Here is a 144,179-nt window from a genome sequence, read left to right on the forward strand (position 1 = left end):
ATCTGGTATGTCTCCCATTTGTTGGAAGGTTCACTTGCCTTTGCATGTAAGGAGGTCAATTAGGTGGCCGTGTTTGAACAAGTTTGACTCTTCGAGCTTTAGGGCGATACATTTGTCTATTTGATGACCATGGTCAGCATGGAAGTCACACCACTTGGTTCTGTTCCTTTGGTCAGCTAGTGTTCTTATCTTTTTAGACCACTTCACTCTGTCTCCAAGCGCTTTTAGTGCTGCTACAACTTTTGTAGGTGCGATTGAGAGGATGTACTCTGGTACTCCCATCGTCTACTCTCAGGTCTGTTGGGGGATGGGTATAGCTCAGACCGTTTGTCACTCAATCTTCTATCTACCTTGGAGTTTCTTCGAGCTTCTCTTCATGGGGAGGATCGATAATAGTTGAATTCGTCTTCCTCACATTTTATTTGTGCACAAGCTTTGGCTAGAACGTTTTTCATTGTCTTACAAGGACACTTGGTCAACTCCTTGTAGAGGTCTGAGTTTCCGTGGAGACCTTTGCAGAAGGTTGTGATGGTTATCTCTTGATTATAGTAGGTTATGGGCACATCCTCCTTATTGAAGTGCCCAATATAATCTCGCAAAGATTCTCCCCGTCGCTGGAATATTACATATAGGTTTTCTAAGATCTTTTCCAGCTTCCTGCTACTATTGAATTGCTCAACAAAAGTATTAGTTAGTTGTGCAAAAGTTGAAATGGAATTATTTGGCAAGTTGTGTATCACTGGAGGGCTGGTCCTACCTATCAGGCTCGAACCAAACCCTTTACACATGCAAGCTTCTCTCATGTCGTGTGTAATGGCCACGGTGAACATGCTCTGTCTGTATTGGGTGATGTGGTCATCCGGGTCGAACGCTCCATCAAACATCTTCATATTTGGGAAGCTGGAATTCCTTGGCATTTCTACCATAGTTATGTCATCCATGAATGGAGAGTCGACATATTAGCTTACTGTACTTCTCTTTATAGGAGGCGGCATCCCGGGCATCCGTTGGATGAATGCCTCCATCTCAGCTAGTTTATGAGCCAACTCAGGATCTTGGGTTGAAAATGTCTAGTCATTGCTTGGCAGATTGGCTCACTCGTAAGTGGTTGGGTTGATTGACTGACCCCGCCTATATGGACTGGCTGGCCGACTCCAGGTACGATAGACGGTCCACCACCAAGGGCTGACTACAACCACCGGGACTATCTGGCTGGCTCCATGGACGACGGATGATCCACCTCCAAGGGTTGACTGGCTAATTGCAACCACAGGGACTGTCTAGCTGGCTCCAGGGATGATGGACGGTCCACCTCCAACCTCAGGAGTCATTTGCCTGGCTTCAAGTAAATAAGACTGTCCACCTAGGGATGACTGAGTGACTCCAGCCCCAGAAGTTCTCTGATTGGCTGTGTGAGCTGTCTGGCTAGCTCCAATGCCTATGACTGTCTGTCCAGGTGTAGATGAGTGTTCAAGAGTCATCAATACATGATCACCTGCATTGAAAGTCACATTCTCGGAGTTAGGATGAGCCTTTAGATTTTGATCATTTCTTATCGAGGACGTTGGGTCCGTCATAGGCAGATCAGATTCGCCATTGTGGGTGACTGGAGTACTGTCCCCCAGAGACTGCATTAGGTTTATTGGAACCCTAAAGTGGGATAGTTGCACTCCCTGATTCTGGGATGACATTGTTTTGATCAGTATAAGTAGATCAACATTTTGTGCCTTAAGTCTCTCCCTGCTCTCACGCTCCTTGTTCAGCTGCTCAGTCAGGGCGACGATCTGGGCAACTAGGTTAAACCTCTCTTGTGCGTTGTGTTGGTATTAAATGATCAAATAAAAGGTACGTAGCAGAATATATGGACCCATTTTAATAAATATTAATACCAGCCAGGATCATACACATATATAAATATTAAATCACATATAAATAGATCAAGGATTACCTCTAGTAGCCTATCAAGTGTCCTTGAGTCTTTTTGTATAAATCAACGATCTTCCTATCCAGTGCTCTAAGATCTCACACCCTGATCTTCTAGACTAATCCTCAAACACACAAGCACATGTGTGGGAGCGTAGGATTCAAAAGATTGATCTATTTGACTCCCTAGATGTACTCAACACATGAGATCTAGAGAGTTTTGACAGAGAGAAGGTTTAGAATAGTTTTTCAGGTTTAGAGAAAACTATCGCTTTAGAGAGAGAGTCTGTATTTTTATTTAAAAAAAAATAATAATCAATCCTTCTTCTAAAAGTCACGTACTATCAAACTTATAAAGATATTTAATCTAATTAAATAATCTTTATTTAATTAAAATATAATTCAAATTAAAACTGATTACATATTTTCATTTAATTATTTATTTAAATCATATTTAAAAAGAATAATTGAATAACTGCTTAAACAAACTTATTTGAAATTCAAAATTTAAATCCCAGAGATAAAAATACCCGAGTTAGGTGCCACACAATGTACTGTTGTGTGTCGCCTAACCCTATTAGGGTTTCTCTAATTTTCTCATTTGTTTATTTAATAAACTTTTAAGACAATATATTTATCCCAACATAAATATCAGTTAATTCAAAATTAACTTTATCTTAAAATATCAGTTTTAAATTAAATAAATAATTATCATATTATCAATAAGATATTTATTATTCTCTCTCTTTATATTAATCCAAACAAGATTAATATTCATTTTAACCTATAGTTTTTCAAAATAAAAACTATATAGTTATAATTAATTAATTTACAATTAATCAATTACCCATAATTATCACATAATTATTTCCTTACCCTAGAAAATTAATTCATTTGCAATTTAGTCCTTTCTCTTTACAAATCTTTCTTTTGACATCCTTACCCTTGACAGTGTAGGATAGAGGTGATCTGGGGACCATGGGGCTATAATACGAAGCTCCAATAAACCATATTATTAATTAAACTATTTAATCTAATAATCTTATTTATTAATTTCATGATTACTCCATATAAATATGGAACTGCACTCTAAGTATTTATAGAATTATATTTACATAGTTTTCTCTAGTAGTCCATTGATATAATCAATATATGTAGTTCTGTCCTTCATTATTGGTTCGTTAATTAGAGTTGGTAAAAATTACCATTATACCCTTCTAATTACCTCTTGATCCTTAAGTACCATTAATTCACTAGAGAATAATTAATCTATAATCTGAATATAGATTTGAGCTCAATAACTATTCAGTTCCAGAATCAACCCTTAAGGGAACCAATATTCAATTTGTTAGGAAAGCATGGATTCCATTATTGTAATTCACGTTCCCAACCATCCATGATATTGAATCTCTAAAACAAAAGTCATTAGCCTCATTATTCTAAGAGACATTAATGAGTGAATAAAAAGATCCAATAAACATAAATAGGAGTTCACGAATACTCAGGATTTAGACTGATCTACAAATGATCATCTATTATGATAAGAATTAAATCTTTACGTCAAACGACAGGTTTATAAAGATAATTAGTTCTCATCGGTCCTGTCATATATAATCTATATTATATACAACACCTTTACGAAGATGTCTATCCGCATCAGTAATCTGAATCTAGATTACTTGCATCTCGTATGCTTAGTAAATCGTACTAGTAACCATTCATTAAAGATTCCTTACTTTAATATGTTACTGACTATTTTATTCATTATATATGATCTTAATTCTCTCGTACTAATACAAGATCATATTCTCATGAATGAATATGGAATTTTCTTGATATTAATATATAATTAATTCAAATAATAATTATAACATTCAAATATAATAAAATTGTACTTTTATTTAAAACCAATAAAATGTCTTTACATGTTTTTAGGGCATTAATCCTAACACATTCGCCATGGCTCTCAGAAAGAACTCCGTAACTCTTTGTTGATTGTTTGGTTGCTAGGGCCACATGGTGGGTGCCAAATTGTAGAAGTGATTTCCTACAATTGATTACTTTGCACACTAGCAACCTGTCAAGAACAAAGAACAAGCCAAGAGTTTAATTTGGAGCACTGGTGGGTTGTCAACGAAATGGACTCTAATGCTCAAGTCAGTTGGATCGTAATAGAATAATAGATAAAATGATAAGATAACAAAATAATCAATAGTAAAAGATGAGTAATAATGAAGGTGGTGGCAATGACGGAGCTTGAGAGTCCGGTCTGGTTGGAAAATTGGTTTGACTAGTTTGGTTTGAGAGAATATTGTGTAGCATATCAGAATTTTACTACTAGCAGCAGCAGCAGTAGTACTAGTAGTGGGATCCCATATTTTGTATTCCATACGACATTTAGTTTTTAAACAATTAATTAAAGTTTATGTTTATATTTTTATGTAAATAACGATGGGATCCCATATTTTGTATTCCGTACCGTATGGAATTTTATAATAAAGTTATACTATTTTATGTATGTATGTATTTCAAAATAGTAGCTATGTACTAGTAGTTTTTAATGGTCTGAGGACTTAGAATTAGTCGGATCATTACATATTGCTAGTGAAAGAATAATTCAAAAGTTTTTTCTCTGATCACCCCTTCGAACCCCTCGAGTTTTCCTCATAGTTGTCCTTCATCACGTTACTTTCTCGTCTCCTTTATTTGTCTAACTCGCTCCAATCAGTTCCCTTACGAGTTTCATGGGAAGGGTTACATATCTTGACCGTTTCGACATCCCAGGCTGACTGAGTGTATCCGGATCCAGGTCGAGGTTATGGATTGATTGTTGGATGGTCCATATAGAAAAATATTGGCCACTTGCTTATGTCAAATTGGGCCTTCTTGGCTAGTCTAACTGGCTTAATGGGCTTTTGGTAACTAGACCAATTTCATCAACTACAGTAGGCAAAGAAAGGATTGAGGTAACTCACTTAGTTTGGTAATGACACCTTGTTTTTCGTAGAAGCAAATTCTTTGTATACAAAGTCTATGCTTGGAGCTTAGATTTTGGTAAGAAAAGAAACATGTATGCAAAAGGTAAGGAAATAAAAAAAAAGTGAAATAGGGAAAAAATAAAATCATTTACGTATCTTTGGTATAAAAATAAAAATGTGTGAAAAAAGTAATTCTCTTTTAAAAATATTTTTTAATTGATAAAATTAGAAGGAAAAGCTAAATTCTTTATCGAAAATAAAATAATTTATATTAATATATTTTATTAATTTTTTTGTTGATGTACTAGTTTATTTTTTATATATATTTTAAAAAAGGAGTTTTACTATTACAAACACATATTTTCTCTCTAATTCTCACTATATTAGTTTTCTCTATCTACCCAAATACAATGTCTAATTTTGCTTACAATGTTCCCTTACTTTTACTTTCTCTCTCTCTAAACCAACAAGCATCTATATTTTAATATATGTACATATGTATATATATTGAATAAATATGATTTGCAAGAAATATAATCTACACAAAATTTGGATTAACAGAGACTTAAAAAAGATTGAGAATGAACATGCAAACCCAAGTAGAACAATGGTGTTCTTCAACTTTGATGAAGCTTCAAAACCCTAGGCAAGATCACCACTTTGAGCAAATCCCTTGAACAAACCCCTGAGTAAACAAACACAAACCAATGCTTATACACGTTGCAGAACATTGTCCTAATACTCTATTTCTCAGCCACCATTGATGCTTGAGGCATTCTCTTGAGGAAATGAGGATTAATATTGAACAAGCCTTCAACTCTCTAAGTCAAGCACTTTCTTGGAGAGTTCTTGGAGAAAACTAGAGATTCTTGGAGCTAGAGAGAGAGAGAGGGTAGAGAGTGATCAAATATTTCAAATCACTATTTTTGACCCTTATATACAGTAGGCACCGTCATTATGTCCAACCAAGAGAATTAGACTTGAAAAACACATCACTTAGAGCTTTTACGATATTTCATATAATACAGCAGGCGATGCGTTGCTCGTTTGTTAGGGTTTCTTAAAACCCTAGCTAACAGGCGATGTCTCGCCTCTTGGGTGGCGATGTATCACCACCCTCTCTGACTTTGGACACTTCCAAAGGTCCCGAAATTGCTCTAAATGCCACCAAACTTTTTGGAAACCCTTAGATACTCTTATGTATCACTTTGGGCCCAAATTTGCATTTTATAAGTGCCTACAATTGAAGCTCAAATTCACATCCTCATTATGTGAATTCTACAAAGTGTTTATACCTTACTTGCATTTTAACACTTATCATTTGTATTTAGCCAATTATAACAGTTGTGGCATGCTAAGAAATCGACACTTAATGTTTTCACACCCCCTAAAGTATCATCACTTAAAAGTTGTGCCTCTGGAATTATTATTGCATTGTAGAGTTGTGCCATTTGAAATGCCTATTTCTAGTAGTATTAATAGTTCGAGGGATTTTTAATAAGCGAAAAAATTTGGAGGGCAAAATTGGTAGTGGTAAAAGTTTAAATAGCAAAACTTCTATTTACTCACATATATTTATATTTATATATATATATATACATATTACATTGTAAAATAAATTCTACTCCAAAATCTCTCTCTCTAGATATATATATATATATATATATATAGCGATGCGAATTTTAAAGTTGTTGGAAGAGACCATGGGCAACCAAAATTATTTTTAGTTGTCTTCAACTTTTTTCACCAAAGAAATAAAGAAAATTTAAACTCACTTTTGCTTTATAATTTTCCTTCACTTTTCATGGCATGTTTACTTAAGGGAATGAGAATCATTTATGTGGTAATGATTTTCATTCATTTGTTTACTAAACTTAGTAATGAGAAAAGTTGGTAGGACCCACATAAATTAAGGAGAAAAGAAAGAGAATCATTTCCTCTTCATTTTCTCAAGGAATGTCATTACCCTTATGACACTTTTACTAAAGTGTAATGAGAATCGAAATGAATCAATAGAGAAATTTATAATAATAAAATATAAAAGAATTGGAATTGTTATTTGTATTATGTTTTTTATATTATCAGAAAAAGTAATTGGAATGCTTAAATTGAATAAATTATCCTTTTTGAAATATAAAGTAGTTATTTTGTGAGATATATTTTCAAAAGACAAATTTATCTTTTAATTTATAAAAAATAAAATAACAAAACTAGAAGCCATTACCTTTAATGTCATTCCTTAGATAATTGGGGAGAAACATCCTCATTTTTTTCCCTTATATCTCACCGAATTCTCACATTCCTTATTTTAGTAAACAAGTGAATGAGAATCATTTCCATACAAATGATTCTCATTCATGTTAAGTAAACATGTCATTAAAGTTTAAAAATTAAAAGACATGTTCACATTTAAATACAAAAATATTCATTTTAAAGAGATAAACTACGTATCATGATTATGTAAATAAGATAAAATGATTATGATTCCATTTCTAGTTACTTTTAGTAAATGAGATAATACAAGTACTAATTCCAATTATCTATATTTTGTTCTCATTCATTCGTTTACAAATTAATAAACGTGCTCTCATTCTATAAATTTCCTCCTACTTTTTTATTGAACTCCAAACACAAGAAAAACAACTCCTTTAAAAAAAAAAATTTCCAACTAAAATTCAAACTTCAAACACAGTCTTATAGATGTCAACTTTGAAAAAAAAAACCCATATAAAGAAATTTGTATGGTTCTTGATTAATCACGTAGCTATATAGACACGTATAAAATAAATGGTCTCAAATCAAATTGTAGCTGAGAATATTGGTATAGGGAACTTAGCAAGAAGTTCGTGTTTAGCAACATTTATGACTCATGGGGACTCTAATCGTGTACTTTCATTAAACTCACAAAAAAAATGGAATATAAGGGTATGAAACGCTCCCAAGTCATGTATGTTACAAAATTTATAAAGTGAGTAATTACATTATATATTATATCTGTGAATGTAAACAAAGTTGTTCTAGAAGTTACGTGAATCATGCATGTGACAAAAAATTTAAAGTGAGTATTGAACCTCTTCCTCTAGCAACAACATGATTATGTAGCCTTTTTCAACTGATCGATATGTTGAAAAAGTTGCTCAATATTCAACTTTTTCAGGCTACTGACCAATCGAATAATGTCACATCAGCCTAAGCAAACCCTTCAAGTGGGTTATTTAGCATTTTTGTAAATAAAAATTCCCCTATTCATATTTAATGGTGCTTAATATTACCAAAAAAAAGTCTTAGCACTATTGATCTTTTTAATTTGATGCTAAACATTCATTTCATACCCAAAATACCTCTTTCATTATATCAAGAATCCTAAAACATTATCTTCCTCTCTCTTCTATCTCTCTTTCCCTCTCTCTCTTTCATTCTCACGAAATCCTCTCTAAAACCCACTAATTTGTATGATTTTATTGTCGAAATCGTTGTTAGTCATCTCCATTGTCTCTGTGAAGTCGCTAATATCAAAGGCAACATCTATTTTAAAGGTTTTTGGAGGAGAAAAACCATAGGTAAGAATATTGTTCATTTTATGTGTTGGGTATTGCTCGTCTACATTTTTTTGGCTATTTCGAACAGATCTGAGCCTATATTGGTGTGTTTTTTGGGGGTGTTTTAGAGACATTTCGCAATCTGCATTTTTCTAGGTTTTCTGCAACTTTTCTTCTCGATAAAGGTTCGATAGGGCTCGATGGTATGTAGAAGAAGGTTCTTTTATGAGCTCGATGCTGCTCGATATAGTTCGATTATAGCTTGATAGTTTTAGGCTTTGTTGCTCGATTGTGCTCGATGACAACTCGATAAGGGTTTGATTGGACCCTAGAATATTTGGTGTAGTTGTTTTCTCGATATGTGCTCGATAGGGGTTTGATGAATATTTTTGTAACGACCCAAAATTACTAATAAGGCTTAAGGGCCTTGATTAGTGTGCCGGGAGGGCATTATTGGAAGTTATGTGAATTAATGGTGTGATATGCATGATTATGTGAATTGCATGTTTATGAGTATTGGATAAGCATGTGGGCCCTGTTTGGTTGTGGGGGCATAATTGTAATTTTGGCCCGTTAGGGCATAAATGTGATTTTGTGATAAACTGTTAAGACCACATTATTATTTGGATATATGTGTTGGTAGCTTTCGGCACGAGGCGATCCCAGGGAGCAAGTAGCGGGAAAGTCACAACGGGACCTGGTACTTGACTTGGGGCAAGTCAAGGGGTATTTCGGGTATTAGATGATTATCTGGGTTATGGAAATAAATAATTGGAGATATATTTGAGATTAGGAAGCTTAGGCGGGAACATTGGGAAATTTTACCATTTTGCCCTCGGGGACGTTTCCGGTACCCCAAGCCTCGGGATTGACTTAATTAACTAAGGTTAGACTAAGTAAAATAGGAAATAGTAGAAACTCAAGGAATCGACCCTCTCCATTTCCTCTCCTCCTCTTTCTTCTTCTCTCCAAAGGAAACATTGAAAACTAAGGGGATTTGGTTGAGAATTCAGAGTTTGAGCTAAGGAATTAGAGGTTTAACTCAGTGGAAACTAGGGGAATCAAGCTAGAAACAAAGGTAAGAACTGAATCATACTCTTGATCATTAGAATTCTGTGTTTTGGCTGGATTTTGATATTGAAGGGTTAAATTGAAGTTGAAACTTTGAAGTTAGCTCAGGAATCCTTTAGAGAATTGGTTCAACAGAGAAGGTAAGCTCCAATTCTTGATTTAGTGTTTGAATTCTGAGCATTTATGACTGGTTTTCTTGTGTTCTTGAGCTGTTGAGTTTCAGAAATTAAAATGGGATTTTAATGAGTTTCTAAGCTAGGTTTTTGCTAGATTATGTTACTAGAATCATGTTAGAAGTTTGTGATCAAATGATTTTGGAATTAAGATGGTTTGGGGTGGTTTTGAGCAAGGTTGGGATGCTAAAAATGGTGGATTTTCTGGGCACGAGGGGCTGGGCCGCGGCTCTGTTCTAGAGTGCCGCGACCCTGCGAAGCAAAGAAGAGCCAAGGAGGCTCTGCCGAAGGGATGCGTTGCGGCACCACAGGGCAGGGCCGCGGCGCGTGTCTGTGATCAGAGAGGCCTAGCCTCTATTTTTGGGGGTGGGCTGCGGTGCAGGTTTTTAGTGCCGTGACCCTAAAAGGCATTTTTTTTTGGCTCAATGGAGGTTTTAAGCACAGGAACCTAACTTAGGATGCTCGGGATTGATTCCACCACCATGTTTGGTGGAATTTGATGTCCTAGAAGCTAGAACTTTACCCAGAAACCTTTATTCGAATATTAATGGAATTCCTTATCTTGGTTGTGACTAGGTAAAAGATAGGGCTTGGGAAACAGATCGCGCTCAAGGGGCATTTCTTGTAATCATAGCGTTTGGAAATTAAAGGAAAGAAAACTGCACCCAGTTGTGGATTTGTATTGGGACTAAGGGTTCCCTGTTTTGTATGCTCTTTAAGAGGATGGTATTATGCCATGTGAATTGTAAATGGATGGTATCATGCCATATAAATAGTAAACGAGCGGCCTAAGAGTGCTGGGGTTTACACTTGCGCATAGGGCGTGGTTCGGCCACTGGTAGCCGAGGACAGCTTATTATGCACTGAGCTCGGTTTAAGTGGGTCAGAGTCAGTGGGATAAACAAAGGGTGTGACCTAAGTTGTCGGCCCTAATTATCATGTGATTTGTTTGTTACTATTCTAATGAATATGATATGCCGGTTGTTTGAATGACGGACTGTTAGTTTGTTGATTGTTATCATTGAATAGGTGAAGGTTGAGTACCTGGTTGTGTCTTGTGAGATAGTTGGTTATTAATATTGATTGTGTTTTAAATGTTATGTTTTCTTGTTGGGCCTTGGCTCACGGGTGCTACGTGGTGCAGGTAAAGGTAAGGGTAGGACGAGTTGACCATGGGTTGGAGAGCTATGGGGGCAAGGTGTACATTGTCAGCTGCTCGGCCGCCATGGTCGAGGGATGGTACAAGGACGGGAACCTAAAATGCGTATTTTTCCATTAGAGTGGCTTGGTTATTTATAAGTTTTGGGAGATTCTGTAATTACGTTATTTAAACCTTGATTTGGGATCCCATGTGCCAAACATATATTTTAATGAAAATTATTCGTTTATAACCAAAATCTTTTAAACCTAACCTATTTGTATCGTTAGATTCACATTTTTAATCAAATGACTTGATTAGCAAGTCTTGCACTATTTCAAACACACAGTCTAACAGTCTTGGTTATCCAGGGCGTTACAACTTGGTATCAGAGCGTCCTAGGTTTAAGGGTTCCTGGAGATAGGCTGGACATGTACACTTGCCGCTAAAGACAAGCTCGACTTAGGGTTCTGTAATTGAATATATGAGATTATATGCTTAAGTTTTTGATTGAAATATGAATGTATTATGTTGTATGACTATAGGGAACATGAGGATTGATAGGGCCTGGCCCTTGACTATTGTGTGATGAGATTGAGGCGTGCTGATTAGCATGGCCATTGCATGTGAATGAATATTTGGATAATGGTTTGCATACTGGATGTATGTGGTTAACTGTCTGAATTGAATTTATATGTTATACCTGTTTATTGGTATGTGTTGACGGTGAGAACTCGTCAACTAAGTTGAGTTGGAAAAAATTATCAAGTAAGGATCGTCAATAAAAAAGCTGTAGAAATCTAAATAATAACTCAAGAACAATGACAGAATAATTATGGAGAAATCAATCTTTCATTCACTCTCAAGCCTTTGCTACAGTAAATTTCCCAACCCCCTTTCAGGTGGGGTTAGAGTTCATTTTATAGTAGGCTCTAATGGCCCTGGGTACATGGTGGTCCTGGGGACCAAGTGGTACATAAGTACTCTATCAGGAGAGTGGTTTCAGAGGTTGTGGCTGTGCATCCAGTACAGGGGCAGGCGTCAGGAGGATGTCTCCACTACTCGTCCGTACTCATGTCAGTGGAGTTGGGACAGACATAGTGGCGCATGTGATAGTGGTGTCGACTCTGACTCCTGGCCGTAGACGTACGGGCCACAACTTTTATTCTAGCACTCCCGCTACCCCACTGGTACAGGTGTCCGTACTCGACATACAGGGTCTTAGCAGCTGTACCCAGTGCTAGATCGTACAAGTACGTTCCATTCAATTCATACCCGGGCCCCTAAGCATTAGGGTCCCAAGGTATAGGGAACGGGACACTTGGCATGCGTAAAGGTGGTTGTAATGCCCCGGATTCCCTAATGTGGTTTAACGGCTGGATTTGTAGGCCGGGAGGGCCATAATTGTTTAATTTTTCCATTTAACGTGTTTATGTATGTTTATGAGAATTATATTATAATATAATGTTAATTGTATGCATGTCGGTGATATATGTTGAGACCACATTATGATGTGGGTTTGTTCGAGCTGTTCGACATGAGACGATCGTAGAATGTTGATTAGCGGTTTAGTCACAACAGGTTTAAGTGCCGGGACTTGGGTTGAGTCTCGGGGTGATTTTGATGATTAGAGCGTTACTGGGAGATAAAGGGTAACAGGATGTGAATTATTGGTGTTTATGATTTTTGGGAATAGCGGGAATTAGAGAGCGTTAATTATGATTAACGAGTTAGGAGGAAAGTACCAAAAATGCCCTTGGGAGTCTTTAGAAACCATTAATTGACCTAGGGGTAAGATGGTCATTTCACCCCTAGGATAGATATAACCTTATTTAGTTGAAAAAGGTGATGGAAAAATAGAGTATCTTTGAGAGTTCTCCCGTACCTTCTTCTCCTCACTGTTCTTTGTGGTTTCTGAACCAATTTTGAGGATTCAAGCTTAGGAAGCAAGCCTTGGGAGTTTGGGAGTGTGTTCCATCATTGAAGAGCTTCATAAGCCAAGCTTTGGGTAAGTTTCTAACCATAGTTTCTCTGGTTTGCTTTGTTTTAGTTTTGTTTTGCAGCTGAAATGTTTAGGATGAATTCATGGGTTTTGTTGGGAGTTTTGGCTAGGGTTCCCATGCTTGTGATGTTTGGGGTGTGTTGGGATGGTTTTTGGGTTCATTTGGCATCAAGAATAGGCTTTGGAAGCTTGGAGATCGAGTTAGAAACGAAGGAGATGAAGAAGGTCGGTTTAGGGAAGTTTTGGGCTGGAGGTAGCGCTACAGCGCCCACCCTAGGGCGCTATAGCGCTCCTCAGGAGGCTTTTTGGCTATTGGGAGGTTCTGAGTAGAGCACTGTGGCGCTAGGGGTTGAGCGCTGTAGCGCTACCCTGTTCCTTCCAAACCCCGTTTTGAGTGTTTTTAAGGGTTTTTGACTTGGGGTTTCAATCCTTAAGGCCCAGGATCGATTCTACTCACCGTGTGGGCATGTTTCGAGGTCCCGAGGGTGGTGCTTAGGTTAAGACCCTATTATTGTGGATTCTCATTAATTGAGGTCATAATTTGTTGTGATTAGGTAACCGCTAAGGAACTAAAAGACCGATCGTTCTCAGGGGTCGTCTTTATCATACTTCTCGCTCAAACTTGAGGTAAGAAAACAGTGTATGGATACAGTTGCACCCTGTACAGGTATATGACATGCATGGTTTGATATTGAGGCTTGTTGGTTGATATATGTGAACGTGGATTGCATATTAAATGCTGATTACCTATTTAAGACACTGACTAGTCAGGGACCGACTTTAAAGTCGATGATCACGCATTGAATGGCTCTATGGCATTAATGCGGGACCGACCCTAAGGTCGAAGAACTTATAAGCGCTTGCCTGGTCTACGACCAGATGACTATAGCCAAGGTATATGACCCCGGTGACCGTTTGTCACGTGGCTAAGGGACGTTGTCCATAGTTTCGACTCTAGAGTCGTGAGGAAGGTTATGTTGGTGACCAATCACCATGCACCTGTCCTGAACAAACTTATGAACGAACACTTGTCGATTAAGCCCTGGTGACCCTATCGTCACATGGCTAGAGGGAGCGATGCTCATTACTGTGACTTTTGGCTATTGTCACCTATTCGTTGGACTGATAGTCCTGGATGGTTATTATGACCGTTGTTGATATTATATCGTACTTTATTGCGTTTTCTTGCTGGGCCTTGGCTCATGGGTGCTATGTGGTGCAGGTAAAGGAAAGGAAAAGCTTGGCCAGCCTTGAGTGGAGAGCTTGGGCGGTGTGATGTACATACAGGGCCGCTTGACCGCCACGGTCAAGGAGTTCTCAGAGGGACTAGGGGTTTACCCTATTTTTGCCGCTTAGGCCGGCGGAGTTTGTAAATTTGGAACTGTAGCGACTCTTTTGTATTACGAACTACTTGTAAATATTTTGAAAGGCTCATGAGCAGTTTATTTACTTAATGAAAAGTACCCTTTCCTTTTTACTGGTTTTCCACCTTAACCTGATAATAACACTTAGATCACGTTTTTAACCAAAGGACTCGGGTAGCGGGTCAAATTTCCGGTTCACCGTTCTCCGTAACTGTTCTGGGGTAGCCAGGGCGTTACAGTGGTGGCGTGAGGCGAGATGCCTTTCTCGCGTGGCCACCTGGTGGCGTAGCTCCCATGCCACTCAAACTTTGAAGGCCACGACATGGCTTCTATCCCTTCGCGAGGCCTCCTTGGAAGGCCTATTGATGGCGTGGCGCACGCGGGGCACGGGGCCTCGCCTGGTGCTGGGCACGCGCGAGACGAGGGGGCCTCACTTGGTGCTAGGCGCGCGCGAGATGAGGGGGCCTCACCTGATGCTGGGCGCGCACGAGACGAGGGGGCCTCGCCTGGTGCTGGGCGCGCGCGAGGCGCGGGGCCTCGCCTGGTTCTGGGCGCGCGCGAGGCACGGGGCCTCGCTTGATGCTAGGTGTGCGCGAGACGAGGGGGCCTCGCCTGATGCTGGGCGCGCGCGAGACGAGGGGGCCTCGCTTGATGCTGGGCGTGCGCGAGACGAGGGGGTGGCCTCGCCTGGTGCCGGGCACGCGCGAGACAAAGGGCCTTGCCAGGTGCTGGCGCGCGCGAGGCCATCTGGGCTGCCGCGCGAGAGGCAACCGTGCTCGGGGTCACTCCAACCCAGCCATATTTTTGGGCGTTTATGGGGCCTAAACATATACTTTGAGTCTTTTAAGGGCGCGGAATATTGAGCGTCCACACTTGCCCCCCAGTCTTGGAGAGGACCTTTAGGTGCTCTTGTAGACTATTCACCTTGATTCTTATAAATAGGCCTTCATGCAAGGCCTAATATTTGCACTTCATCTCCTTAGCTTAGTGGCATTTAGATCCTTGCTCCTTTCAAGAGGTAAGGGGTTCAATCCCCCACAACCTCACTTTTGCCATAACTTCCTTTATTTTAGTTTTTCATCTCATCATCATCATTTTTTTTTTCATTTTTTTTTACATATGAGCTAATTTTTTGGTGTGTCTATTTGGAGACTAACACACCCTTTTTGCCTATTTTTGCAGACGTGTATTTTCGACCATTTGGTGTTTTTGGCCCCCGTCCTCCTTTTTTGGTCTCGACAGCCTCCAATTTCTACATCTTGAGGTATATTCTCTTTTTCCCTGGTTTTTGTTGGGTTCAAATTAGCGTTACTCGGGATGGGGTACCCTGGCCTGAGCTTATAGTGAGTTTGACCATATGCATGCCCCTCCCTTTTTTTTTTTTATATCCTGTAATGGGCCATTTAGGACGTCTGCATCCAGAGATATTAAGCCTATTCCTTTGTGTTTTGTAGCCTTTCCCTCGTTTATACGTGAACCCCTTTTTGCTGTTGGGACGAGGTCTCATGGCCAGTGACGGCCCGTCCGACATACCCCCGGGGGCTGAGTTTATTGACCTGTCCTTAGACTCAGAGTCCCCTGAGGGCAACCCTCACCAGGACTATGACTCCTTAAGGCAGGCCCGCATCCGCTACCTTGAGTACATGGCTGAACTTAGGCGCAAAATTTGGGTGGTGGAGAGTGAAATTGACTCGGTGTCGAGAGGAGACGGAGGACCTTCCCCCCCAGACCTTAGTGACCATGTAGCAAGCCTTAGGGTGACCCTTTTTGAATTGCAGTGGGAGTTAGAGTTTATGGAGGGACACCTTCTGCCTGAGCCTTCCAGCCCATCTTCGCCTGATGACTGTCAGGGGGCTGCTTCTGCTTCTCCTCAGCCCCTAGTCTCAGTTTTTCCTAGCTTAGCACTTCCGCAGTCGCTCCCTCGATGGAAGACTCTTGCTAGGAAGAAAAAATGGAGGGTCAAGTGTTCTATCTCTTCCTCACATTTTTCTTTTGATTTTGCAGATATGCCGAGGGCAAGGCGACAGGTATCTACCCAAGAGCAGGACGACGCCCCTTTACTAGCGTCCGAACTGGTGTCGCGCGTGTCCTACAAAAAACTGATGGACATTGTGAATCATTATCGCGTCCCTCCAGATTATGCTCTATACGCCCCTTTGGAGACATGCCGGGCTGACTGCCCTAGGCTCGGCTTCGTGGCCCTCAGTGAGCACATTCTGAAAGCGGGTGGTACCGTTCCATTACACCCATTTTTTGTTGCACTCCTCAACTACTTCGACCTTGCTTCGCTTCAGCTGGCACCCAATGGCTGGCTGACTTTGAGCTGCCTTTTCATTGCATATATGAAACTGTTGAAGCGCGCACCTACGGCAACCGAGGTACATTTCCTCTACAACCTCATGCCCCTTCACAATTCAAAAGGCTTTTACTACTTAAAAAAAGCCAACAACGGGGCCTCTTTGATAGAGGGTTCGGTGTCTAACCCGGGGGCTTGGAAGCGGGACTTTTTCTTCGTGGAAGGTCCACTCTCTGTCCGTGAGGATTTTCGGACCACTCTCAGTAAGTACTCTGAGCATCACTTCCTCTCTTTTTTTGTTTTTGCGACTTATGGTTTCATGCCTTACGCTCACATCGATTATGACGCGTATTGTGCAGAGCAATTCACCAAACCCATCGTCGTCGGGTTGGAAGCGAAAGACATGAGACAGTTCCTCAACGCTGATCCTGCCACGAAAGAGGCGGTGCGCCTTTTCACTGTAAAATATCTGAATCGCCACAAGCTATCTCCCGTTTCTGACCCCAAGTTGTTGTGGACCATCTCTGGGTCCACGAAGATGAAGGAGACCTTGGATAAGCCTTTCCTGGACGACGATGAGGATGAGGAGGGGCCGGAGGAAGCCCTCCTTGACCGCGGGGGATCCCACCAGCTGTCTCCATCTCCTGGGGGCTGCCCTCCATGTGCTTCCTATGATCCGGACATAGCCCCTCACTCACAAGACCAGCAGGACATTCCGGGGTGTTGTATTTTCCCTGACCCTGAGGGCCACGACGCCTTCACTCAGGCTCCTCTCGACCCTGACCCTGAGGGGACTTATTACGCCGACCTTGTGGAGCCTCCCTCTAATCTACCAGAGCCTCTGCTTTCCACTTTCACCGCGCCCCCTCCCGCTTCGGCAAGCGGGTCGTCTGTCCCCATCCAGCCAGGTGCCCCTAGTACGGATGGGGCACCTTGGGTGACTCGGATGGCAACGTCTTACGGATAGCGATACACTCAACTCGCCTCGAGCCTCCCTGTATCCGACTGGAATGGCCTTGGGAACGTTGCTCAGACGGACCTTGGGGAGAACCTGAGGCGTACCATGACTTGGGTGAGTTCCTCCACCTCGCGTCGGCCCTATTATGTATAGGTGTCTACGTACATGTCTTTTGCTTTTGTCACTTATTGTTGCTGTTGTTAACTTTTTTGTGTAGGCCTATACGGTGGCTATGCGGTTTGCCGACACGTCTAGTAACCTCTCCGCGTCTACTGCTGAGAGGGATTGCCTTACAGCCCGGGTCTAGGAGCTCGAGAAAGAGCTTAATGAAACTAAGGCTAAGTTGTCAAAGGTCCGGACCAAATTTTCCAACTTGTCACTAAAGAGGAAGGAAGTAAAGGCCAAGACCAAGGGGCTAGAGGACAAGGTTACCCGCTTGGAGCGTGAACTCCAGGAGGCCAAGGCCATCGCGGCTGCTTCGCAGTAGAGAGTTGCCCAGTTGGAGGCCGAAGTCGAGGCCCTCAGGGTCGAACTTCAGTCGTCGCAGGAGAGAAATGCTTCCTTGGAGGAGGAGAAGGCTACCACCGAGCGCAGGTCCATAGACCGTGCCCTTTACAACGTGTGGAGGTAGGATCCTAATTTCAATTTCTCTTCTTTTGGCGAGCACGCCGTCGCTCGAGCGGCCATGTGGAGTGCCCACGCTAGGAGGCCTTGAAGTAGTTACTTCATAACATTTGCCGGCTAGCCCTCCATGGGTGTATGCTCCCTTCCTTTTTTTTGTACTTTGGGCCTTTGTAATATGACTGTCATTACTATTTTTCTAGCGTAACTCTTGTACTGTCTTTGAAACTTTCTTTTTCAATGTATAAATACACGTGTTGCTGTTTATTTCTTGTTCTACTGCATCTGAGGCCCTTTTAAGCCTGTATGATGGGGTTTGGTTGGTTCCCCTCTTTTATTTACCAGGCTGGAGGTCCTTTGGAGCCCATGTGCAAGGGTTCACTGGGACCTCTTTTGGTGCCTCTTGATTACTTTTATAAGGATATTTTGACCCCTTGGGTCCTAGCTATCCTTTTATATACTCTTGCGCGCGCTTATTATTTCTTTGCGAGAAGTGTCCTTCTCGTCGTTATTCATAGTACTATTTTTGCAAGGGTCTCCTTTAGGACCCTTTTTGGCTAGACGGCTTGGTGGCCGCACTAGACTTATTATTGTCGTTACCATCCTTTTTTTTTAGGGTCATTTCCTCCTGATGGAGGGCCTTTTTTAGGATCCCCCTAGTGCATTGGGTCCTTTTCAGGGTCCTCCTGACAGGGGGTCGTTTCTAGGGTCCTCTTGGTAAAGGGTCCCTTTCAGGGGCCTCCTTTTTAGGACGGCGAGGGGTCCTTTTTAGGATCCTCTATTAGAGGGCCCTTTTTAGGTTCCCCTTGCTAGCCGCATGTTGTTGTCTCCTGTCTTACTTCCTCCTGATGGAGGGCCCTTTTTAGGATCCTCCTAGTGCATAGGGTCCTCCTGACAGGGGGTCATTTTTAGGGTTCTCTTGGTCGAGGGTCCCTTTTAGGGGCCTCCTTTTTAGAAGGGCGAGGGGTCCTTTTTAGGATCCTCCGTTAGAGGGCCCTTTGTAGGTTCCCCTCGCTTAGCCGCATGTTATTGCCTCCTGTCCTGCCCCCCAAGTGTTTGGTGAAATTTATTTCGGCAGGCACTTTGGCTGATGCCTGCGTAGCGAAGAAAAATAACACATGAAGTTGCAAACAGTTTCATTCATAACACGCGGTTTACAGCCGACTTCGTAAATAAAAAGGGGGTTACATCTAACAAGGAGGTTACCTAGGTAGCTCTTTGATTCTTACTTGCTTAAGCTAAAATAATGAAGAACAAAATAAACATAGGTTCTTTTGGCACTGAGAGCCGAAGCCTTGCTGGTAGCACTTCTCGAGAGGCTCCGTAACCCGTGGGTCCAATCTTGTGCGGATCTAACTTGTGTGGGCCGCTCCTTCATACACAGCCGTTGTCATTGGCATAGATGGTTTGGTGGCTGCGCGGAGGGACATGTTATAGCATTCCCTCGCTTCCTTCAGCTCCCCTTTCACGCATGCTACTCCCCCAGGGGTAGGGAATTTCAGAGCTAGGTGATACACATAAGTTATCGCCTTCAATTCTCTCAGAGAGGGTCTCCCTAATACCGCATTGAAGGCTGAGGTGCAATCTACCACGACAAAGTTAGCCATTACGGTGGTTTTCCTGGGTTGCTCCCCCATGGTGAGGGCTAATTCGATTGTCCCTAGGGGTTGCATCGAATCTCCTGTAAACCCATACAAAGTCGTAGTGCAAGGCTTTAGGTGACGGAGGCTCAATCCCATCTTTTCCAGCGCCTGTCGATACAAGATGTCCACAGAGCTCCCGTTATCCACCATGACCCGATGTACCCTCATGTTAGCAAGCTGGGCGGTTAGGACCAGGGGGTAATTATGAGGGAAATGCACCCCCTGCGCATCTTCTTCAGTGAAAGTTATTAAGTCATTCTCGCCCTTGAAGCTCTTCGGGGGGCGTTGCTCCAAACTTAAAACGCAATGTGGTGGACTTCGTCGGGCCTCCTTGGCATACCTGTCTCGCCCTTTCCTAGAATCGCCTCCGAATCCTGGTCCTCCAAAGATGGTCCTGACCTCTTCTTGCACTTCCGGGGCCACCTCACGTGCCCGCGATGGGGACACTCCTCCTTTTGGCCTCTGGTTATCCTTACGCACATACCTGCCCAAATGTCCCCTGCGGATGAGTTCCTCAATTTCTTCCTTCAAATGGATACACTCTGCCGTGGTGTGACCGGTATCCTTGTGGTACTGGAAGTATTTACTAGGATCCCTTTTGGACCGGTCCTTTCTCATTGGTGGGGGCCTTTTGAAAGGAACTCGATCTTCGTTGGTGAGGTAAATGTGCTCCCTGGTATCTGTGAGGTTTGTGTAGTAAGTAATGACGGTGAAATCTCGTCAACGAAATTAGATCGGAAAACTCAAAGGTAAGTTAGGTGACGTTTATATAAGAACTAAGAATAAACTTTAAGGAAAAGTAAACACAGATAAATGATGGAGCAAGTCCTAGTATATTTCTCAATAGCCTCTCCTTACAATGAATTTTCCAACCCCTCATTCTGAGGGGTCAAGCCCCTTTTATAGCTGGGCTCTAATGGCCCCTTATACATGGTGGTCCCGTGAGACAAAATAGTACAAAAGTACCCTGTCAGGGTAATAGCACAGGTGGCAGTGGTGTGGGAAGAGTGGTGGAGCAGAGGATCATAGTGTCAGCCTGGTACATAGTCAGAGGCGTGCATATAGTGCCTCCACTCTCTGGACTGATCCGTACCTCCACTACCTGTGTGGTATAGGTGTCAGGGTCATGCTCCTGTCCTCCCCATGGTTGTGCGTCATGCACCCGTACACGTACGGGTACCATGTACCCAATGGTTATTCCACGTCCTACTAAGTGTAGGGAAGCTAAGGAAGAGAGATAAGGCTTCTTCAACGGGGCCTGCTGCGTGTGTGAGGAGGCATGACGCCTACAAATGAGATGAGGGGCTTATCTTGTTAAACCATCACTTTGCATCCCCCATACTACGAGGCTCCTGATACATGGCCGAAGGGTGTTTAGTGGAGGCTATGTCTCTTGAGGCCTTTGACGTGGCCGGTGAGCGAAGCGAGGCACACGTGGCCCTTGGGCGAGGCCTTTGGCGGCGAGGTGAGGTGACCTTACTGCGAGCCCTTGGGGCGCGCGGGGCGCGCGGGGCGCGCGGGCGTGAGGTGCGAGGCGCGCGGGCGCGAGGCGGGCGGGCGCGGGGCGCGAGGCGCGCGGGCGCGAGGCGGCGTGCGCGTGGGGTGCGCGCGCGGGCAGCGTGCGCGAGACGCTTGGGTCATTTTGGTCAATTTGAGCAGGGTCATTTTGAGCAATAATTTGAGGGTTCAAATGGACTTCAAACATGGTTGCCTTGGACCTTCCGGAGACCTTAGGCATTAGGTGTGGGTTATTTACCGGTGTTGAATTTTGAGCATCCACAGTAAGTATAAGCCGCTTACCTATGATCATTCCCCTGTTTGGTTTTCCTCTGCTGGTTGTCTCTTTGTAACGCCCTACTTCCTTAGAGCCGTTACCACGTGAGTTTTAAAAAAACAACTTTGTGCAATTAACTCGCTAACCGAGGTTTTTAAAACAAAAGTGTGACTAAGCAAAAGTTAAGGCTGTAATCTTTTGAAAATGCTTTACTTTATTGAAAACTTCAAGTATCTATTATTTGGGATCCCAAAATAAGGTTTGCAAAATGCTTTACAACTTAAAATAAGTTTACAGTTGATTGACTATCAAATTACAGGTTAATACAGCCATTTAGAAAACGCCCCCAACCAAAGCAGTGGGGCAGGCCAAACATGTACGCTCCGCTTCATGCTCTCCATACTCATGGCTGGTTGACTATATCTTTGCCCTTACCTGCAACACAGGGCACCCGTGAGCCGAAGCCCAGCAAGAAAACTCAAACAACACATATCATATGCATATTATATAATCAATCTATCAGATAATCCAAGTAGTCCATTAGACTAAACAAACACTCCACGTGCTAAGTGTTACTCCCGGCCCCGCTGCCGTTCACGGCTCCCTTGCCGTTCTCGGCTCATTTGCCGTTCTCGGCACCTTTGCCGTTCTCGGCTCATTTTCCATTCTTGGCTCCCTTGCCGTTCTCGGCTCATTTTCCGTTCTTGACATCATTGCCGTTCTCGGCTCATTTACCGTTCTTGGCACCTTTGCCGCTCTCGCTACTATAATCACATATATTATAATTCAAATAACATTCAAACATATAACAAATCAATCAAAACTATACCATAATCATGTAATACAATTTAGGGCCGTGCCCTGCATTAACACTATGGGTCCATGCCCTGTCATACGGGTGCTACAGTTTCCTTACCTGTTTCCCGAGCTTCACAGTGCACCAAAGTCACGAGCACGGTCCTCTAACTTGAGCCTCGCCGAAACCCTAGTCACAACACATACAAAACAGTCTTTAATACTAACCAATTCCAAAACCACTTTCCGGTACCAATCCCGTACTCTCGGGACCTCCAAATTCCTAAAACAATTCATTGGAAATATCCCCCGAACCCCCGGAGCAAAAGCTCAAAATTGCAAAATTTCATGTCCTGAAAATGGCCTAGCGCCGTGGCGCCCAGCAAGTCAGAGAGCCACCCTTGCCTGGAAACAGCCTCGCGCCGCGGCGCCCAAGAACAGGGCCGCGACGCTCCTTCGAGAACCCAGAAATCTGGGTTTTCTCTTGCATTTTTCCCGAGCTAAACCCCCTCAAAATCATTCCAAACAATTACCTAAACCCCAAGATCAATTTAAAGCCTCAAATGAACCATCTAACAACCCATAAACACTAGTATCAAGATCAAAACACCATCACACCCAAAATCCACTCTTTGATTTCTAATTTCAGCAAACCCAAACAAAACTTAAAAACTTAACTCATGCATTTAAATTTCTCAAATCAAAACAGAAACAAGACTTAAATTTTCATAGAAACCTTACCTCAAGTGGAGAATTCACCCCTAATCTCCCTTGATTCTCCTCCTAAACTCCCACTTCAGCCCCTTCTACTCTTCTTCTTGCCCTAGCTTTTCTTCTTCTAGTTTTTCTTCTCTTCAATTTTTATCAAAAGAATATGACCCAATGCCTAAACCGTATACCCCAGTATCACAGCTGAAATTTGTCTAAACCCCCTGCCAAATGACTATTTTACCCCTTCTAATAATCCTTTCCTAACTAAACTTCCAAGGGTACTCTAGTCCTTTCACTTCTATTTCAATTCTACCATTTTCCATCTAAAACTTGTTACTCAAAGCAGTTACAAACGGTTACACAGGTTACTCAATCGCCAATAACTATAACCATTAGTTCTCAACTCAACTAATAAGATTCCCAAAGTACCCCTAGGCTTCTCCCGAGCCGGGTACAAAATCCCGTTGTGACTTTTAGACTAATTAGCTCACTAGGACCATCTCGGCACGTGCATCACAATAATAACACCACACTCACATGGTAAAAATCACATAATACAATTATCACATATATGCCCTCAGCGAGCTAAAATTACCAATTTACCCCTATCATACAAACGGGATCCACATGCATATTTATTTCACCTAAACATGCATACTAACCACATATTCATTAAATTAACATAAATTAATGCAATATAACAATTATTGCCCTCCCGGCACACTAATCAAGGCTCCAATCCGTATTAACAAATTTAGGTCGTTACAACTATCCCCTTCTCATAAAAATTTCATCCTCGAAATTTACCCAAACACATCAGTCAGTAAACCCGCGTCTCTGACAATAATTTCCAAGGTCCACCACCTTTACTTTATTTCTCGACGACACTCTTACAAGAGTAACAATCTTATCCCACGAGATCTTGTCTAATAGCCATACTTTCGTTAACTCTTTACTTGCACCGTAACCCTGCTGAAGCTTCAGGGTCTGCTTAGATTACCATAATCACCTCAATGTCTTATTCCTGATTCCATAGATTCCCAATAGTCATCAACCTACTAGGGTGAGATCAATTTATAGGCCCCTGGCCTAACCCTCGGTACAATTCCAGACTTGTATTGAATCAGGAGTCAAAACTCCTCTTTCTTTCTTTGAACAAAATACTAATCCTCGTCTGCTATTACTTAGAGATATACAAATCTCTCAACCTGGAACTTTATTTTCCCAAAATTTAACAGTTTACAAGTTCCTTTATTCTTCCAGATAGGCAGACACTCCTGCCTTAAGAATTCCAACAACCTCTTTGGCTTTCTCTCTGAACCAATGTCAAACTGTAGTATCCACTATCTTTCACCTCTTACCATGTCCCATGTCGTGTTACCTTAACAAGACGCCAGTATTGTCACCATGACTACTCATCAAGGATTGCACGTCTCTAAATATCTCAAGTACTCGCATACTCAATGCTTAACTCCTTAAGATATCTGATAAGCTTTCAGACTGCTATTCCACTTGCAATCAACTGATAATTCCAGATTCCCACTCTGTTCTCTTTATTCTCTAGTTCCTTTCTAAAATTTAGAATACTATAGGGTCTCAGTTCAGTACCATTGACGTTCTACCCTGATACCAGTTCACCTGAACCAACTACATTAACTCAATCAGCTGAGTTAAAACTTTTCATGTCCAAACACCTTACTTAAAGTCTAATGTGGTCTATTCCTACGATAGACCACCACATCACTTAACCCCTCAGTGTCCAAAGAAAACACTAAATTCTGTCACCCGCTCAACCCTCCCGGTACAACGTACCCTAGGAGGTGGAATGATATCCATTCAGAATTCTCATTCATATGCCAAATTCTAATTGGATCCTTCATTCGATCCTGGTATCTTAACTTGTACCACCTTGATAGGGTTCTTCCCTGTTTCAACCCAAGCCAACATTTTGGATTCCAAAGATCAGTGATACTCACCAGTTTATCATTACATACTAACGCTATGCCAATCTCAGTCATTTCCTTGTCCACTCCATTACAATTTATGGCATCATTCCTTGACTGCCACACGCCTCCCAGTTAGGAGTTCCGCCTCCAATTAAATTTCCCCCTCGTACAATCGAGGATTTCAAACACCAATCACCCATCTATTACTTTTCACTAAATCTGGTACTCAACGTTATCTTTCTTCCTAATACCCAACACTCAAGTACCTTATGCCATGCATAACTGTCAACTTAACGTTCCAAGTATAACAACCATGTTCCATTCTTTCACCTCCCGCAAGGTTCGATCCATCCTCGCATCAATCTAAGCCTGGGCGTGCCCAACCTGTGATGCACCCCCACATTTCCATATCCTCATCATGGATTAGGTCCTTTAGGCTATCCCTCTATACATAACTATAACACACCCATATATTTGCATCACCAGGTACCAATCAACTCTTACCTTATCTTCTGAAATCCGATTTAACACCATTCATTCTGTCTTACTTCAAGTTTTTACTATTCCTTTCATCTCTGATGTAGTTGTCTGTGGAGATACTTATGTGATAGATGACATGCTTGCCAGTCCTGTTATGATTTCTATTCTTCAGACATTCTTCAGTAGCTTCTTTGTGGCTTCAGATTAAATCTTCTTATACCTATCCTTTCTTCTTATAGCTCTACTCTGAGTACTCCTAACGAAACCCAAACTGACACTTCGTAGGACCTTACCTGTGACCCTGCCTCCTGGGTATTAACGTCTTCAGCATAATAATCATTTACTCTCCATTTCCGTCTAGGAGAAGTCCACACATACTGCTCGTGAGCTTGAAGGGGACTTGCCTATACCATTCTTGTATTCTCCACTTTAAGAACTTACCTGTGCTGCTGTAGCTTGAACCAATCTAGAATCTTTGTTACCAACTCCTCACACATTACTCAGTACAAAATAAAAATTCCTGAAATGTCTCTTTCCTTGATTTCCAGCTGTTAATAACCAGGTTATAGATCAACTCCTGGAGACATTGTCCCATCTTGTACCCAACATCAAACTTTGTATTCTTAACCAACGATGTTAACAATCCCCGCAGTATAATGCTCTGCTACCCCAATGGTCAAATTTCTTCGATTGCTTCAGTAATTCTTTCTGTCAACCAATACCATCTTTCTCAACATTCCTGATACCAATCCTATCTGTAGTCCGACCTTGAAGTGCCCCCCATCTTTCCTTATATACTCATATAATTTTCCCATTGGTCAACTCAGTTTCCATTCAGTCTCATTAACATACTCCAAATGATATCCCCTACAATCCATGGTTATCTCTTAACTGATTAACTCTCTCACTATGACTCATGCTGAGGCTCCTTTAAGAAAAACTCTGTTGTTATCACTATGAACTTCTTGATTACTTGTATCCTAATTCATCTGCCAGAAGTTTCTAATTCCTCCTCAATAAATACTACTATCTTCAGCCTCTCGCATAGCACCCTTGAGGCAAACTCTCTATGTCTAACTCCCTCTCGGAACATTCTCAACACCGAGTTCTTCCAGTTCGTTACATGACCAACGCATAAGCCATTCAGTTAAATACTCATCCTCGAGGAATCAGCCTCGAACTTTGAATGTAGCGAGGCATTCTAGTTTTCCATTCCCTCACCATGGGAAATCCATCCTAACATATCGAATCATTTCATATAGAAGCCATGCCCTCACCCAACATCCTCTCAGGTGGCATCCTCTCCCTCATGTGCATACCAAATAACCTCCCTGGTTCCTGTCACTATCTTGACAACTACCTTTTCAATCAGGCTTTTTTCCAATCACAACTTAGGTACCCTAGCACTGTCTGGGGTCCTTCTACCTCAAAAATTGAGAATCTTTCCTTGCTAAATTCTATCAATAGAAGCACTATCTTTCACATCCCTTGCTCTGCAGCATTCATGCTCTTTACATCATTCATCATTCTTCGAACCACATGGCCCTCTCCTCTGTCCCCATACAGATGATGAGTACATACATTGGAGCGGCCCAAATACTTTGGACTATTCCAGAGTTTAAATCCTTAACTGGGTCATCGTCATTTCCAACTGCATCCGTCCGTATCAATTTCCCGAAATGAATTACCCAATTCCCAAGGCCCATAAATTTACACTGTTGCTACTTTATCATTCCAAACCAAGCTTATAAGGCCCCCATTCTCCACAGCTCAGATCATGTCTTTATAACCTCTTCTATCAATTCATCATTTGAGATCTTTCCAGCCCATCATGCCAATGCCTCGACCCGAGTGCCATTTCCAGGCATTCCTCAAGCACAATACTTAACACAACCCTTTAGTCATAGTCTCTCATCCTCTTATAACTAAGGGTGGAATTAACTTTGCCCATCCACTGATAAATTCTTTGTCAACCCAAACTTTCCTCAAAACCAGAGGATAACATCCTTTAAGCCTTTCATTTAATACCCTTATCTGTCCATACCCCCACAATAAACCAACATTGGTAACCTTACTGTTAACGCATACAAAGTAGCTATTTTCCCAGAGAAGTCCGCTGCTCTTCTGTTCCATCTCAACTATTAACTCCACAGCTTACTCACACACTAGTGACCATCTGCTGCTACTTTTCAGGGATAGATGGAGATCTCTAACTCCAACTATTATCTAGAATCCCCCCTTCAACACAATGTCAAGTTCACTTAACCAAACTAGGAACAACCAATTTGAGTTCACCTGCCACTACTGACCAAACTCCTCAGCCCTGTGGTTCACACTCTGAACCAATCCACAACTAGATCCAAATAACCACAGTTATCATGTACACATAAAGCATATTAAGCCAAATCCACAATGCCATACATTTAGCTACCCAATTTTTATCGCAACTAAGTAAATTCACATTTCATCATGCTTCTTACAAGCCACTAAACAGATATTACATATGGATTCAATTTAGACAATTAACCACATACATTCAATATGCAAACCATTATCCCAATATTCATCCACATGCATAATAATGTTATTCAGCACGCTTTAATCTCAACATGCAATAGTCAAGGGCCCAACCCCAGCACTTTCTCATGCATATGTCAACTCATTCCTCATGCTCCATATAAATAAGCAGGCAAACAGGGCATTCAAACATATGTTCAAGCATGTCAATCATTCATACCAACCAACCCTGAGTCGAGCTTGTCACTGACAGCGAGCGTACATGTTTGGTCGATCTCCAGAACCAATAAACCTTGGCTCGCTCTGATACCAATTTGTAACGCCCTACTTCCTTAGAGCCGTTACCACGTGAGTTTTTAAAAAAACTTTGTGCAATTAACTCGCTAACCGAGGTTTTTAAAACAAAAGTGTGACTAAGCAAAATTTAAGGCTGTAATCTTTTGAAAATGCTTTACTTTATTGAAAACTTCAAGTATCTATTATTTGGGATCCCAAAATAAGGTTTGCAAAATGATTTACAACTTAAAATAAGTTTACAGTTGATTGACTATCAAATTACAGGTTAATACAACCATTTAGAAAACGCCCCCAACCAAAGCAGTCGGGCAGGCCAAACATGTACGCGCCGCTTCATGCTCTCCATACTCATGGCTGGTTGACTATATCTTTGCCCTTACCTGCAACACAGAGCACCCGTGAGCCGAAGCCCAGCAAGAAAACTCAAGCAACACATATCATATGCATATTATATAATCAATCTATCAGATAATCCAAGTAGTCCATTAGACTAAACAAACACTCCACGTGCTAAGTGTTACTCCCGGCCCCGGTGCCGTTCGCGGCTCCCTTGTCGTTCTCGGCTCATTTTCCATTCTTGGCTCCCTTGCCGTTCTCGGCTCATTTTCCGTTCTTGACATCTTTGCCGTTCTCGGCTCATTTACCGTTCTCAGCACCTTTGTCGTTCTCGCTACTATAATCACATATATTATAATTCAAATAACATTCAAACATATAACAATTCAATCAAAACTATACCATAATCATGTAATACAATTTAGGGTCGTGCCCTGCATTAACACTATGGGTCCATGCCCTGTCATACGGGTGCTACAGTTTCCTTACCTGTTTCCCGAGCTTCATAGTGCACCAAAGTCACGAGCACGGTCCTCTAACTTGAGCCTCGCCGAAACCCTAGTCACAACACATACAAAACAGTCTTTAATACTAACCAATTCCAAAACCACTTTCCGGTACCAATCCCGTACTCTCGGGACCTCCAAATTCCTAAAACAATTCATTGGAAACATCCCCCGAACCCCTGGAGCAAAAGCTCAAAATTGCAAAATTTCATGTCCTGAAAATGGCCTAGCACCACGGCGCTGCCCAAGAGGGCCGCGGCGCCCAGCAATTCAGAGAGCCACCCTTGCTTGGAAACAGCCTCGCGCCGCGGTGCCCAAGAACAGGGCCGCGGTGCTCCTTCGCGAACCCAGAAATCTGGGTTTTCTCTTGCATTTTTCCCGAGCTAAACCCCCCTCAAAATCATTCCAAACAATTACCTAAACCCCAAGATCAATTTAAAGCCTCAAATGAACCATCTAACAACCCATAAACACTAGTATCAAGATCAAAACACCATCACACCCAAAATCCACTCTTTGATTTCTAATTTCAGCAAACCCAAACAAAACTTAAAAACTTAACTCATGCATTTAAATTTCTCAAATCAAAACAGAAACAAGACTTAAATTTTCATAGAAACCTTACCTCAAGTGGAGAATTCACCCCTAATCTCCCTTGATTCTCCTCCTAAACTCCCACTTCAGCCCCTTCTACTTTTCTTCTTCTTCTTGCCCTAGCTTTTCTTCTTCTAGTTTTTCTTCTCTTCAATTTTTATCAAAACCATAATATGACCCAATGCCTAAACCGTATACCCCAATATCACAACTGAAATTTTTCTAAACCCCTTGCCAAATGACTATTTTACCCCTTCTAATAATCCTTTCCTAACTAAACTTCCAAGGGTACTCTAGTCCTTTCACTTCTATTTCAATTCTACCATTTTCCATCTAAAACTTGTTACTCAAAGCAGTTACAAATGGTTACACAGGTTACTCAATTGCCAATAACTATAACCATTAGTTCTCAACTCAACTAATAAGATTCCCAAAGTACCCCTACGCTTCTCCCGAGCCGGGTACAAAATCCCGTTGTGACTTTTAGACTAATTAGCTCACTAGGACCGTCTCGGCACGTGCATCACAATAATAACACCACACTCACATGGTAAAAATCACATAATACAATTATCACATATATGCCCTCAGCGAGCTAAAATTACCAATTTACCCCTATCATACAAATGGGGTCCACATGCATATTTATTTCACCTAAACATGCATACTAACCACATATTCATTAAATTCACATAAATTAATGCAATATAACAATTATTGCCCTCCCGGCACACTAATCAAGGCTCCAAGCCTTATTAGCAAATTTAGGTCGTTACACTCTTGACCCATCGTACGCCCTTCTCTTCTTTGTTACATTCGATCCGTCGTTAGCTGGGGGCTTCGCGTGGGGCTCCTCCTTTCCTGCCTTTAGGTTTGCGTGGCCATCCTCCACAAGAATATATTTCTGCGCTCTCTCGTAGAAGTCATCTAAGTCGGTTACTTCCCTCTTCAACATGTTGTCCCACAGCTTGCTTCCTGGGAGCACTCCAGCTGTAATGCCCATTTTTAACTCTCGGCGGGTTAGGCTCCCCACTTTCGCGGCCTCCATATTGAACCGGTGAATGTAGCTCTTCAGGCTCTCATTCTCCCCTTGCTTCACGTTGGCTAGGCTGGTACCTGGCATCGTGTAGTCCCGCACGGCATGGTGCTGTTGGAGGAATTCGTCAGAAAATTGCTACCAGGACCTGATGGACCCCGGCCTTAACCTTTTGAACCATTTGTAGGCGGGTCCTTTCAAGGTGAAGACGAAGCAGTGGCATCTGGCTCCACTTCCAATCCCTCTAAGTTTCGTCGGGTTGTTAAACGCATCCAGGTGGTACTTTGGATCCGTGTTTCCTTCGTAGGGGGTCATATTGGGTTCCTTAAAGTTGGCGGGGAGCCGGATGGCCTGAATCTCTCTCACAAAGGGCAACTCATCATCGAATTCTTCCTCAAAAACCTGGCCGCCTGATGCGGTGATGATCTTGCTTCGCAGGCTCCTTATCTCCGTGTCCAGGTCCTGCCTCCTCTTGCTTAGAGTGTCCCTTAAAGCGGACGGGCTAAGATCCGCCTTTCCCTTGCCCTCTCGAGGTGCCATAGGGGGCGTGGTCCCTTTGCCCGTCCTCTTTTTATTGAGCTCCTCCCGTAAATCTGAGGGTGCTCTTTTAGAGGTGACCTCGTCCTCATTGCGAGGGGCAGCGTTGGTCCTTGGCGCTGGTTTCTGGGCTTGCTTGGGTGGTTCATGGTGCTCGCGTTGCTTCGCTCTGGGGGTGTTACTGGTAGAGTGTCGGGTTCTCCCATCATCTACTGGTACGGTGGTCTCCACCCCATCCTTGCCTTTCTCCTTCCTCTTAGGCAAGGTCACGCTCGATTTACCCAGCAACAGGCCATTCAAGACCTCTTGCATATTCTCCAAGGTGGTCTCCAACCTTTGGTTCTTATGGTGGAGCTCACGTATTTCCTCTCCATAAAACCGAGACTTCGAACTCGAGCTCACGGAATGGACCCGGGGATGCTTATCATGCCTACGGGTAGAGGGACCCGGGTCCTGCCGGCCGGAGTTTGGTACCTGCGGTGGTTTTGGGAGAGGGAACTCATTAGCATTTCCTGGTGGTGCTCTTGGAGGACTTTCTCCAGGTGGAACGGCCGGTGATGAGGCCACTCTATCACCTCCGTGAACCTCAGGGTCCTTCGGGGGCTCCACGTCTCTGGGTGGAGGAGTGTCCTTCATGGAGGCCTTCAGCTGGACTCCGTTCAGGTGAACTTCTACCTCTTGTGGCTCCCTGAGTCGCTTTGAACGTCTTGGCATTTCTTCTTGCCGGGAACAATGGTGGAACAGTAGCTTGAAACTAACGTTCCCACAGACGGCGCCAAACTGTTGACGGTGAGAACTCGTCAACTATGTTGAGTTGGAAAAAATTATCAAGTAAGGATCGTCAATAAAAAAGCTGTAGAAATCTAAATAATAACTCAAGAACAATGAAATAATAATTATGGAGAAATCAATCTTTCATTCACTCTCAAGCCTTTGCTACAGTAAATTTCCCAACCCCCTTTCAGGTGGGGTTAGAGTTTATTTTATAGTAGGCTCTAATGGCCCTGGGTACATGGTGGTCCTGGGGACCAAGTGGTACATAAGTACTCTGTCAGGAGAATGGTTTCAGAGGTTGTGGCCGTGCATCCAGTACAGGGGCAGGCGTCAGGAGATTGTCTCCACTACTCATCCGTACTCATGTCAGTGGAGTTGGGACAGACATAGTGGCGTAGGTGATAGTGGTGTCCACTCTGACTCCTGGCCGTAAACGTACGGGCCGCAACTCTTATTCCAGCACTCCCACTACCCCACTGGTACGGGTGTCCGTACTCGACATACAGGGTCTTAGCAGCCGTACCCAGTGTTAGATCGTACAAGTACGTTCCATTCAATTCATACCCGGGCCCCTAAGCATTGGGGTCCCAAGGTATAGGGAACGGGACACTTGGCACGTGTAAAGGTGGTGGCGTGAGGTGAGACGCCTTTCTCGCGTGGCCACCTGGTGGCGCAGCTCCCATTCCACTCACACTTTGAAGGCCACGGCATGGCTTCTATCCCTTCGCGAGGCCTCCTTGGAAGGCCTATTGATGGCGTGGCGTGGCGCGCGGGGCACGGGGCCTCGCCTTGTGCTGGGCGCGTGCAAGGCGCGGGGCCTCACCTGATGCTGGACGCGCGCGAGACGAGGGGGCCTCGCCTGATGCTGGGCGCGCGCGAGACGAGGGGGCCTCGCCTGGTGCTGGGCGCGCGCGAGGCACGGGGCCTCGCCTGATGCTAGGCGCGCGTGAGACGAGGGGGCCTTGCCTGATGCTGGGCGCACGCGAGATGAGGGGGTGGCCTCGTCTGGTGCCGGGCATGCGCGAGACAAAGGGCCTCGCCAGGTGCTGGCGCGCGCGAGGCCATCTAGGCTGCCGCGCGAGAGGCAACCGTGGCTCGGGGTCACTCCAACCCAGCCATATTTTTGGGCATTTATGGGGCCTAAACATATACTTTGAGTCTTTTAAGGGCGCGGAATATTGAGCGTCCACAGTATGTAGGAAGCATGGTAAAGTGTGAATGTACTTGGTAGCAATAAAATTTGGTAGTTAAATGTATAGCATTATGGATCTGTGTTTAATGTGCTTTATGTATGCATGAATATTGTGGTTATTTGGACATGGTTGTGGTTGGTTCAGAGTGTGAACCTCGGGGCTAAGGAGTTTAGTCAGCAGTGGCGGATGAATTCAAATTATTTGCGTTCAGAATGGTTAAGTGGGCTTGGAATTGTATTACAGGGGGTTGTAGATGATAGTCAGGGTTGGAACCTCCATCTGCCCTTGAGGGTCGCAGTAGACGTTCACCAGTATGTGAGTAAGCTGTGGGGTTTGATAGCTGAGACTGGATGGCAGCAACAGACTTTTCTGGAGAAGGAGTTGCTTTGTATACTTTGATAGTGAGATTACCAATGTTGGTTTAATATAATGATACAGACAGATAAGAGTACTATATGGAAGACTTAAGAGGCGTTATCCTCTGGTTTTGAGGAAAATTTGGGTTGCCTAAGAATTGGTCAGTGGATGGGCAAAGCTAATTCCATCCTTGGTTATATGAAGATGGGAGGTAACGACTAAGGAATTGTGCTAGGTAATTGTGGCAGAAGGATGCCTAAGAATGGTACTTCGATCGAAATATTGGCACGATGGGTTGGGAAGAACTTAGATGGTGATTTTATGAAAGAGATTATAAGGACATAGGTTGAGTTGTGGAGACTAATAGGCGTATGAGATTGATTTGGAATGGTAAGGTAACGACAATGCATGTCAATGAATGTTGTGCATTGGATAATTCATTTGGAATTGATATAAGTGGATGTGGCTGGAAATGATGACCCATTTAAGGATTAAACTCTGGGATGATCCAGAGCGTCAGGGTCGCTCCAATGTGTGAGATCTTCATCCGTATTTAGGCAGTAGGGAGGGCCATGTTATTTGAGATATGGGAATGAGGTTTAGAGCATGAATGTTGTAGGGCAAGAGATGCAAAAGACAGTATTTCCATTGGTGGGATTCGGTAAGGACAAAGTCTCGATAAACGAGGTAGAAGAACCCCGAACAGTTCTATGGCTCCTGGTTTCGACAGGAAGGGGTCCGATTTACAAGATAGCCGCCAGGACAGTGGCAGGAGCCAGTGAAGTTATTTAGTATGCACCAGAGGCAGGGGACACCCCCTGAGAAGATGCTAAGTGAGGGCACGACTTCGATATGGAATGAATTGCTATGTTAAGATGGATTTCCCATGGTTAGGGAACGGAAGACTGGAATGCCTTGTTACATTAGAAGCCCGAGGCTAGTTCCACAGAGATGATCAGTTGACGGGATAGTTCACGTTTTTGGTTATATAATGAGCTGGAAGAATTCGATGTTGAGAATGTTCCAGGAAAGGTTCAAATATAGAGATCATGCCTCAGGGGTAATATATGAGGGACTGGAGACATTGGTATTATTGAGGAGGAATTAAAAACTTATGGAAGAGGAATTGGGATACGAGTATTAAAGGGGTTCATAGTGAGAGTTAAATTGTTAAGAGACAACCACAGATTGTAGGGGTAACATTTGGAGTATTTTAATTAGATTGGATGGAAACTAAGTTGACTAGTAGGGATTCAGATGGGTATACAAGGAAAGATTGGGTATGTTTTAGGATTTGGCTATAGATGGATTTGGTATCATGAACAATGTGGAAGATGGTACTAGTTTGACAGAAAGAATTACTGAAGCAGTTGAAGAAGTTTTCCTTGGGGTAAATCAGACAGAGCGTTGTATAGTGGGAATTGTTGGCATCGTCAATTAAGGATGAAAAGTTTTAATATCGGGTATAAGACGGGACAATGTCTCCAGGAATTGATCTACGATCTGGTTATTATCAGTTGGAGATCAAGGAAAGAGACATTTCAGGAATTACTACTTGTACCGAGTAAGGTGTGATGTATTGGTAATAAAGATTCATAGTTGACTCATGCTTCAGCAACACAGGTAAGTTATTCAAGCAGAAAATATAAGCATGGTATGGACAAGTTTCTTTCAGGTTTATGAGCGGTATGTTGGACTACTCCCAGTCAGAAGTGGAAAGCGAATGAATACTATGCTGATGATGTTAGTACTAAGGAAGCAGGGTCACAGGTAAGGTTTCATGAAGTGTCAGTTTGGTTTCGCCAGGGGTATTCAGAATAGTGCTACAAGAAAAGAAGCTACAAGAAGAGGGGACAGGTATAAAGAAATTTGATCTGAAGCCAGAAATAAGCTATTGAAGAACGCTTGAAGGATAGGGAGCACAACAAGACTGGCAAACACGTCATCTACTACATAAGTGTCTTCACAGACAGCTACACCAGAGATTATCAAAATCCATTTTCGGAAAAAGGGCTCGAGTTGAAGCTTGTTTACAATAGAATATTTGGTAAATACTTGTTCGATGAACAACAATTCGTTTCTATTGGCCAGATCGGCCAAAATACCTGCGACTCGTTGTTCACGAATCGGGGAGTCATTGTTTATCCCCCTTATTCATTAAGATTGGGTTGATGTTCAGTGTACTTGAGTACAAGATCGAAAGGAATGCCATTTTTCTTTCTCCCATGCTTTCCGTTGGTCAACAACCAACCACAACTCACTATAATTCTTCACTACTCCTATAGGCTTTACGGAGTTAAGCTGTCTGGAGTAAATCATTTTTAATAAAGAGTTATGACAAATCTTAGTCGATGGCTGTTCTCCACTAACCACAAGGATATAGGGACTCAACAAACTATGAAAGCTGTGGATATCAACCTCTTACTATTTTTCTAGGGACTATAGTAAATAATCCCCTACTATAGAGACTATTGAAAATTCCCCTACTATCCGAATAATCCCCAGAATAATCCCCTACTATTTTTGCAATAGTCAATAATCCCCTACTATTTCTACAATAGTCAATAATCCCCTACCATTTTCAGGGACTATAGTAAAATTTGAAGTTAGATTGAATGGATAGTGTCAGATTAGAAGTTCAGAAGACATAGTAAAAATTGATTAGCGCTTGGTGATGTGAGAATATGCATGTTATGATTAAATACTGAAGGATAGCATAAATGACCTAACTTTTGATAAATATAAGAACTGTGAGGGGTGCACCACAAGTTGGGGCACACCCAAGCTCAGACTAATGAAAGGATGGATCAAGCCTCGTGGGAGGTAAAATGGGAACATGGTCGATATACCTGAAATGATAGGTAGGTAGTGTATGTGTGACATAAGGTAATAAGCGTTTGGTCATTTGTAAGAAAGATAACCTTGAGACCAAGGTTTGGTGAAATGTAATGGATGGATGATTGGGGTTAGATATCCTCGACTGTACGAGGGGAAAATTTAATTGGTGGCAAATCTCTTACTTGGGAAGTGTGTGTTAGTTAAAAAGAACGCCACAGATTTCAATGGAGTGGAATGACAAGGTAACAATTGAGATTAGTATGGCATCAGTGAGTGGTGATGAACAGGTATATATTCCATTGGATAATGGGATTGTGAGTGTTGGTTTTGTGCTGATGAGGAAGAACCCTATGAATGTAATATGAGTTAAGGTACAAGGATCGGATAAATGATCCGATGGGAATTTGGCGTGGAGATGAGAATTCTGAATGGATGACATTCCACCTCCTAGAGAATGTTGTATCGGGAGGCTTAAGCAGGTAATAGAATTTAATAGGCTTGAATATTGTAAGGTAAAGCGATATGGTGGTGGATCATAGAGATGGACCACATTAGATTTTAAGTAAGGTGATTGGACAGGGAAAGCTTTAACTAAGCTGAATGAGTTAGTGTGATTTGGTTTGTATGATCTAGTAATGGGACAGGGCATTGGTAATGCTAAGTTGAGATCCTATAGTTTTCCAAGTTTTGGAAATGAATTAAAGAATGAAGAGAACAGAGTGGGAATCTAAAATTACTGATTGATTGCAGATGGAATAGCAATTCGAAGGCTTAATAGTTATCTTAAGGAATTAAGCGTTAAGTATGCGATTACTTGAGACATTAAGGAAAGTGTAATCCTTGAAGAGATAGTCACAGTAATGAATGCTGAAGTATAGCAAGGGTAACACGGCTTAGGACTTGGTAAGATGAAAAGCAAGGAGTACTATGCAAAGTAAAGAAGTGGAAGATAGCAGATACTGTGGTTCAGTATTAGTTCAGGGGGAAAACTAAGTGGTTGTTGGAATTCTTAAGGCAGGAGTGCTTGCCTATCTGGAAGGACATAGGAACTTGTAAATTGTTAATTTTGGAATACAAAGTTCCAGAATGAGAGATTTGTATCTTTCCAAGTAAGTGTAGACAAGGAAAAATATGTTATTCAAGGAAAGAAAGGGGAGTTCTGACTCCCGATTTGACAGGAATTCTGAGGTTGTACCAAGGGTTAGGCCGGGGGCCTATAAGATGATCTCACCCTGGTAAGGGGTGATGACTCATAGTTATTTCTAGTATCAATAATAAGACAATGATGTGGTCATTGTGAGCTAAACCGACCCTGGAGTTTTCAGCTGGTTTGTGGTGCAAGCGAAGATTAATGAAAATATAGCCATTGGACAAGATCTTGTGGAACAAGATTGTTGTTCACGTTTGGGTGTTATCAAAGATTAAGAGTAAAGGTGTTAGATGAAAAGCAAGGAGTACTATGCAAAGTAAAGAAGTGGAAGATAACAGATACTGTGGTTCAGTATTAGTTCAGGGGCAAAACTAAGTGGTTGTTGGAATTCTTAAGGTAGGAGTGCCTGCCTATCTGGAAGGACATAAGAACTTGTAAATTGTTAATTTTGGAATACAAAGTTCTAGAATGAGAGATTTGTATCTTTCCAAGTAAGTGTAGACAAGGAAAAATATGTTATTCAAGGAAAGAAAGGGTAGTTCTGACTCCTGATTTGACAGGAATTCTGAGGTTGTACCAAGGGTTAGGCTGGGGCCTATAAGATGATCTCACCCTGGTATGGGGTGATGACTCATAGTTATTTCTGGTATCGATAATAAGACAATGATGTGGTCATTGTGATCTAAACCGACCCTGGAGTTTCAGCGGGTTTGTGGTGCAAGCGAAGATTAATGAAAATATAGCCATTGGATAAGATCTTGTGGAACAAGATTGTTGTTCACGTTTGGGTGTTATCAAAGATTAAGAGTAAAGACGTTAGACCTTGGGAATTATAGTCAAAGATATGAGGTTTACTATCTGATGAGTTTGAGTAAATTTCGAGGACGACCCAAAATTACAATAAGGAGGGGATAGTTGTAACGACCCAAAATTACTAGTAAGGCTAAGGGCCTTGATTAGGGTGCCAGGAGGGCATAATTGGAAGTTATATGAATTAATGGTGTGATATGCATGATTATGTGAAATTCATGTTTATGAGTATTGGATAAGCATTCGAGCACTATTTGGTTGTGGAGGCATAATTGTAATTTTGGCCCGTTAGGGCGTAAATGTGATTTTGTGATAAACTGTTAAGACCACATTATTATGTGGATATATGTGTTGGTAGCTTTCGCATGAGGCAATCCCAGGGAGTAAGTAGCGGGAAAGTCACAACGGGACCCAGTACTTGACTTGGGGCAAGTCAAGGGGTATTTCGGGTATTAGATGATTATTTGGGTTATCGGGTTATGGAAATAAATAATTGGAGATATATTTGAGATTAGGAAGCTTAGGCGGGAACATTGGGGAATTTTTCCAATTTGCCCTTGGGGACGTTTCCAGTACCCCGAGCCTCGGGATTGACTTAATTAACTAAGGTTAGACTAAGTAAAATAGGAAATAGTAGAAACTCAAGGAACCGACCCTCTCCATTTCCTCTCCTCCTCTCTCTTCTTCTCTCCAAAGGAAACATTGAAAACTAAGGGGATTTGGCTGGGAATTCAGATTTTGAGCTGAGGAATTAGAGGTTTAACTCAGTGGGAACTAGGGGAATCAAGCTAGAAACAAAGGTAAGAATTGAATCATACTCTTGATCATTAGAATTCTGTGTTTTGGCTGGGTTTTGAGGTGTTTATGGATTTTGATATTGAAGGGTTGAATTGAAGCTGAAACTTGGAAGTTAGCTCAGGAATCCTTTAGAGAATTGGTTCAACAGAGAAGGTAAGCTCCAATTCTTGATTTAGTGTTTGAATTCTGAGCATTTATGACTGGTTTTCTTGTGTTCTTGAGCTGTTGAGTTTCAGAAATTAAAATGGGATTTTAATGAGTTTCTAGGCTAAGTTTTTTCTGGATTATGTTACTTGAATCATGTTAGAAGTTTTGTGATCAAAGGATTTTGGAATTAGGATGGTTTGGGGTGGTTTTTAGCAAGGTTGGGATGCTAAAAATAGTGGATTTTCTGGGCACGAGGGGCTGGGTCGCAGCTTTGTTCTAGAGTGCTGCGGCCCTGCGAAGCAAAGAAGAGCCAAGGAGGCTCTGCCGAAGGGATGCGTCGTGACGCCACAGGGCAGGGCCGCGGCATGTGTCTGTGATCAGAGAGGCCTAGCCTCTATTTTTGGGGGCGGGCTGCGGCGTAGGTTTTTAGGGCCACGACCCTAAAGGGCATTTTTGGCTAAATGGAGGTTTTAAGCGCGGGAACCTAACCTAGGATGCTCGGGATCAATTCCACCACTGTGTTTGGTGGAATTCGATGTCCCGGAAGCTAGAAGTTTACCCGAAAAACCTTTATTCAAATATTAATGTTATTCCTTATCTTGGTTGTGACCAGGTAAAAGCTAGGGCTCAGGAAACAGATCGTGCTCAAGGGGCATTTCTTGTAATCATAGCGTTTGGAAATTAAAGGTAAGAAAACTGCACCCGGTTGTGGATTTGTATTGGGACTAAGGGTTCCCTGTTTTGTATGATCTTTAAGAGGATGTAATTATGCCATGTGAATGGTAAATGGATGGTATCACGCCATATAAATAGTAAACGAGCGGCTTAAGAGCGTCGGGGTTTACACTTGTGCACAGGGCGCGACTCGGCCACTGGTAGCTGAGGATAACTTATTATGCATTGAGCTCGGTTTAAGCGGGTCGAAGTCAGTGGGATAAACAAAGGGTGCGACCTAAGTTGTTGGCCCTAATTATCATGTGATTTGTTTGTTACTATTCTGATGAATATGATATGCCGGTTGTTTGAATGAAAGACTGTTAGTTTGTTGATTATTATTGTTGAATAGGTGAATGTTGAGTACCTGGTTTGTCTTGTGAGATAGTTGGTTATTAATATTGATTGTGTTTTAAATGTTATGTTTTCTTGCTGGGCCTTGGCTCACGGATGCTATGTGGTGCAGGTAAAGGCACAAGTAGGGCGAGTTGACCATGGGTTGGAGAGCTCTGGGGGAGAGGTGTACATTGTCAGCTGCTTGGCCGCCACGGCCGAGGAATGGTACAGGGACGGGAACCTAAAACGCGTATTTTTCCATTAGAGTGGCTTGGTTATTTATAAGTTTTGGGAGATTCTGTAATTATGTTATTTAAACCTTGATTTGGGATCCCATGTGCCAAACATATATTTTAACGAAAATTATTCGTTTATAACCAAAATATTTTAAACCTAACCTGTTTGTATCGTTAGATTCACATTTTTAATCAAATGACTTGATTAGCAAGTCTTGCACTATTTTAAACACACAGTGTAATGGTCTTGGTTATCCAGGGCGTTACAGTTTTGGTTAGGTTTATGTTTGGTTTAAGAACTTTTAGCTCGATACGAACTCGATAAGATCTCGATGAGGGCTCGATGGTAACTCAATAGAGTTTGATTGAAGCTCGATAATATTCTTTTTTTCATGAATTTGTGAAAAACTAACAATTTTTTTTTAACAATTTCAATGTTTTTTTTCCAACACAGGTTCCATTGTCTACGTTTTTGTATCCTACATTGGTGTTTGAGAATTACAAGGGAATAAGTGGATTTTCAAGGACCCTCAATGCATGGTGATACCGATGGAGGATACTGTAACGTACTTGCAACTTCTTGACATATTGCACAAGGAACTTAAAGTTGATAAACAGATGTATGGGTTAAAATTGGAGGTTCCTTACACATGCGGCGACCAACCGTTTACACCCGTTCATGTTGAAAGTGATCTTGGTGTCCGTGCATTCTTAGGAGTAACATCTAAAGAAAGGCTAGCCTTGTGTGTCACTCTAGTTAAAAAGATTGTTGGTCCTATTGGTGACCTAAGGGACAAATAGTATGAGTACAACCCCTATGTGAATGTCGATCTAGTATTTGAATATAATGAGGACTCAGGATATGATTCTGAGGCATATTATAGGGCAGAAGTGCCGATTGACATGTCTGATGATTTGCAAGTCGAACAAGTACAAGAACAGCTAGTACGTCCTATTGCACGGGCGAATCCACCAACTCAAGGACATTGAACACATGGCACCAGCTCTAGTCGTCCTAGTGGAATAGAATATAACAATATAGGGAACATTCCAATATGTTCAACAGAAGATCACAGAAGATGGAGTGCTCCTATGTTTACAAAAGAAGATATCATGGCTTCTAGTCTATCTAAAACACCTTCATCCGGTGTACCGTTGGGAGAACTACACCTTGGGAAGACTTTTGAGAACAAGATGGAATTGAAAACCAAAGCGGCTTTCTTCGCAATGAAGAATAATTTTGAGTTTATGGTTAAGAAGTCTGGTACTGATGTATTGTATATCACCTGCAAGGATCCTGATTGTGGTTGGAGAATAAGGGGGGAAAAAGTAGCGCGATCGGAGATGTTTGAGATCACTGTTTATAATAGAGTACATACTTGCTCACTAGAATTGCGACAGAAAGACCAATGTCAAGCAGCACCTTGGGTCATTGGGCACCTTATCAAGACAAATATGCTACTGATGGCACTAGCTACCCAGCAAACATCATAAATGAGGATATGAAGAATAATTTTGGGATCGATATGAGTTATATGAAGGCTTGGAGATACAGAGAGAAGGCACTCGATTATGTCAGGGGGACACCTGAAGAATCATACTCCAAGTTACCTTCTTACTTATACATGCTGCAGCAAAAGAATCTAGGTACAATAACTGATTTTGTCACAGATGACGGTCGCTTTCTTTACTGTTTCTTCTCACTTGGAGTTTTTAGAAGGGGATTTACATCATGTCGTCCTGTTATATGTGTGGATGACACTTTCTTGAAGTCAAGGTATGGTGGCCACATGCTGTGTGCTGTTGCATTGGATGTGAATAACCACATTTATCCAATTGCGTTCACGATTCTTGACAGTGAGAATCATAATTCTTGGAAGTATTTCATGATGAAATTGAAGGAAGCCATTGGAGTTGTTGATAATCTGGCTTTTGTATCATACAGGCATGCTAGCATTATTCATGCTCTTGAGTTGGTCTTCCCTGATGCCTACCATGGTGCATGCTACCATCACATAAGTATGAATGTAATCGCTAAGTTCAAGACTGATCACTGTCACAAGGAGATGTGGAGTGCGGCATATGCATTTTGGAAGACAAAATTTCACAGGTTCTTCAACAATATAAAGCAAATGGATCCTGCCATAGCTCAATATCTTGAGGGTATTGGCTTCGATAAGTGGACTCATGCTTACTTTCCTGGGAATCGATACAATGTAATGACAAGCAACTACGCTGAAAGTTTCAATAACAAAACTAGAGACGCAAGAACCTTCCTAGTCACTACTTTTGTGGAATTCATTCGTTTCACAATTCAGTCATGGTTTGCTGTGCGTCGTGAGGAGGTAAAGAAGTGCACGTCCAAATTAGCAACAATATATGAGAAAGATGTCTCAAGCATTGCGGATGATGCAAGGTACTTGAAAGTCCATCCTCTTGGATAGTTCGAATTTCATCTGGTAGACCTAGAAGGTGACGGTGAGGTGAATTTGATGACCAAATCATGCTCCTGTGGCATGTTTCAAATAATATCCAAAAAACAGGCATGAATGACATGGCAAACATTTAGTACACATGGCTGACATCCGGCAGAATTCGTGCTCGACTATCGACCAGGAAGACATTTATTGTCGCAACATTCAATCTTTATATACGACCAGCCTGGTCGTACGCATGCTATACGCGGAGAAGATCTTATGCAGTTATGATAGTATCCGAAATTATCTCCCATGATTTCCCGAGTATCCGATTATTTAGGAAATCATATCTATAAAAAATTAATGTAAATCCTCCTTGAGCCTATAAATAGAAAAAGATAGCTTAAGGGAAGGGGATCTTCTTTTTTGCTTTCTGATCACGGGAGATTAGAGTGATTCTATTTGATATATTGTCTTGTTCTTCAGAGGTTGGTGAAACTCATTGAACCCTAGTTCTTTGATCACTCCTTTGAATCCTATATCAATAACAATTCAAGTGGACGTAGGTTATTACCAGATTCTGGGGCCGAACCCCTATAAACTCTTGTGTTCTTTATTGTTTCGTCATCATATTATTTTCAACGTGTTTCTCCAAATCAAGCATATTTGACTCCGTGTCAGTTGGCCAAAATCAGGGTCAACAAATGGGTTACCCTTGTGTTCAAGGTGTGGCTGCGGCTGTAGAGTCCAAGAACTTTACTTAGCTAGTTAGATAGTAGTAATAATAGCAATAGTAGTAGTAGTTTTATGACTGTGGATTTTGGTTCAGACCGAGATTTAATTGGACACTCATAGTAACACTTGTAGATTTTCTAAGTTTAGCCTATAGTTTAAGAATATTAATTTTAACCTAAGGTTTGATTAATATGAATGATATTGATGGTAATATTTATTATATTACAAGGTTTAGATAGACCCAATAAGAAAGTAACACTTGTCATGTGTATGTTTAATGATAATTAAGTATTTTTGAGGAATAAGTTTATTAAGATTAAAATTTGAATATCCTAGGGTCTGTCAGCAGCTTTGAAAATGTTAGAGGACTTAGTCAAGGCTGTTTACTCAATTCAAATTAAGCTTAAAATGTGCAATTTCGTGTTTAAATATTCAGCGTATGCCGATATATCGCAGCTATAGGGGGCGATATATCGCAGTACGGGGATACGAAAAACACGTAACTTCGCACAAGCATCTCGACGAGCCTCGGGCATGTTGGCCCAGGCGATATATCACCTACAAGGGGCGATATATCGGCTCCTTTGATATACTTTTGAATGTTTTTGAAAACGTTCCCATTTTAATCTTTAACCTCTTGATAAGTCCAACATCTTTCTAACCGAGTCTTCAGCCTCTGCTGAACGATAATTCAAATATTTTTCACTTAAAAAGCCATTATTTTATTCAAGTTAAATGAAGATCTTTTCATCCTTGAAATCTATAAATAGGACCTAGTACCCAGCCATTTATTCATTCATCAAGCTAAGTTCAGAGGCTGCAAGCTACAGGGTTATTTTGAGAGTGTAAACACTTGGGTTGGGGATTATAAGCTTAATCATTATAATCTTACCAAACACTTGGGAAGTAAGGTTTATAGCATATTTCAGTTCAAGGTTTAGATTGATCATAGAAGCATTCAAGGTATTCCAAACTCTAGTTCATTTTGGTATTGATTTCTTTAAGTTCTTATAGTTTTCTACTCAACACCCTAACTTTATTCTTTATTCTTGTATAGGAAATCTAAGATCTTGAACATAAGGTTTTTGGTAAGTATATTCTTGATGGTATAGTTCATCCATTCTTTTCATTCCTTTTTCTTCAGTATACTCACCCTTTCATTATGGTTTTTAGGAGTGTTCCAAAGTCCCAAATCTGTTCTCATATCCCGGTACTTTTGGTAAGGAAAATAGGATAGGATATTATGTGTTATGCCATATGTTATCTTATGATTTATGTGTTATGTTAACTTATGATTTGTGTATTATGTATGTTTGTAGACTTGGGCATATGACCTGTACAACTAACAAGCCCCAATAAATTTATGGGCATATGACTTGCTTAGCTAGCAAGCCCCACAAATCTAATGGGCATATGACTTGTTTTGTTTATGGGACCCCAAGTAATAATGGCCATTATAGTATGTGTGACATATGTTTATGATATGTTTTATGTTGCATTATGAATTTTATGTATATGATTTATGTGTTAGATTTTCCTTGCTGGGCATTAGGCTCACTCCTTTATGTTTATATGTGCAGGAAAGTAGCTTTGGTGGCGGGAAAGGTTCTTGGTAGCTTGGGGATGTGTATTGAGGTGGAATAGAATCGAAGGACCGAGAGTTCGATTCGAGGATGAAGTCTCTTTAATTATGGTTTTATATGTATTTTCCGCACTTTATTATGTAATCCATTTTATTTACAATTATGTTATGTTTTTCTTTTAAACAATGGGATCCCATATCCTACTTTACATTTTATGTAGTTTAACATTTGTTTTTACAAGTTTTAATGAAGTTATGATTATTTTACTTGTAAGTTTTATTAAAATTAGTGTCTATGTATAGTAGTCATTAATGGTCCAAAGTCTAGAGTAGTTGAGTCATTACAGCGGCCATCTTGTGCGGTGTCAACATTTACTCACTGTGTTCTCCATATTACACTACTGAGACGTGGAGGTAGTCTTACAAAGAAACAATTTACCCAACTGGCAACGAGGATGATTAGGAAGTTCCCAAGAACATAGAGAAATTGCATGTTAGAGTTCCCGTTGAAAAACAACCAGTTGGTCGGCCGAAGAAGAAAAATGTGGGAAGAAGGAAGACAAACCACACTCCATCGAATGGAAAAATCATTGGCAAAGAGTGCAAGTGTAGTATTTGTGGTGGTCTTGACCACAACAGGGCTACATGCAAAGCTAGGCTATAATTTTTTTTTCCCATTTGGACTAGTTGTATTAATAACCTAGCTTGTTTTCCCTTTTTTTTCTTTTCTTAAAAGTTATGTTAAGCTCCATGTAAACTCGATGAGCTCGATTGTAGCTCGACATGAACTCGATAGTAGCTCGATATGAACTCGATAATAGGGTTGTTAACTTAGCTTCTAAACTAACTTCAAATCTTAGCTCGATATTAGTTCGATAATGGTTCGATATAGCTCGATATTAGTTCGATAATAGTTCAATATAGTTCAATAATAACTAGATGATGGATATGAAAATGATATTCTTTGATTAAAGCTTGATAGTAGTTCGATAACAGTTCAATATAGTTTGATAATGTTTGAGATAAAAATATAGGGCACTGAAGGTTACAAAAAAAGTGAATAAAAACAAAAAACTGCGCATGTAAATACCCTGTAAATATACAATCATTAAGGTAAAAAACTTTTGATACCACAAGTCTGTGGTCCACTTGTTCCTGAACACCTATATATTTTCATCGTAGATGGTTTCCAATGGAAGGCTGGCCATGAGATGCTCAATATGCTTGATAGCATACCACAATCCCCTCTGTAAAAAAAATGTAAACATTAAGTGTATAATACTATAATTTTACTTAGAAACAAATATAGTATGAAGATGATGTTTGTTACCTTCTCTTTGACTGAGTGAGCTCGTGTTCCTGTTTGCGATGCCATGTGAACTGATGTAGCCTCTTTCCTGTTGCAGGAATCTTCAACATCAAGCTATCAGTGAACAATTTACTCTGCATCAACAGAAAAGGAAGCAAAAAGCACCATGGATTCATAATTTCCTCCATCTTTACGTCACTAATTACCGAGTTGTCTGAATCATAAACAGTGAGAGTCCAACTAGAAATAGAAGCCTCAATGATAAAACAATGTTGTTGTTCATAGTTCTGGCAACAATATACATCCTCAACTTCTCCCCAAGATGCCAGAAACTGCTGCTCAATGCCGGTCAACATGGACATAACGTTAGAATCCCATGTGTACTTTGTTTTGTCAGTAATTTTCTTGTACTGATCATATCAGGCAGGTATCACTTGTGAGAAATAAATGTTCATCACAACAGCACTCTGGCATATATGTTGGGAAAATACTTGCGATGCATACAAAGAATGTGTTGTGCCGCATCAATATGCTACAAAGAGAGTACGATATAAAAAGTTAGCAAAGACCATCATAAATGGCTAAAAATAGTGCATAAATGAATAAATTAAGTTATAATCGAGCTCAATCAAGCTTATATCAAACTAAACATCGAGCTCATCAAGTCCATATCGAGCCTCATTGAGCTCATATCAAGCTATTCTTAGACAGTAAATAACATCTCCATTGATCTACTATCGAGCTCCCATCGAGCTAATCTCAAACAGCAAACAACAATCCTAGTTTAACACCCCTATCGATCTACTATCGAGCCCCATTGAGCTCATATTGTGCTATTCTTAAACAGTAAACAACATCCCTACAACACCCTCATCGATCCACTATCGAGCTCCATCGAGCTAATCTCAAACAGTAAACAACAACCCTAGTTTAACACCCCATTGAGCCATATCGATTCAGGTAACCCTCAATTGAGCTCCTATCCAGCTCTTATCGAGCTCATATCGAGTCAATGAAAATAGAACTTGTAAAATTGAAAACAAAACATAATTTCTTAACATTAGGTATAAATGGCTTACCACATCATTGAGCCACGACGGGGGTGTCTTGCACGTCAGAAACCACATTGGACCTTGATTCCCAATCTTTACATCCCTCGGGGTCTTGTTGGGGATGTCTCCAAGCAGCCACTTGGACACTGTCCTATACTATTTACAATCTAGCTTCTTGAGAGGGTCCAGCACCTGTGTATCCTCCTCTTCTGGTGCAGCTGCATTAGTGCGAGGTCTTTTCCTTGTGGGATTAGTGTAGTCCTTAAACCAATTTGGCTTGCATCTTTGGTGACCAGTCCTCTGAAATTGAACCCCAGCAACATCCTCAGGGTTGACAATAACGACTCCCAGAGTCGCATCATCAGGTGTCACAATGATGGTAGGAGGCGTGGTTGGATCATCAATATAGTCCAGAGGAATATCCAGTGACTCTGAGTCTGAATCTTCCTTGGAGCCCCACGGTTTCTCCTTAATAAACGTAAGGATCTGACTGGCTGCGTCCAAGATCACTGACTAGTTCTTCAGGTGGGTCTCCTGTCGACCCTTGACTCTGTCCAACCACTCAATCAACTTGGTGAGCTCAGGGGCTAATGCTGGGGCTGGGCCTGGGGCTGAGGCTGAGGCTAGGGCTATAGCTGGGGCAACAAGAGGGGTGGGACCTGCAACCTCCTCCTCCTCCGGGACAGCATCATCAAATATCTTGGCTGCCTCGGCTGCCTGAGAAACTATCTCGACAACTTTCTCAAAATTCGCATCCTCCTCCTCATCAGCCTCCCCGGGATCCTTGCCAAGCCTGAGATAAATGGGAAGATCTCCCTTTGTCAATGATAAATAATAGTCTTTTTTTTGCTGGTCGAGGCTTCAACATCGGAAGGATGATCAATTGGAAACAACATAAAACATTTGGTTAACTCAAATAATCATAAAATATAAGCATATAGATAAAAAATAATTGTTTAATGTCAATCAAATATAACTTACATTCTTCTTCGATAACATCGGTGAGAGGACAGACTTGGTGAAATCCTTGTTCCTCCGATGCGACCAACTAAGCATCCTCGGGACCATGTTTCCCGAGCTCACAACAAACTCCATCGCAAGCTGTTGGATAGCTTGATATGCCCAATACTTTAAGGCCAGGGCATAACCATACATACTGTACTTGGACTCTTGCTGCACCTTGGCATCCTTCTTGTTTTCATAGTTGGCCTTTTGCTTCACCATGTCCTTCTTACAAGACTGCAATAGCCTCCCATAAGAGTACTTTCCCCATGGATAGCTGAAGAAGTAGTCTACGTCCTCAACCATCTTTAGAATATCTCGCCATAAATGCAACTTTCCCTCTATGGCATTCAGAACCCCCTCAACCAACAAACATAGTCCACCTGTGAGAACTTTACTTTCTCAGCATCATTGAAATACTCATTTATCAAACGGTCACTGAGATTATGCTCTTCCAACTTTTCTGGTGATAGGAAGGTACTGAAATTCAACCCTGTCACTAGGGCAAACTCTCCCATGCCGATTCTACAAGACTTCGAACCCAAGAAGAAATGCACCTCATCTTCGTTGTTACTGGCAATTTTCCTCAAAAGCAGTTAATGCACCAAAACTCTGGAGAAATTAAACTCCAAAGCCAAAAAGAACTACTTGAAAGGGGATTCCTTAGCCCTTTCTATCAGCCCGAGGTCCACAAACCTAATCTCAATGTGATTTAAAGTGCTACTATCTTGATATGTGACTCGACCAGGAAAGTGATCACTAAACGGAACAAGCAACTTAGGCATCTGCAACAACACATGAAAAAAATTAGTAAGAAAAAAGAAGCTGGAAAAAATTAAAACAAAAAAATCATCAAGCATCTGTAATAAACATGGTTATCAAGCTTCTATCGAAATCTATCGAGCTTATCGAGTACTAGTATCGAATCACTATCGAGCTAACTTATACAACAAATTCTGATCTGCCTTAATAAGAACAATCGAGCTTATATCGAGCAACTATCGAGCTTATCGAGCCTAACCAATTAGTTTCCTATCGAGCTAATATTGAGCTCCTAATTGTAGACCCCATCGAGCCTCCTATCGAGACTAATCACCTACCCTTCGAGCTTAATATCGAGTAACTATCGAGCTTATCGAGCCTAACCATACCCCATCGAGAATTCATCTTTGGCACCTATCAAGCTTATCTCGAACTTCTATCGATCCCTATCGAGCTCTAATCTAATCGAATGTTAGGCTAATGTATCATCCCATCAAGCTCATATCGAGGTTGCATCGAACCCATTGAGCCCCATCGGGAAAACTAGAGAAAAACCCAACCCTAAGAACTGCCTTACCCATTCTACACCGCGAGATTCAAAGGGAACAAAACAATAATAATCATCATGAGGGTTCAAGAATTTACCTTGATGGAAATATGGGTTTGATTGATGGGTTCGACGGGTTTGATGCCATGGGTTTCGAGCTTCATTGCCACTGTTGGTTTGATAGGTTCGACGGGTTCTGGGTGGCTGACGTCGGAGAAGAGAAAGAGAGAGGGTGAAATCGGTTCTGGGTTTTGCTTTTTTGGGGTTTGGCTTTCGATTTGGGTTTTCAGGGATTGAGAGCAACATAGAGATAGAGAGAGTGTGAGAGAGTTTTTGGGGGAAAAATTTTGAGTGGGAAAAAGTGAGAGGGTATTTTTGGCACTTGGTGAAAGTTTAGCACCAATTTGAAAAATTGAATAGTGCTGGTATTATTTAGTAATTAGACACACTATTATGCATAAATAGTGAAATTTCCTTTGTACATTAGATATTATATATGTGAATGTAAGCAACGTTGTTCTAGGAGTTACATGAGTCATGTGGATTGTGGACCACATTTTGGCTAGTGCACACCATATACTTAGAGAGGTTAGGATGTTTTTGTTCCTCAACTATATAGAAAGGAAAATCTTTTCTAAGATTAAATTATTGTTTGGTGTGAATGTATCTAGTACTTGGAAAGTTGGGCAAAATTCTTAAACTTGGAAAAGTACAAAAGCTTGGCACCTTAATTTTTTTTTAATATGCAAGGTTTGTTAACTATTTTTTTATAATACGCTAATGATTGCAATTGAGACCAAAATACCCCTTTTATTTTCACTTCCTCTTTTTCTCCTTCTCCCTCCTTTCTCCTTCTATCTTCTTTCTCTAGCCAGTCATCTCGTTGCCCCACTCTCTTTCTCTTGGCTTCTCCATTTTAATACCATAAATTAGTTTTTTTAATGGGAATATACTTATTTAGTACAATGTGTTTCATTGAAACACAACTTTGGTACCCTCTAATATGGAAAATTATAATTAAGTACCCTATATTTGTAAAATCATTCAAAAATGGTATATTTGGCATGATTTTGGTCAATAATTTTCCTACAATACCCAAATTACCCCTTTAAAATCATTAAAATTTATTTAAAAATATATAATTGGTCCAATTTATATATATTTTTAAAATACTTTTAAAATTATAAATAATAATTAAAATATATTTGTTATAAAACTATTAAGAAAACTGAAATATAAAGTATAAAGAAAATAAATAAACAGAGTAATAGAGAGATGTAAAGAGAGAGTGAAACTCTTGTGTATTATTTCAATGGGGATTGAACCCTATTTATACAGATAAATATGATCAAAGAAAATCAAGTAAGTACCACAAATACAACTAAGAATTAATGTTGATATTTAACTTTTGGTAACTTGGTGATTCTCCATTATTATGGACATCCATATATAATATTTATAACACCCCCCCTTGGATGTCCATAAATACTGCTTCATTAAAAACCTTGCCAACAAAACCCAATGGGACAAAAAGTCGGTCAAGGGAAAAAGAGTGCAGTGTGTATTTACTCCCTCTCATTTTGACGTTCATGAAGATCTTCTAGTCAACGCATTCCAATATTATGTACCATCTTCTCGAATGTTGACATTGGTAAAGACTATGTGAATAAGTATGCAAGATTATCACTGGATCAAAGTTGTTGAACATTAATATCACCATTCTTTTGAAGACCATGCATGAAGACCATTCTTTCGATCTCGGTTTTCACATTCTCCACTTGCTTCATGAATTGCAAGTATCTCAGAATGATTTAAGGTTGCCTCACTAAAAACCTTGTCAGGAAAACCTAGTGGGAAAAATAGTGAAACAGATATATATATATATATATGCAAATATCCATGGTAACTTTGGTGATCAGATATCTCATATGACTTTTATTGTAATTATAAATCACTACTTTTAAATATCACCATAAATTATCTATGATTGCATATTTACTAAAACTCTTCCAGAGCATGTGTGTAAAATAGAACCTGAATATTTACCAAACATATTAGATCATTCATGTATATATTATTATGATTGGTTAAATACATGGTGAAATTACTTAGGCACGAAGAGGTGCAAAACCATAACGATTTCATAAAAGTCAACATGTGAGAGTTTACTTTCAGTATAGGCATTTATAAATCACCTTTTTGGGTCCAAAGTGTTTCTTTGGAGTATATGAGAATACCCAAAAAGTTTGGGAGCATTTGGGGATGTTTTGAGACAAATTTTGGAGTGTCAATACAGAGGCGTCGACGATGCATCACCTTTAGGAGGTGACGCATCGCACAACCAAATTTTAATAGACCAGATGACATGTCGCCTGTTGCTAGGCGACGCATCGCCTAGTGCCAGGAGACGCGCACCTGGGTCGTCCGTACGTGTCCGTACAGTGACATTTTTTGGCTCCAAAGTTCAAATTAAAATGTTCTAATCTCATTAGTTGAGTCTAATGAGGTTCCTATACTATTTAAAGGGTTTATTTGAGTTAATTGGTGAATTGATCACTCTGCTCTCTCTCTCTCTCTAAAACACTCTCTCTTTCTAGCTCTCAACATTACTAGTTTTCTCCAAGAAACTCATCAAGCATTGCTTGACTTGCATAAGTTTCAAGGCTTGTTAAATCCCAAATCTCATTCTAATTAGTTGAACCTTCAAGCAATAAGGGAAGGCTTGGAATAGAGATTTTGGACAACAATATTCTTATTGTGTACAAGCCTTAAATGTTCCCCAAGTTTGAAGATTCAAGTTGCTCAAAATAAAAGGTTGTATCTCTCTAAACCCTAATTTTGTATTTGTGTCATTATATTGTGTTTATGTTATTAATATTGATGATTAAATGTTTCTAAGTTTATCTTATAATCATTTAATCACTTAATCCTTTATAATCATGCATCCATACCATGAACATTGTTATTTGATTATCAAAATTTACATTCATACTTTGAATAATGTTCATGATTAGTATCTAGGGTTTGTAATACTGAATTATTCCTATTATGCATTGTAGATTAAGAAAATGTAAAGCCATAAATTCCCAACAATAAAAATCTCTATTTCTAATTACTTTCTTTTATGTGTTTTGCATAATCAACAATGAAAGAAATTTTGTCATCTTAAAGAATCTTCAAATCATTGCTTCAAGATTTGGTTTGTGTAATGAGCCGACTAACTTAAATACCTAAGACCATTAAAACTACTAAGACATAACTTCTATTTTCGAATACATGCATAAAAAAATAGAACTTTATTATAAAAATAGAAAACACGGGATCCCATTGTTATTACATAAAATTAAAAAAAAACAAAACCTTTAATTAATTGTTCAAATAATAATTGCGGAAAAACATAAATACATAATAAAAAGACTTGAAACAAAATGTCATCCTCGATCTTTCCCGTCAGTCCATTCATTTAGTTCTCGCCCAATACACATGCCAAAGCTGCCATGAATCCGTCCTGCCTTCCAAGCTTATTTTCCTGCACCATCTAAAATAAAAAGGAATGAGCCTAATGCCCAGTAAGAAAAAATCTACTAAAACATATCATAAAACATAAGACTAAAACATAAATTATAAAACGGATGACGTAAAAACGTAAATAATAAAAACATAGGACTACAGTATTAATGGCCATTAACTCATTACCGTAGTATGTGATAGAAACCATCTAGGTCCTCTTGCTACTATTAGAGGTAGGTTTAAACACATTATAGTATATGATAAACAATCTAGGTCCTTTTGCTACTATTCGAGGTAGGTTTAAACATAACTATAGTCTACGATAATGATAAAAATCTAGGGATTTGCTTATTTGCTATCTAAGAAAATCTATTTCCCAAGCGATTACCACATAAAACATATACACATATACATACATTCACATAGCATATAATCATAATCATAACACATAAAATATAACCTATTTTTCTTACAAAAAAAATCGGAATATTGGAGACAAGAGCGGGATTAGAAACTCCTAAAACTAAACAGTAAGATCCATAAGTTTTTCTAAAGAAATGAAAATGAACAGAAGATCTAAACCATCAAGATAAGAACTTACTAAAAACCTTAAGTTTCAAGAAACTCAAACACCTAACCAAAAGCCATTATAACAAGTTAGGATTTGGAAGAAAATGAAAAGAATAAGAGGAACTATAATGAACTAAGCCTGAGGATAAAGAATACCATGGATAGATTAGAACTTCAATCTACACCTCAATACCGAATATATCACTCTATCTTACTTTCCAAGTGTTTAGAAAAGCTTAGATTGGAAAGCTTTTAACCCCAAAACCCTAGTGTTTCTCTCTAGAATGAACATAGCAGCTTGGAGGGTCTGAAGAATACTTGAATGACGAAGCAAATGGCTGAGTGAAAGGTCCTATTTATAGAGTTTAAGGAGTGAAACTAACTCCTTTTAAAATGAATACATAATTGAAAAGAATTTGAATTTTATGTTCAATAGATGCCTAGAACTCGGTCAAAAACATTCAAGAGCAAGTCCAAGTTGTTGAGGGTTGTTTCTAGCTCGGATTCCACGGATTTTAAAACTACGCTAAAGTAGCCGATATATCGCCTCCCCCTTAGTTCCAAGTCTCTGTGTTTTCGTTCGTGTGAAGTCGACGTATTTTCCGTAACAATCATAGGCGATATATCGGCCCCTATAGCTGCGATATATCGGCATACACTGATAATCAAACATGTTTTTGCCAACTTTCAACACACTTGAATTTTGTTTAAACCACTTTGACTGAGTATTACAAGATGCTAATAGCTGAACGAAGGTTCTAGACTTCCTAGGTCTATCCTTTATTAAATTATTCATCTAAAATCCTTAAATCCTTAATAAACATGCATGTGACAAGTGTCACGTTCTTAATTATTCTATCTAAACCTTAGGTTATAATATATATCATTTATAGGACCAACTATATTAATCAAACGTTATGTTCAAATTAATATTTCTAAACTATAGGCTAAACTTATAAAATCCATAACTATCTCAATGAGTTTCCAACTAAATCCCAACTTGAACTAATAACCACGAAAACTAACATACTAAGCTACTACTACTACTATCTAGCTAAGTAAATTTCTAAGATGCTACAAGTCTCCCCTACTTAGAAGAATTTCGTCCTTGAAATTTTCTTACCAAACAATTCTGGATACCGTGCTCGGAAGTCTCCCTCCAACTCCCACGTTGCCTCCCATTTTGTATTGTTACTCCATAAGACCTTGACTATCGGGATACTCTTAGACCGTAATTCCTTCATCCCCTTCTCTAGGATGCTAACCGGGTGTTCCTTGTAACTCAGGTATTCTGAAGTGCTAACGTATCATACTTGAGAATGTGGGATGAGTCTGACACATATCTACACAACATCGAGATGTGAAACACATTGTGGCTATCCGCTAGAGCTGGCGGTAGGGCTAATCTATATGCTACTAGTCCTGCCTTGTCCAATATCTCAAAATGACCTATAAACTGGGGACTAAGTTTGCCTTTCTTCCCAAACCGCTTGAGTCCTTTCATAGGAGATATTCTTAAGAAGACTTAATCTCTGAATTTGAATTCCACATCTCGCTGCTTAGCATCCTCATAACTCTTTTGTCGACTTTGAGCAGCAAGCATACACTTTCTAATCAGCTCCACTGCGTCTTGAGCCTCTCTATCAGCCTCGGGTCCAAGAAATTGTCTTTCTCTTACCTCGTCCCAATGTAACGGCGATCGAAATTTCCTTCCATAAAGTAGTTCATAGGGTGCCATACCGATTGTTGCCTGGTAGCTATTATTGTTGGAGAACTCTATAAGTGGCAAATATTTACTCCACGATTCTCTGAAGTCTAGTACACAAGCGCGCAACATATCTTCTAAAATCTATATGGTACGCTCGGACTGTCCATCGGTCTGAGGTTGAAATGCCGTATTGAGATTTAGCTTGGTACCCATGGCTTGCTGCAAGCTTCCCCAAACTCTCGATGTAAATATTGATCCTCTATCGGATACTATGGTCTTAGGGATTCCATGCAGTCGTACAATTTCTCAAACATAAATGTATGCGTATTGGTCAGCAGTGTACGTATTCTTGATAGGCAGGATGTGAGCTGACTTGGTGAGTCTATCTACCACAACCCAAGCCGAGTTGTGTTGCTTATTTGTTCATGGTAATCCTGTCACAAAGTCCATGGCTATGTCTTCCCACTTCCATTCCAGAATACTAAGCGGTTGCAATAGGCCTGTGGGTCATTGATGTTCTGCCTTTACTTGCTGGCATATTAGGCATTTGGACACATAATCTGCTACGTCTTTCTTCATTCCCGACCACCAATATAGTGCCTTAAGGTCGTGAGTCATCTTGGTAGACCCCGGGTGAACTGAGTATGGGGTAGTGTGTGCCTATTCTATAATCTTCATCTTAATTCCATAGTCATTCGACACATATACCCGGCCTTTATATCTCAAGAACCCTTGTCCTGATATAGAGAAATCCCTAGTCTTGCCTTCTTTGACTGTAGTCATATGTGATTAAATGTGTCGTCATGCCCTTGCCCGATCCATATATCATCTAGTAAACTCGACTAGATGGGCAAGTTAGCCAGTTGACCAATGATTATTTTTATCCCGGCGTTAATCAGCTCTTGCTATAGCGACTTTTCTATTCCGGATAACGCTACCAGAATTCTGTAACTCTTCCAACTTAACGCATCTGCAACTACATTCGCTTTTCCTGGGTGGTATAGGATTTTGCAGTCATAATCCTTTACTAGTTCTAACCACCTGCACTGCCTCATGTTGAGCTCATTTTGTGTGAAGAAATATTTTAAGCTTTTGTGGTCCGTATAAATCTCACATCGTTTTCCATAAAGATAGTGGCGCTAGATTTTCAAAGCGAAGAGCACTGCTCCAACTCCATATCCTTGTTGGATAGCGTTTCTCGTATTCCTTCAGCCACCTTGAGGCGTAGGCTATCACCTTGTCATCTTCCATCAACACATAGCCTAAACCCTGCTTGGATGCATCACAGTATACTACAAACTTGACGTTGGGTGTCGGTACGCAAAGTACTGGTGCTGAGCATAATTTATCTTTAAGCAACTGGAAGCTCTCTTGACATTTATCCGTCCAGTTGAACTTTTGTCATTTCTGGGTCAGGTTGGTAAGCAGAGTGGCTATCTTAGAAAAGCCTTCGACAAATCTCCAGTAATAGTTTGCTAGCCCAAGAAAACTTCAAACTTCTGACACATTCTTAGGTCTTGGCCAATCCTTCACAACCTTTACTTTAGTTGGGTCTACTACGACTCCATCCTTGGATGCTATGTGCCCAAGGAATGCTACTTGTGATAGCTAAAATTTGCGTTTCTTGAACTTGGCGTAAAGTTGATGCTTCTTTAGTTGCAACATGGTCAGTCTTAAATGTTCCTCATGCTTGACTTCGTCCTTGGAGTACACCAAAATATCATCAATGTATACTACAATGAATTTGTCCAAGTAATCCTTGAAGACCCAATTCATTAAGTCCATAAATGTGGCTGGAGCGTTGGTAAGACCAAAAGACATAACTAGGAACTCGTAATGTCCATATCGAGTCCTAAAAGCTATCTTTGGTATATCTTCTTCCCTTACCTTGAGTTGGTGATGACCGAACCATAGATCAATCTTTGAAATATATAGTCACTCCTCAGAGTTGATCAAATAAGTCATCGATCCAGGGTAGCGAGTACTTGTTCTTAATTGTCACCTTGTTCAGCTCGCGGTAATCGATACACATCTGCATGCTTCCATCCTTCTTCTTCACAAAAAGAACCGGTGCTCCCCATGGCGAATGGCTTGGTCTAATGAAACCCAACTCTAAGAGTTCTTGTAACTATGTTTTCAACTACTTGAGTTCGGTAGGTGCCATCCGGTATGGTGCCTTTGAGATAGGTTCGGTTCCCGGTACTAGTTCGCTTGTGAAGTCAATTTCTCGAGTAGGCGGTAACCCTGGTAAGTCATCAGGAAGTATCTCTGGAAATTCCTTTATAATGCGGACATCTCCAACCTTCAATGGTGTTTCCTGTGCCACATCCACGACGCTTACTAAGAATGCGTGACATCCTTTCTCTATCATTCTCTGAGCTTTTAGAGATGAGATAAGTGGTGTCCGTAGTCCTAAAAACTTTCCAATAAAACATAGTTTTTGACCATCAGGAGTTTCGAACGTCACTTGCTTGCGTCTACAGTTGATGGTTGCGCCATGCCTTGTTAGCCAATCTATGCCCAGTATTACGTCGAAGTCCTCAATCTCTAGCTCTATCATGTCTCCTTCTAGCTCCGTGCCCTCGACTTTGATTGGTACTCCTCGTACTATTCGTGATGATAGAACTACTTCGCCTGTAGGCAGTTCCGTAACAAACCTAGTTCTAAATCTTTCACAAGGTTTGTCTAATTTCTCTATCATTCCCAACGAGATATACGAGTGTGTTGCTCCCGAATCAAACAATACTGAACATATATTATCGAGGATAGGAAGCTGACCTGTGAACACCTTATTACTAGCTTCGGCTTCCCCCTAGGTCAAGGGAAAGACTCTGGCTGGAACCATCTTGTTGTCCTTCTTTTCTTGTTGTTTGAGATGCGGACAATCCTTTTTCTGATGACCTTCCTGGCCATAATTGAAACAATCTTTGGTGTTTGCATGACACTCCCCATGATGTCTTTTCTGGCACTTGGAGCACTAAGGGTATTCCACATAACCTGACCTATTATTACCATTATTGGTCCATGCTCTTTTGTTAGTGCTGACTTGCTTATTATCAGGATGCTTTCTTTTCTGCCCATTATTGCTATGTTGGTTGTTGTTGTGGTTTCAACCATTCTACATCTGATTCTGTTGCTTGGGTTCAGAATTGCTTGATTGCTCTTTACTAACATTTGCTTGGAGCCTTTCCACCTCTATAGTCATTTCTAGAACATCGGCTTAAGAAATGGTTCTAGGGTTTGCAAGCTTGACTCCTAACTCAATCTTGGGTCTGAGTCCCCTGGTGAACTTGGTAACCTTCAAGAAATTGGTTGGGGCCAACTCTGGTGCGAACTTGGCTAGAAGATCAAATTTTCGAGCGTACTCGACTACTGTCAAATTGCCCTGCTTCAACTGGCAAACTCTTCCACCCTCGTAGCGATGAATGCCGAATTGTAGTACTTTTTGTGAAACAGCTCGACAAATCTAGTCCTAGTCATGGTGGTGATATCATGAGTCTGCTATACAAATCCCATTAGATTCTAACATCCTTTTTCAGTAGAGAGGAAACGCAAGATATGCGATCCGCGTTGCTGAGGTTCATGTGTCCTAGAATAGGATCTACATTCCTAAGCCATTCTTCAACCTCAAAGGGGTCGGTTGTCCCTTCAAAATTTGGAGCGTGTTGCTTATGGAAATGCTCGTAGACTGGCTTTATGTACTTAGTGGGATGAGGCGCATAGTTTGCCACCGGCCATCCCCCATACAGATATCCTATGTTCTACCCTTGATAGGGTGCTTGAGCCGCTGCCTGAGGCTACGAATGAGTCTGCAGCTGAAGCTGTGGTTGAGGCTGTGCTGACGTTGTGGCTGAGGCTATTGTTGTTGTTGCTACTGTAGTTCTTCCACTTGTTGTCGTAGTCGGATAATCTTAGGGGTGTTGTCAACTGGTGGTGATGCATTTCTATTAGCAGCAGCAGTAGTGGCACGAGTTCCTCTTCTTTGGACTGGAGGGGCTTTGTGAGTCTCATTGCCAGTGTTGGGGGCATTGCCACTCGTGCGTGTAGACCTTCGGAGTGACATCTTCAGCAAAGTTCTAACAGTTGTGAAAACACGTTAGAACTTACCCTAGTTTCTAAGGCAAAACCTAGTCTAAGCAAACATAACTCGGACCTATCAGTTATGATTTCTTATGAAAAATTATGTAAGCCATCTTTATAATTTAGGTTGTGTTTCTATAATTAGAATATTAATCTATCTTTATTATTTTCTAAGCTTGTTTCTAACCACCCTACATGACTTAATTCTAAGGATCGAAACTTGTCGCTGTTCCAAAGTTAACCAAATCGAGGGATGGTTGGGATTAGTAAAATTGTTCCCACTACTATGGCCCCCTAAACTCTCAATACAGAACCCAGTCCATTGATTTGTATCCACCCTCACTGAACTCACTCATTATTTATTGAATTTATTCCAAATTTATTATGATTGTAAAAAAAAAAAATCAAACTCATACATGCCATTAAAAAATAATAACTTTATTCATTTGGAAAAAATATTTTCACTTATTACAATCATAAATTCAAAATAAATAAAGAAACTATACTAATAATGTAACGACCCAAAATTTCTAATAAGGGCCTTGATTAGTGTGCCAGGAGGGCATAATTGGTATCTATGTGAATGGATGATTAAATGCATTATTTATGCGGCATGCATGCTTAAATGATTATATGAATATATGAGATGCATGACTATGAGTATTGGTATGCATGTAGGCCCTGATTAGGTTATAAGGGTATAATTGTAATTTTGGCCCGTTGAGGGCATAAACATGGTTATTTGTGATAAATTGTCGAGACCACATTATTATGTGGATATATTTGCGGTTTGAGACTCAAGGCGATTCTCGTGAGTGATTAAGCAAAAAAGTCACATTGGGGATTTATACCCGGCTCGGGGGAGCCTGGGGGTATTTTTGGGAATCTGGGAAATATATTGGAGACTATTTGATATTGAGGAAAATAATTGGTGATTAGTTAGGTGTCGGTATGTAAGCGATAATTATTAGGGACACTCGAGGAATTAGTGGGAATTGGGAGTAATGACTGAAATGCCCTTAGGATGATTTAATTTTTAGGTTTAAAATGGGAGGACAACATAGTCATTTTGCTGGTTAAGAAGTGATAAGGATGTTTTCTGCTTTATGGATTTAATGGAAGCTGTAGAAAGTCTTAGAATTAAAGAAAAGAAAAGAGAAGGAAAGAAAGAAGGAAAAACAGGGTATATGGTATATCTCCTTCTCTCTCTCGGTTGGGTCATCTCTTTACCATTTCTTGTGGCTGCTAGAGCTGGGAACTTAGGGAAAAGGCTAAGCAAGGTCTTGGGGCTTTGATTCTTGGAGGTGGTTGAGAAGCTAACTGGAAATAACAGCTAATTAAGGTAAGGATTAAGGGTTTTAACTGAATTTTCCTAGGTGTGTTAGGTTGAATTCTGATTTTGGGTTATTGATTGAAATTAAGGGCTTGAACTTAGGGGTCTGAGGAGCTAAAGTTTGAAAGAGCATCTATGACAACCTAGGGTCAAAATCACCTAGCTAAGGTAACCAATTCTAAACTTTGAAGTTCTGGGTTTTTGGTTTTCTATGGTGTTCTTGAGTTCTTGGGCTCAAGGGTGATTTCTGAATTTGATAATGTTTTGGCTGAGTTTTTTATGTTGATGGGTTGTCTTGGTTGAGTTATAGTGGTTTGTAAGGTCAATTTTGAGGTTGGGTAAGATTTGGAGTGGTTTGGTAGAGCTTTGGCTCGGGGAAAGTTTGAAGGAAAAACCCAGAAAATGGGTTGTGCTGCTTGTAGCACTGTAGCGCTAGCAGTAGGGCGCTACAGCGCTACACTTCATGTTCTGGGGGAATTTTTCTCTGTTTGTAGCACTGTAGCGCCCTCCTTTGGGCGTTGTAGTGCTACCCTGTTCCCATAGGTGGGTTTTTGAGTTATTTCTTAGGGTTTTTTCCTGGGGGCTCGTAGTTTGATTCCACCACCCCGTTTGGTGGAATTAGGGCTTCCCGAGGGCTCGGAATTGGTCCCGAGGCTAGGTTTTGGAATTGAAGTTTGATGATGATCCTAATTTGTGGCTGTGACTAGGTGTACGCTTGGGCTCGGACGGGATCATGCTTGAAGGTCAATTTCGCTAGTCAAAGCTATCAGAATCTAAGGTAAGAAAACTGCACCCGGTTAGGTGGTTAAGTTGGGACTAAGTGTTCCCTATATTTGTATACATTGTTGTATGATTGTGATATGTTATTGTACTGGGACTAAGAGTTCCCTATATTTCTATATAATGTCATGAGGTGGTATTACGCCACGGGGACATATGATAAACGACCTAAGAGTGTCGGAATCAATGTTTGCGCACAGGGTGTGGCTCAGCCACTGGTAGCTGAGGACAACTTATTAACCACTGAGCTTGGTTAAGCTAGCCGGAGTCAGTGGGTATAACACTGGGGGCAGCCTAAGTGAGCCGAAGACAGTGGGTTAAACAGAAGGTGAGACCTAAGGGCGCCGACCCTGAGTATCATTTGATGGTTGTGATAAACTGTTGATTATGAATGTGATTATTATTGTTAACCTGATGAATATGAAATGTTGATTATATGGATGACAAATTGCTAATTTGTCGATTGCTATCATTGAATAGGTGAATTTTAGGAATTGTTGAATACTTGGTCATGCTTGTGAAGTATTTGTTTATTGATATAGATCATGCTGCAATATTATGTTTTCTTGCTAGGCCTCGGCTCACGGGTGCTATGTGGTGCAGGTAAAGGCAAGGTTATGTTTGATCAACCATGAGTTGGAGAGCTCTGGGGGCGAGGTGTACATTGTCAGCTGCTCGGCCGCCACAGTCGAGGGTTTGTACAGGGACGGAAACCTAAAATGTGTATTTTGCCATTAGAGTGGCCTGAGTTATTTATGACTTCTGGAATTTTTGTAAACGTATCTTTTAAACCCTGTTTTGGGATCCCATGTACAAAACAATCATTTTATATAAAAATTATCTATTTATGACTAAAACCTTTTAACCTTTGCCTAATTATGACTTTAGGATCACATTTTCAACTATATGACTTGATTAGCAAGTCTTGCACCTTTATAATCACACAGTGTAACGGTCTTGGCTATCCAGGGCGTTACAAATAATAACTAGGGTAAATATCTAAAAATCAAGATCTTCTACATTTGACCCTTCATCTAACATATCATCATTTATTTCCTCATAATCATCATTATCACGAGCCTCAAAACTACCTCGGGGAATATTCATTAGGATATTATGCTTTTGTTCATTGGTGAATTGAAACTCAAACCTATAGGTAAACCTAAGTATGAGAAATTAATATCTCATGGCTACTGGTAAATTATCTTCATCATCCATAGTCTCCCACAACTCTTCCAATTTTGAAACTATAGAAGGAAAATCCTTAAAAAGCTTAATTACTAAGACATATTTTCCATGGCTCTCATCATGATTTGCCTAGAGATTTGAAGGTGAACTATCTCTTTATGAAATAGGATCAACTGTGAGTGATTCTTTCTAGCACTCCTATTGTATCCCTTGGATCTCTAACCCTTTTCAATGCCTTAATGGCTCGGATATCATGATAGGTCAAAGCTCCTTTAATTTTGACTGAAAACACAAAGACTAAAACGTTAGCTATTGATATAAACATAATATTCATACATAAACACTTACATTGGCGGTTAGGTCCAGAGCTTTTGTGTGTATATCAAGGAGAACTTCATGTATATGAACTGTGGCTCTGGTACCAACCGTAATGACCCGACTAACTTAAAGACCTCGAACCATTAAAACTACTAAGACATAACTACTATTTTCGAACCATTGCTTGATTGCTCTTTACTAACATTTGCTTGGAGCCTTTCCACCTCTATAGTCATTTCTAGAACATCGGCTTAAGAAATGGTTCTAGGGTTTGCAAGCTTGACTCCTAACTCAATCTTGGGTCTGAGTCCCCTGGTGAACTTGGTAACCTTCAAGAAATTGGTTGGGGCCAACTCTGGTGCGAACTTGGCTAGAAGATCAAATTTTCGAGCGTACTCGACTACTGTCAAATTGCCCTGCTTCAACTGGCAAACTCTTCCACCCTCGTAGCGATGAATGCCGAATTGTAGTACTTTTTGTGAAACAGCTCGACAAATCTAGTCCTAGTCATGGTGGTGATATCATGAGTCTGCTATACAAATCCCATTAGATTCTAACATCCTTTTTCAGTAGAGAGGAAACGGAAGATATGCGATCCGCGTTGCTGAGGTTCATGTGTCCTAGAATAGGATCTACATTCCTAAGCCATTCTTCAACCTCAAATGGGTCGGTTGTCCCTTCAAAATTTGGAGCGTGTTGCTTATGGAAATGCTCGTAGACTGGCTTTATGTACTTAGTGGGATGAGGCGCATAGTTTGCCACCGGCCATCCCCCATACAGATATCCTATGTTCTACCCTTGATAGGGTGCTTGAGCCGCTGCCTGAGGCTACGAATGAGTCTGCAGCTGAAGCTGTGGTTGAGGCTGTGCTGACGTTGTGGCTGAGGCTATTGTTGTTGTTGCTACTGTAGTTCTTCCACTTGTTGTCGTAGTCGGATAATCTTAGGGGTGTTGTCAACTGGTGGTGATGCATTTCTATTAGCAGCAGCAGTAGTGGCACGAGTTCCTCTTCTTTGGACTGGAGGGGCTTTGTGAGTCTCATTGCCAGTGTTGGGGGCATTGCCACTCGTGCGTGTAGACCTTCGGAGTGACATCTTCAGCAAAGTTCTAACAGTTGTGAAAACACGTTAGAACTTACCCTAGTTTCTAAGGCAAAACCTAGTCTAAGCAAACATAACTCGGACCTATCAGTTATGATTTCTTATGAAAAATTATGTAAGCCATCTTTATAATTTAGGTTGTGTTTCTATAATTAGAATATTAATCTATCTTTATTATTTTCTAAGCTTGTTTCTAACCACCCTACATGACTTAATTCTAAGGATCGAAACTTGTCGCTGTTCCAAAGTTAACCAAATCGAGGGATGGTTGGGATTAGTAAAATTGTTCCCACTACTATGGCCCCCTAAACTCTCAATACAGAACCCAGTCCATTGATTTGTATCCACCCTCACTGAACTCACTCATTATTTATTGAATTTATTCCAAATTTATTATGATTGTAAAAAAAAAAAAATCAAACTCATACATGCCATTAAAAAATAATAACTTTATTCATTTGGAAAAAATATTTTCACTTATTACAATCATAAATTCAAAATAAATAAAGAAACTATACTAATAATGTAACGACCCAAAATTTCTAATAAGGGCCTTGATTAGTGTGCCAGGAGGGCATAATTGGTATCTATGTGAATGGATGATTAAATGCATTATTTATGCGGCATGCATGCTTAAATGATTATATGAATATATGAGATGCATGACTATGAGTATTGGTATGCATGTAGGCCCTGATTAGGTTATAAGGGTATAATTGTAATTTTGGCCCGTTGAGGGCATAAACATGGTTATTTGTGATAAATTGTCGAGACCACATTATTATGTGGATATATTTGCGGTTTGAGACTCAAGGCGATTCTCGTGAGTGATTAAGCAAAAAAGTCACATTGGGGATTTATACCCGGCTCGGGGGAGCCTGGGGGTATTTTTGGGAATCTGGGAAATATATTGGAGACTATTTGATATTGAGGAAAATAATTGGTGATTAGTTAGGTGTCGGTATGTAAGCGATAATTATTAGGGACACTCGAGGAATTAGTGGGAATTGGGAGTAATGACTGAAATGCCCTTAGGATGATTTAATTTTTAGGTTTAAAATGGGAGGACAACATAGTCATTTTGCTGGTTAAGAAGTGATAAGGATGTTTTCTGCTTTATGGATTTAATGGAAGCTGTAGAAAGTCTTAGAATTAAAGAAAAGAAAAGAGAAGGAAAGAAAGAAGGAAAAACAGGGTATATGGTATATCTCCTTCTCTCTCTCGGTTGGGTCATCTCTTTACCATTTCTTGTGGCTGCTAGAGCTGGGAACTTAGGGAAAAGGCTAAGCAAGGTCTTGGGGCTTTGATTCTTGGAGGTGGTTGAGAAGCTAACTGGAAATAACAGCTAATTAAGGTAAGGATTAAGGGTTTTAACTGAATTTTCCTAGGTGTGTTAGGTTGAATTCTGATTTTGGGTTATTGATTGAAATTAAGGGCTTGAACTTAGGGGTCTGAGGAGCTAAAGTTTGAAAGAGCATCTATGACAACCTAGGGTCAAAATCACCTAGCTAAGGTAACCAATTCTAAACTTTGAAGTTCTGGGTTTTTGGTTTTCTATGGTGTTCTTGAGTTCTTGGGCTCAAGGGTGATTTCTGAATTTGATAATGTTTTGGCTGAGTTTTTTATGTTGATGGGTTGTCTTGGTTGAGTTATAGTGGTTTGTAAGGTCAATTTTGAGGTTGGGTAAGATTTGGAGTGGTTTGGTAGAGCTTTGGCTCGGGGAAAGTTTGAAGGAAAAACCCAGAAAATGGGTTGTGCTGCTTGTAGCACTGTAGCGCTAGCAGTAGGGCGCTACAGCGCTACACTTCATGTTCTGGGGGAATTTTTCTCTGTTTGTAGCACTGTAGCGCCCTCCTTTGGGCGTTGTAGTGCTACCCTGTTCCCATAGGTGGGTTTTTGAGTTATTTCTTAGGGTTTTTTCCTGGGGGCTCGTAGTTTGATTCCACCACCCCGTTTGGTGGAATTAGGGCTTCCCGAGGGCTCGGAATTGGTCCCGAGGCTAGGTTTTGGAATTGAAGTTTGATGATGATCCTAATTTGTGGCTGTGACTAGGTGTACGCTAGGGCTCGGACGGGATCATGCTTGAAGGTCAATTTCGCTAGTCAAAGCTATCAGAATCTAAGGTAAGAAAACTGCACTCGGTTAGGTGGTTAAGTTGGGACTAAGTGTTCCCTATATTTGTATACATTGTTGTATGATTGTGATATGTAATTGTACTGGGACTAAGAGTTCCCTATATTTCTATATAATGTCATGAGGTGGTATTACGCCACGGGGACATATGATAAACGACCTAAGAGTGTCGGAATCAATGTTTGCGCACAGGGTGTGGCTCAGCCACTGGTAGCTGAGGACAACTTATTAACCACTGAGCTTGGTTAAGCTAGCCGGAGTCAGTGGGTATAACACTGGGGGCAGCCTAAGTGAGCCGAAGACAGTGGGTTAAACAGAAGGTGAGACCTAAGGGCGCCGACCCTGAGTATCATTTGATGGTTGTGATAAACTGTTGATTATGAATGTGATTATTATTGTTAACCTGATGAATATGAAATGTTGATTATATGGATGACAAATTGCTAATTTGTCGATTGCTATCATTGAATAGGTGAATTTTAGGAATTGTTGAATACTTGGTCATGCTTGTGAAGTATTTGTTTATTGATATAGATCATGCTGCAATATTATGTTTTCTTGCTAGGCCTCGGCTCACGGGTGCTATGTGGTGCAGGTAAAGGCAAGGTTATGTTTGATCAACCATGAGTTGGAGAGCTCTGGGGGCGAGGTGTACATTGTCAGCTGCTCGGCCGCCACAGTCGAGGGTTTGTACAGGGACGGAAACCTAAAATGTATATTTTGCCATTAGAGTGGCCTGAGTTATTTATGACTTCTGGAATTTTTGTAAACGTATCTTTTAAACCCTGTTTTGGGATCCCATGTACAAAACAATCATTTTATATAAAAATTATCTATTTATGACTAAAACCTTTTAACCTTTGCCTAATTATGACTTTAGGATCACATTTTCAACTATATGACTTGATTAGCAAGTCTTGCACCTTTATAATCACACAGTGTAACGGTCTTGGCTATCCAGGGCGTTACAAATAATAACTAGGGTAAATATCTAAAAATCAAGATCTTCTACATTTGACCCTTCATCTAACATATCATCATTTATTTCCTCATAATCATCATTATCACGAGCCTCAAAACTACCTCGGGGAATATTCATTAGGATATTATGCTTTTGTTCATTGGTGAATTGAAACTCAAACCTATAGGTAAACCTAAGTATGAGAAATTAATATCTCATGGCTACTGGTAAATTATCTTCATCATCCATAGTCTCCCACAACTCTTCCAATTTTGAAACTATAGAAGGAAAATCCTTAAAAAGCTTAATTACTAAGACATATTTTCCATGGCTCTCATCATGATTTGCCTAGAGATTTGAAGGTGAACTATCTCTTTATGAAATAGGATCAACTGTGAGTGATTCTTTCTAGCACTCCTATTGTATCCCTTGGATCTCTAACCCTTTTCAATGCCTTAATGGCTCGGATATCATGATAGGTCAAAGCTCCTTTAATTTTGACTGAAAACACAAAGACTAAAACGTTAGCTATTGATATAAACATAATATTCATACATAAACACTTACATTGGCGGTTAGGTCCAGAGCTTTTGTGTGTATATCAAGGAGAACTTCATGTATATGAACTGTGGCTCTGGTACCAACCGTAATGACCCGACTAACTTAAAGACCTCGAACCATTAAAACTACTAAGACATAACTACTATTTTCGAATACATGCATAAAAAAAATAGAACTTTATTATAAAAATACAAAATACGCGATCCCATTGTTAATACATAAAATCATAAAGAAAACAAAACCTTTAATTAATTGTTCAAATACTAAATATGGAAAAACATAAATACATAATAAAATGACTTGAAACAAAACGTCATTCTTGATGTTTTCCATCAGTCCATTCATTTAGTTCTTGCCCAATACACATGCCAAAGCTGCCATGAATTCGTCTTGCCTTCCAAGCTTATTTTTCTACACCGTCTAAAATAAAAAGGAATGAGCCTAATGCCCAGTAAGAAAAATCTACTAAAACATATCATAAAACATAAAACTAAAACATAAATCATAAAATGTATGACGTAAAAACGTAAATCATAAAAACATAGGACTACAATATTAATGGCCATTAACTCATTACTGTAGTATGTGATAGAAACTATCTAGGTCCTCTTGATACTATTAGAGGCAGGTTTAAACACAATATAGTATATGATAAACCATCTAGGTCCTCTTGCTACTATTCAAGGTAGGTTTAAACATAACTATAGTCTACGATAATGATAAAAATCTTGGGATTTGCTTATTTGCTATCTAAGCAACTATATTTCCCAAGCGACTACAACATAAAACATATACATATATACATACATTCACATAGAATTTAATCATAATCATAACACATAAAATCTAACATATTTTCCTTACAAAAAAAAACTGAGATATTGGAGACAAGAGCGGGATTAGAAACTCCTAAAACGAAACAGTAAGATCCATAAGTTTTTCTAAAGAAATGAAGATGAAGAGAACATCTAAACCATCAAGATAAGAACTTACCAAAAGCCTTAAGTTTCAAGAAAATCAAACACCTAACCAAAAGCCATTATAACAAGTTAGGATTTGGAAGAAAATGAAAGAATAAGAGGAACTATAATGAACTAAACCATAGGATAAAGAATACCTTGGATAAATTAGAACTTCGATCTACACCTCAATATCGAAATATCACTCTATCTTACTTCCCAAGTGTTTAGAAAAACTTAGATTGGAAAGCTTTTAACCCCAAAACCCTAGTGTTTGTCTCTAGAATGAACTTAGCAGCTTGGAGGCTCTGAAGAATGCTTGAATGATGAAGCAAATGGCTGAGTGAAAAGTCCTATTTACAGAGTTCAAGGAGTGAAACTAACTCCTTTTAAAATGAATAAATAATAGAATAAAATTTGAATTTTCTGTTCAACAGATGGCCAGAACTCGGTCAAAAACGTTCAAGAGCAAGTCCAAGTTATTGACGGCTGTTTCTAGCTTGGATTCCATGGATTTTCAAACTATGCTGAAGGAGCCGATATATCGTCCCCTATAGGCGAAATATCGCCTACCCCTTAGTCGCGAGTCTTCGTGTTTTCGTTCGTGCGAAGTCGACATGTTTTCCGTATCAATCATAGGCGATATATCGACCCCTATAGCTGCGATATATCGGCATACACTGATAAATCAAACACGTTTTTGCACACTTTTAGCACACTTGAAGTTTGTTTAAACCACTTTGATTGAGTATTACGAGATCCTAACAGCTGAGGGAAGGTTCTAAACTTCCTAGGTTTATCCTTTATTAAATTACTCATCTAAAATCCTTAAATCCTTAATATACATGCATGTGACAAGTGTCGCGTTCTTAATTATTCTATCTAAACCTTAGGTTATAATAAATGTCATTTCTAGGACCAGCTATATTAATCAAACATTATGTTAAAATTAATATTTCTAAACTATAGGCTAAACTTATAAAATCCATAAATATCTCTTTGAGGTTCCAACTAAATCTCAGCTTGAACCAAGAACCACTAAAACTAACATACTAAGCTACTACTACTATTGTCTAGCTAAGTAAAATTCTGAGACGCTACAGTTTGTGTTGAATACACAACCATGAGAGATCAAAGAAAAATCTATTTGGATATGCTCTACATGAATGTGGATATGGATCCAAAGTCTTCATTAACAAAGGATGAAAATCTCAGTGGGATTACATACTTAAGGAGATTAATATCTTCAAATTCCTTATTTCTAAATGTGTAGATTTCAAGAATTTTAATGAAATGTGTTTGTTGCCATATTTATTGTGAGTTTGAGTTTATTGTTTATGTTAAGAGTACAATGGTGAATGTTAATGAACAATTCAAGGGATACTTGTTTTGTTTATAAAATTATTGATCATCATGTGAGATATGGTAATTGTAAAATTAACCATAATGAGAATAGGGTTAATATAATTGATGATGAGATCTTTGTGACCTTAATTGAATTTATTGCATTCGATGAGTAATGTATGATAACCCTAAAGAGAATTGACATAGTTCATGCATGTAGTGATGAGACTAATGCAACCTTAAGAGAAGGTGAACATGTCAATGCAAATGATATTGAGATCATTGCCAAAGAAAGTGAAATTACTAAGGTCAATGCATTTGATGTTGAGATCATTGCAAACCAAAGTAATGATACCAAGGCCAATGCATTTGATGTTGAGATCATTTCAACCTTGAGTGAAGTTAATGCAACCCAAGGAAAGGTTCAAGGATGGTGGTATGATACTTGTGCCACCATTCATGCAACCTATGATACAACTCTTTTCAAAACCTTTGAAAGTGCAAAGGTGGGACTTGAAGTCCAAATAGGAAATGAATAGAGATCCAATGTACTTGGAAGGGATTGCATCGATGTGTTCTTCACTAATGGAAAGAAAGTGACCCTAACTAATGTTTTCTATGTTCCCGATATGACTAGAAACATTATGGTAGAAGTCTTGTAACGCCCTACTAATCTAGGACCGTTACACTGTGTGTTTAAAAATAGTGCTTAACTCGTTAAGCAAGTCATTTGGACTCAAACATGTAATTAAAGTTAATTAGAGGATTAGGTATTAAAGTTTTTGGCCAAAAGAATAATACCGCTCATTAAAAGTTTCAGTACATACATGGGATCCCAGAAAAGAGTTTATAAGCAGTTACAACTGTAAGCAAGGTACAAAATGGCTGACTTAAGTTGCAAAATAAACCAAAACTCTAGATCCCAAAAAGAAGTCTCAGCCATGGCGGTCGAGCAAGCCGCATATGTACACGTCACACCCAAAGCTCTCCAACTCATGGCTGGTCTAGCTTTCCTATGCCCTTACCTGCACCACGAATGTAGTGCACCAATTTTTTTTTTATTATTTATTAAATTGTGTGCTTTATTTTAATTAATTGTTAAGTGTTGTGATTTATTTAATTTATTTTTAAAAATTAATTGTTAGAATTTTTTGGTAGAATTTTGTGAATTTAATGGTTAATTGTTTATTTATTTAATTTGTGAATAATTGAGTTTTGGTTGAATGCACCAAGGTGAATGGTAGGTAGTGATGCACCCTAGTGATTGCGTGTGTGCATGTGTATGGTTGCATGGTGCACTTGTATAGAATTTTCTACACACTTTATTGTTTCCTTTTATTAGATTTATCTTGTTTATTTAAATAAAAAAAAATAAAAGTAAGGGAAAGGAAGAGGTGGACGTGTGAAGCATGGTGGGAAAGGAGGGATTTCATTACCATTTTTATTTGGGTGATTTTAGATAAAATAGGAAAATATGTTGTCATCTTTATGCACTCTTATTTTCCTATAATTAAGAAAAAATCAAATAAAAAACAAAATAAATAAAAATAAACACAAATAGGAAACTTACATTTTCTTTCATTAGGCTATTATGGGCTAGGTTAGAATAAAGAGAGAAGGAAAGAAGAGAAGAGCATTTTTGCTCATTGGAACCCACGACTAGAGAGAGAGAGAGAGAGAGAGAGAGGAAGAGCACGAGCTAGAGAGAGAAAGGAAGAAGGAAAGAAAGAAGAAGAGGAAGAAGAAGAAGGTATTCGAAATACCTAGGTGTAGGTACTCACTTATGTTGTTTCTTTTTCTTTTATTCTCTTCTTCTTGAATCTAAAGTAATGATGTTCTTCTTTTTCTTTTGTTTTCTTCCTTGTTCTTGTTGGGGTTTGAAAATTATAGGTGTCTAAGAGGAGAATCAACCTTGTGGTATTGATTTCTATCAATGAGGTAGTGAATCTAGCCTTTTGGTTGTTGTGGTGAAGGATCTTGATTATAAATGTTGTGTTGGTTGTGGTTTTGAGGGATTGTTTTGATGAGGGGTTTCGGCCTAGTCTTAAACTAGGGTTCATGATGTTTTTTGTGTGTGTTTATGTTGATAAGCATACTTGTGAGGTTGAATGTTTGGGATTTGTTGATTTTTGGATATTCTATGTTCATGTTCATGATAAGTTTTTGCTTATGTATGTATAGGGAACCTCCTTGTATGATTGTTATTTTAATTTTGTTAGATCCATGTTCTAGGATCCTATGTAAATATTGACATGATAATTTATTTGGATTTCTTGTTATTGAATCCTTGAAAGTTGATGAATATGTTTATGAGAATTTTGGTTTTATTTTATGTTTAGGTCATGTGAGTTTTGGCCTAGGGTTCTTGTGTCATGTATATGTATGATTGATCTTGAGTTATGCCTATGGTTTGAATGTATATGTGAGGATAGGGATTTTTCTTAGAATAACACATGATAATAGATACATGCTAGGGTTGGTGATTTATTTGTATAGATTTAAACATGTATGATTATTGTGCAAATTTTTGTGATGCATGATGTAAAAAGATGGATTTCATGACTTGTTATGCTTGCTAATTTTTTTGTGTATAAATGGTATAGAATATGATGAAAATAATGATTTGCATGCATAAATGTTTTTGGCAAGTACTATGATGATTTTATGAAATTAAGGGAATTTTAATTTACATTAAAATGATGTTCTTACTCAAATAAATACCTACAATTTTTTCTTTATTTTTTTTAGAAAATATGAGTTTTTAATTTCAAGATGATGATTTTTGAGGGTTTATTTTGTTGTTGGAATTTTTGGTAAAAATGTTGAAAAAGTCTTTTAAATGAAAGAAAGTTTGTGTGTTGGTTGAAATAATATAACACCCTAAACTATGTCAATATTAAAAGCGGCAATTTTAAATGTAACTTTGAGTGTTCACTTTTAATGGGTATGATTTCTTTATTTTAATTAAGAAAAATGTTGAGATTAGTCCACTTGTGATTTTTAAATAAATTAAATGGTGGCTGAAAGTTTAGTTTAATAAATTAAACTAATTATTTGATTATCACATATGAAGTTATATTACATAAAATCAAGTCTTAAATAATACAAGGAAAAATATATTTTCTCACACCTAAAATTATTTTTTTCTCACATCAATTTTATAATTTTATTAATTTAAATAAAATTGTTATTTTTTCTAAGGGAACATGATATTTATAAGTACTTTAAATAGTTTCAAATTTTTGTTAATCCTATGCAATTTAAAAATAATAAATGAATTTATTTTATTTTAAATGGCTAAATAAATTATTTTTATGGAATAAAATATAATGTCTTAGGAGATTTAATCAACTAGGGATATAAACGAAATAAATAAGGGTGAGAAAGTATGTTGCTAAACCCTTATCTTGAAAATGATAGAAATAAGCGCGTAGAAATTATTATTTTTAACGTAAATTTTTAACAACGTTCCCATGTATGCATGTCGCATGCAAGTGCACTTTTACGTTAAAAAAATATGTTTAATATTCAACCATATGATTTTTACTTGAAAACCATGCATGTATAATAGGTAGAAGTCGCATTATTCTTTTTATGATTTTATGTATAAAATGTGCCTATTTGGAAACTATGTGTAGATTTCACCATGTGTGTATGGCCCATGCACACATGTGGTATATGAGTTGGGCACAAGAAAGTCTTATGTGATACTAAGGAATGCTATTTGATTATGGTTATAGGCTCGCTGTGAAGTTGTTCAATTTTTGCTTTGCCTGGACCTGAGGTAAGGAAGTTAGATATAATTTTTGTTTAAGTATGATATGAATGGTAAGATTGGTTTTTATGAATATAAATCTTATGTATGATGATATACCTTAAGATATGAAGTATGAAATGTTGTTGTTAATTGATATAGTGAAATTTGATGAATCATGTAAATGTATGTCTTTATGTTGTATGATATGTAAATGGTTGTTAGCGTGATGAACGTGACACAAAAAATGGGTTACTAAGGATCTAAGATGTAACCTGAGTTACTAAGTGTTATCCAGATTTCCGGATAGCGTTTAAATGGATAGCCTCGGGGAAGCTAAATTATCAAAGTCTTTCACGAAAGGTGACCAGAGCTCGCGGATGGACAGAAAGGCTTCGCCTCTCCCGCTGGGTGTCCAGCATACTCTTTCAAGCAACCGCGACGCGGAAGCTCGTCGATTCTCCCGGACTCCCGAAGGGATATCCTTCGGGGAAGGTCCTTCCAGGAGAAGCTCTTCAAGTTACCTTCGCGGATACAGTTCCGTGTCTCGCACGGAAGAAGACCAAGCGGTCGAGTCATGGAGGAGGCATAGTTGGAATGATATCCACCTGACACAGGATCCCGCTTGACGTGCCCGACAGGTCGAGGCCGCACACATCCCAGCACGCCTAAAAGTACTATTTCGCCTACTGTTCCGCTGACAGCCTGGAAAAGAAAGCTGCCTTTGTGCATTCCCCATACTTTCACGTAAATATACCCACATAGAGCCTGGTAGCCAGGCGACTACGGTAATTGTATCCCCTATTTATGGCTGGTGTAATTAAGACTCATGGGGGCAGAGTAAAACCCTAATAAAAAACTCTAGCTATAAAGACCTCCTGATTTTGCAATAGAGGGGAGGAGGACAGAGGACAGAGCAAGAACTCTGCCAAAATCTCTCTAGCTTCATCTTCTTCAAGAGAACTCGAGAGAAACACTGTGAGTTTGTGAGATTCTTGTACACCAGCCATTTTACTGTAATTCTCTACAAGTATAATAACATCGACTCGTGGACTAGGGCTCATTAACGCCTGAACCACGTAAAAAATCTATTTGTCTATTTATATTTCTGCACTTCTACAGTTCTTATCTTTTTATTATTTTGTTTGTATTCGTTTCCGAAAAACTCGATAAACATTTTGGTGCTTTCATTGAGAGCTGTAGGGAGTTGTTAGTCAGCTCTTTTTCTGTGTACGTTTTTTGTGTTTGCTCCGTACTGAAAAGATGGTGACTACGAGAAAATCCGCGGTTGACAAAAATGCTAGGGTCAACCCCGATACTATGATGGAAGATGTGGTACAAAACGAACCCTCGGACTACCAAGGTAAAGACCCGACATCCCGCCAGGATCGGGTCAGTACTGAAGATACGACATACTTAGAAAGCGAAGAAGAGTATGTCCGAGACGGTTACTACAAAGACGGCTACTACTACGAGAAGGATCCAGAACTGGTCCAAGTAGCCGAAGAACTGGTGGTCACTAAGGCCAAGCTTGCTGAGCAGGAGCGCGTCTCCGAAAAAATGCAACGCATGATGGAGCGCCTCCAAAGCAAGTTTAGAGATCTAGGCGACTCGGACGAGGACGCCTCTGTTTTGGGTGGTGCTGATGCCACCATGCCGGATCCAGCCGCTGCTGGACCATCCAAAGCCGCCCCTAACAAGGGCAGAGAAAAAGTTGGGGAGCCTGTGCGCACTAACGCCCCTGCACCTCCTAAAGGCGTGAATCACCAGGCTGACTGCCCCCCCCGCGCGCAGAAGGTCTCTGGCGCTCCTAAGCCCAGACGTCCTTCAGCCCCAAGGGGGCACTCTGTGCCTAAAGGGCCCGGTGCTAAGGCACCAAGGCCTAGGGGAAGGAACAACCACCCCAGTGATTCCGTCAACCAGGACGGTCGGGCCGCGGACACGCGCTCCGAAGATAGCTGGTCCACGGTGGACCTAAGAAGAAGGTTGGAGGCCAAGTATGAAAAGGCCAAAGGAGAAAAGGCCCGGCCTCGCGGAGATGACCTGCGAAATCATCTCAACGATAAGCTCCGGGGACGTGACCTCCCGGAGAGCGATACAAAGAGGCTCGAGGAACAGATCGCTGCCTTGACCAAGCTGGTCCGGAAGCAAAGTGGGGCCCTGTCAGACTCTGAGGAGGAAGACCCGGAACCATGTGTTCGGAGGATCGCGGAAACTCCCCTCCCGGAGAACTTCAAAATGCCTCATATAGAATTATATGAGGGGAGGACAGACCCGCGCACCCATCTAGCTAAATACAACAAGATGATGCAAGTGGCGCGCGTCAGTGAGGATGCCAAATGCATGTGCTTCTCACTCACCCTTACCAAGTCCGCGGAGGACTGGTGGAAAAGATTAGCTCCCGGATCAATCCACAGTTGGAAGGAGCTACAGTCCGCATTCAGGAGGCAGTTCATTGCTGCCCGGGACCACGACATGGAGGTTGGTTCCTTAACCAACATCAAGCAGCTACCCAATGAGAACCTCAAAGCTTTCATTCAAAGAATGATGGAAGCTGCTGCTAAGACCAAGGTCAGCGATGATATGAAGCTGATCGCCCTTCAATCGGGGCTTACCGTCGGCTCCCTGCTGTGGGGGGAAATGCAAAGGAGACGGGCAGAAACTCTGCCCGAATTCATGTCAAAAGCTCAGGGAATCATCAACCTTGAGGATGCCTACCAACAGGCCTTTGGAGTTCCCCCGGATCTGACGCCTTCCGTGACTGCGCCGAGCTTTGCTTTGCAAGCTCCCGCACCAGCCCTCACACTTCCAGGAGCCCAGTTCACTCCAAGCGTGTATGGGCCTTCCGCGTCTGCTCAGACGCCGAGTGAAACCCATTTCTCTGGGTACGGAGCTGTACAAACCGGATGTAGTATCGCTCCTGGCCCGTCGCAGCCGCAAGAGAAAGGCCCAGAACGAAATCTGAGCCAATCGCGGAATAAACGAGGCGGAAGAAACTCCAACCGGGGAGACCATTCAAAGAAACCCCGGAAGGACTATGAGCCCAAGTTCACGAAGTACACCAGTTTGATAGACTCACGAGAGAATGTCTATCGGGCGACCTGTAATATGGTCAACTACAGGAAGCCCCCGAAAGTGTCTCACGGAGGAAGGCGTCCGCGAGACTCCAATAAGAGGTGTGAGTTCCACGGAGACGTGGGGCACACCACAAATGAATGCCTTCAGCTGAAGGATGAGATCGAGTCCCTGGCAAGAGCAGGACACCTCGGTCAATGGGTGAGGATACCCATAATCTATCCCGGACAGGGAGTAGTTCACGGAGCTGCATATTCTCCGGGACAGAGGGGGACCGCTAGCGCTCCTGGAGCCGGTCACCCTCAAGCTGCTGGGTCTCAGTTCCCGGTGCTTCCTGCTCCAACCTCTCCGGCACCCATTGCATTATTGGCTCCAGGACCCGGAAACCCATATCCGCCCGGCCTTGCTCCGCCACCCGTTGACGGACACGTAGCCACCATTTTCGGAGGACCGCACCTTGCCGGAAGCACCCGTAACTCCCAGAAAAGGTACTTGAGGGAGTTAGAGCACACCGGAGAGATGTGCGCCTTGGTTCAGTCACCTGCTCAGCGTCCCCGAATGATGGATCTTCCCATCACCTTCACGGAAGATGACGCCCGACATGTGCACTTCCCCCACAACGATCCCCTCGTGGTGGAAGCTCAGATTGCCAATAAGAAGGTATCACGGATCCTTGTCGATAATGGAAGCTCCGTAAATATCCTCTTCAAAGCTGCCTTCCACGCTATCGGATTAACCGAGACAGACCTGTAGAGTCCAAGAACTTTACTTAGCTAAGATAGATAATAGTATGATAGTATTTATAGCATTATCTTTGTTACTATGGATTTTTGGTTCAGACCGGGAATTATTTGGACACTCATAGTAGTACTTATAGATTTTCTAAGTTTAATCTATAGTTTAAGAATATTAAGTTTAACCTAAGGTTTGATTAATGTGACTGATATTAAGGATTATATTTATTATACTATAAGGTTTAGATATCAACCAATAGGATTTTAAGCATATGTTATGAATGGTAATTAAGGATTAAGTATTTTGGAGGATTAAATTAAATAAGGGTAAAGTTTGAATGTTATAGGGTCAGTCAACAGCTTTGAATACGTTGAGGGCTTAGTCAAGGCTGTTTACTCCATTCAAACTTAGCTAAAAATGTGTAATTTCGTGTTTAAATATTCAGCGAGTGCCGATATATCGCAGCTATAGGGGGCGATATGTCGCAGCACGTAGATACGGAAAACACGAAACGATGCACGGTCGCCTCGGGCATACTGGCCCAGGCGATATATCGCCTACAGGGGGCGATATATCGCCTCCTTCAGCATATGTTCAATTGTTTTTGAATTCTTTTCCTTTCAGCCATTCAAACTTCTTCATAAGTCCAGCATCTTTTGAACGAGTCTTCAGCCTCTGCTGAACGATTATTCAAATGATTTTCACCTAAAAAGCCATTATTTTTATACAAGTAAAATCAAGATCTTTTCATCTCCAAACTCTATAAATAGGACCTAGTACCCAGCCATTATTCACCATTTGCTCTAAGTTCAGAAGCTGCTAGTGTTAAGTGAGTGTGAGAGTGTAAACACCTGGTTTGGGGAAAAACTATAAGCTTAAACATCATAAGCTTATCAAACACTTTGGGAAGTGGGTTCTATAGTATTTCGGTGGAGGTTAGATTGATCTTGCAAATCTTTGAGGTAACCAAAACTCTAGTTCCTTTCTGTATTATGTTTCCTTTCTCTTAGTCTTCTACTCAATTTCCTAACCTCATTCTTATTTTGGTTAGGGAATCCAAGTTCTTAAGCACTTAAGTTGTGGTAAGCATATTTTCTTTTAATGGTTTAGTCTTCCTATTCTCTTTCATTTCATCTCTTTCCTTCTTTCAACTCACTCTTGTTCATTATGGTTTTAGGAGTGTTCCAAAAGTCCCAACTCAGTCCATTATATCCCGGTAACTTTGGTAAGGAAAATAGGCTAGAATCTATATGTTTATGTTTATGTTATCTTATGTGTTATGTTGTGATATGATATGAGTATGTTATGAATATGTTGTGCATGTGTTTGTTGTAGGCTTGGGCTTATGCCCTATTTGACTAACAAGACCCCAAAAAGATTGTGGGCATATGCCTATTTAGCTGGTAGGACCCCACTAATCTCATGGGCATAAGCTTGTTTAGTCTATGGGACCCCAAGTAATAATGGCCATTATAATAAGTGAATTATGTGTTACGATATGTCTTTACGTTATTATGAAATTATGTTTATGTATATGACTATGTGTTAGATTTTCCTTGCTGGGCATTAGGCTCATTCCTTTCTGTTTATGTGCAGGAAATAAGTTTTAGAGGTGGAAATATTCGTGACGCTTAGAGGATGTGTATCGATGGTGAATGGAGTCAAGGGGCCGAGCGTTATTCGGTTCGAGGATGTAGTCTTGTTTATGTTTTTTATGGTTTTAAATGTATTTTCCGCATTTTCTATGGAACTCTTTTTAGTTTTTAAGTTATTTTTGTTTTAAAGACAATGGGTACCCATATCCTACTTATTTTATGAAAGTAAACTTTGTTTCTACAAGTTTCTGATAAATTATGGTATTTTCGCAAAAATGTAAGTTTTATGTATAGTTTCGTTAATGGTCCAAAAAAGTCTAGAGTAGTGGGTCGTTACAAGACCTGACCCCATGCCCCATCCAGCTTCAGGGGTTCAATGGGGATGCACTCATGCCATTAGGCAAAATTCAACTTCCAGTCACCCTCAGAGGAGAAAGCGACGCTTACGCCTTCAAGCACTGCACATTTGTAGTGGTCGACTGCCCCACGGCGTACCTAGGCCGACCGGTCCTAATCGATTGCGGGGCCATAACCTCGATACGCCACTTATGCTTGAAGTTTCCATGCGACGACGGGCGTATCGGCACCCTCCGGGGAGACCAACGAAGTGCACGAAGCTATTATAACGTCTCCGTCCGATCCGTCTACACGGTCCAGGAGGCGGTTGTTGCCGCTCCTTTAGCGGGAGATATACCAGAAATTGGGGATGCCCAAGGGGCATGCGTTGACGAACTCGACCCTAGAGTGGGGGTCGAGAGAGCGATAGAGCCGATGGAGGAAGTCGAAGAGGTGATCCTCAACCCGGGAGATCCCACCAAAGTCATTCAGGTAGGGAAAGACCTTCCATCGGCCATTCGAGAAAAGATCGTGGCCACTGTGAAGAATAATCAGGATATCCTGGCATGGTCCCACGCTGATATGATGGGGATTAATTCTAATGTTGCGTGCCACACACTCAACATAGACCCATCTGTAACTCCAGTTCGCCAAAAGAGGAGGCCGTTAGACCCAGTGAGGGCCGAAGCAGTCAAAACTGAAGTGGACAAGCTGATGTCCATAGGCTTTCTCCAGGAGTCACACTATCCCATGTGGTTGGCCAACCCGGTTCTGGTCCCGAAACCCAATGGGTCCTGGAGAATGTGTATTGACTTCACGGACCTAAACAAAGCCTGCCCGAAAGACTGTTTCCCTCTTCCGCGAATCGATCAGATGGTAGACGCTACTTCCGGGTATGAACTCTTATCCTTCATGGATGCATACTCTGGATACAACCAGATCAAGATGCATGTCGCGGACCAGGAACACACCAGCTTCCTCACGGACAAGGGTGTCTACTGTTACGTGGTCATGCCTTTCGGTTTGAAGAATGCTGGGGCGACATACCAGCGTCTAGTAAACAAGATGTTCAAGGACCAGCTAGGGAGGAACATGGAGGTGTACGTAGACGACATGTTGGTAAAATCTGTGACCTCCGGGGACCACAGCGACGACCTTGAGGAAGCTTTCGCCGTGATCCGAAAGTATGGAATGAAACTAAATCCGAAGAAATGTACTTTCGGGGTCTCGTCTGGGAAGTTCCTCGGGTTCATTGTCAGCTCCCGCGGAGTGGAGGCCAACCCTGAGAAAATTAAGGCCTTCATAGACATGCCTTCTCCCCGGAAGCATAAGGATGTCCAAAGCGTTACCGGAAGGATAGCTGCTCTCAGCCGCTTCGTATCTAAGGCCACTGACAAATGTGTCCCCTTCTTCAATGTGTTGCGAGGAAACAAGAGGTTCGAGTGGACCCCCGAATGCGAAGCAGCCTTCCAACACCTCAAGGAACATCTAACCCGAGCTACCATTCTGTCCAAACCTGTCGAAGGAGAGGCGTTGTTCTTGTACTTAGCTGTGACAAAGCACGTCGTGAGTGCCGCTCTCGTCCGGGAAGACGACCGCATCCAGCTCCCAGTGTATTACGTGAGCAAGAGGTTACTGGACGCCGAGTCCAGATATTCAATGATCGAGAAACTCTCCCTTTGCTTGCTAATCGCTTCGAGGAAGCTAAGGCCCTATTTCCAGGCGCACACCATCAGAGTACTCACCAACCACCCTCTCCGACAAGTCTTGCAGAAGCCCGAGTCTTCTGGCAGATTACTTAAATGGGCCATGGAACTGAGCCAGTTTGACATCCACTACCAGCCACGTGTTTCCATAAAAGGGCAAGCTCTCGCGGACTTTATTGTGGAATGCTCGGGAATGAATGACCTCCCGGAAGATCCTATCCCGGAACTTCCCACATGGAAGGTCTATGTAGACGGAGCCTCAAATGAAAAAGGAGCTGGAGCGGGGGTCATCCTAATATCTCCCCAAGGACATCAGCTCCAGAGTGCCATCCGTTTCGCGTTCCCAGCATCCAACAACGAGGCAGAACACGAAGCCATGCTAGCTGGATTACAACTGGCCAGAGAAGTCGGAGCCCAAAAAATCGAAGTATACAGCGACTCCCTACTTGTGGTAAACCAAATATCCGGGGAATACCAGACGAAAGGCGAAAAAATGGCTGCCTACGTGTCTCTCTCCCGCGGCCTCTTGCAGCATTTCAACGGCTACCAAATCCGCCAGGTCCCCCGGGACCAGAACTCACTCGCGGACACACTGGCCAAGCTTGCAACAGACCCGGAGATTGAACAATATGGCCTAGTGCCCATCGGGCACTTAGAAGCACCTAGTACCGAGACACAGAGGGTAAATGCCATCATCGACCATTCCCATTCCTGGATAGGACCCATCCTCAGATTTCTCACCACCGGAGAGCTCCCCACTGATAAAGCTGACGCAAGAAAGCTCCAGTATCAAGCTCCCCGATACGTGGTTATGGATGGAAAGCTTTACCGCAGGGGGTTGTCCATACCCTTCCTTAGGTGTGTTGCCGGGACCAAAATCAGCGCCATCATCCATGAGATTCACGGAGGCTTCTGTGGCGACCATACCTCCGGGCTGAGCCTCTCCAAAAAGATCCTTCGACAAGGATACTTTTGGCCCACCATGAAGAAGGATTGTGTGGATTATGTCAGAAAATGTGAGCAGTGCCAGAGGTACGCCAAGGTTCCGCGAGCGCCGCCTATAGAAATTACCTTAATGACCAGCCCCTGGCCGTTCGCCGTTTGGGGCATTGACCTAGTAGGTTCCCTTCCAACTGGAAGGGGTGGAGTGAAGTATGCCATAGTCGTGGTAGACTACTTCACCAAATGGACTGAAGCTGAACCTATGAACACGGTCACATCTAAGAAAGCACTGGACTTTGTCATCAGAAATATAGTGTGTCGTTTTGGGCTTCCACGAAAAATTGTGTCCGACAACGGGAAGCAATTTGATAGTGAACATTTCACGGACTTCTGTGCTTCGCATGGAATCATCAAAAGCTTTTCCGCAGTCGCCAGACCTCAAGCTAATGGGCAAGTGGAAGCAGTAAACAAAATCTTAAAGACCACGTTGAAGAAAAAACTCCAAGCATGCAAGGCTCGCTGGCCAGAAGAGCTTCCGCGAGTACTTTGGGCCTATCGCACAACAGAGAGGACTTCGACGGGGCACACACTTTATTCCATGACCTTCGGTTGTGAGGCCGTCATCCCAGTAGAAACTATGATCCCCTCTCACAGGCAGGACACCTACGACCCTACCCGGAACCACGCCCTTCTCCAGGAGTCCCTGGACATGATCGAAGAACTCCGGGAGCAGTCACAGGTCCAACTCAAAATGTACCAAGGCAAGATAGCCCGACACTTCAACACAAGAGTCAAGAGCCGTACATTCGAAGTTGGGGATCTTGTCCTACGGAGAGTATTTCCTGCAACGCAGGATCCAGGAGTGGGAGTCCTCGGACCCAACTGGGAAGGCCCCTATGAAGTCCAAGAAAAAGTGGGCCATGGGACGTATCACTTAAAGAGACTCGATGGATCTAAAGTCCCGCGCGCCTGGAACGCAGAGCACCTCCGCCGTTACTATCAGTAAGCCCCGGACCATCTAGTCGAAAGTCCTTGGTGGACGTAGCAAAAATGTAAACTATGGAGACAATCCTCCTAGCTGTAAAAAACATGCCTCACAGGCTAATTTAATGAAACACGGAGAGATTCACTCCACTTTTACTGCATTTTTTATCCCTTTGTTCCAAGCTGCGTTTTAAAAAGTGACCACGCGGTCCGGAGACGTCCGGACCCCACGCTCACTTGGAGGGGTATACATGGCTAAGGCATAGCCATACGCCCCTTGAACAAAACATACAGAGAACACCACTTATGTGTTAGCATTGTGTTTGAAAATTTTAAATTGTTAAGCTTAGGTTGATTTGTTTCCATGAGCATATTTGCATTACGTGTCATATGTGCATTATGTGGTTATGTGAAAATTGCCATTCAAAATATCTGCCATTATGCATCATGAAAATGATCTCCCGTGTAGCCTAGCGATGAACAGGACCGGAGGTTGGGGCGCACTCAGAGAGCTACGCTGAAACACCCCCAACTTCCTGACAAACCCTTCGCAGGACATTCCGCGACCGCTGTGAGCTTTGCTTCGCAAGCTCTAGCTCCGGGTCCTGCAAGGCGAAAGGTGGCAAGATCCGCGACCGCTGTAAGCTTTGCTTCGCAAGCTTCAGCTCCGGGTCTCATAAAGTAAAGCATGGCAATATCCACGACCGCTGTAAGCTTTGCTTCGCAAGCTCCAGCTCCGGGTCCTGCAAGGCGAAAGATGGCAAGATCCGCGACCGCTGTAAGCTTTGCTGCGCAGGCTTCAGCTCCGAATCTCAAAAAATAACACATGGCGAGTCCCTCGACCACTACAAGCTTCGCTTCGCAAGCTTCAACCCTGGAAGCAGATATAATCGATCCCCCAATTACAGCAGGCCTTGCTTCGGAAAGCCCCTGCTCCAGAATCGCACATGGTAGGTGTGACGATTTCCTCGACCGCAATGAACCTTGCCTCGCAAGGCTTCATGCCAAGTCCCTGAAGTCGGCCACCGTGGGTTCCGCGACGACAGTTAGTTTTGCTTCGCAAAGATCTAGCCCTAAGTCTAGCGACGCTCACCAAAAGAACTCCCGTTCCGGCACCATCCCGCGGAAACGTATTAAGTGTTTGACTCGCAAGCTTTGTAAAGATCGCAATGGAGAGATGGAACGGGTCACCCTAGCCATCCCCGTGAACGGTATAACTACAAGTCCCGAGATTGGCTATTTACCTTAGGAAGGCTGAGTATGATGAAAGAGGGAATCTGGCCATTGGAACCAAGAATCCTCTGCAACCTAGAAACTACGTGGGAAAAGACATAAGCCGTTGGAGCTTCAAGTTAGAAATGCATAGGTTCTGGCCGTTGGAACCAAAGCCTCGTGCGCCCCTACGGTAGTTTCTATCGTATAAAAGTATCTACTCTAAGCGAAAAATTAAACAAGGAACTCAGCAGAAAAGGAATGAAGAATTCTACAATTATTATAATGAAGGCCTTGCGGACTGGGCATCTGTAATGTTCCCGCAATAAAAAATATATATATATACAAGGAGCTTCGCCCCAAAGGAAAATAAAGAAAAAAAATATATAAAAAATAATTAAAGATATGGCCCCTTCAAGCGCTGGGGGTGGCAGCGGCATCCACGTCCGGGGCCTCGAGATCAGCGGTTTCAACCAGGGCTGGCGGAGTCGGCTCATTGGAAGGTGGAATTTCATCACTGGCAGGTCCAAAGGTCCCCGCCTCTGTGGGATCTTCTGCCTTAGGGGCTCCAGCAGGCTCGTCAATGTCATAAGTCTGGGCGTACGCCTCTGGGCTTTGATCCCACACCTGTATCTTTTCCCTCATGGCGGCGGCGTCCTCTCCCAAGTAGCCTATTACCTCCGGGTTTATTTTCCAAAGTTGGTGCATGAGGACCACGTGGGATAGATTAATCGTTCTATTCAGCACCACCTCGGCATCTTCCTTCTCCTTCAAGCGCTCCGCCTCAGAGGTCACCAGCTTTGCCTCCGCGACAGCCAGTTGAGCCCTCAGTTTTTCCAGCTCGGCCTTGGATGCATCCCGCTCTCCCTTAAGGGAATCAATCTCCTTGCGCTGCACCTTATTGTGATCCAGCAAGGATTGCTTCTCGGTCACATGTCCCCTGACAGTGAATTGCAAGGCTCCGATCTCTTTATCCTTCTCGGCGAGCCCCAACTCCAGCATATACACGAGATCCCTGCTCCTCTTATGAAATTGCTCCTCCTCGTGCAGCATATTCTGAAGAGTGGAATATTCCTCTTGCTGCTTAAGGAGGAGATCATTTTTCGATTGCAAGCGGGCTTCGAAGGTATCCTTCTCCTCCCTGGCTTGGGATAGCTCTTCCCGGAGCTTGGAGTTTTCGGCCTTCAAGTCATCCAACCGCTGCTTGAACTCATTCTCCGCACTGGCCCGGTACTCTCGATATTTGGCAAGATATTTCTTGTCCGCCTCTTCTTCAGCCGAGCGCCGGGCCTGGTTAAGCTTCTCCAAAGCCTCCCCCTTCATGCTCTCGACCTGTTGGGTCAGTTTTTGCTTCTCCGACTCCAAGGCCTGGCGAGCCACCTGGCTCTCCTCCAGCTGAACCAGAACTGCACCCACCTCCCGGAACGATCGTTCTGCGATGAGAGAGGCCTGCGAGGAAAGACAACAGAATGAGTTAAGCAGAACCAAATGTACTAAGACAATTGATCCCGGAACACAACAACTGACAGCTTACCCCCGAAAGTTGCTGCTTTACGGCATGTGTCAGCAACAGCGGGTCCTTACTGCTACTGATGGCCCATTTCTCAGAATTGAGTTCGTACAAGCTCAGGGCCATGTCCTCCATCATCTCCACTCCGAACGACGCCAATGAACGTCCGAGCCTAGGCACCAGCCTCTTCTCCAAGGCTGGGCCATCCAAAACCGCTCCAGCCGGGTGAAGGGATCTCACCCCCTCGGCCAGCTCAGCTCTCTTCACGGACGACAAGTTGCTGCCCTTCCCTGAGTAACAGCCTTCTCGGCCTCCAACCGCCTCTTCAAAAAATTATCAGCCCGTCTTACACCCTCCAGGAGGGCAGCGGGGAAACGGGTTGGTTTCTGAGGGAAGTGGAACTTCAGGCCAGGCCGAGGAAGGCTTGTTTGTTGAGAAAGTGGAAGAGAAGAAGAAGAAGGAGACCCCGAAAGGGTGGGCTCCCTTTGGACTGAAGGAGGAAGTAGACGGGGTATTGGAGATGGTAGCAAAGACACTACCGCCCCGCTTTGTGGTTGTTGCTGATGTTACTGTTGCTTTTGCTGCTGCTGTGGCGGTGTTGATTGTCTTTGGTGTTGTTGTTGCTGTTGGAGTTGTGTTTGCTGCTGGTTGGGGGTAATCTGGTGGGGACTGCGCGAGGCCCGGAGGTCTCCATCACCTCTGGGAGAAGAGTGTCTAAGGCGTTTCTTCTTATCGCCTTCAGCCTCTCCTCCGGAGCGCTTGCTCACCCCGGCCCTCTTCGCGGGGAACACAAGACCTTCCCCATCGCTGCTACTGCTCGAGACCACCATGTTCTCGGAAGGCCCTGTGACAGGAGGCTTCTCCACCACGGGCACGATTGACCTCTCCACCACCGGAGACCCTTGCGCCTCGCCACTTGTCTTCTTGGGTGTGGCAGCTTTACCTCCCCTGCCAGCTCCGGCCTTTCGTCTTTTCCCCTTGGACGGGTCTTGGCTGGTAGCGGCCTTCTTGATAAGAGAGGTATCTCTCCCCAACATCTTTGCTTCAGGATGTTCTGCAAGAAATGTGCGAAGCAAGGTTAACCAACCAGCAAGCAATGTGGAAAAAGATAAGCAGAAAACAAAACAAGCAACAACATAACAGCACAAACAAGCCCCCTAGCAGGGAACAAGAAACGAAAAAAGGGAAAAGTCTGAAAGGGACGACCATGCACGAGAAACGTGGATGGCCTTCCCTGAGCAAAACAAAACACCGCTTCCTGCTCCAGGAAGCTCCCGTACTCCTTGAAGTCCGGGAATGACATGTTGAGGGAAGAAGGGTCAACCATGATGACACCTTCTGGCAGACTACCGTCACTCAAACACCCGAGGAGCTCATCTACCCTATCGCAATATCTGTCAAAGGGTATCCTACGCGGATCTAGCCTAAGGAAGCGGGGATCGAACCCCGCCTGAGAAGTCCGGGAAACCTCAGACAGGCTGGGGGTGTGGATCAATCGAAAACTAGTCTTACCTCTCCCGGAGGTACCAGCTCCCGGAGTCCCTTCATTGGGGTAAGCTGCGGCGTGGAGAGCCTCGATCTCTTCTCCCTCCGGCTGGAGGTTGGGGAACCTCTCCGCCCAACTAGGAGATAAATTATTCTCGTCCCGGGCCGCTTGGCAGATCACCTTGGACAACTCCAGGGCAATCTGCTCCCAGATGTCAGCTGACACCTGACTTTGCCCCCTGCCACTCATTGGCTCAATATTTTGGAAAGAGGCGAGTAGCCCGTACCCCCTCAAAGATTCGGTGGTCACAAGTCCTTCCACCTTCAGCTCTTCCTCCGAGAGCCCCTCGTAGAATTTTGACCTCCTTATCATCTCCGCACAGCGAGGTGTCCGCGGGACGACTTCTGCAAAATCCAAATACGAGTATTAGAGATCCCCCCGAAAGGCAAACCAAACGTAAAGAAACAAAGTTACAAAGGAGAAGAAGGAGCACTTACCAGGGACTTTGAAGTCCAAAGATAGGGCTGGCACCCTCTTCAATGGGAAGCCAGTCGTCAGGAACCAGTACTCCCGGAGATCTGGAACCCTCGCGGTATGACAGGTGGGACACATCACGTCCGGGTACCTCTCCAGCCTGTAAAACCCCACCTTGTCTGGATGACCTCTCATGGGTTGAGACTTCAGCCCATAGAAGTATAGCACCTCCTCCGGGGTAGGGGCCTCCAGGTCCCGGGACTTGCAAAAGATGTACCACCCCGCTAGGAGCTTGTAGCTGGGAGGAATCAACTGGAAGGGGGAAATCCCCGCCTTCACACAGAAATTGGCAAAATAACTTCTTAGGGGCAAGTGCGCCCCACACACTATGTGTGCCCAGCTCCAGGCACCAAAACCCTCGTGACTCTGACTAGCAAACTCACCCAGCACCGACAGACGGTGCCACATCAGGCCTGGGATGTTCTTCAGGCCCGCCTCTGAGGAATACAGCTCCAGCATGCCGTAGTTCCTGAGCAGGTTCGACTTTTGGTCCATCTCCTAGATTGAACTGTTGATAGTCGGTGGGCTAGCCGCAACCACTTTAGTTTTTCCTTTCCCCTTTGCGCCAGGGACAGGGGAACCTTGCTCCTGGGCAGATTCAGCCTCTAGCGCAGCGATGATTTGTTCCTTTGAGGTGTTCGTCACTGAACAAAAGAAACAAACGGTATCAAAGGCGTTGGTGGGAGCCTCTCCAAGCAGTCAGCACCCTTGTCATACCCTAACGCTATCAAAGGCGTCGGGGAGACCCTCCCCGAAAACTGCTTGGAGAGGCTCCCACCGAGCTTGCCGAGGGGTTGGCACCATGCCACCCGAAGGACAGCAAGGAGCCAAACTCAAACTCCGAGCCTAAGCCGCCAAGAGAAGTGTTTTTCCAGAGGAAGACACCCTAAAGGCGCTCACGCCTATGCCCTAAAACAGCAAACCAGAACAGCACAAGCAAGACGAGGAACGACTTTCCAAACGCAAATCGTCAAAGCATGCAAAGAGATTACTTATTGACTCACATCAGTCACATGCCTATCAAAGCCCTATTCACGCATGCATAAAGATGACACCGGCAGAGAACTCAACCCTAACAACTACCAACAATCTGAGGTTTAGAAGGAAAAAGCAAAGTAAAAATACTTACTGGTATTCGAGTAGTTGAAGATTGAGGGAGTAACCAGGTCCCTACACTGCACGAACGCGTGAAGTAACGGCTGCAAAGACAAGCAACGATTCAAACCTAGAACTTCGGCGATCAAACCTACTGCCTAATCGAAAGAAAATTTCCTGGATTCCTTACCAAAAGAAGTGACGAATTCGAAGGAAAGGAAGCTTGGAAGCTTGAGAGTTCGAAGATTTGAGAATCTGAGAATCGGAAAGACTCGAGAATTTGAAAGCGTAAAGAGGAAGAAAGGTCCGTTCCCTCGTTTTTATAGCAGGAACGAAATCGTTTCGAATTCCACAAATGGACGGTCCCGATCTTCCCATACCGCATGCATCAAATCCAACGGTTGGGGATGAAGTGCCGGTCCAATTTAAGACTCCTCGGATGGGAATAAAGTATTTTCTGGATAGCGTTTAAATGGATAGCCTCGGGGAAGCTAAATTATCAAAGTCTTTCACGAAAGGTGACCAGAGCTCGCGGATGGACAGAAAGGCTTCGCCTCTCCCGTTGGGTGTCCAGCATACTCTTTCAAGCAACCGCGACGCGGAAGCTCGTCGATTCTCCCGGACTCCCGAAGGGATATCCTTCGGGGAAGGTCCTTCCAGGAGAAGCTCTTCAAGTTACCTTCACAGATACAGTTCCGTGTCTCGCATGGAAGAAGACCAAGCGGTCGAGTCATGGAGGAGGCATAGTTGGAATGATATCCACCTGACACAGGATCCCGCCTGACGCGCCCGACAGGTCGAGGCCGCACACATCCCAGCATGCCTAAAAGTACTATTTCGCCTACTGTTCCGCTGACAGCCTGGAAAAGACAGCTGCCTTTGTGCATTCCCCATACTTTCACGTAAATATACCCACATAGAGCCTGGTAGCCAGGCGACTACGGTAATTGTATCCCCTATTTATGGCTGGTGTAATTAAGACTCATGGGGGCAGAGTAAAACCCTAATAAAAAACTCTAGCTATAAAGACCTCCTGATTTTGCAATAGAGGGGAGGAGGACAGAGGACAGAGCAAGAACTCTGCCAAAATCTCTCTAGCTTCATCTTCTTCAAGAGAACTCGAGAGAAACACTGTGAGTTTGTGAGATTCTTGTACACCAGCCATTTTACTGTAATTCTCTACAAGTATAATAACATCGACTCGTGGACTAGGGCTCGTTAACGCCTGAACCACGTAAAAAATCTATTTGTCTATTTATATTTCTGCACTTCTACAGTTCTTATCTTTTTATTATTTTGTTTGTATTCGTTTCCGAAAAACTCGGTAAACACTAAGGATATAAGGACGTAACTCATAGAGCAGACGCACCGAGGTTATTCAAGGACCAGAGCCTCCTGTTTACCTCAAGATGTGACATGGACAAGATAGGGGGCCATGTTCACAAAGATATGATGATGATGCCTATGATGATAATGTTTATGATGATGATGTTTATGATGATAATGTTTATGATGATGACGTATGATGATGAAGTTAAGTATGATGTATAACGATGTATGAATATGAATATGTTTTGTTGTGTTTACTTGTGTGTTGTTTGTATTTCCTTACTGGGATTTTAGCTCACCCGCTTACTTTCCCTTCCAAGTAGCAAATAGGGTTTCTCTTTAGCACATGGGGTGATGTGGGAAGTTCCGATGTCAGAGTGTGTATGGTGTGGGGTATCCTATGGGCGAGAAAACGATCAACTTAAACGTCAATTTTAAAAGAATGATATTATGTTTTATTTTGTTTTAGAACTTATCAGTGGGACTTGAACTACATTTATTTTTCTTTAAAAATGTTGCATGAGAACTTTATTTTATTTTAAACTATTGGGCCCAACTTGCATGTTTTAGCAATGCCCCACTGAAATTTTCATATAATAAGTGGTTTTTCTTCTATAAGTTTATGAGCATGGAGATGTTTTACAAAGTATTAGTTTAGGGCATTTAACAACAAAGAACGTGTGAGCCAAGGCTTAGCAACAAAACCCAAACAAGTAAAACAGATATCCATATAGACATTAACATGTACTGCATACTTTATAACCACAACAGGTTCACATAGATTTTCCAATCAATATACAACTCATTCCGAGTAGATGGATATCGCACCCCCACAGTGGCCTCGCCATTATGGCGGTTATCGCACCCCTGTAATGGCCCCACCACTAAGGTCTACATTACACATGTAATGCCGATAACAGCCTCACGACCGAGCGATCATGTTCACAATCAATAAATACAAACAATTATACCAACAAAGTTTTATACAAAGCAAACATTTAACTTTAAGCAAATTCATGGCACGTCATCCCCGTGTCCTATAATTGGGGTGCATGCCCACACTCGGTGCAAGTGTTGGTTTTCTTACCTTAAGTCCCAAGCGGATAGTGTATGGCAACCCTGAGTGCGATCCTTTCCTACCGAGCTTAACGGTATACCCTAGTCACAACATATGAAGGAATATCCATAAAGAACTAAACCAATTAAAAAGCTTTAAGATCGAGTCCCAGGCCTTGGGACCCCAGATTCCACGAGCTCTTAGGCTTGGGTTCCCATAACCCAAAACCTAATTTTTGACTTTTTTCCAATTTGATCCACGACGCACCTCTAAAAGAGCCACGAAAATCAACTAGGCAGAGATCCCACGCGTCGCGGCACAACCCGTCAAGCTCTGTGGCACTAAGGCAGTTCGAGGCACCCCTGCCTCGACCGAGTTCATGTGGGCCGCGACGCTCCAAGAACAACGCGGCGACACGACCCTGAAACCCAAAATTCCTTACGATTTCATACTTTGAAAATCCTACCAAAACTGTCCCAAGACACGATTTTAACCAAAATCGACCATAGGAATGGTCTCAACAACAACCCCTAGTTTCCAAAACACTCCCAAATCCAAATTTCAAGAACTTAACAAAACTAACTCAAAAGCTTAAAAAAAAAACTTTGATTACCTCTGAGAATCAAGCTTTACCTAGCTAGAATTCAAGCCCCTTGATAGTTCCTAGTCCTCCACAATAACTTAATTCCCAACACAATTCACGTTTAAGCTAGAATTCAAAGTTTTTCTTTCAAAATCATTGAAAATCTCTCAAGGAGAGATATAGAGAGAAAATGTGAGAGAGAGAGAAAGAGAGAAACGTGAGAATGAGGTTTCCTCAAATTAACTAAGTCTTGAACTATACCCATGGTAAAATACTATAATACCCCTACCTACTAAACCTCTCCTCAAAGCCCCTAAGGGCAAAAATGTCATTTGACACCACAATCCCGCTAAACCTCAAATTTCACTTAAATTCCCAATTAATTTCCTCTAATCATGAAATAAAACTGTTTTACTCAAATACGACTCATACTCCAATGAGTCTCGGTAACTCTCCAAATTACCAAAATACCCCTTGGCTCACCCCGAGCTGGGTATTTATCCCTGTTGTGACTTTTTTGCTAAATTGCTCACTAGGATTGACTCATGCCGAATATCTCAAATATATCCACATAATAATGTGGTCCCACTCATAAATCATATATAATTACAGATATACCCTCAATAGGTCAAAATTACAAAAATACCCTTTTAACAGAAATGGGCCCACAAGCATATTTAATGCACTTAAACATGCAGAAGCATTCATATCATAATATAACTCATATAATTCACATAATCACACATATAATCATATTAACACATAAAAAAATCCAATTATGCCCTCCTGGCACACTAATCAAGGCACGAAGCCTTATTAGCAAATTTGGGACGTTACAAGTCTATTGAGTAAATCCGGTATAAAAATGGAGTTTGAATCCACTAAACTTATTTTGACTAAATTGGACACTTTTGTTGGAAAGGGTTATTCATGTGATGGGATGATCAAACTATGTACTCTTGACAATGACAATAATTATATGACATCTAATTATTGTACTGTGATTAATTCTAGTTCTAGTACTTTGTGGCATAATAGACTTGCTCATATAGGTTATAAAAAATTAAGAGAGCTGTTATATGTGGGTTGATTAATTATGATGTGAATGAGCATGAAAAATGTGAATTATATGTTAAATCTAAAATAGTTAAGAAACATTTTCCAAGTGTTGATAGATGTTCAACCTTGCTAGATTTAATACATGGTGATTCATGTTAACTAAATGACATGTTGACTAGAGGAGGTAATAGATACTTCATGACTTTTATAGATGATTGCTCTAGGTATACTTATGTGTATTTCCTTAAGAGTAAGGATGAGGTATTTAATGCATTTAAAATCTATAAAGCTGAAGTAGAAAATCATTTGGAAAGGAAAATTAAGACTCTTAGAAGTGATAGAGGTGGTGCATACTTTTCGAACGATTTCAATGTATTTTGTGAACAACATGATATTATACATGAATGTACTGCACCATACACTTCACAACAAAATGAAATAGCTAAAAGAAAGAATAAGACTTATCTTGAGATGATTAACTTTATGCTTTTACATGCTAAATTGTGTTATAATTTGTGGGGTGAAGCTTTGCTCACTGCGTGTCATATATTAAATTGAATTCCTATGAAAAATAACAATGTGTCTCCATATGAGTTATGAAGGAGAAAGAAGCCTAACCTAGGCCATTTTAAAGTGTGGGGGTGCCTTGCTTATTGCAAGAGCACGGAGCCTAAAAAGACCAAGTTGGGTCCAAGGGCCATTAAGTGTGCATTTGTTGGCTATGCCTCAAATAGCAAGGCCTATAGGCTATTAGACTTGGAATCTAATGTGATAATTGAATCAAAAGAAGTGGAGTTCTTTGAGAATATGTTATATTGTGATTGAAACTCTCAAGAACCCACATGTGTTGGAGAATCTTGTAAAGAGAAATATCCAAAGGTTGATGAGCAACCAATATTGCCTCGGAGAAGCCAAAGGCTTAAAGAGTTGGGATCAATTGAGAAATTTTCTCAAGTATAGATATTATACGGTAAACTTTAAGAAGTCACATGGAAATTTCCTATGATTCTTCAAGTTGAGGATGATCTCAAAACCTACCAAGAAGATATGTCTTCGAGAAACTATGTGTTTTTGATGGAGGCAGTAAATGATGAGGTGAATTCAATTATGTAAAATCACACATGAGAATTTATAGACCTTCCACAAGGTTCAAAACCAATTGGGTGCAAGTGGGTATTTTGGAGGGAATATCACACCGATGAGACATACAAACCTTCAAAGCTAGATGAGTAGCTAAATGGTTTAAACAAAAGGATGAAGTTGATTATTTTGACACGTATGCACTAGTTTCTAGGTTAACCACAATAAGAGTTTTATTTTCCTTATCATCAATATATAACCTGTTGACCCACGATTTGGCCAACTGACACGGAGTTAGAATATGCTTGATATGAATGAATGCGTAGAGAAAAACGTAATGAAAAAAGTAAATAAGACACAGTATTTTATAGTGGTTCGGCCCCAAGATCTGGTAATGACCTACGTCCACTTAGAATGATATTGATCTAAGGATCAAAGGAGTGATCAAAGAACAAGGGTTCAATGAGTTTCACTTACCTCTGAAGAACAATATAATATTGCTAGGAGAATTACTATAGTCTCTAATGATTCAAAAGCCAAAAGTCCCTTCCTTAAGCTATCTTAAGCTATCTTTCACTATTTATAGGCTCAAGGGGGATTACAAAAGATTGTTACAGATATTCTCTCCTGAATAATCGGATATCCAGGAGATTGTGTGAGATAAATTTGGGATTCACAAAGATCTTCTCATAAATGTTGTTTTGTATGTGGAACTATCGACCAGACTGGTCGCAGGTAAGACTGGTCCGCACTGCCTCTAATGTGTCTTCTGGTTGATACTCTAGTAGAACGTTTCCAGGTGTCAGCCACGTGTCCAGGGATCACTTGCCACGTCATCAATGCTAATTTTTTGGATAACATTTGCCCCCCAAGTTTATTTATCACGAGCAGTAAAATAAACTTTTGGACGAACGACTCTTCGGTAACCTCATCTTACGTGACAGAACCCTTCGTGTGTTCTTGGAAAAAGTAACCCACTTCTTTCTAATCACGTCCTTTCGGTTCCCCAGAGATGATTTCGATGGCCATCCCACTTCCCCATACTTTGAAAAAGGGAAACTAATGATTACACTTTTTAATGCCAGAGACAAACTTATATAAGACCTTCGAAGTCTTCCTTTTCTTTTTACGCACGCCACTGTCTTTGCAAGAAACCCTAAAAACCAGAGTTTTAAACTTCTCTGGAGACCGTTCTCCTGCACTTCCAAGACTCAGACCGAGAGTTCCTTGATCTCCAAAGACCTTTCTTCCATCTCCACGATCATTTTCTTGGTAAGTTTTCGAATTCCCATGCTTCAGATTTTCGTGGCGCATGTTTCTGTATGTAGACCGTTTGAGATTATCTGTTTCTGGTTTGAGATGCTTGTGAATAGGATGTTTTATAGGCAAAAAGAGTTACGAGTTAGTTTGATTACTCAGGATCATATGTTTAGGACGTAAGATCGAAGTAAAAATTTGATCTTTAGGCTAGTTGGAAAATAGGTTTTTCCCGCCCTAGGGGGAGTTGAAAAAGCTTTCTTGAAAAACTTTTTGCTTTCACCCTTTAATCCATCTTTCAAACTGTTCGTATGGAAAACTATAGCTTCTTGTTAGAATGCTGTTGTATAAAAGCTTGGCTTTTTATACTCGACCAGCGTTATTCTAAAAAGCTTTTGAAAATTCTCTATCCTCACCTCCCCATTCTTCTGTTTGCAGACATTGATGCCAGATTTGTGGGGAGGTGAGCAGCCTATTGACGACGACCTTCTCGCCCAGCTGCTCGAGGGTGAAGAACAATCGGCCGACCGGGTTCACGAGATTCCCTTCTCACGGTCCTCTACTAGACCCCGTCCTTCTCCTCAAATGGCCCGTTCAAAATCAGCAGGCAAGAAAAGACCTGAACCTGAAAATAGTTCGAACAATCCTGCCCAGCCTGATCTGCAGGCTAGAGCTCCCTCGACCAGTGGTCGAGAAAATCCTATCCCTGACCCTAATATCCAAACTAGGGCCCGCCCTCGGCATCAGAATCTGCCTGATGTCGAGTGGTATACTGCTCCGACCAGTTTAGTGACCATGCAGATGGTTGCTAACTACTTCAGGAAATACCCTCTCACAGGGGTTTCCATTATACGTCCTGCCGCAGACCAGAGGGCTAACCTCCCCGGAGGTGTAAACAGCGCCTGGTCTCGGTATCACATTGAGGCGGGAGCTTACCTCCCTCTTCATCCTTTTTATGAGGGAGTGGCCAACTATTTCAGTGTCGCCCCCTTCCAAATAACTCCAAACGAATATAGAATGCTGGTCGCACTCTATATCATGTATAAACTTAAGAAATGACCAGAACCTTCGCCTCATGAGGTCAACTATCTTTTCGACCTCAAATCCAACCCGCAACAACATGGAACGGGTTTCTTCCACTTCTGTCACCAGGAGACCAACCAGACATTCCTGAGTGACACCACGCACATCTCGAATGTGGGGCAGTATAGTAAGGAGTACTTCCTTACCCCGGACATAACCAGCAACAACCTGGCCTTCGCTCGAGGAGGTAAGTGCTTGTCTTCGACTGGTCGATACTTTTCATCGAGGTGTTCCCTTTCATTTTCCTCATACTGTAATCTGTTTTTTTTAGGCCCATGGTTACGTCCGACTCCAACACCAGACATGGTGTTGAGGTCCAATACTCTGGCCAGGATGACTGATGCAGCAAAAAGCGTCAAGACCCTGGTCACTGTAGAAAACCTGAGGCTGTCTGGCCTCCTGGCTCGTCGCCATGAAACAAGAGGGTCCGTGGTGGACGAAGCCACTGTCGAGGGGGTTCCCGAGCAGCAACCTCCTGCGTCTCCTCCTCCTCGGAGGCCAACGGGGGTTACTATTAGGGAGCCCATGGGCAATCCTTCTGCAGAAAGGCCTTCTGCTCCCCAAGGCAAGGGGAAACAAAAGGCCAAAGAGCCAGTTGTGGACTTGGGGGAGTCTTCTGATGAGAACGGTAACATTATTTTACTTTTGAATAGTTTGCCAATTCCCTGTCACTTGTTTGACGGGGAAGGCAACTTTACATATACTCCAAAATTAGGGCCAGACTTCTTCATGCCAGATAGTGAATGTATGACTAATAGAGTCAATAGTATAGCAACCAGTAGTTGTAGCTCGGGTATTCACTTTGTTACCTCTTTTCTGTTGTATAAAGAATTTTCATCTGCCTCTTGCCTTATCATTTGATTGTGTTTACTTGTATGCAGACATGACCACTCCCAACATCTTTGACATGTACCAGGCCGAGGAGCAAGAGGAAGTTCCCCAACTCCGGCGAAAGTCATCAAGGAGGCACACCGGCGAGACCAGTCAGGGGCCCACCAAAAAGAGTCGAACCGAAGATCCTCCAAGGGACGCACCTACTGGGCAAACTTCCGCCCATCCTCCGAATCCTATGGAGAAACAGACTCCTTCTGCCACGCCAAAACCTCCGGCTGCGCCTACCGGAGAGTAAATTACTCGGGAAGAAGCTCTCGGGGCCAAAATCTTGAGCCGCACTCTGCGATCAGCCAAGGATCGCCTTGAACGCATGGGTAAAAGCGACCGTGTCAAGCATGCAATGGTGGAGGCTGAAAACATGTCGGTCGACCTAATCCTGAACAGGGCCCTGAATGAGGTTTCCAGTGTAAGTACTCCCTTGTCTCTCAAGCCTTAGTCCTTTATTCTTCGCAATAGGCTTTAACTTTTTCCTTTGTTCACAGGCCTTGCTGTCTGCTACCACTGCTCATACCCGTGCTCAGGCTTCCATCGAGAAGGCTAAGGCAAAGGCCATTGAGAGGCATCAGGTGAAGGCAGCCGAGGAGCTTTCAGCTGCAGAGGCTAGGCACGCCAAGGAGTTGGAGGCAATGGCTTGAGAGAGGGACGCTGCGGTGACTAAGCTGTCAGAGGTTGAAGCTGCAAAGGAAGCTGCAATAAAGTCGAGGCAGCAGTATCGAGATTCCAGCGTGACCCATCTTCGCGAAATCAAAAGGTTGGAAGAGATGCACAAGTCCAAGGACGAGGCCATTGCTACTCTCGAAGGCAAAGTCAAGCAGTTGGAACTTGACAACTCCAAAAATCTGGAGAGGTACAAGAGGACAACGCTCCGATGTTTCTACAACTTCTGGAAACACAATCAGGGTGCCAACTTCAGCTATCTCTTTGAGGACGTTAGGACTGCCGAGCTGGCGCGCTGTGCTGCCCAACTGGCCGAAGAGGAGGCAAGAGCGAGGATCCCTGACTCCCCAAGCCTGGCTGTCGTAGAAGAAGAAGTTGTCGAGGACGCGGTCATCCAGAGTGCTGCTAAGGACCCTCCAGCCCCAAATGCCTCTTGAACTCTTTCATTTATTTATTTTCTTTCCTTTTGGCTACACGACCCACGGGTCGTGATGTAAAGACAATATTTTTGTTTTAAACTTTGCTGCACGGGCAGTAAATCTTTTTTCTTTTACTTGAACAATTACATCCAAGTAGTGATGCTTGCGGTGTAAAAGATTGCATGATGCTATAATATTTTCATTTATTATAACACTTGTCCGTATGATCGAACATAGCATAGTACTTTGGCATGATTTAACAAAATATAAATTTTGAAAAATACTCTAAGTACCCTAGCATGCTTTCACTTATTTTGTTCATGTGTTTACATACCTCATGGTACGCTTTGCTATCGATGTGCCTTATATGCCCCCCAAGTGATCGAGGAGCTTTAGGTCCTTGGTCACTTGCCATGACCATGACCTGTTCGAACATTCTTGTTCGTGTGCAAAAATGATACTTGTAATACAGCAAAACAACACACGTAATGAACAAATACTTGTAAATGTAAAATCACAAAGGTTGGCAAGAATGACTGGCTGCGCACAGTCCCTTATAATCTTGTATTAAAAATGGACTAAACATGTCTTTACGAGTGATTTTGAAATAGCATCTTACATATACGAGCGATTAGCCATACAGCATGGCTTACCCTCTTTGCTAAACTTGTAAAAAAGATAAAATTATTACAAGCCAGCCCTTTAAAAAGGACTGTTCACTGATAATACTTGCGCAGGTGTTCTCCATTCCAATAACGTGGAACGAGATCTCCGTTTAAGCGTGCAAGTTTGTAGGTGCCTGGATGAAGGACTTCTTCAATTTGGTAAGGTCCTTCCCAATTAGGTCCGAGCACTCCAGCAGTAGGGTCGCGGGTATTTAAGAAAACTCGTTGTAGCACCAAATCTCCGACGTTGAATTTTCTTTCTTTAACTTTGGAGTTAAAGTACCGGGTGACTTTTTGTTGGTATGCAGCAACTCGGAGTTGGGCCTTCTCCCGTATCTCGTCAATCGAGTCTAGGGATTCCATCATTAGTTGGCTGTTCTGATCCTGGTGGTATGTTAGACGTCGATGTGAGGGGGGATCTAACTCGACAGGCAACATTGCCTCATATCCATAGGCTAAGGAAAATGGGGTATGTCCTGTCGCAGTTCGGTGAGACGTTCTATACGACCAGAGGACTTCAGGCAATTGCTCTGGCCACGCTCCCTTAGCTTCTTCGAGCCTTTTCTTCAAGGTGTCCTTAAGAGTTTTATTCACGGCTTCGACCTGCCCATTCACCTGAGGGTGTGCAACTGAAGAAAAGCTTTTAATGACTCCATGTCTTTCGCAGAAATCGGTGAATAAATCGCTGTCAAATTGGGTCCCGTTGTCTGAAACTATCTTTCTGGGCAGACCATATCGACAGACGATGTTCTTGATAACGAAGTCAAGGACTTTCTTGGTCGTGATGGTAGCGAGTGGTTCAGCTTCGGCCCATTTGGTGAAGTAATCGACCGCTACGACTGCGTACTTTACTCCACCTTTCCCTGTAGGCAGGGATCCAATCAAATCTATCCCCCATACTGCAAAAGGCCACGGACTTTGCATCTGCTTCAATTCGTTTGGAGCCGCTCGTGGAATCTTCGAGAACCTTTGACACTTATCGCACCTTCGTACAAACTCCATCGAATCCTCGTTCATAGTTGGCCAGAAGTAGCCTTGCTGTAGAATCTTTTTTGCCAAACTCTGCCCCCCAGCGTGATCCCCACAGAAGCCTTCATGCACCTCTCTCATGAGTTCCTTAGCTTTTTCTGGTGTAACGCATCTGAGTAATGGCAAGGAATATCCTCTTCGGTACATTACAACGTCGACCAGTATGTATCTAGCAGCTCGCCTTTGTAGAGTTCTAGCCTTGTTCCTATCTGTTGGCAGCGTACCATTCATCAGATACTCCAAGAAAGGCGCCATCCACGTATCCTCCATCCGAATCTCCATACTGGATTTCGTGGCTTGTATGCTCGGCTTACTCAGTCTTTCTACTGGCATGATGTTCAAGGTGTCAGCATCCTTTGCGCTCGCGAGTTTGGCTAAGGCATCTGCGTTTGAATTCTGATCTCGCGGGATTTGCTGGAGGGTGTACTTCGTGAACTGGGCTAGCAAGTCTTTTGTTTTATTTAAGTAGGCCACCATTTTCAAGCCTCGCACTTGGTATTCTCCCAGGACTTGATTCACCACCAGCTGTGAATCACTGTAGATATCAAGTGTCTTTATGCTCATATCCTTTGCCATTCTCAATCCAGCGAGGAGTGCTTCATATTCCGCTTCATTATTTGATGTAGTAAAGTCGCACCTGATGGCGCAGTGAAATCGATGCCCTTACAGCATTATCAATATCACTCCCGCTCCAGCGTGGGATTCGTTGGATGAGCCATCCGTGAATAGCTTCTGCGAAGGAGTTTTATCCTGAGGCTTGAGCGCTTCAGGCTGTTCGCACTGCTCGCTGTCTGGGAGTTCGGTGAACTCTGCAATAAGGTCGGCCAAGACTTGTCCCTTGACTGCTGCTCACGGTGAATAGGTTATATCGAACTGTCCTAGTTCGACTGCCCACTTTAATAATCGTCCAGTCGCTTCCGGTTTTTGGAGGACTTGCCGAAGGGGTTGGTCAGTTAGAACTGTAATAGGATGGGCTTGAAAGTAGGGGTGTAGCTTTCTAGAGTCAAGGATCAAGTAATATGCTAACCTCTCGATTGGAGGATATCTCAATTCTGCCCCGATCAGTCTCTTGCTGACATAGTAGACTGCTTTTTTTACACCTTCTTCCTCTGGCACTAGCACCGCGCTGGCAGCAACTTCAGTAATCGCCAGATAAATAAACAAAGTTTCTCCTTCGATCGGCTTTGATAAGATGGGAGGCTGTGCCATATGAGCCTTCAAGGCCTGGAATGCTTGCTCATAGTCTCCTGTCCATTCAAACTTCTTGTTTCCTCTAAGTAGATTAAAAAAAGGAACACACTTGTCTGTTGATTTCGAAATGAATCTACTTAGGGCTGCGATCCTCCCGGTTAAACTTTGTACATCTTTGATCCTTTCTGGCGACTTCATGTCGATCAAGGCTTTTATCTTGTCGGGGTTGGCTTCGATTCCTCTTGAATTTACGATAAACCCCAAAAACTTCCCTGATCCGACTCCAAAGGAACACTTGAGGGGATTTAATTTCATATGGTACTTGTTTAACACATCAAAGCACTCTTGTAAATCCCTCACATACCCTTCTGCCTTCTTAGACTTTACCAGCATGTCATCCACATATACCTCCATGTTTACACCGATTTGCTTCTTGAACATGTGGTTGACTAGCCGTTGGTAAGTCGCACCTGCGTTTTTCAGTCCGAAGGGCATTACTTTGTAATAATATAAGCCCGTATCGGTCTGAAAGCTGGTGTGATCCTGGTCAGGGGGATGCATGCTAATCTGGTTGTAGCCTGAATATGCATCCATGAACGAGAGGATCTCGTGTCCTGCAGTTGCATCGACCAACTGGTTGATCCTTGGGAGTGGGAAGCAGTCTTTTGGGCAGGCTTTATTAAGGTCTGTAAAATCCACGCAGGTTCGCCATTTGCTGTTAGGCTTGGGAACCAGCACTGGATTGGAGACCCACGATGGATAAAATGCCACCCTGATGAACCCATTCTCCTTTAGCCTTTCGACTTCTTCTTTTAAGGCCCTTGATCTATCTTTATCGAGCAGCCTTCTTTTCTGTTGCACAAGTGGAAATGTCTTGTCTATATTCAGGACATGGCTGATTACTGCAGGATCTATCCCAGCCATGTCTTTATGGGACCAGGCGAAAAGCTCCTGGTTCTTTCGCAAAAATTCCACCAGTGCGTTCTTCGTGGTAGGCTCTAAGTTTTTCCCAACCTTTATGACTCTAGTCGGGTCTTTCTCGTCGAGTTGGACCTCCTCCAGGTCCTCGACAGGTCCAACATTTTCTTCAAAATCCCCAAAGCGAGGATCCAAATCTCCATCCTCACTTTGGGCAACACCCTATTTGGTGACTTCATCACCGGATTGGGCTTGTGTATCAACTGCCATCTGCAACCTATCTGAGGTAGTGCTCTTCGGTGTTCCACTCTTCGCCTCTGTGATCGAGGCATTGTAGCACTCCCTGGCTTCCCTTTGGTTTCCCAAAACGCGTCCTACTCCCGCATCTGTTGGGAACTTCATGGCTAGGTGCCACATAGAGATGACGACCCGTAGATCAACCAGTATGGGCCTTCCAATAACAGCATTGTACGCCGAAGGACAATCGACCACTACAAAAGTGGCGAGTAATGTCCTTGTTGCAGGCGCTGTATCCGTCGTTACTGGGAGTTTGATCAATCCGGCTAGGGCAAGTCCTTCTCCAGAGAAGCCGTATATCGTTTGATTGCAGGGCTCCAAGTCCTTCACGGACAATTTCATGCGTTCAAGTGTTGATTTATACAGGATATTCACTGAACTTCCTATATCGACCAGTACCCTCTTCACCATCATATTGCCCATCTGGATGTCCACGACCAGCGAATCAGAATGTGGGAACCTGACGTGTTGGGCGTCGCCATCAGAGAAGGTTATCTCCCCTTCCTCTGACCGAGCCTTTTTTGGTGCACAGTCCTCCATAGTCATCATCTCGATGTCCTGGTCGTGGCGTAGAGTCCGAGCATATCGTTCTCTGGTCTTTCCGCTATTTCCCGCGAGGTGCGGGCCTCCACAGATGGTTAAGAGTGTTCCAGTCACGGGGGCAGGCTGTAAGGGTGGCGAGCACTGGCGCGTGGACGCCTGCTCGTTGCCACCTGGAGCTTCTCGTTGGGAATTTCCCGAGGCCCGTACGTATCTTCTCAAGTGTCCTTGTCTAATAAGGAACTCGATTTCGTCTTTCAATTGGTTGCATTCATTGGTGTCATGTCCGTAGTCGTTATGATAACGACACAACTTGGTAGTGTCTCTCTTCGAAATATCCTTCCGAATGGGCCAGGTTTTTTGTAAGGCACACTAGAGCTTGTGGCCTGTTAAACCTCCCCCCGAGACTCAACGAGAGCAGTGTAGTTAGTGAACCGAGGTTCATAACGATTACCCTTGGCTCGTTTGTTGTCGGAGGTGGAAGGCTCGTTATATGGCCGTTTTCCACCATTCTTGCCATTGCCATTGCTGTTCCCGTTGCCTTTGCCGTTGCCCTTAGGTTTGGAACCATTGGCGGCTTTGGCGGGTTCGGCAGCCTTCTTACCCTTGTTCGAGGGCTTTCCATCATCAGCAATGGCTTCTTTGAGCTTGATGTAGCGGTCAGCCCGGTCTAAAAATTCTTGGGTAGTTCTCACTTCTTCTTTTCAGAGACTTTTCCAGAGGGGAGAACAACGTTTAACCCCCGCGGTAATGGCCATCATCTTGCCTTCGTCTCCCACCATTTTTGCTCCAGCCGCTGCTCGCATAAAGCGCTGGACGTAATCCTTTACTGACTCCCCATCCTGCTGGCGAATTTCGACTAGCTGGTTTGCTTCGGTTGGGTGCACACGACCAGCATAGAACTGTCCGTAGAACTCCCTTACGAACATTTCCCAGGAAACTATGCTTGCGGGAGGGAACTTGAAGAACCATTCTTGCGCAGCTTCAGAAAGTGTTGCAAGGAAGATCCTGCACCGAGCGTCTTCGGACACTTTCTGAATGTCCATTTGAATTTCAAACTTATTGACATGCGAGTCTGGGTCTCCATACCCGTCACAGTTTGGGAGTGTAGGCATTTTGAACTTGCTTGGGGTTTCGGCATTAGCGATCCTCTGTACGAAAGGAGTGCCTTTCCTCCTATCGTGGTCGATGTAGGATGTCCTTCCCCCGACCAGCTGTTGCACTGCCTGGTTAAGGGTGTCTATCTGAGCCTGCACAGCGGCAGGAATCGCTGTGGCCTCTGTTGCTGGGGGGACGTTCTCGCCGTGTCGCTCGCGGTGATCGTTAAGTACGTCACGCAAATCCTCATCTCTTTTCCACTGCTCACTACCCCCGAGCTGGTTGAAGACATTATTTTGTCTGGGTTGCCCCCCAGCATCCCGTCCGTTGGGTTGTTCATCTTGATATACCTCGCTCCTGCCTTTACCTCTTTCTTCGCTCCTTCGGCCAGCGTTCCCTTTGCCTGAGTCAGCCTCATTATATCCATAGCCATACCTGAACCTCGACTAGCTATGGTGAGACCGACTGTTCCCTCGATGTCCATTCCTGGCTGAACCGTCCCGAGCGTCAGAGGGTGGCCTGCGCTGGTCGTGGTGTCCCCGTGCATCATCGTGCCGTGGGGGACCTCGGACCGCAGAGCCTAACTTTGAATCCCTCCTGTTACCAGGGGGATACTATCCTCTATTCGGTAGGTTTGGCCCATCACCCCTACGGCGTCTAGGACTGCGAGGCTGATGCTCGACCCTATTCTGCCTCTGTTGCGGGGGATTACCCCGAGCAGCTTGGGAAGGTGGCTGCACCTCAGGGTCCAGCGGGGCATCTTCATGGGGCACTTGAGGCTGCTCGGGCCTTTGCGGACTCGAAGGCTGGATCGGTGGGCTTGGATTAGGACCCCTCTGGGGTGGTCCATCACCAGGTTGGTCAGGTTGCGAAGCAGGTGCGGGCCGATTCCTTGCTAGCTACAAGGCCGCCTTGAGAGCTGCCATGGCTTCGTTCTGGTGGCGGTCCATCTCCACCTACCTTTCGCTTAGCTCCGCTCGTTGTCGTTCAATCTCCTGCTGCTGCCGTGCCACAACTCCGGCAGCAGTCTCCTGACTGGCTCTCAGATTAGCCAGCTCTTCTTGCAACGCGCCCAGGGTACTCTTCAGCGTTGCATCATCCATCTCTTCCTCCTCAAAGTCCAGATGTGGTTCATCTTCCGCCACGCTTGCAGGAGGAGGAGGAGGCGGCGGGTTTGACGGTGCAGCGGCGGCGGCCTGTCCAGTTTTCTTTGTAGCTTTCGCCATCGGTTTTTCTCAGCAATGATATGTCAAGCTCTCAATGAAAGCACCAGAATGTTGACCCACGATTTGGCCAACTGACACGGAGTCAGAATATGCTTGATATGAGTGAATGCGTAGAGAAAAACGTAATGACAAAAGTAAATAAGACAGTATTTTATAGTGGTTTGGCCCCAAGATCTGGTAATGACCTACGTCTACTTAGACTGATATTGATCTAAGGATCAAAGGAGTGATCAAAGAACAAGGGTTCAATGAGTTTCAATTACCTCTGAAGAACAATATAATATTGCTAGGAGAATTACTATAGTCTCTAATGATTCAAAAGCCAAAAGTCCCTTCCTTGAGCTATCTTTCGCTATTTATAGGCTCAAGGGGGATTACAAAATATTGTTACAGATATTCTCTCCTGAATAATCGGATATTCAGGAGATTGTGTGAGATAAATTCGGGATTCACAAAGATCTTCTCATAAATGTTGTTTTGTATGTGGAACTATCGACCAGACTGGTCGCAGGTAAGACTGGTCCGCACTGCCTCTAATGTGTCTTCTGGTTGATACTCTAGCAGAACGTTTCCAGGTGTCAGCCACGTGTCCAGGGATCACTTGCCACGTCATCAATGCTAATCTTTTGGATAACATAACCTTTATGTTCATCAAATGGATGTCCAAATGGCATTCCTAAATGGAGATCTCGATGAGGAGATCTATATGGAACAATCAAAGGGTTTTGTTCTAAGGAGAAATAAACATAAAGTGTGTAGGCTTGTTAAATCATTATATGGTTAAAACAAGCATCAAAGCAATAGCATGAGAAGTTTGATAAAACTATTGTTTCAAATGGGTTTATACACAATAATGTGGACAAGTGCTTATACTCTAAGACTTGTGATGACTATGTCATCTTGGTGTGTCTATATATTGATGATTGTTGATTTTGAGTAATGAGATGAGAGACATAATAGAAAAGAAAATGTTTCTATCTTCCACTTTCTAAATTTCGGACCTTTGAAAGGTCGATACCTTATTTTTGATAAAAGTGAGAAGAAATAGTGGGGGTTATGCCTTAAGTCAAGCTCACTTTGCTGAGAAAGTGCTTGACAAGTTTAGTAATCTTAATATCAAAGAGGCGAATACACCATTTTATTCAAGCATAAAGCTTGAAAAGAACAATGGTAGAGCAGTTAGTAAACTAAATAGGTTTACTAGCAATCAAAGTATCGAACATTGGAAGGCAATTGAGAGAATTCTAGGGTACCTAGAGAGGACCAAGAAGCTAGATCTCCAATATTTTCTAAGATACTTGAGGGTTACTCTGACGCAAGTTGGATATCGAGTGTGGGAGAGAATCTCTCCACCATCGGTTATGCTCAAAAGATGAGTGATTTCTTGGGGCCCAAAGAAACAAACATATATTTTACTCAACAATCGAAAATGAGTCTATAGCTATAGGGACAAATGGAAAAGAGGCCAAGTAGCTTAGGGATTTCATGAGGAATATCCCAATGGTGATAAAAAAGCCACATTAGCTGGAGCTTAAAATGAAATATATATATAATGGGAAGTCTAGATACGAGTATGTGAACAGTTGATTCGAAGAGGAATTGTAATGCCCCAAAATCCCTAATAAGGTTTAGGATCTTGATTATGAGGCTGGGAGGGCCATAATTGATTTATTATGCCATTAAATGATTATATGCATGTTTATGTGAATTATATTATACTATGATGATAAATGCATGCATATGGGTCCATTTTTAATTATAAGGGCATTTTGGTAATTTGGCCCATTGAGGGCGTAATTGTGTATTTTCATGCATGTTGGAGAATTATGAATAATACCACATTATATGTGGATTTGTTCGAGCCATTCAGCATGAGATGATCTTTGAATGCAAGTTATCGGTCTGGTCATAACGGGGTTAATTTCGGGGCTCAGGGTGAGTCTCGGGGTAATTTGGTGATTAGAACATTACCGTGAATTAAAGGGTAATGGGATATGATTTATTAGTATTTGAGAATATTGGGAATTGGAGGGTGTTAATTATAATTACCGAGATAGGCGCGAAAGGACGGTTTTGCCCTTGGTGGCTGTTAAGGGTTTTAAATGGGCTTGGGGGCATTTTAGTCTTTTCACCCTAAGGTTATATTTAGCCATTAGAAGGCTGTAGAATTAGAAAAACAGAGCATAGATTCATCTTCCTCTCCCGATTATCTCTTCTCCTCTTTTCTCTTTGATTTTTGAAGCTCTTTTTGAGGAACCAAGCTAGGGAACCAAGCCTTGAGGGTAATGGGATTTGATGGGAGTTTTTGGCTAGGGTTACTTGGGCTATGATGCCTAGGGCATGTGTATATGATATTTGGGTTCATTTAGGGGGTTTGAATGAAGTTTGGAAGCTAGTTTTTCAGGTTGGAAATGGAGGAATTGAAGGAGGGAGAACCAAGGCTGTTCCATCCTGGACCTAGTGCTGTAGCGCCCAAGGGAGGGTGCTACAGCGCTGTCCAAGGCCAGACTTCCCTAGTTGTAGCCTTGGGGCACTAGGGGGCAGCGCTGTAGCGCTATCCTGCTTTCTTTTATGCATGTTTTAGGCACTTTTGAGGGTTTTTGGCTCGGGGTTTCAATTCCTAAGGCTTGGAATCGAATCTACTCATTATTTGGGTACAATTTTGGGTCCCATGAGTGAGGTTTAGGTCAAGACCCTTTTATTATTGATTTCATTAATTTAAGATTGTAATTGGTTATGACTAGGTGATCGCTAAGGAATCAAAAGGATTGATCGTTCTCAAGGGTTGTTCAATTGTTATTTCTCGCTCGATCCAGAGGTAAGAAAAATACACCCAGTATGTGATGCATGTGATGCACGAGAAACATGTGATTAGGGCATGCCATAAATGTTGAATATGAGATTGATCAGAGCTTGAGTCTCTATGTGTGTGCATGATCATAATTATGCTAGCATTTGTTAAGTAAGCATGCTGAATGCCCTACATTTGGATATTTGACATATGATATATGCATGGTTGCATTGCTTACTTGTGCGTGGCACTGACCCATGAGTCAGAAATTGGAAATGGTGTCGGTATTAACTGTGAAGCTGTGACTCACTAGTCAAGTTCGGCAGTAGTACTGAGCACTGGTCATATGGTATTGGCTTAAGAGTCAAGAACAGTTTTAGCATGTTTAATGCAAGCTGAAAAGATTAGATCTAATTGACATCTGCATTGAATGACTCATCATGAGCATTAATGCCAAACGGACCTCAAGTTTGTTGAAAATTAAAAGCGCTTGTCTAGCCTATGGCTAGTCACTTTGGAGCTAGAGCCAGAAGGCCCAGGTGACTGCATCGTCACATGGTTATGGGTGCTAAGCCCCCGTAGTGACTCACTCATCAGTCACTCATCTGTTTAAGTTAGTGACTTACTCATCAGTCACTCATCTGGTTTAAGTTAATGACTCACTCATCAGTTACTCATCTGGTTTACGTTAGTGACTCACTCATCAATCACTCGTTTATTTAAGTTAGTGACTCACTCATCAGTCACTCATCTGGTTTACGTTAGTGACTCACTCATTTGTTTAAGCTAGTGACTTACTCATCAGTCACTCATCTGGTTTACGTAGTGACTCACTCATCAGTCACTCATCTGGTTTAAATTAGTGACTTACTCATCAGTCGCTCATCCGATTAGGGCTATACGCCCCAGCATGGTTAACAGAACCTCAAAGTGTTAAATCACTCATCTGATTAGGATTGACTTGATAGTCATCCATTCAGGAGGGCAGGATTCCCCATCATGGATCCCCCATAATTATCTGAACTTATTTGCATGCATGAATAGGGCTATCATTGCTAGGCATGCACATTATGATTTTGTAACATGTTATTACTGTTCATGATCATATTGAGTTTTCTTGCTGGGCTTTGGCTCACGGATGCTATGTGGTGCAAGTAAAAGCAAAATAAAGTTGGAACATCCTTTAGTTGTAGCGCTTAGGTGAAGATGTGTACATATGCGGCTGCTCGACCACCACGACCGAGGGTTTAAAGAGGAACTAGGGTTTAACCCTATTTGGCAGCTTAGGTTGGCTGGTTGTAAATATTTTCTTGTAATTAACCTTTATATTATATTTTTGGGATCCCAATGTATACGTTAAACGTTTTAGTGAAACGTTATATATTAACCAAAAATTTTAACCCTAAACTGCTAATCATACTTAGTTACACGATTATGGCCAAATGACTCGATTAGCGAGTTTAGCACTATTTAAAATGCACACCGTAACGGTCCTTGGAGTTTAGGGCATTACAACTTGGTATCAGAGCGAGCCAAGGTTAAGGGTTCCTGAAAACAAGCTGGGCATGTACACTCGTCATCAATGATAACTTCACTCAGGGAATGGTAACTATTTCTGTAGGTATGTGCTTAACTGCTTAAATAGAATGTAAATGCTTTACCTGCACATTGTATTAGGGAGCATGAGATTCTGATAGAGCCTGGCTTTTGACTATATGATTACCTGCTCCATGAATATATATAAATATGATCATTTGCATGCTGGAGTTGGAGGCATGGTAGGTATGTTGGAGGATAAGGGATTATGATTGATGTACAAATGCTATGGGCATGTTTTTACCACTGCACTGGGTTTGTGAGTGTAAAGTGGTTTGCGAATGTAGTGTGGTAAGATTGTTCCTGTGGGGGGGGGGGGGAAGCTCTTGATATGCTCATCATGTTTAATGGGTCAAGTTATTGACTGCAGATTCAATTAGAAGGTATGCATCCAAGGCAGATAAAGAGACCTGATGGTGGTTATACAGAGGCTGGGAGTTTCAGCCAGGGGTTGAGTTCTTCATCTGCCCCTCAAAATTTCCAGCAAATGATTACAGATTTGCAATTAAGATTGCAGAGGCAATAGAAAGAGATTAGGTGTTTGAAGCAACAACAAAATCTATCGGGGAACACCTCTTCCTTTGCTATGCCAGGAGTGGCACCAGTTTTGGCTCAGCCTAGGGTTAAGAACAGATGGGAATTTCTCTGTGGAATATTCTAGGAGTATTGCCCTCCAGTCTTTGAGGGAGGCCTAGATCCATTCAGAGTGGAGCAATGGATGGGCATGATCAGTTCCATTCTCGACAGTATGGGGCTGGTGGGTGACGATAGGGTGATCTGTGCGACATATGTATTGCGGGATGATGCCTGGACATGATGGGAAGTGTTATCCCAGACTCGAGATACAGCTGTGATGGATTGGAAAGAATTTAGACAGCTGTTTAATGAAAGGTATTACTGTGATGCAGCCGAGATTGCTAAGATGAATGAGTTCATGAACCTGGTTCAGGGAAATGCAATAGTAACTGAGTATGTTATCAGATTTGATGGGTTGTCCAAGTTTTCTTATGATATGGTACCCACAGATGTAGCTCGGAAGGAAAAGTTTATCTAGGGATTGGATCCCAGTATAGCTCAGGGCATTAGAGTTGCCCCAGTGCATGAAATCTCTACATATGCTCAAGTGGTAGGGAAGGCTCTCATTGTTGAGAGCACAGGAAATCAGAAAGAGAATGAGAGTGCTGGAGAGCACAGAGCTCAGATAGTGATACCTCCATTTATTGAAGAGAGTACAGAAAAGAACTGGAGGACTTACCCAGAATGCACTCGGTGTAAGAGGCGCCATCCGGGAGAATGCCGAGCAAAGACATGTTTCTTATGTGACATGGTTGGGCATTTCAAGAAAGATTGCCCAAGGCGAAGGAAGGATGAACAAAAGGGGGTGGACAACTCGACTCCAGCTTGAGTGTTCGTCCCGATGCATTCAGAGCCAGAGTCTGAGACTAGTTTCTCAGGGGCGGCAGGTCAGCTTTCTAGTTCTGATTTTGTATTATGCTGACTGGTTTTGGTACCATGATGTTTCTTTGTTTGATGCTTCTAGAGAGGCATAGAGTTGTTATGCAGATTGCATGGTTATGTTATAAAGAGAATGTGATACTCTATTGGTAAGTTTTAAGAGATGAGTTAGGTTATGGTGGAAAGGATTCATCAGTTGATATGATAAGGTTGGTTATGATTGATTTTGAGATGATCTTGGATTTGGATTGGTTAGCCAAGTGTGAGGCAATGCTAGATTGCAAGGAAATGATAGTAACTCTTGGGTTTGAGAGTGAGAAGCCCTTGTGATAGTTGGCACTATCCATGGATTTTGTATGCTTATGACATCAGTATTTAGAGCTAGAGATCTATTGCATGGGAATGCATAGAACTCTTAGCTAGTGTGATGGATACCACTTAGATTGTGCTAGTGGGATCAGGACAGACTGGATTAGTCTGTGAAATTCTGGATGTATTTCCAGGGGATTTGTCAAGATTACATTTACATAAAGATAAAATAGTGATTGGATTGGTGCCAGGAATGGAATCAGGTCTAGGGCACTGTATTTAACGGCTTTAGCAAAGTCGTAAGAGCTTAATATTCAATTATTGGATAAGGTGGTATTCTCCAAGGTAGATCTTTGATCTGGTTAGTACCAGCTAGAGATCAGGGAGAAGAATATGCAGAAGATTGCTATTATATTAGATAAGAGCACTGGAAGTGCTGGATGATGTTCTGAGAATTTGGTTAATGCCAAGTTGTTTTGATGAATCAGATGAATAGAGTATTCAAGGATTATCTGAATTGGATTTGTGATCGTCTTGATCAACAGTATTATAGTATATTCTCAGTTGGAGATTTTCCAAGGTCAAGGAACGCCTCAGAAGGCAGGAGTTTCCTTGGACTGGCAGGATAATATATGTGCTTTGGGAAAGAGTTCTGAGTCTTCTTGCATATCAGAATCAGTTTGCAGGTTGTTATGGCACCTCAATGACAAGGAAAAGTGATTGCCTATGCATCACGTTGGTTAAAGGATCTGACCAGAACTAGAGTAGAGTTTCTGGTGGGCCAGGTGGCCAGTTTTATGCTTGAGTTTACTCCTTCAGAGAGGATCAAAAGGAAAACAATTAAGTGAACCACAAATAGGAAGATTGAGGAGAATGTCTTGCTGGATTAGCTAAGGATTATGCGGTGTCAGGTATGGGCTTATTATGATATAAGGATCAGATTTGGAATTTGATGGACACTGGGATTAATTGGGAGATTCTGGATGAATCTCATGCTACTCTCTTATTCTCTTCATTCAGGCATAATGGAAAATGTACAAAGTTTGATAGCCTTATATTGATGGCTTGTGATGGAGAGGGACATAATGGTATATGAGGCAAAGTTCTTAACCTATTAGTAGGTCAAGACAGAGTATCAGAAACCAGTAAGGCTATTGTAGCCTTTGAGTATTTCATAGTGGAAATAAGGAAACATCGCGATGGGGTTGCCCAGGATAGTGGCTTAGCGTGATTTGGATTGGGTCATTATGGACCAGTATCTAAAGTGAGTTCACTTCTATCAGTAAGGATGAATAATACAGTGATCGGTATTCAAATCTCTATGTGAGAGAGATAGTGCGCCTTCATGGAATTCGAGGTCTATCTTATCAGATAAGGACTCAATTTTTACTTCTAGGTCTTGGAAAGGTGGAAGAAGGCAATGAGTATATAGTTGGAGTGTAGTACAGTTCATTATCCTCAGACTGATGATAAATCAGAGAGAGAGAGAGTTATCCATTTATTGGAAAGACACCTTATGAGATAGGTGAGATATTATATTTGGATCCTAAGGTAATTCAGGGGATCATTGAGGTTATTGAAAAGGTTAGAGCTTGGATGCTCACTTCTCAGAATAAATTAAAAAGTTTTATTGAATTGAAAAGCATGAACATGGAGTTCCAAGTAGAAGATTGTTTCTTCCTTAAAGTATCACCATGGAAAGGGGTGAGGAGATAAGGGCAAGTTGAGCCCTAGATTATTATGACTGTTTGAATCCTGGATAGGATCGATCAGGTTGCCTTTGGATTGGCCTTATCTTTGGCATTGTCAACTATATACAGTGTATTTTAGATTTCCATGTTGAGAACATGGGTTAAAAGAAACTCATGAGTTGAGTTATGAGAATCTGGGGATTTAGGTTAAGTAGCAAGTTTAGATTTTGACCGAAGGAATAGGGTTCTGAGGAACAAAGTTATACCTTGAGTTAAGGTAATGTTACAGAGACAGTGAGGTCGAGGGAACGACCTGAGAAACTGGAATCAGTTCTGTGGAATTCAGCTTCCGGGCTGTGCAGATAAATTTTGAGGACAAAATTTTTGTAAGGAGGGGATAGTTGTAATGCCCCAAAATCCCTAATGAGGTTTAGGACCTTGATTAGGAGGCCAGGAGGGCCATAATTTATTTATTATGCCATTAAATGATTATATGCATGTTTATGTGAATTATATTATAATATGATGATAAATGCATGCATATGGGTCCATTTTTAATTATAAGAGAATTTTGGTAATTTGGCCCGTTGAAGGCGTAATTGTGTATTTTCATGCATGTTGGATAATTATGAATAATACCACATTATATGTGGATTTTTTCGAGCCATTTGGCATGAGACGATCTTTGAATGCAAGTTATTAGTATAGTTATCACAGGGTTAATTTCGGGGCTCGGGGTGAATCTAGGGGTAATTTGGTAATCAGAACATTACCGGGAATTAAAGGGTAATGTGATATGATTTATTAGTATTTAAGAATATTGGGAATTTGAGGGTGCTAATTATGATTAACGAGATAGGCGCGAAAGAACGGTTTTGCCCTTGGTGGTTTTTAAGGGTTTTAAATAGGCTTGGGGGCATTTTAGTATTTTCACCCTAAGGTTATATTTAGCCATCAGAAGGCTGTAAAATTAGCAAAATAGAGCATAGCATCATCTTCCTCTCCCGATTATCTTCTTCTCCTTTTTTCTCTTTGGATTTTTAACCTCTTTTTGAGGAACTAAGCAAGGGAACCAAGCCTTGAGGGTTTTGGGTTATGTTCTACCATTGAAGAGGGTGTGATTATGAGATTGAGGTGAGTTTCTAGCCATTAAAACTCTTGTTCTTGCTCTGTTGTTCTTATTGAGTTTTAGCTGGAGTTTTGAGTTGGATAATGGGAATTGATGGGAGTGTTTGGCTAGGGTTACTTGGGCTATGATTCCTAGGGCTTGTGTATATGGTATTTGGGTTCATTTGGGGGTTTGAATGAAGTTGGGAAGCTGGTTTTTCAGGTTGGAAATGGAGGAATCGAAGGAGGAAGAGCCAGGGCTGTTCCAGCCTGGTCCTAGCGCTACAGCACTGTCTAGGGCCAAACTGCCCTGGTTGTAGCGCTGAGGCGCTAACGGGGGGGGCAGCGCTAGCGCTGCCCTATTTTCTCTGATGCATGCGTTAGGCACTTTTGAAGGTTTTCGGTGTAACGTCCTACGTTTTCCGGTACCTTTAAACGACTCTGGTAGGGATTTTTTCCCCCGAATTAAGAATATTATTTTAAATAATATTATATTTGTTTGGAATTTATTTCCATGAGTTATTGCTTGCCAAATTATGAATTTTGTGATTTAAAAGTCAAGATACGACTTTCGGTCTTGGACCCACACGAAAAACCTGATCGGGTAAAAATCTCGAAAAATAAAATGAAAAACTATGGCAAATATATTTTGGGCATAAAATATATTCATAAAAATTAAAGTTTGGTAAAAAATAATAAACCTAAGAGAAAATGGAAATTTTAGGGCATTTTGTGTTAAATGCTTAATTTTACCGAAATGGGGATTTTATTCCATGAATGGACCTTAGGTTAAACTTTATTGTGTGATTAATTAAATTAAATGTGAGAGACATTTAATTTAATTATTGTGTGTTAAGTTTTGTTTTTAAAACTTAATAAGAGTGAAAAAGGTTATAGAAAGTCAATTTGGATTTTTCTTCTTAGGAAATATTGATTCATCTTTATAAAAAAAAGAAAAATAAAAATTAACCTAAAAAAATTAATAATATAAAGGCATAAATAGAAATAGATGGCTGGTCATGTGAGGTTTTAAATGGTGTGAACAAAATTAGTTAATTTTTAAATCATATTTTAAATATTAGGGTTAATGACAAGTGGATAGTAAAACACTCAAGTGTTTTATGATATTTTAGAGTAGTCTAAATCCTTCTAACCCCCCCCCCCCCCAACAAATCCGACCCCAGCTCTCTCACAATCACTCTCATCTTTTTTTTAAAACTCTCTCTCATGTTTTCTCTCCATCTTTAACCTCAAGAACACTAAGGAGGCTTGGAAGCATTTAAGCTTTGGTCTAGGAAGGGTTTTCCCTAAGGTAAAGTTTCAATAAACTAGACTTTTGTAAAGTTTTAACCATGGATTTTCAAATAGCTAATTATCTATGTTGTTGGGGGGAGTGGGTTAAGGTTTTGAAAGGTTTTTGAAGGAGCCAAAGCTAATAGGAAGATTCAAACCTTAAGCAAGAACAACAAAGAGGTAAAAAGTTTATTTTTTATGGTTGTTATTGTATGCGCTTTAGTTTTAGGCATTATTTTGTATAGTTAATGCTTAAAGTTTCTTATTGGTGATGTAATAAGGCTATGGTAGTTGCTCTATAATTTTTATGATGCTTGTGTGTTGATTTTTGAAAGTAGGGACCAAAATCCCTAAGGGTTTTGGTGAGAACCCTAAAACAAAATACAAGTTTTGAGCTGTGACTTCCAAGGGTTCAAACATACACTGTATATTGATTTTGTAAAATTAAAGTGTAATGTGATATTTTTGAGATTGCGTACATAAAATTGAGCTTTTGAAACACTCAAAAATGTTTAAAAATGAATGAGTTATGCTATTTCAAAGTTTAGGTAAAAAACAGTTTTTTAGTATTCTTAATTTCGGGACCAAGTTTGGACAGCCACTGTATAGGGAAAATGAACCCAGTTTTTTCTAAAATTTAGTGGACATAATCTTGGCATAACCTAGTATTGCACTCTAAAATTTGGTAACAAAATATTAAACGGTTTGAAAGTTATTAAGTGTCAAAGTTTGGAAAAAATAAGGACTTGAAAATAAGGTCATTTTTACCTCATTGTTGGAAAATAATTTCACCAATAAAAAATGCTCCTTTTGACCTAATACTTTACAAAGACCTAAATGGCATACCAAAAATGGAATTGGAAAATTTTGGTAACAATTTGGTAAGTAAATTTCAAGTTATGAACTAACAAAGTATGTAGTTAAAAATGTGAAAAATAGGGTTTTCACACTTGGTGTAAAAACGAGATTTTGGAACTTAAGGTAAAAAGTAAAATTTTGCTTATTGCAAGATAAAAACTTGGCAAGTCTTGAAAACATATTTTGACCTAAAATACCACTTGAGTTTAGTGGGAATTATTTTTATTAAAGAATTTTTATTCTTTCTAAAAATAAAAGAATTTATTTATTAATAAGTTAATAAATTAAAAGAGGGTTTAAAACCCTATATTTTGAGAAAATAATTGAGTGAATTATTTTTCTAGTAAGTAAACTTGATTAATTGACTTTGGAAAGATTAACTAGTCAAGATGGAAAAATTTTAACGGTTTTCCTAATTAAGACAAATTAGGCAATTTTCTTAAAACGGTTTTTAGAGATTAAAACCTTAAGAAAAGTAAAAGGAAAATTAAGAGTTTATTTTCTTTAAAAATAATTAAGGAATTTAATTAGTATTTTCTGGATATAATACCGGCTAAAATCTTCCATATATTTAACTGACTTGCTGAAAGTACGGGTTAATAGCGATGTGTTTAAAGAACAAGATTTGTAGTGGATTGTGGGAAAATACTATTGTGATACCCGAGCCTAGGTATCGAGACCATAGGGTAGGTCTCCCCGAGACTTAGGGTTTAGTCTCAAATATTTTTATATGAATTTCCTTAATGGGTTTAAAACCAAATAATGATCATTTATCCTTACAATTGAGTATTATTAAAATGACCAAACTGCCCAAAATGATAATAAGAAATTATGAGTGCCATAATTAATCCGAGTATACTGTATGAATAACTACAGTATTGGCTAGCATAACTGGACTGAACATTGGAGGGTGAAATCCTGCTGAGAGTTAAGGACTCCAAGTAAGTCAACTTATATTGTGTGGCTGCAACATGGAACGACTATTGTATTGTATGTTAGTATAGGGACACATGCACATATATACACTGTCGTAGAAAGTTTCTTAGAGACGTTAGTCTAGTGGGTGCTGATTTAGAAAATATGAACTGTAGATATCCATCATATCCTAGACGGCTGATCCCTATCACACTGCTTGATTTTATTATGTCTGGTTCATTACCGTGACGAGTGGCCAAGAGGTGAGGATTGGTGGTTAAACCTAGGGGCGCCAAAATGAATGGGACCTAGGGGCCCTCATGCTTACTTAATCAGTGAATGGTTGTAACCTGAGCAAGTGCTCTGATAAGTTATTCCCGGATAGCAGCCGTGAATATTGGCCATTCAGTGAGAGGGCCCAGAGATACTAGGGGTTGCCAAGTTTGAGTGAGGCTGAACACCCTTGGGGCAACTACTTACCGGCACCATTGATTAACATAGAAGTCTCTATAAAACTGTGTAAATTCGATTACACTCTTGGATAAGTAGTGATGCCCTAGGTAACTTGATGGTTACCCTTGTGAGGGATTTACTCTTGGATAAGTAGCGATGCCCTAGGTAACATGATAGTTACCCTTGATGGGGATATTTATTGGCTAGATCTTAGTGTTGAGACTCAGTTCTCTCTTACAGATTTGCATTTATGCTGGAGGGCGTGCTATGCCTGAATTGTTGGAAATTGTCGAGCGTTGCTCTCGAATTATATTGTGATATATTATATTTGCTTGCTCTAGGATTTTCTGAGTGCAGGGATATATATTTGTTGATAAGATATAGTTGTGATGTAATATATCTGCTTGCTCTGGGATTTTCTGAGTGTAGGAATTTATCTGGTTATATGAAATTATTTGTCATTGGTTATCAGGCATGACCATAAGTTTGCCAGGACACTTTTGTGTTCTTGAAATTGATTGTGTAGGGTCCGGATGGATCCAGAACCCTAATTCTTTGCATGCTTTTGTTTTAAAGTTGAACTTACTAAGCATTTTCGCTTACCTAGTTGTTTCCTGTTGTAGGTAAGAACAAGGGCAAGGCAGAGCAGTGAGCGCTGGAGTCTACCTTGCGAATGTACATGTGGATCGACCTTTTGGGAAGTCGTTTTATTTTTGGAAATGTTGTGTAATTTTCCTAAACTAGGCTCACTCTACTCTTTATAAAATATGTTGTAATTAAATGTTAAGTATGGCCATACGAATTTGTAAAAAGTTTTTTTATACGGGTTTTTGAGACATTTTGTCAAATGAAAACATTTATATTTTCACATTATCGAGTCTTGAAAATACGGGTCGTTACATTTGGCTCGGGGTTTCAATTCCTAAGGCTCGGGATCGAATCTACTCACTGTTTGGGTACAATTTGGGGTCCCCGGAGTGAGGTTCAGGTCAAGACCTTTTTATTGTTGATTTCATTAATTGGAGATTGTAATTGGTCATGATTAGGTGACCGCTAAGGAATTAAAAGGATCGATCGTTCTCAAGGGTCGTTCAATTATTATTTCTCGCTCGAACCAGAGGTAAGAAAAATACACCCTCTATGTGATGCATGTGATGCACGAGAAACATGTGATTGGGGCATGCCATGAATGTTGAATATGAGATTGATCAGAGCCTGAGTCTCTGTGTTTGTGCATGATCATAATTATGCTAGCAATTGTTAAGTAAGCATGCTGAATGCCCTACATTTGGATATTTGACATATGATATATGTCTGGTTGCATTGCTTACTTGTGCGTGACGCTGACCCATGAGTAAGAAATTGGCAATGGTGTCGGTATTAACTATGAAGCTGTGACTCACTAGTCAAGTTCAGCAGTAGTACTGAGCACTGGTCATATGGTATTTGCTTAAGAGTCAAGAATGGTTTTAGTGTGTTTAACGCAAGCTCAAAATATTTGATCTAATCGACATCTGCATTGAATGACTCATCATGAGCACTAATGCTGGACCGACCTCAAGTTCGATGAAAATTAAAAGCGCTTGTCTAGCCTATGGCTAGTCACTTAGAGTCAGGGCCAGAAGGCCCAGGTGACTGCATCGACACATGGCTATGGGTGCTAAGGCCCTGTAGTGACTCACTCATCAGTCACTCATCTGTTTAAGTTAGTGACTCACTCATCAGTCACTCATCTGGTTTAAGTTAGTGACTCACTCATCAGTCACTCATCTGGTTTACGTTAGTGACTCACTCATCAGTCACTCATTTGTTTAAGTTAGTGACTCACTCATCAGTCACTCATCTGGTTTACGTTAGTGACTCACTCATTTGTTTAAGCTAGTGACTTACTCATCAGTCACTCATCTGGTTTACGTAGTGACTCACTCATCAATCACTCATTTGGTTTAAATTAGTGACTTACTCATCATTCACTCATCTGATTAGGGCTATACGCCCCAGCATGGTTAACAGAACCTCAAAGTGTTAAATCACTCATCTGATTAGGATTGACTTGATAGTCATCCATTCAGGAGGGCAGGATTCCCCATCATGGATCCCCCATCATTATTTGAACTTATTTGCATGCATGAATAGGGCTATCATTACTAGGCATGCACATTATGATTTTGTAACATGTTATTACTGTTCATGAGCATATTGAGTTTTCTTGTTGGGCTTCAGCTCATGGGTGCTATATGGTGCAGGTAAAGGAAAAAGAAAGTTGGACCATCCTTGAGTTGGAGAGCTTAGGTGACGATGTGAACATATGCGACTGCTCGACCGCCACGACCGAGGGTTAGAAGAAGAACTAGGGTTTAACCCTATTTGACGTCGGCTGGTTGTAAATATTTTCTTGTAATTAACCTTTAAATTATATTTTTGGGATCCCAATGTATACTTTAAACGTTTTAGTGAAATGTTATATCTTAACCAAAAATTTTAACCCCAAACCGCTAATCATACTTAGTTACACGATTGTGGCCAAATGACTCGATTAACAAGTTTAGCACTGTTTAAAATGCACACCGTAATGGTCCCTAGAGTTTAGGGCATTATAGGAATCATATCGATCTCATATGCTAAGATAAGTGAAAACTTAGCAAATCCATTTACAAAACCTCTTGCGAAGATGTTAGTAAGTTCCACATCAAAATGGATGAGACTGAAACTCCTAGAATAATATATTCATCAATGATGGCAACCCAACTCCAAACTTGTATACATAAAGGGAAATAATTCAATGGGTAAGAACAATTCATTGATTGAATAGTTTTAACACTAACGAAGTCGTGAGTTCCATCCAAGGATGGTTAGTGTTGGTTGCTAGCGAGTGAGGGTTAAACATAGGGCTTTAATGAAGTTCAATTGTGGGCAACAAGCATCTCTAAAGGTAGCAAAGATTCTGTAAGAACTTCACCTATGTGAACTTAGTGGTGGTGCCGCTTCTCATGGGAGTTGGAGTTTCTCCCCGGAAAGTTCATGAAATGAATGAGCACAAGGCCATTAAAAGTGCTAAGTGCAAAAAGTGGTAAATACTTGAGTAATCAGATAGAGGTATGTGAGACATTACCATTTTTTATCACTAGGAATGTTGAGTTTAATCTTTTAAGAATACCTTAGCATTTCGGTAGAAGCTTTGTAGTGTTTTCACTAAGATAAAGTTCAAACCCAAAAGGTACTTTATTTTATGCACTAATATCATTTGTCTAGATAATTGATAATGTATTTAACCAAGTGGGGGAATGTTATAATTGGTTAAATACATGGTGAAATTAGTTAGGCATGAAGATGTGCAAAACCATAATGATTTCACAAATGTCAACATGTAAGAGTTGACTTTCAGGATAGGCATTTATAAATCATCTTTTTGGGTCCACAGTGTTTCTTTGGAGTATATAATAATACCTATAAAGTTTGGGATAATTTGGAGATGTTTTGAGACAAATTTTGGATCGTCAATACAGAGGTGTCAGCGATGCTTCGCACGACCAAATTTAAATAGATGCGTCGCTTGGGCCATTCGTACGTGTCTGTACAGTGACGTGTTTTGGCTCCAAAATTCAAATTAAAATGTTATAATTTATTTGGTTGAGTCTAATGAGGTTCCTATACTATTTAAATGGTTCATTTGATTTAATTGGTGAATTGATCACTCACCTCTCTCTCTTTCTCTAAAACCCTCTCTCTTTAGCTCTCAAGATTACTAGTTTTCCCAAAGAAACTTCTCAAGCATTGCTTGACTTGCATGAGTTTCAAGGCTTGTTAAATCTCAAATCTCATTCTACTTGGTTGAAGCTTCAAGCAATAAGGGAAGACTTGGAATAGAGATTTTGGACAACAATATTCTTATTGTGTATAAGCCTTAAATGTTCCCCAAGTTTGAAGATTCATGTTTATCAAAATAAAAGGTTGTATCTCTCTCAACCCTAATTTTGTATTCGTATCATTTTATTGTGTTTATGTTATTAGTATTGATGATTAAATGTTTCTAAGTTCATCTTATAATCATTTAATCACTTAATCATTTATAATCAAGACTTGCATTAATACCATGAACATGGTTATTTGATTATCAAGATTTACATTCATAATTTGAATAAGGTTCTTGATTAGCATCTAGGGTTTGTAATATTGAACTATTCCTATTATGAATTGTTGATTAAGAAAGTGTAAAGCCATAAATTCCCAACATATATAACATTGTTCATTATTATATCATATCAACAATGTTATAAATTTCTATCCAAAAAACAAGCACGGGTGACGTGGCAGATATTTTTGAACACGTGGCTGACACCTGGCAGAGTTCTGTTAGAGTATCGACCAGTAAGACATTACAGGCGCGGCAGTTGAGTTTTTATCACGACCAACATGGTCGTATATTCCGAATATTTCAAGATAATTTTGTAGAGAGCATAATCAATTCAGAGATTATCTCCAATGATTCCTGATTATCCGATTAATTAGGAAAGAATATCTGTAACAAATTCATGTAATCCTCCTTGAGCCTATAAATAGAGAAAGATAGTTCAAGGGAGGGACTTTTGGCTTTTGCTTAAAAAAAAACTACATATTTATGAGAGAATTAAAGCTATTGTATTACGATTGTACTGTTTTATCTCTCTCAGGCTTGTGAAACTCGAAGAACCTTTGTTCTTTGATCACCCCTTTGAGATCTCACATCAATAATAGCTTAAGTGGACGTAGGTCATTACCAGTTCTTGGGGCCGAACCACTATAATTCCTTGTGTTCTTTACTGTTTTTGTCATTACATTCATTCCAACACATCTATCCACATCAAGCATTTTGACTCCGTGTCAGTTGAATAAAATCAGGGTCAACATTCTGGTGCTCTCGTTGAGAGCTTGATACGAAATCGTTGATATAGTAATGGCGAAAACAACAAAGAAGACTGGACAGGCGGCTAGCGCGGCACCATCTCAACCGCCTCCTCCTCCTCCAAACATGGCTGAAAATGAGCCACATTTGGAATTTGATGAGGAAGAATTGGATTCCGAAACGCTGAGAAATACCCTGGGGGTATTGCAGGATGAACTGGCCAATCTGAGGGCCAGCCAAGAAAGTGCTGCTGAGATTATGGCACGGCAGAAATAAGAGATTGAGCGACAGCACCAGGAACTAAGTGAAAGACATGCGGAGATGGACTGTCGTCAGAGGGAGGCCAAGGCAACCCTCGAAGGTGCCCTGCAATTGGCTAGGAATCAGGCTGCACCTGCCTCACAGCCTGATCAACCCGCAAATGGACCGCCCCAAAGGGGTCCCAATCCTAGCCCACCGATGTAGCCGTCGAGCCCCCAAAGGCCCGAGCAGCCTCTAATGCCTCAGGATGATGTCCCACTATGGGATCCTGAAGCGCAACCTCCATCCCAGGCTGGTCGAGGCAATCCCCCGCAGCCAAGGCAGAATAGGGCCGGGCAGCAGCCCCGCAGTCCTAGACGCCATAGGGGTGAAGAACCAAACCCACTGAGCAGAGGGCAGCGTCCTTCTGGTAACAGCCCAAGGAGGCAATGCACGGGGACCTACCGACCAACGCAGGCCACCCTCTAACGCTCAGGAAGTTCCAGCCCGAGGAGGCAACCGAGGGGACGGCAGATCCCACCATAGCCAATCAATGAGGCCGATTCAGAGATGACCATGGTTACAATGAGGCCGACTCAGGCAGAGGAAATGCCGGTCGAAGAAATGAAGAGAGAGGTGGGGGCAGAAGCCCACCACCTAGGGAAGACCAACCCAAGAGACGTAATGCTGGGGGGCAGCCCAGAAAAAATAACGTCTTTAACCGGCTCAGAGCAAGCGAGCAGTGGCAAAGAGACGAATACTTAAGAGATGTACTCAACGAGCGCCGGGAACGGCATGATGAGTACATTTCCCCAGCAGAAGAGGCCCGACGATTCCTGCCGCCGTGCAAGCCCAAAAGATGCCCTGAACCAGGCAGTACAACAGCTGGTCGGGGGAGGACGTCTCATATCGAGTACGACAGGAGAAGAGGCACTCCTTTCGTTCAAAGGATAGCCATGGCAGAAACTCCTAGCAAGTTTAAGATGCCCACGCTTCAAAAATTTGACGGGTATGGTGACCCAGTATCTCATGTCAATAAGTTAGAGATACAGATGGACATTCAGAAAGTGTCCGAAGACGCTCAGTGCAGGATCTTTCCTGCAACACTTTCTGATGCTGCACAGGAGTGGTTTTTCAAATTCCCTCCTGCAAGTATTGTTTCTTGGGAGATGTTCGTTGTGGATGCTCAAAATTCAACACCGGTAAAGAACCCACATCTCATACCTAAGGTCCCTGGAAGGTCCAAAGAAACCATGTTTGAAGTCCATTTGAACCCTCAAATTAGTACTCAAAATGACCCTGCTCAAATTGACCACTCCACCTTGGACACTAGTAGAGAGCCCAAGCGTCCCGCGCAGATAGCGCCCCGCGCGCGTTGCGCACACATCGCGCACAGCGCCCCGCGTGCCTCGCGTGCACAACGCCCCGCGTGCCTCACGCGCAAAGCGCCATGTGCGCCCAGCACCGCGCGCCTCGCGACACCACCAGGAGATAAGCGTCTTGCGGCCCCCAAGATGCCACACGTAACAGTCACGCCGTGGTCCTCGTGGTGGCCTCCTCTCACACACCAGCCTCGTCCTTAGGGGTGTCCACGTAGTGACCATGGAGCATGAAGAGTTAGAATACAGATGGCACGGTGTCCACGCCAGGCTGGTAGAGGCAGTACAAGAATGGTACATGGCCAGGACTCCCTCACCACGCTTATGAGGTCAGCACCCGACAAGTAGTGGGGGCATAATATGGTACCAAGACAAGAGCATTTTTGCAGGCCCCTGACATGTACTAGAGAAGACCACCACTCTTCCAACACCACTACCATCCGTATTGCTATCCTGACAGTGTACTCATGTACTATTTTGTCCTGAGGGACCACTATGTACAAAGGAGCCATTAGAGCTGCAATATAAATAGATGATCACCCCTCCAGAAAGGGGGTTGGAAAATTCATTGTATGCAGAGGCTATTAAGCAATATACATTTTTCACTCCATTGTTCATCTATGTTTATCCTTCCATAAGTTCATTCTAAGTTTTTATCTAAACATCGCCACATTCACCTTTGAGTTTTCCGGCCTAATTTCGTTGACGAGATTTCACCGTCAACAGTTTGGCGCCGTCTGTGGGAAGAACAAGCATCAGGCCAACTTTCTTTCATCACTACCAACAAAGAAAAATGCTAAGACGTTCAAAACGCCTACGGCAAATGCAAGATGATGAAGTTTGCAGGGATGAAGTAGAGTGGAGGGCGTCCAAGAAAGACCCCCCTCCACCTAAGCATGGAGGTAGACCAGAGGAACCTTTTCCTCCAGGGGAGGAGAGGGAAGCATCGTCCCCAGCTATCCAGCCCGGCGGAGGTCATTCAGAGCCACTAGTGTATCCACTTAACAGTCCCCCGTTGACACCACGCTCAGGCCACCAGGACCCCGGTCCCTCGACGCACTGGCCAGGCAAGGATCCCGGGGTACGCTCGGTAAGTTCCAGCTTAAGGACTCGCTTCTACAAGAATGAGATTCACAAGTTGCATAAAAAGATTCGAAGGCTGGAAACCACGATGGAGAACATGCAGGAGGTTTTAAACGACCTACTGCAAGGGAAGTCAAGCATACCCCTCCCTAAGCGTAAAGGGAAGGAGCATGAAAAAGGGGAAAGTACTGTCCCCATAGACGATGGGGGAACCCAACTTTCCACCAGTAAAACCCCCCAGACAAAGTATCAGGGGGGACCTAGGCCGACGAAATGTCCCCAGGAGCAAAGGCGGAGGGAAGGTGATGGTCGTAAGAACGAGGCTGAAATCCCCTCAAAGGAGGCACCCCCTGGCCTAAGAAAAGAGCTCCATGGGGAGAGATCAGAAGTAAGAAACGCACCCCCTGCGGTTCCCCCGAGGGACACAACCAAGGCAGGGGATCAGCCCGAGAACCCACAAAACTCCTTATGCAAAAAGAGGAGGGGACTAGACACAAAAATGTGAAGCCCTCGAGGCAAGATCACCACTGCACTTGGGGGGCACATGGATGACGAAGAATTCGACCGCGATTCACCCTTCACAAGGGAGATTCAGGCTGAGCAAATGCCCACTGGCTTCAGAGAGCCTCGCATGACTCCGTACGAGGGTACTACAGACCCAAAATATCACTTAGACTCCTTCAATAACTTGATGAGGTTAAGAGGGGTCAACAACAGGGAAAAGTGTCATTGCTTTGTCGTTACGCTTAAAGGAGTGGCGTACAAGTGGTTCAAGAGGTTAAGGATAGGAACAATCGAGTCATGGCAACAATTCTGTGATGAATTTCTTCAGCAACACCATGCAGCCTGTGATTACGTCATGCCAACTACCAGCCTCGCTAACATAAAACAAGGCGAGAATGAAAGTCTGAAGGACTACATCCATAGGTTCAGTATAGAAGAAACAAAGGTGGGAGGTTTAACCAAAGAGGAGCACAAGATGGATATTACAGCCGGAGTTCGTCCAGGAAGCAAGTTGTGGGGTAACATGCTCAAAAGAGAAGTTTCAAATTTGGATGACTTCGAGAGAGAGCACAGAAGTACATACGTGTGGAAGAGGGCCATAAGAACTTCTATGTTGAAGAAAGCGAACCTTCCTCCAGTTGCCCTACTACCAATACGTCTGAAGATTCCATATAGAAGGGGGCGTCGTGCTAGAGGGGTCATTGACCAAGTTTGAGATTGAACAAAGACCATCTAGCCATGAAAGTCCCGACCCGAGGGGAGATCACCTCAAAAATTGCAAAAAGGGTCTCAAAAGTAGACGCTTGAAAAAAGGGTCTCCAAAGTAGACGCTTGAGAAAAGGGTCTCAAAAGTAGACGCTTGCAAAAAGGGTCTCCAAAGTAGACGCTTGAGAAAAGGGTCTCCAAAGTAGACACTTGAAAAAAGGGTCTCCAAAGTAGACGCTTGAAAAAAGGGTCTCCAAAGTAGACGCTTGAGAAAAGGGTCTCAAAAGTAGACGCTAGCAAAAAAGGTCTCCAAAGTAGACGCTTGCAAAAATGGTCTCAAAAGTAGATGCTAGCAAAAAGGGTCTCAAAGTAGACGCTTCCAAAAAGGGTCTCAAAGAAGACGCTTGCAAAAAGGGTCTCAAAATAGACGCTTCGAAAAAGGGTCTCAAAGAAGACGCTTGCAAAAATAGTACTATGCCTAATGACGAGAAGGACGCTTCTCACAAGAAATAATAAGCGCGCGTAAAAATATATTAAAGGATAACTAGAACCCAAGGGGTCAATATATCCTTATAGATACGATCAAAGTGCACCAAAGAGAGACCTATCGAACCCCCTTTCACGTGGGCTCCAAAGGACCTCCACCATGATAAATACAAAAAAAAAAAAAGGGAAGAGTCTACAAGAAATCCTTAAGGCCTCTCTATGACTGGGGGGCAAGTGTGGATACCAAAAATCCACCATAAAAAAAAAATCTCCAGTACATGGTTAAAATACAAGACTAAAGGTCACTTAGTCACATTATCAGGCTCAGACCTGTAAGTCCTGTAAAACTGGGAGATTGTCCCAAGGGAAGCATCACCTTATGAGCCGTGAAGTATGGCCTTGCTAGGCTAAGAGGCCAAGCTACGCGTCACGAGAGGACAGGTGCACGAGGCCCTCCCATAGCGAGGCCCTACTTGTCTTGATGCTGAGAGATGTCAAGGGCACTGGAGCTGTGAATGTAGGAATTCTTCCTTTGTGAATTCCATCCAAGAGAGCCACCCTCGCTATGCGAGGCTCACGACTGGCCTCGCACGCATGCTTCAGCACTCGGACACATATACCCCGAGGCACCACCCTCGCTACGCAAGGCTCACGGCTGGCCTCCTACGCGCGTCGTGTCTATACAATACATCACATCCTCCCTCCAAGTGATCACATGGGGTGCAGCCTCGCTAGACTTCCCGTGTCCCACATACATAGTCGCATGCATCCGAACATAGGTCCCAAAGGGCCGCCTAGCTTTGCGAGATATTCTAAGGACCCTGAACCCTCTCGCTATGCAGGGCACTTCGCTAGGCTTCCCATGTGCACCTTGCCTCGCCTAACGCACCAACCATGGCACCTGCTATGGGCGTTCCACCCAGCCGCCCAGGCAACGACGTGCTTGCCAAAGGAGGAGAAATCGAAGTTTGGATCTTGCCTCCATACACCGTAAAGGGCACGCTCTATGGACCTATATTCGATAACTACCCTATCCGCCTCTAAGGAAGCGACCCTCTCCTGTGACGTGACTGCATCATCCTTAGCATCCTCAAGTTCTCCCTCTAAGGAAGCGACCCTCTCCTGCGACGCAGCCGCGATAGCCTTGGCACCCTGGAGTTCGACCTCTAGGCTGGTGACCCATTCCTGCAACATCGTGGCCTTGGAAATTGCCCTCTTCTTCTTTTTCGATGAGGCAGAAATTTTCGCCAAGGCCCTTTCTAGCATAGACCTGGTTTTAGCAAGCTCCCCCTCAAGCTCCTAAACCCGAACCGCAAGACGGTCCCTCTCGGCATTCGACATGGAAAGGTTATGAGTCGAGTCGACAAATCGCTGAGCCACAGTATAGGCCTGGCATGAAGACCTATTTATAAGAATAAAAGAGAAAAGTCTACCAGAGCACCTAAAGGTCCTCTCCTACACTGGGGGGAAAGTGTGGATGCTCAAAATTCAACACTGGTAAAGAACCCACATCTCATGCCTAAGGTCCCTGGAAGGTCCAAAGCAACCATGTTTGAAGTCCATTTGAACCCTCAAATTAGTACTCAAAATGACCCTGCTCAAATTGACAACTCCACCTTGGACACTAGTAGAGAGCCCAAGCATTCCGCGCGCACAGCACCCCGCGCACCGCGTGCGCCCCGCGCGCCCTGCACCTCGCGACACCACCAGGAGACAAGTGTCTCGCGGCCCCCAAGATGCCACACGCAACAGTCACGCCGTGGTCCTCGTGGTGGTCTCCTCTCACACACCAGCCTCGTCCTTAGGGGTGTCCACGTAGTGACCATGGAGCATGAAGAGTTAGAATACGGATGGCACGGTGTCCACACCAGGCTGGTAGTGGCAGTACAAGAATGGTACATGGCCAGGACTCCCTCACCACGCTTATGAGGTCAGTACCCGACAAGTAGTGGGGGCATAATATGGTACCAAGACAAGAGCATTTTTGCAGGCCCCTGGCATGTACTAGAGAAGACCACCACTCTTCAAACACCACTACCATCTGTATTGCTATCCTGACAGTGTACTCATGTACTATTTTGTCCTGAGGGACCACTATGTACAAAGGAGCCATTAGAGCTGCAATATAAATCGATGATCACCCCTCCAGAAAGGGGGTTGGAAAATTCATTGTATGCAGAGGCTATTAAGCAATATACATTTTTCACTCCATTGTTCATCTATGTTTATCCTTCCATAAGTTCATTCTAAGTTTTTATCTAAACATCGCCACATTCACCTTTGAGTTTTCCGGCCTAATTTCGTTGACGAGATTTCACCGTCAACATTCGTAAAGGAATTTTACGGACAATTCTATGCGGGTCGTGTGCACCTAACTGAGGCGAATCAGCTGGTGGAGATACGCCAGCAAGAAGGAGAGCCACTGAAGGATTATGTCCAGCGCTTCATGCGAGCAGCGACTGGAGCTAAGACAGTGGGAGATGAGGGCAAGATGATGGACCTAACTGCAGGAGTTAGGCATCGTACGCCTTTGTGGAGTAGCCTCAGAAATCATGGAGTTAAGACTACTCAAGAGTTTTTGGATCGAGCTGATCGCTACATCAAGCTCGAGGATGCCATCGCTAGCAAAGGAAAGCCCCCAGGCAAAGATAAGGGGACTGCCGAACCCGCCAAAGCCGCCAATGGGTCAAAGCCCAACGGAAACGGCAAAGGCAACGGGAACGGCAATGGCAATGGCAAGAATGGGGGGAAGCGGCCGCATAATGAACCGTCCACCTTTGAAAATAAGCGCGGTAAGGGCAATTGTTATGAACCACGGTTCACTAACTACACTGTCCTTGTCGATTCTCAAGGAGAGGTGTATCAGGCCACGAGTTCTAGTGTGCCTTACAAGAGACCCACTCCCATTCAAAAAGACATTTCGAAGAGAGACACTACCAAGTTCTGTCGTTATCATAATGACTACGGACACGATACAAATGAATGCAACCAGCTAAAGGATGAAATTGAGTTCTTTATTAGACAAGGACACTTAAGAAGATATGTACGGGCCTCGAGAAATTCTCAACGAGAGGCTCCAGGTGGCAACGAGCAGGCGCCTGCACGCCAGCGCTCGCCACCTTTGCAGCCTGATCCCATAGCTGGCACTTTGCTAACTATCTGTGGAGGCCCGCACCTTGCGGGAAACAGCAGAAAGGTAAGGGAACGATATGCTCGGACCCTACGCCACGACCAGGACATCGAGATAATGACTGTGGAGGACCGGGCATCAAAGAAGGCTCGGTCAGAGGAAGGTGAAATAACCTTCTCTGATGGCGACGCCCAACATGTCCGGTTCCCACATTCCGATCCGCTGGTCGTGGATGTTCAAATTGACAACATGATGGTAAAGAGAGTGCTAGTCGATACAGGAAGTTCAATAAACATCCTGTACAAGTCTTCACTGGAACGTATGAAGTTGTCCGTCAAGGACTTGGAGCCCTGCAATCAAACAATTTACGGCTTCTCCGGTGAGGGACTCGCCCCAGCAGGGTCAATCAGACTTCCAGTAACAGCAGGTACAACGCCTGGTACCAGGACATTACTCGCTACTTTCATAGTAGTCGATTGTCCTTCGGCGTACAATGCTGTCATTGGAAGGCCCATACTGGTTGACCTTTGGGCCGTCACCTCAGTATGGCACTTGGCCATGAAATTCCCAACAGACGTAGGGGTAGGACGCGTGTTAGGAAATCAAAGGGAAGCAAGGAAGTGCTACAATGCCTCAGTTACAAAGGCAAAGAAGGGAATGACAAAGAGCACTCCCCTAGATAGGTTGCAGATGGTTATTGATACACAAGCCCAATCCGGTGATGGAGTCACCAAATAAGGTGTTGCCCAAAGTGAGGTTAGGGATTTAGATCCTCGCTTTGGGGATTTTGAGGAAGATGTTGGACCAGTCGAGGACCTTGAAGAGGTCAAACTTGACGAAAAAGACCCGACCAGAGTTGTAAAGGTTGGGAAAAATTTAGAAGCAACAACGAAGCACGCACTGGTGGAATTTTTGAGAAAGAACCAGGAAGTTTTGGCCTGGTCACATAAAGACATGGCTGGGATAAATCCTGCAGTTATCACCCATGTCCTGAACGTTGACAAGAGTTATCCGCCCGTGCAATAAAAAAGAAGGATGCTCGATAAGGATAGATCGAAAGCCTTTAAAAGAGGAAGTTGAAAGACTGAAGGAGAATGGGTTCATCAAGGTGGCGTTTTATCCATCGTGGGTCTCTAATCCAGTACTGGTTCCCAAGCCTAACAGCAAATGGCGAACCTGTGTGGATTTCACAGACCTTAATAAAGCCTGCCCAAAAGATTGCTTCCCACTCCCAAGGATCGACCAGCTGGTCGATGCAACTGCAGGACATGAGATCCTCTCTTTCATGGATGCATACTCAGGATACAATCAGATCAGTATGCATCCCCTTGACGAGGATCACACTAGCTTTCAGACCGATACAGGGTTATACTGTTATATAGTAATGCCCTTCAGACTAAAAAACGCTGGTGCGACTTACCAACGATTAGTTAACAATCACATGTTTAAGGAGTTGATCGGAGTAAACATGGAGGTGTACATGGACGACATGCTGGTAAAGTCAAAAAAGGCAGAAGGACACGTGAAGGATTTACATGGGTGTTTCAATGTTCTGAACAAATACCAGATGAAGTTAAATCCTCTCAAATGTTCCTTCGGAGTAGGATCAGGGAATTTTTTTTGGGTTCATTGTTAATTCAAGAGGAATGGAGGCCAACCCCGAAAAGATCAAAGCCCTAATCGACATGAAATTGCCAGTGAAAATCAAGGATGTGCAAAGTTTAACTGGGAGGATTTCCGCACTCAGTAGATTTATTTCAAAGTCGACGGATAAATGCATCCCTTTCTTTAATCTGCTTAGAGGCAACAAAAAGTTCGAGTGGACTGGAGACTACGAATAGGCTTTCCAAGCCTTAAAATCCCACATGGCACAGCCTCCTGTTTTATCAAAGCCTATAGATGGAGAAACTTTGTTCATTTACCTGGCGATCACCGAATTTGCTGCAAGTGCGGTGCTAGTACGAGAAGAAGAAGGTGTACAAAAGGCAGTTTATTATGTTAGCAAGAGGTTAATCGGTGCCGAATTGAGGTATCCTCCCATAGAGAGATTAGCCTATTGCTTAATCTTAGCCTCAAGGAAGTTACGTCCTTACTTCCAAGCCCATCCCATCACAGTCTTAACTGACCAGCCCCTTCGGCAAGTTCTACAAAAACCGGAAGCGGCTGGACGCTTGTTAAAATGGGCAGTCGAACTCGGGTAGTTCGATATCACATATTCATCGCGAGCAGCAGTAAAAGGACAAGTCTTAGCTGATCTTATCGCTGATTTCACTGATCTCCTAGACAACGAGCAGTGCGAAAAGCCTAGTGCGCGTGAGTCCCAAGTTGAAGCTCCTTCGTGGAAGTTATTCACAGACGGATCGTCCAACGAATCTCAAGCCGGAGCAGGAGTGATATTGATAATGCCAGAAGGGCATCAATTTCACTACGTTATTAGGTTCGATTTCATCGCATCAAACAATGAGGTCGAATATGAAGCACTACTCGCTGGACTAAGGTTGGCCAAAGACATGAGTATAAAAGTGCTTGATATTTACAGTGATTCACAGCTGGTAGTGAATCAAGTCTTAGGGGAGTATCAAGCACAGGGCCTGAAGATGGTGGCCTATCTAAATAAAACCAAAGATCTGTTGGCATAATTCGAGAAGTACACCCTCCAGCAAATACCTCGGGATTAGAATTCAAATGCAGATGCCTTAGCCAAACTCGCGAGTGCAAAAGATGCTGACACTTTAAATATAGTGTCAGTGGAAAAACTACGCGAGCCGAGCATACGATCAGATGAAACCAATATGGAAATTAGGATAGAAGATACATGGATGGAACCGTACTTAGAGTATCTCACGAATGGTGTACTACCAACAGATAGAAACAAAGCCAGGACTCTTCAGAGACAGGCTGCTAGGTATATACTGGTCGATGGTGTTCTTTACCGAAGAGGATACTCCATGCCACTGCTCAGATGTATTACACCAGAAAAGGCTAAAGAGTTGATGAGGGAAGTACATGAAGATTTCTGTGGGGATCACGCTGGAGGCAGAGCTTGTTAAAAAAGGTTCTGAGGCAAGGTTATTTCTAGCCGACTATGAATGAAGACTCAATGGAGTTTGTGCGAAAATGTGATAAGTGTCAGAGATTTTCCAAGATTCCACGCGCAGCTCCTAACGAGTTAAAACAGATGCAAAGTCTGTGGCCCTTCGTAGTATGGGGTATTGATTTAATTGGATCCTTGCCAACGGGAAAGGGTGGAGTAAAATACGCAGTTGTAGCAGTCGACTACTTCACCAAATGGGCCGAAGCTAAGCCACTCGCTGCCATAATGACAAAGAAAGTTCTTGAATTTGTCATCAAGAACATTATTTGCCGATATGGTTTGCCTCAAAAGATTGTCTCAGACAACAACACCCAGTTTGACAATGACCTATTCACAGACTTCTGCGAAAGGCATGGAATCGTCAAAAGCTTTTCTTCGGTCGCGCATCCACAAGAAAATGGGCAAGTCAAAGCAGTGAATAAAACACTTAAGGATACCCTAAAGAAAAGGCTTGAAGAAGCTAAAGGAGCATGGCCGGAATAGCTGCCCGAAGTACTCTGGTCGTATAGAACTTCTCATCGAACACCAACAGGTCATACCCCATTTTCCTTAGCATACGGGTATGAAGCCATGTTGCCAGTCAAGTTAGATCTGCCCTCACATCGAAGAATCACATACGACCAGGACCAGAATAGCCAACTGTTGATGGAGTCCCTAGACTCGCTTGAGGAGAAACGAGAAAAAGCCCAACTCCGAGTAGCTGCGTACCAGCAAAAAGTCACCCGATATTTTAACTCAAAAGTGAAAGAAAGAAAGTTCAACGTCGTAGACCTAGTACTTCGATGAGTTTTCTTAAACACCCGCGACCCAACTGCTGGAGTACTCGGACCAAACTGGGAAGGATCTTACCAGATTGAAAAAGTCCTTCATCTAGGCACATACAAACTTGCACGCTTAAATGGAGATCTCGTTCCACACTATTGGAACGGAGAACACCTGCGCAAGTATTATCAATAAACAGTCCTTTTTAAAGGATTGGCTTGTATTAATTTTTACTTTTTACTAGTTTTGAAAAAGGGTTAGCCATGTTATATGGCTAATCGCTTATAAGTGTAAGATCTTTTTAAGATCACTCGTAAAGACATGTTTAGTCCATTTTAATACGAGAATTAGAAGGGATTGTGCGCAGCCAGTCATTCTTGCCAACCTTTGTAATTTTTTTTTTACAAGTATTTGTTCATTACGTGTGTTGTTTTGTGGTATTATAAGTGTTGCATTTCTTACCGAGCAGTAATGTTCGTACAGGTCGTGGTCAAGGCAAGTGACCAATGACCTAAAGCTCCTCAGTCACTTGGGGGGCATATAAGGTACATCGATAGCAAAGCATACCAAGAGGTATGTAAACACATGAACAAAATAAGTGAAAGCATGATACGGTACTTAGAGTATTTTTCAAAATTTATATTTTGTTAAATCAAGCCAAAGTACTATGCTAAGTTCGGTCATGCAAACAGATGTTATAATAAGCAGAAATATTATAATATCAAAAGGAATTCTTTTACACCGCAAGCAGTACTACATAGATGTAATTGTTCAAAGTAAAAGGAAAATATGCTGCCCATGCAGCAAAATTAAAAAGAAAAAATTTAGTCTTTACATCAAGACCTGTAGGTCGTGTGATTAAAGAAAAGTAAAAGAACAAAAAATCCTAAGGAGCCTCAGGAGCAAGAGGATTCTCTGGAGCACTCTGGTCGACCACGTCCCCTCCAGCTTCTCCTCCCTCCACTTCGGTGGCTGGTTGAATGCTTGGGGAGGCAGGGACCCTAGCTCTTTCTTCGGCAGCTAACCGAGCAGTGCAGCAGGCTAGCTCGACCTTCCTAGAATCTTCTGGGAGGTAACTGAAGTCGGCACCTTGGTTGTGTTTCCAAAAATCGTAGAAACACCGAAGTGTCGCGTTCTTATACCTGTCCAGGTCCTTGGCATTAGTGAGCTTAAGCTGTTCCACCTGGCTTTTGAGAACAGCAATGGTCGCGTCCTTAGCGTGATGCTCCTCCCTAAGTTTCTTGACTTCATGCCAGTGGATACGGCTGGACTCCAGATAGTCATCCCTCTGCTTCCTCAGACTTTCCTGAGAAGCTTGCTTCTCTGCCAGTTCTGCCACCGCATCATCCTTCTGCTGGGTAACCACCTCCAACTCCCCACCATGCCTGGCCTCCACGGCCTTAATCTCCTCAACAACCTTCACCCAGGACTGCTCAATGCTAGCGCTAGCGCGAGTATGAGCAGCGGTCATTGTCAACATGGCTTGCAGTCAAAGAATAAAAGTTAGGCTATATTACAAGAAGGAAAGATAAAAGCCAAGAGAAAGAGTAATTACACTAGCCACTTCGTTAAGAGCCCCGTTGAGGATCTGATCGACCCCCATGTTCTCATCCTCATCCATTGCTTCCCTGCAACGGTCATGCTTCAGGATGTGAGCAAGGCGATCTTTAGCTGATCGCAAGGAACGGCTCAAGAGTCTGGTCCCAGGAAGTTTGGCTTGTTGGGCCTGTTCTTTTTAAGTCGCAGGCGGAGGGTTGGTGGCGGCAGGTGGGGCCTCCTTCTCAGTAGAGGCAGGTGTTTGAGCAGAAGGTTGGGCAGAGGGCCCATCCTTGGGAGGATCAACTGCTCGACCCTTCTTGGCCGAGGGTGCTTGGCTAGATTCGCCGTCGTGTCTCCTGGCCGATTTCTTCCGTCGGACCAGGGGGACCTCCTCTTCCTCTTGAGTCTGGTATAAGTTGAAAACATTGGGGGAAGCCATCTCTGCAGAAAAATATAAGCATGCAGACAGTAAGACAAAAATAGATAAAGAATCATGGCATATCAGAAAAGAGGTAAAGGAAATCACAAAGTTCAATACCCGAGCTACAACTACTTGTCGCTACCCTACTGAGTCTATTAGTCATACACTCATTCTCTGGCACGAACAAGTGTGGCCCTAGATTTTGAGTATACGTAAAATTTTCGTCCCCGTCAAACAAGTGACAGGGAATTGGCAAGCTATTTAAAAGCAAAATAACAGTACCATTTTCATCTGAAGACTCATCCAAGTCTATGACAGACTCTGTTGCCTTTTGTTTCCCCTTCCCTTGGGGCGCAGAAGGCCTCTCTGCTGAAGGGATGCCAGTTGGTTCCCTGATCGTAACCCCCGTTGGCCTCCTTCGAGGAGGGGACGTTGGGGGTTGCTGCTCGAGATGCCCCTCGGCAGTGGCGTCTGCCACCATGGGTTCCCTCATTTCTTGACGAGGAGCCAGGAGGCCAGACAGCCTCAGGTTTTCATCAGTGACCAGAGACTTAACGCTTTTTTCAGCGTCAGCCATCCTGGCCAATGTGTTGGACCTCAACACCATCTCTGGTGTTGGGTTCGGGCGTAACCATGGTCCTGAAATGCACAAGATACTTTAGAGAAGTGCAAAAGAATTTGTTAAGAAAAATAGCGACCAGTGGAAAAGGACATTTACCTCCTCGAGCGAAGGCCAAGTTGTTTGTAGTCATGTCTGGCGTGAGGAAATACTCCTGATTGTATTTCCCCACGTTGGAGATATGGGTAGTGTCACTCAGGAAAGTGCAGTTTGTTTCCTGGTGACAAAAGTAAAAAAGCTCGTCCCGTACTGTTGAGGGTTGGACTTAAGGTCAAAAAGAAAGTTGACCTCATGGGGAGTGGGCTCTGGCCATTTTTTGAGTTTGTAAAGGATATAGAGTGCAGCAAGCATTCTATATCCATTCAGAGTAATTTGAAAGGGGGCAACACCGAAGTAGTTTGCCACCCCCTGATAGAACGGATGTAGAGGAAGGGTAGCCCCCGCCTCTATGTGGTACCTCGACCAGGTGCTGTAGACACCCCCAGGGAAATTAGCCCTCTGGTCAGCAGCAGGGATCCTGAGATTAACCTCGGTGAGAGGATTATTCCTAAGGTAATTGGCAAGCATCCGGGGAGTCACTTGGATGGTGGGAGAAAGATACCACTCGACATCAGGAAGGTTTGAATGTCGAGGGTGAGCCCTGACCTGAATGCGAGGGTCAGGGGCAATGTTTTCTCGACCACTGGTCAAGGGAACCCTATCCTGCGAATCAGGCTGGGTAGGAGAATTTGGATTGTTTTCAGGGTTTGGTTTCTTTTTGCCTGGAGATTTAGAGCGAGCCATTTGAGGTGGTGATGGTTGAGGTCTGGAAGAAGAAATTCTTGAAAATGGAATCTCGTGAACTCGATGGGCCGGCTGTTCTTCACCTTCAAGAAGTTGTGCAAGAAGATTGTCGTCGATTGGCCGCTCACCTCCCCACAAATCTGGCATTAAAATCTGCGAACAGAAGAATGGGGAGGTGAGGATGAAGAATTTAGAAAGTTTTTTAGAATAACGCTGGTCGTGTATAAAAGTCAAACTTTTATACAACAACATTCTAGCAAAAAACTATTTTTTTTTTCACACGAACAGTTTGAAAAGTAGATCAAAAAGTGAAAGTAAAAAGTTTTTCAAAAAGCTTTTTTAACTCCTTTAAGGGCGGGAAAAACTCAGTTTTTCAACTAGCATAAAAATCAAATTTTTACTTTGATTTTACGTCCTAAATTCATGATCTCGGCTGTCAAACTAACTCGTAACTTATAAATGGCAAAGAAATATCATCCTATCTACTATCACCAAATAAATCCCCTACCTTCATGCATCTCAACCTAGAAACATAGACAACACAAGGACTTAACAATTAACCCACAAAGGCATGCACGGCAAAGATAAAAAAGCATAAAGGTTCTGAAACTTACCAGAAGCAAAGGCCGTGAAGATTTGGAAGAGCTTCAAGCGAAAATGAACGGATGGCTGGTTCTTGAATCGTTGAAAGATGGTCTTCGGAGAGATTGAAGGTTCTGTTTTTAGGGTTTCTTGAAGGAGAAATAACTTGCGTAAAAAGGAAAAGAAGACTATGAGAAGGCTATATATATTTTTTGTCCGTGGCATGAAAGATGGAGTAATCATCAGTTTCCTCTTTTCGAAGCATGGGGAAGGGTGATAGCCGTCAATAGGTTACTTAGGAACCGAAAAGCCGTGATTGGACAGGGGTAGGTTACTTTTCCCAAGGATGCACGAACTCCTCTGACAGATCTGGTGGGGTAATCGAAGGGTCGTTTCCTTAAAGTTTATTTATTGTTGGTCGTAATAAATAAACTTGGGGGCAAATGTTATTCAAAAAACAAGCACGGGTGATGTGGCAGATATTTTTGAACACGTGGCTGACACCTAGCAGAGTTCTGTTAGAGTATCGACCAGTAAGACATTACAGGCGCGGCAGTTGAGTTTTTATCATGACCAGCATGGTCGTATATTCTGAATATTTCAAGATAATTTTGTAGAGAGCATAATCAATTCCGAGATTATCTCCAATGATTCCTGATTATCCGATTAATTAGGAAAGAATATCTGTAACAAATTCATGTAATCCTCCTTGAGCCTATAAATAGAGAAAGATAGTTCAAGGGAGGGACTTTTGGCTTTTGCTTAAAAAAAATTACATATTTACGAGAGAATTAGAGCTATTGTATTACGAATGTACTGTTTTATCTCTCTCAGGCTTGTGAAACTCGAAGAACCCTAGTTCTTTAATCACCCCTTTGAGATCTCACATCAATAATAACTTAAGTGGACGTAGGTCATTACCAGTTCTTGGGGCCGAACCACTATAATTCCTTGTGTTCTTTACTGTTTTTGTCATTACATTCATTCCAACACATCTATCCACATCAAGCATTTTGACTCCATGTCAGTTGACTAAAATCAGGGTCAACATAAATATGCATCATATTTGTGATATTCATTATATAAGACTATGTTCAAACCAAAATTTGAAATTTAAATATAAACACATGAATGAATATCTTCGATAATATCTATTTTTAGTTGCAATAAAGATAGTACTTCAGGACCATATATTTGTTGCATTCTTGTTACATGTTATTTAATTTCTACATCAAATGATCATATATTCTATGATTCTTTATGCATATGAAGTACTTTGAGACTTCTCTACTCATAATATAATTTATGAACAAACAATATATTTTATAATCCTCAATCTAACAGATTGTTCTTCAATAATTTTATGCTATAATCATAAGCTCTTCAGGAGCCTTTTACAATATATAAATTACAAATTCATGTTTCATAGACAATCTTTGTAGCGTCCCAAATTTGCTAATGAGGCTTAGGGCCTTGATTAGCGTGCTTGGAGGGAAATAATTATTATATTATGTTAATACGTGTGAATTTGATGAGTATGTGATTAGAAATGCATGTTTAGGTGAATTAAATATGCATGTGGGCCCCATTTGGTTGCTAGAGGCATATTTGTAATTTTAGCCTGTTGAGGGCATAAATGTAATTTTTGTGTATATTGTGACTGACACCACGTGTGAGTGGTGATATATTTGTGGTGCACGATCTGAGACGATCCTAGAGAGCTGTTTAGCTAGAAAGTCACAACGTGGTCAAATACCCGGCTCGGGAGAAGCTTAGGGGTATTTTGGGTATATTATAATGTGTTTGGGAATTGTTGAGTAGTGGTTAGTAGCTTATTAATAATTTGGTATGTCAGGATTAACGGGGATTTTTAGGTACACTCGAGGACTTAGCGGGATGTGTTAAAAGACTAAAATACCCTTGGTGTTATATGAGGACTTAGGTTAACTTAAGGGGAAATTAAGTCATTTTGGCACTTGGATATACTTAGTTAAGGGCTGGGAAATACTAGAACACTTCAACAAAAACAGAGGAAAAAAAAGGGCAGAATTTCTCAACTCTCTCTCTCTCTCTCATATTCGGCTCTCTCTTTCCCCCTCCTTGGTGGTTGAGAGCTTGAAGAGCCTTGAGGATTTTAGACTAAGAAACTGAGGAATTTTACTTGCTGTGGCTAGGGGAATCAGTTCAAGGGTGTGTTTAGCACAGAGGTAAGGTTTCATCCCTGATTTTCTTTAAGTCTCCAAGCTTGTTCTTGAGAGTTTGAGAATGAATATTAAAAGCTGGATTTGTGGCTTGTTAATTGTGAGAATTCAGCTTGGGAATCAAAGGAGTTAAGCTTGGAGTTGGATTTGGAGGAAGCTCAAGGTCAAATTCTTGTTTAAGGTAAGAATTCCATGCATTTTTGAGGTTTATATTCTGAAATGGTTTAAGTTTTCTGGTTTGTGGTTTAAGTTGATAAAGATTTAAACCACTAGGTGATTCTTAAGTTTGATTGTGTGTTTGGATTTGTTACTGCTGTTTCTGAGTTGTTGTACCCCTCATTTGGGGTTTTAAGTTGAATTGGGACTTGGGTGTTGATTTGGAAAAGTTTTGGCTTGGGAAAAATGTGGGGAAAAACCCAGTTTTTTGGGTTCGCGTATGAGCATTGCGACCCTGTTCTTCCGCGCCGCAGCGCTAGGTTGAATCAAGGTCTGGGGACCATTCTGGGCGTCGCGACCCATATAGGGCTGTGCCGCGATGCTAGGCTAATTTTAGGAAGTGGAAATTTGAGTTTTTAGGGTTTTGGCTCAGAGGGTTCGGGGGACGCTTTCGCTATCTTGTGTGGGGAAACGGAAGGTCCTGAGAGCACGGGATTGGTTCTGGGGGATGATTATGAGTTGGTTAGTAACATGAGTACTATGTATGTGTTGTGACTAGGTTTTCAGCGAGGCTCGGGTTAGAGGACTATGCTCAGGATTTCGGTGCTCAAGAAGCTCGGGACACAGGTAAGAAAACTGCTGTACCCGTAGAGCAGGGCGAGGCCCTATAGTCTCTGTTGCAGGGCGTAGCCCCATTGATTGTGCTTATGCATGTTTAAATACTTGTTTAGTTATGCTATGTGTGCATATATGTGAATGAACGGCAAGAGCCGAAAACGGCGAGGGCTGAAAACGGCGAGGGTCAAGAACGGCGAAGGCCGGGAAACAGTAAAGGCTGGGAACGGCAAGGGGCTGGGAGCAGTGTTTAGCACGCGGAGTGAGAGTTTCCAGGGCGAGACCCTTTAGGATACTTGGGATATCCTCACGGTGTAGACCGCGAACCCAGGGCTTGGTAAAGTGCCTGGGACAGCATGGCCGTATGTGTTTAGCCCATTGGCGGTTATTTGTATGCTGAAAGATAGAAATGCATATGTTATCTGCCTGTGTGAGTTTTCTTGCTGGGCTTCGGCTCACAGGTGCTCTGTGGTGCAGGTAAGGGCAAGGGGAGAGTCGTCCAACCATGAGTACGGAGAGCGTGAAGCGGCGCATACATGTTTGGCTTGCCTGGCTGCCACGACCAGGGGTATTTTTGGGAGATGTATTGTACTAAATTATATTTTGTTGTTTAGTCGACTTTAATCATATTTTTGGAGTTGTAAATATTTATAAATAGTATTTTGGGGATCCCGGATGTTAAACACTTTACAATTTTTAAAGAAAGACCACATTTTCAAATTATGTGATTTTAATACAGTTTAGTTACACTTTTGAACTGAATTCTTGATTAGCAAGTTAAATGCACAATTTAAACTCACTTAGTAACGACTCTAAGGTAGTAGGGTGTTACAATCTTACTTGTAATTACAAATAATTATTCACCTGCATGTCTTCAATCCATACAAAGATCTTTGTTATATAATGTGCACGACTTTGAATTTATATCTCTTAAGACATGATAAATTCTTCTGGGTTATTTTAGGTAAGACATATTTCATATTCTCATATTACTAAGAGTTCCAAATAAATACTTTTTGTTGAAACGTTTATGTGACACATATCAATTCCTAAACAATATATATACTCCAGGCTATAATCAAATCTTGATTATATTTTCTCATAACAATATATATATATATGCATTTATTTTAATCAATCTCTTGTCTACACAAATTTTGTACAATAATTCATTTGTGTACAAATATACAAATTTCTTATTATAATTACATTTTCTTGTACAAATATTTATTTGTATCCTTATAGGTTTTACTTCACTTTATGTGAGTAAATTTTATACTACCTGGATTGCGTTATATGATTTTGGCCAAAACTATATACACATCGAAAATTATCGACGAGTTTAATATCATGATCCTTGCTATCTAATATGAGTCTATTGTACATGCAAACATTTAGTATTTTCGACAATAATTCATAATATGATAATTTCCTCCCATATTGACATAACTTATAGAGATCTCATTATTTTCAACATATTTGTCAAACATGTATATTATTTATAGGTACCTATTTAACCACTTCAAGGGCTTCAATTATTATCAGCTTTGTTATGTCTATAACTTCTTTAGGGAGTCTCTTCTGGAGCAATATTTTCATTTAATGTTCAAATTATCAATACTTTATAATATTGATGTGTCTTCATGAGTACCTCTTGCTTACAACATCTTCAGGATGAACCAAATGAACATTTGTTATCATAATTTCTACTTTGTTCACTTACGCTTCAAGCGTTATTAGACTCATTCTTACTCAATTTAAATAATATTGATTTGCAGTTGGCATACATATATGTATGATTTTATCATTTTGAACTTTTGGTTCTTATTTTGTGCAAGGATCATTTTTCAAAACATTCATCAATCCAACTGCATTTCTCCCCCCCTAATTGGGAGAATTTTTTAAAAATTAATATAACCTGTAGGGATTTTAATATATCACAATAAATCAATATTTGTTCAAACCCATATATATTATTCGGTCATTGAACTTTACATTCAATAAATCACAATTATAAACTTGTTTTATTTTCATAAATGAGCATATATATATGTGTGTATAATTAGAAATACACAAATTTCTAATTTTTGTAAGTCCATAATCATATGACCTTATCACATCGATAAAAAATTATGCAATATAAATTTATCAATGGTTCAAGATTGAAAAGAGAATATAATCAAGCACTCGTTATCAACATAATATAATATTTTTTCTCATACATATTAGACAAATAAATAAATATATAGAAAAATAATTTATATAGGAAAAATACTTTTCAAAAGAAATATAATTTTAACTTATAAATGCAACGCCCTAATTTCTCATAAAATTATCGAGAATACAATGTTTGAATAATAAACATAAATATTGCTCTTTTATTTAAGAAAAAACAGATTAAGTAAATGGATCCCATGTCTTCAAAAAATAAAATAGTAGTCTTTAATAAAATAAAATGAGCAACATTATAAATAAAAGAAAACTTTAAAGGAAACGCTTTGGAAAATAAAATCATAGTCCCGTTGATCATTCCTCGGCTATATGGTCCCCACAAATACATCACTAAGCTCTTAGGTCCCGCTCGCCACTGACCTTTCTATCCTCAATTGTCTGCACAAAAATATCACAAGGAGTGAGCTTCTAAG

Source organism: Humulus lupulus, chromosome 3 (genome assembly GCF_963169125.1).
Source record: "Humulus lupulus chromosome 3, drHumLupu1.1, whole genome shotgun sequence".
Lineage (NCBI taxonomy): Eukaryota > Viridiplantae > Streptophyta > Magnoliopsida > Rosales > Cannabaceae > Humulus > Humulus lupulus.